At 37.2% G+C, this 144179-nt stretch overlaps 2 protein-coding genes, 1 long non-coding RNA gene and 1 pseudogene across 3 annotated transcripts; 1 reads left to right on the top strand and 3 right to left on the bottom strand.

The window, feature by feature from the left end:
* Positions 1–12775: 12775 nt before the first annotated feature.
* LOC123834413 (keratin-associated protein 20-2-like) lies at positions 12776–13304 on the top strand (annotated as a pseudogene).
* Positions 13305–38510: 25206 nt separating this feature from the next.
* Positions 38511–112895, bottom strand: LOC129045437 (uncharacterized). The gene is made up of 3 exons (XR_008505183.1): positions 112786–112895; positions 39797–40135; positions 38511–38575 (listed from the first exon to the last, which is right to left on the bottom strand). It is a non-coding gene; the product is annotated as an uncharacterized LOC129045437 (long non-coding RNA).
* Positions 112896–132693: 19798 nt separating this feature from the next.
* Positions 132694–133146, bottom strand: LOC123834412 (keratin-associated protein 21-1-like). Its single transcript, XM_045863566.1, has one exon. It carries the CDS (start codon positions 133144–133146, stop codon positions 132694–132696), a length of 453 nt encoding a protein of 150 aa, XP_045719522.1.
* Positions 133147–139567: 6421 nt separating this feature from the next.
* LOC123834411 (keratin-associated protein 21-1-like) lies at positions 139568–139948 on the bottom strand. The gene is made up of 2 exons (XM_064577371.1): positions 139638–139948; positions 139568–139604 (listed from the first exon to the last, which is right to left on the bottom strand). Exons 1-2 carry the CDS (start codon positions 139946–139948, stop codon positions 139568–139570), a joined length of 348 nt encoding a protein of 115 aa, XP_064433441.1.
* Positions 139949–144179: the final 4231 nt, after the last annotated feature.

The raw sequence follows: 144179 nt of genomic DNA, 5'->3' as shown, positions 1-144179 counted from the left end.
TGGGGGGATGGGTTAGCCTGGTGATGGGTATTAAAGAGGGCACATACTGCATGGAGCACTGGGTGTTATGCACAAACAATGAATCATGGAACACTACATCTAAAACTAATGATGTAATGTATGGTGATTAACATAACAATAAAAAATTAAAAAAAACATATTTGTGAACCAATTGAGAAAATCTGAGCATGAATTAAGTTTTAGGGAATGCAAAGGAATTTAAAAAAAATTTCATCTGTGTGATAATGGTGTAGTTATATATATCTTTTAAAAGCTCATTTTGTGATAGACATACACACTGAAGTACTTATAAGGAAAATACTCCTTGTCTTAGATTTGTTTTTAAATATTCAGTAACTACAAAAAGTATACAAGGAAAGAAGGAACTGATAGTGGAATACTGACAGATATTAAATCCCGGGGATGTGTTTATAAAGCTTCAAAATACAACTCTATATATTTTTATGCCCACGTGAGATTTACTTATGAAACTAAATAGTAAACATGAAAAGCTTACCTGACTCTACTGAATAAGCTCTATTGTTAAGAAAGTTATTTTTCACTTTATGGAAGACCCTCACAAAATATATTAAAAAGAAATGATAGAATTTAAAAAATCAACATTTTAGAACCTAGTCAATGATTAAATTAGATAAAAATTGGTTCAAATATTTTAAGCAGAATAAGTAAAAGCTGAGTAAGGTCTTGAAAAAGAGAATAAGAAAAACACGTGAAAGGCATGTGATTTGAATGCAGGGAAGCTGACTCAACGGCCAAGTCATCCTGCTCATGAGAGCCTCACCTTGCCTAATGAAACAAAGACTCGGGAAGTGTACCAATGTAAATTAGTAGGAAATATGTGGTCAACAAGTCCTGTGACGTGTCCCACCCACTGAGGGTACATATAAAAGGACCTGTGCAGATGGTGATGTTCAAACTGACAGAAACTGATTCCTTGCTCCTCAGCAAAACCCTCCACTCCTGAAACCATGTCTTACCACGGAAACTACTATGGTGGCCTGGGCTGTGGCTATGGCGGCTATGGATGTGGCCACAATGGTGTGGGCTATGCCTGTTGTGGTTATGGATATGGCTGCAACCGCCCATCTTGCTGCAGAAGATGCTGGTCCTACGGGTTCTACTGAGAAGCCTCCAGAGAAACTCAACTTACTCTTCTCCTCCAACTGCCTGAATCTGCCTCCATGATTCTTCCTATGAATAATTTCATTTTCTATTCCAAAATGTCAACATCATCCTAAGATATCTAAAAAGATAAAATAAAATAGGTCAGAATCTGCAAACCTTACTAGAGTCACTGAAATCATATAGAATGTTTCACAATTTTTAAAAAGCTTTTCCTTTGATATTGTATTGCCTTCAAATTTCTTACTTTTTTGATCAACAATCTTATATGAGAAAAGTTTAGAGTAATTTTAATAAACATTTATCTCATTGAAAGTACTTGTTGCATTTATATTGGTTTTTCTTCATCATTTGTGTGCATGTGTGTGTGTGTGTTAAAATAAATCAATTTAATATTGCTTTTGGGAAAAGAAAAAAGAAGAAGAAGATAGCAGGAGGGGAAGAATGAAGGGGGGGAATCGGAGGGGGAGACAAACCATGAGAGACGATGGACTCTGAGAAACAAACTGAGGGTTCTAGAGGGGAGGGGAGTGGGGGGATGGGTTGGCCTGGTGATGGATATTAAAGAGTGCATGTTCTGCATGGAGCACTGGGTGTTATACACAAACAATGAATCATGGAACACTACATCTAAAACTAATGATGTAATGTAGGGGGATTAACATAACATAATAATTAATTAGGATTTTGGTATGCATGTCTATCATCAAAAAAAAATATTACTTTTGGGTGATTAATATTTTCAAATGGTTTTGCAACATTGCCACAACTCAATGCTATACATAAGGGGGGAAGATCATAGGAGAAGTCATAATCACAGTAATAGAAGTAATATAATCCATTGCTTTAAGTGTCTGGCACATAGTGGGCCTCAATAAAATATTGCCTAAATGATGGAATGTTGTTAGCTTAAATGATGGGACATAGCAAACTATGTAATAATTTTTAAATTTTTAAATATTTATTTATTTATTTTAGAGAGAGTGAAAGTGTCAACAGGGAGAGTGGCAGAGGGAGAGAGAGAATCTCAAGCCGACTCCCCTCTGAGCATGGAGCCCAACTTGGGGCTTGATCTCAGCATCGTGAGATCATGACCTGAGCTGAAACCAAGAGTTGGACACTCAACAGACGGAGCCACTCAGGCACCCCAACCATATAATAATCTATGAAGTTTTGATTGGGAACATGAGAGAAATTGGAGCTATGACCATATATACACATACCCATCTCCAGGCTCTTATTGCCCAGATGATGGTACAGTCTTAGGGAACCTGCATGCTGCAGCTGAGAAACACTGAGGCTCAGCAACCCTTCTCTTTTGCCCAATCCTCCTATAGCTATGATAGACATGATGTACATAGTGATCATTTTGTTTAGCCAACATATCGCCAAGCTAAACTATCTTTAAATAAAATAGATTGTGGGGCGCCTGGGTGGCTCAGTCGGTCTGCCTTCAGATCAGGTCATGATCCCAGGGTCCTGGGATCAAGTCCTGCATCGGGCTCCTTACTCAGCAGAGAGTCTGCTTCTCCCTCTGCCTGCTCTGCCTGCCACTCCCCCCTGCTTTTTGCTCTTTCTTTCTCTTTCTCTCTCTCTCTCTCTCGCTAAATAAATAAATAAAATCTTTAAAAAATAATCTAAATAAAATAAATAAGATTGCAATTCCACCTGTTGGACTCCTCTTCTCATGTCCTAACCGAACCTTCATACTCACATCAGAAATGTCAACACTATTGGGGGAAAAAAAGTAATTCCAATTCAGCACGCCCATTTTGATTGGCCAAAACCAATGGGATGGCTTAAATTTATAGAAAAATTTTACCTTTTATGCTGTTTTAGCATTATTCTTGTTCATATCATTCATGAGAGATAAAATTCATATTTAACAACAACCTATCCCTGCAAATATTGCTGCATTGCATTTACATTAACAGTTCCATCATTTTTGCTTTTTTCTGTTTATGTGTGTGTGTATGCATGTGAGAGAAAGGAATAGAGGGAGAGAGAGAGAGAAAAAAAATGAGAGAGAAACAGAGAAAATGAGGCAGAAACAGAGGTGAGAGAACAGACTGTCTTGGGCTGTCTCTGAAGTTTTGCTTTATCTACAAATTCAAGGATCTGAACATCCGTTCTTTTTGTCTTGGAACATATGTAACCCAGGCTTCCACGTGATTCAGCAGCTACTACTACATCTGCTCAGACTATCAAATTGCTTTCCTAGGCCCAATTTTTAAATGATGCTTTTACCCACCAAAACAGTCCTTTTCCCTATCACTACATTTAACAATCCCTGCCTTTGTCCATTTCTTGATGCCCTAAATTTTAGCTGAATTACTTCAAACCGTGCCTCAAAAAAGAGATCACTTTGTCCTCACACCTCACAGGCTTCTACCTACATTGGGCATGTCATCCACAATATAGTTCACGAACCACTCCCTGCCTGGAGCCTGCTGACTGCATGACGTTTGATGTCCAAATCCTCCAGAAAGGACCTGCTCACTGCTCGCCACCTCACCATCTCACCACGATGGTCTTCAGTGCACTCAGTTACTTCATTTAGGCCCATATTTAAAATCTCCAAAATGAATGTGCCCACTTATCCTATTTTCTTTTTCTTAAGAAATCTCATGACATTGGGAAATGGTAACGAGACAACAGAGGTTTATGGAATCCATTATCAGTCAAGCAAAGAGCATTTTGATTAAGTGAACTTTCTACTTTATTTTCAAGAAATTGCTACATTTTGCTCAGAAAAAAAAAGTTTGGCCATCATCCCATTTGAAAAGTGAACCCTAACAACGAAATTCAGCTTGATACCAGAGATGCCAAGCATCATTTTGATACTTGAACATCTACCTTAATGATGTGAAGAGATTGTGTAGTAAGTCTTCACCCAACAAAGAAAAATGATGATTTGTTTTCCAATTTCAGAAGAAAGCAAATTTATTTTATTTATTTTCCTTTACAATGCTGGAAGTTTCTCTAATGTCCTTTTACCACTTCCGACATCTCATGCTGTGAATGAGAAGGTCAGTGATATGAGGAAACACAAGAACAATAACACTGTCACATAAACCCAATGTCTTAAAAATGGCTGGCCAATGGTTAGCAACAGATAAATAACAATTGAGTGGTTCAAATACGGCCATACCACCCTAAACGTGCCCGATCTCATCTGATCTTGGAAGCTAAGCAGGGTCGGGCCTGGTTAGTACTTGGATGGGAGGCTGAAAAATCTATGTGAATTTTTCTGTGAAGTTTCATATAATCTAAATTAGAAGCCTGAGGGAAAGCAGGTTGTTCATCCCATCTATATACCTATCACTACTCTCAATGTTCGAAGCAGTGTTTGTGGGGTCAGAGAAAATTTCAGTTTGGTAGTATAAAGTCAGGAAGCTTCTCCCCCACCTTACAAAATCTCCCAATAGCCATATTTAGAGTGAAAATACATAATTTGTATTAATCTATTTGTCAAAACTCATTTAGGTATACAGGCAGCTTTCCAAAAGTTTGCATTATGACACTTGGCTTTTACAAAAAAAAACAAAAAACAAAAAACAAAAAAAAACCCCTACATTTGTACCTGGTTTCTCTAACCAAAAGAAATCTGAAAGGGGTTTTTGCTTTTGCAAAAAAAAAGGGCAAAAAGTGAAAATAGCATTCATTGTTGCTTTTGCAGTGAGTCATTACAGATACCAACAGCCCCCGGAGCTATGAGAGTGGTGCCCCAAGCTCCTCTCCCAAGACCTCTGCTCAGCATCTCAGCCTCACCCCCAGAGCTCTGAACTCTGTGAGCATCCATGCTTCATCTGGATTTATGTCGTGCATCTGTTAGCAAAATGTGTCCTAAAGTATCAGAAATGCCTAAGAAAGGTTTTTTTGTTTGTTTATTTGTTTGTTTTTGTTTTTGTTTTGAGCCTGGGAATGCTCAAGAATTTTTTCATATAAATTAATGGTAATTATTTCTTTGCTTTATGCCAATTCAATTTAGGAAAGGATTCCTAGGAACATTGTACTTTTGGACAGTGGAAAAAACCCATCCTCTTAAATAGAAATAAATTTGTTTTATGTAAAGTATGTTTTAATTAAATTCAATTATATTTTAATTTTCATTAAAAATTTGAAATTAAAAAAAGAGAGAGAAAGAAAGATAAAAGAGAGAGAAAGAAAAGAAAGAAAGAAAGAAAGAAAGAAAGAAAGAAAGAAAGAAAGAAAGAAAAAAAAAAAAAAAAAAAACTTAGAGCATAGTCTCTGCTGTGTGCTCAATTAGTCCTTCCGTGATTGGGGATTTCTATCTCCACCAATTCACCAATCAGCTGAAAACTGAGGGAATGAAGAATGAATGCTGGGCTCTTTTCACCTCTCTGATAATATCCACACATTGTTTAGGACACATCTCACTACTGCAAATCTGGGGCATCTGGAAGAACAGAAATGAGCCATGATGAAAAAAAAAAAAAAAAATGAGTTGGGGTGCCTGGGTGGCTCAGTCGCTAAGCGTCTGCCTTCGGCTCAGGTCATGATCCCGGGGTCCTGGGATCGAGTCCCACATCGGGCTCCCTCCTCGAGGAGAGGCATGCTTCTCCCTCTCCCACTCCCGCTGCTTGTGTTCCTGCTCTTGCTATCTCTGTCTCTGTCAAATAAATAAATAAAATCTTTAAAAAAAAAAAAAACATGAGTTGAGGACGGAGCATCAAGCTTAACCTCCATATGGTTTGCAGATACATCTACAACACCTTCCTATGTGATGACACAAGGAAGCATAAGGCATAAACCATTTCTGCCCATAAAATGGTCACACATTTTCTGGAAAGATCAAAGTCGCACATACTAAAGGAAAGGTTGATAAATAAATGCCAAATATGTCCATATATGAAAGTACTTGCCACCATATTACCAGTAACATAACCAATAAGTAGTCATATTGAGTTGGAAGGAAGTGTTTTTTGTAAGACTATATGAATATATATTATATCCATCCTTTATGTGCAAGATTCAGGAAACATGTTCCTCCAGACAAGGCTCATTTTAAAATTCTTCTTAAAGAAGAATGGACACAAAACCAAACAATGGGATACCTGTTTTCATGTTTTGATCAGGCTATGTAATCAAGTCATATTTTTTCAACTAAATAAATATAGAGTGAGACATAGCCTTGAAAACAGAATAAGAGATTCATTTTAAAGGCCCGTAAATGGTGGAGTCCTGATATAGGAGTAAAATTATCTCAGTTATGAGGGCCCTGTTTTGCCAATAAATAAAAATATTCATGATGTTGTCTAAAGCAAATTAGTGAGATATAGGACATTACACTGCCTGTGGTTTTCCCCACCCACCACTGAGGGTGTATAAAAGGCCCTTGGCAGATGGCGGCATTCATATTAAAGATACCTACCTCCTGCTCCTCAACTGAGCCTTCCATTCCTGATACCATGTGTTACTATGGCAACGGTGGCCTGAGCTGTGGCTATGGTGGCCTGAGCTGTGGCTATGGTGGCTATGGAAATGGCTGCAGCCGCCCATTGTGCTATGGAAGATACTGGTCTTATGGCTTCTACTGAGGATCTTTTAGTCTATTGGCTACATCACCCTATTTTACTTGCATTCTCTCCAAGTTTCCTTCACATGAAAAATTTTTAAATGTCTTCAAAAATACTGACTTTGTATCAAACTATCTGAGGTAAATAAAGGAAATTCAGCATGCCCATTTTGATTCATTATTACAGGTCAGATTGTATCGTAGTTTATAGGAAAGTTTTTCCTTTGATATGGTATTACCTTTATAATGTGACATAAAATTTAATTAAGTTGGATTATCAATTTTACCTTAAAACATATGAATTAAGGGCGCCTGGATGGCACAGTCGGTTAAGCATTGGACTCTTGATTGCAACTCAGGTCATGATCTCAGAGCTGTGAGATGGAGCCCCATGATGAGCTCCATGCTCAGCAGGGAGTCTGCTTGAGACCCTCTCCCTCTGCCCCTCCCCCCTACATGATGCACTCTCTCTTTCTCTCTCAAATAAACAAATCTTTAAAAAGCATATGTATTATTAAATAAACTTTATTTAATTATAAATATTGCTTTGTTACATTTATACTAAATTATCTCCATCAGTTTAGCTTGTATGTTTGTCTATTGGGGTGTGATTATTCACATGTGTATGCAGTTGGGGGTGGGGGTATGGTGAAAGAGAGCAGGAGAGAGCCAGAGTGCTCTTTTTTTTATGATTTTATTTATTTATTTATTTATTTATTTGAGAAAGAGAGCACAAGAGCAGGGTGAGGGGCAGAGGGAGAAGCAGACTCCCCACTGAGCAGGGAGCCCAATGCAGAGCTCAATCCCAGGACTCTGGCATCATGACTCCAGCAGAAGGTAGACGCTTAACTGACCAAGCCTCCCAGGAACCCTCAGAGTGCTCTTTTGTGGTCTTTATGTGACTAAAATTGAGGAGTAAAAATACCAATTTTTTCCAAGTATTCATAAGAAATCTGTTTTTATATACATCTCTATAATCTTTTATCGTCTCTGTTGGTTTATGTCTTAATCTAAGCTTTAAAAATGGCCAGTATCGGGGCGCCTGGGTGGCTCAGTTGGTTAAGCGACTGCCTTCGGCTCAGGTCATGATCCTGGAGTCCCAGGATCGAATCCCGCATCGGGCTCCCTGCTTGGCGGGGAGTCTGCTTCTCCCTCTGACCCTCCTCCCTCTCATGCTCTCTGTCTCTCATTCTCTCTGTCTCAAATAAATAAATAAAGTCTTTAAAAATAAAAAAAAATTTAAAAAATAAATAAAAATGGCCAGTATCTACAATAGTTGTATTTCATATCAGAACATTAAAACTTGTAAAAAAAAATGAACATTAAAACTGTGTGTATTTGTTTGTTTTGTGTTTTTGCAACATCTATGGTTGGATTACATGAGCTAAAGTTTTGCTTCTGCTAAATGTTTCTCAATTTTTTTTAATATTTTGCCCAGAGAATGAATATGGGCATTATCAAATTTAAAATATCAGCACTAACAATGACATTCTCTCTTACCTACATGATGTCTGAAAAATATTTCAAAGTATACCAATTTATACTAAGTATTTAGAAAGATATATACATAGTTTATGATTCAAAATAGATTTATGAAAACCATGAGATATTTTCTCAGTATCAAATTAATATTAGCTTATTTCATTTTTTACCTAGGGGGTCTGGCCTTTATCAAATATATATGTTATACATATTAAATTTCCCCAGAACTAAATGTATTTTCCATCCTTGAAGCAGTTGTTTTACTTGGGAAACTCAAACTAAAAGCATAAAGTACAATGAAGAGCTAATTAAAAAAAAAACAAACAAACAAACAAAGAATAAAAGGACCAAGATTCTAAAGATAAGACAACTGTAGAAAATTAAGTGAAATTCTTCAGTCCTTGATTCTAGGAGCAGAGCAAACAAAAGCTTGCTGGGGAAAAGACTAACAATCAGAGTTTTGGGTGTTATTTTTTTCTTTTTTCAGGGTTGGCAAAACAGAATTGGAGACACAAGATTCTGATAAAAATGAACTGGCAGAACACTGAGCTTAACAGACAGCCAGATTTCTCCATGAGATAGTTTCCAAATTCTGAAGTTGTAAGAGTCAATTTCCTAAGATATCAAGCAAACACATTTGAAAATCAGATCCTTTTTTTTTTTAACATCAAGGTGTTGAGGAAATAATCATTAAAATTCAGGAATTGCCAGGAAGTGCCCTGAATTGGAAGATCCAAAGGAGTACTCCTATCACCTGAAAGAAAACAGGTAAACAGGCCCTTATCAAAATTACAAAATTCTAGGAACCTAATTTTATGTGAGCCTTTGTTGGGATTAAGGCAATCAGAACTTTTTGAATAACCTAGGACCAAAACAAAAACAAAAACAAAATCTCTGTGATGAAATACAGTATCATTTTGGCTCCTCTACAATGGTTATACAAAACACTGAGTTTGTGGAACCATCTGAAAGAATACAAAAGAAACAATTGACAATATAAGGAGACCAAAAGGTGAGTCATATATTGGATTTGGAAACTGGAAATTTAAGGATAGTCATGATTAATTCATACAAGAAACTTAAAGAAAAATTGTAAAATAGGTGTTAAAACTGGAGAAATTCACCAAAGAATCTATTTTAAATTCTAGATCTTAGAAAGAAAGCAAATGAACAATGTAGTTAAGAACTCAATAGACAAGCTAAAGGAAATCTGAACTAGTAAACTTAAAGATAGATTGATGAAAGCTATTCTACTGAAGTAAAAATAGAATACTTGGAATATAAAGCACTAAAAAGAGTATAAAGGGCACATCAGACCTCATGAAACAGTAAGAAATGTAATTGGAGTTCAGCAAGAAAGGAAAGAATAAAGCAGAAGCCATTTTTGAAGAGAAAATAGTCCACACTTTTCCAAAACTGATGAAAGGCACCAAACCACATATTCTAAAAACTGCATTGCCAAGAAGAAGTACAATTAAAATTACATATAAGCCAGGGCACCTGGTTGGCTCAGTCATTAAGCATCTGCCTTTGGCTCAGGTCATGATCCGAGGGTTCTGGGATTGAGCCCCACATCAGGCTCCTTGCTCAGTGAGCAGGAAGCCTACTTCTCCCTCTCCCACTACCCCCGTTTGTGTTCCCTCTCTCGCTGTCTCTCTCTCTCTGTCAAATAAATAAATAAAATCTTTAAAATTACATATAGCCATAGCAGCATTTTTATAGATATATCTCCTGAGGCAAAGGAAACAAAAACAAAAATGAACTATTGGGACTCTATCAAGATAAAAAGCTTCTGCACAGTGGAGGAAACCATCAACCAAACTAAAAGGCAACTTACAGAATGGGAGAATATATTAGCAAATGACATCTCTGCTAAAGGTTTAGTATCCAAAATATATTTAAAAACTTATCAAACCCAACACCCAAAAAATGAACAATCCAATTAAAAAATGGGCAGAAGACATGAATAGACATTTGTCCAAAGAAGACATACAGATGGTTAGCAGACACATGAAAAGATGTTCAATATTACTCATCATCAGGGAAATAAAAATCAAAACTACAATGAGATATCACCTCACACCATTCAGAATGGTTAAAATCAACAACATAAGAAACAACAGGTGTTGGTGAGGATGTGGAGAAAGGGGAACCCTTCTACACTGTTGGTGGGAATGAAAACTGATGCAACCACTCTGGAAAACAGTATGAAGTTTCCTCAAAAAGTTAAAAATAGAACTACTCTATGACCCAGCAATTGCACTACTGGTAAATACCCAAAGGATACAAAAATAGTAATTCAAAGGGATACATGCATCCTGATGTTTGTAGCAGCATTATCCACAATAGCCAAATTATGGAAACAGCCCAAGTGTCCATTGACTGATGAGTGGATAAAGAAGATGTGGTAGAGGAGGGCTTTTAAAAGCAACATTATTGTAATAATAATTAGCATGTCTTAGATACATGCATAAGTGTACCAAGAGACATGTACAAGATTGTCTGTGGCAACACTATTTGAAAAATATTGCTATAAATTTGAAACAATACAAATGACCATCGAGATCATGAATAAAGAAATTATGGTATATTTGTACATTGAATTTGATACAGCAGTGAGAAAACAAAAAGCATGAATCTACCAAAAAAAAAAAGCAGCTCAAAAGAAGCCAGATAAAATATATTCTTTGTGTGATTACACTTGTATCATGTTCAAAAGTTGGCAACCAAGTCCATAGTTTTGGATATCAGGAATGGTTACACTTAAAGGCTGGTGTTGAATGGAAATGGGCATAAAAGGAGTCATCTGAGATATTAGTGATATGTGATTTTTGGATCTAAGTACTGATTAAACAGGTATGCCCACTTTGGAAATTCATCAAGTTCTACCTTTATGATTTATTCATAATCTGGATGTTATACAATATACATGAATAAGGTTTTTCGTTAAAATGCATAAAAATACGTTAAGTCAGTTTACTGAACGTATTCCATAGAAAACATGATGTACTAGACAAGACATGTTTTCACCTGAGAACAGATGGAGAAATTTGGTAGACTTTCAGCATCAAGTAATTTCCCTTTCAAGGTACCCACTCATCCATTAAATACAATATAAAACTTTAGACTGTATAATAGAATTATATAAATATAAACATTCCTAGAAATCCACAGTTGAGTAGAACAAATATCTAAAACAGAAAACCCATAAATTTAGAGGAATGCTTGTGTGCTCTATGTCATACCAAGTAATTTGGTAATATTTATCAACTGGCCAAATCCAGAGTAAGCAGTCTTTGAAAAATAAACAAACATTTCTTTTTTAAAAAAGCAATAGACTGATTTCTAATCAGTTTTAAATGTACAGAAAAACTGCAGAAAGCTCCCATATACACCCTCATCCTCTTGCCATGAGTGTCTTCTATTATTAACCTTTTGCATTAGTGTGGTACATTTGTCAGAACTGATGAGCCAATATTGGTATATTGTCATTAATTAAAGACCACAGTTCAGTGTACATTGTGTAATACATCCTATGGGTTTAGACAAGTGCATAATAACATGTGTCCACCATTACAGTATCATACAGAATAGCTCCACTGTCCTAAAAATCTCCAGTGCTTCACATTCTCATCCCTCTCTCACTCCCGCCACACCCCTGGCAACCTCTGATCTTTTTCTTGGCTCCATAGTTTTGCCTTTTTTAGAATGTCATATAGCTGGAATCATCCCATATGTAGCTTCTGCTAATTGTCTAAACCGATATGCATTTAAGGTTGCTCCATGCTTTCTAGTGGCTTGACAGTTCATTTCATTTTTTCACAAAATAATATCCATTACATGGATGTATCACAGTTTGTTTATCCACTTACCTATTGAAGGATTTCTTGGTTGCTTGAATGTTTTGGCAATTATGAATAAAACTGTTATAAACATCTGAATGCAGGTTTTTGTGTAGACATATGTTTCAACTCACTTGAGTAAATGGCAAGGAGCATAGGTCACTGGGTAGTATGGTAAGAGATTTGTTGAGTTTGTAAGAAGCTGACCAACTGTCTTCCAAAGTGGCTGTATCCTTTTGCATTCCCACCAAAAATGAATGAGAGTTACTATTGCTCCACATTCTTGCCAATATTTGGTGCTCTCAGCGTTTTGGATTTCAGTTATCCTAAAAGTTGTATAGTGGTATCTCAGTGTTTAAATTTGCAATTCTCTAATGATGTGCAATGTTGAGCATCTTTTTGTATGCTTACTTGTCATCTATCCATCTTCTTTGGTAAGGTGTCTGTTCAGATCCTTTACCCATTCTTAATTGAATTATTTGTTTTCTTTTGTTGAAAAAAAAATGCCTCTTCTTAAAGCCACATGATTTGACTGTAGGAATTCTAACATTTTTTCAAAGGAATCTAACTTATGAAGGCTTCATTTCACCTTATGGATCAAGAGACCCTAAAAATTTTCTAATGAAAATTAGTGTGAAATATGCAGTGAACACTGCCTACAATTTTCTCCACCCACTATTGAGGGTGTATAAGCGGTTGTATGAAGATGGTCACATTCAATCTGAGGCATGTTTCTTTGTTTTCAATTGAACCATCCACTCCTTTTGTAATGTGCTTCCACAGCAATTACTATGGTGGCTTGGGTTATGGCTATGGCCACTTAGGCTGTCACTATGGCTATGGCTAGGGTGGGTATGGATACAGCTGTTGTCACCCATATTGCTGTGAAATATTCTGGTCCTGTGGATTCTACTGAGGAACTTCTAGAGTCACTTCGATTATTAGACTTCTCCTCCTGTGACTGACTCTATTTTTAGAACTCTTCACATAGAACTCCATTCTCTCCTCAAATAGTGTTCAACCCAATCAGCCTACAGGAATGCTGAGAGGGAAGAGTAAGGTTCAAATTTGGTGTGTTTCACCTTGGTTGATTAAAATCATTTGAAATATGTTATGATTTATAGAACTTTTTCTTCTTAAATTATACTTCCATTTTACTTCAGTGCACAGTTTATTTCAACAGCTTTCATGGACAGAAAAATTTAACTTCATTTTAAAATCAATATTCTAATTGTCAATATTGTTTTATTTTCATTTATCTGTCTTTGTCTCCTTTAGGTTTTGATGATTATGACTGAAGAAACTGTGCTATTTGCATTCCCAAAGTGATGAAGTAGCAGAAAGATAGGACTCTCATTCTTTGTAGGCAATGTTAATGTAAATTTATGCATTCATGTATATCTACAGCCACTTACTATCATCATCACCTTGATCACACTAAAACCTTATCTTCAGAAGCTAAAAGTGTAACTAATAATTATTTTAATTACTTAATAACACTTTCTATAATAGTAACCTAATTTTCCATGATTCTATTCTGATGTCTCTGTTCTTAGGCTTTTCCTGACACTACACATTTGGATTGAACCATTTATTGCTGTGCTTTTGTATAGACTTATTATTTTGGTTTGACCAACTCTGGTAGTTTTTGACTGAGGTTACCTTTCTTATAGATCCAGCTACTAGGAACAATTTCATTCTAGGAGATTTCAGTGAAAGGCATCTTTTTGTCATGAAACAGGATTCATTATTTTTCACTTCATTTTCATTATATTTCAAAATTTCACACAAAATTATGAATATGTTAGGGGTGCTTGGGTGGCTCAGTCATTAAGCGTCTGTCTTCAGCTCAGATCACGATCCCAAGGTCCTGGGATTGAGCCCCGCATCGGGCTCCCTGCTCGGCGGGAAGCCTGCTTCTCCCTCTCCCACTCCCCCTGTTGTGTTCCCTCTCTCTCTGTGCCTCTCTCTGCCAAATAAATAAATTTTAAAAAATTATGAATATGTTAAAGTAACTTTAGTCCATTTTTCTACCAAGATGGATATTTATCTAATGGTCTTTTGTAATTGTCATGTTCTTGTGGTATGACTATAAGATTATATTAAAATACCAAAAGTAAGTCCTATAGTTCAGCACCTAGAAAAACGGTCACCAAGTATAAGCACTGTAGAAAGTACTTTACAAACATTTATTAATGAATGAAGGATGCTAACAATTATGCAAAATTTTTCTTTCTGTTTCCATACTCTCATTTAAGAACATGTGACAAATAAGATCTGTTTATCGGGCGCCTGGGTGGCTCAGTTGGTTAAGCGACTGCCTTCGGCTCAGGTCATGATCCTGGAGTCCCGGGATCGAGTCCTGCATCAGGCTCCCTGCTCGGCAGGGAGTCTGCTTCTCCCTCTGACCCTCCCCCCTCTCATGCTCTCTATCTCATTCTCTCTCTCAAATAAATAAATAAAAATCTTAAAAAAAAAAAAAAAAAAGATCTGTTTATTTATATTCATCAATCTCCAGAATCTGAATCTTTTTAATATTATGGCATTTTTGTCAAATTATACACTCTCTATAGAATGTGATAGCCAAAAAATCTGTGGGCTTCTCAGTAGTGGGATCCATGTTGCTGTGGCAGCTTGTCACTCATCAAAGAGATGAGATGAGATGAGATGAGATGGTTATGTATACAGATATAATAAGCAAAAACCAAATTATTCACATTGACTGTGGTATCAACAGGGCCCAGTTGGAAGCTGGGTTTATGTTCCCCACTTGGAGGCAATGAGGCAGTGCAATTAGGCACCCTATTTTTACCATAAAGTGTCAGCAAGACAGAGACGGGTACTACTCCACCCATCTTCAATGAGGAAGCTAAACAAACACACACACCTAGCCCTTGCTACCTCACAAGAAGACTGCTGCTTTTAAAAAGAGAGAAAAAGAGGTGAAATAGGATCCAAGTCTTATGCTATCCAAAATATTTAGAATACAATTCAAAAAATTCTCTCAAATAAATAAATCTTTAAAAAGAAGCAATTAAAAATTCTCTTTAAATGAAAAAATAGAAAATCTCATCAAAAAGACATTATAAAAAGGACCAAATGAAAATTATAGAACTGAAAAATACAACAGCCAAAATAAAATTAAAATAAAAACTCACTGAGTTTAACAATAAAGTGGAAATGACAAATGATAGAATCAATAAACCTGAGGGCAGGTGAATAGAATTTACTAAACTGAACAACAGGAAGAAAATAGACCACACAAACAAACAGAGCCTCCTGGACTTGTGGAACAATAACAAAAAAAGCTAACATTGGTATCATCAGAGTACTAGAAGATGATGAGAATAAAAGAGAATAAAACTAAAAAAAGAATTTTGAAAAATCATTATTTCCCAGTGTGTTGCTTATTGGGAAAAAGCAATTTAAATGACAACAAATTTCTTGTCTGAAACCATTCAGGCTAGAAGGAAGTGACACATTTTCAAAACTAAAATAGAAAAAGAATTAACTGTAAAATTTACATGTGGCAAAAATAATCCTCTGGAATTCACAGATGAAGGAAAAACTAAGCGAATTTGTCCTTAGCACCTACTTTTAATAATTGGCTAAGGAAAGTTCTCTAAAACAGACATGATAATAATAGAAGGTTTGGAACTACAGAAATAAAAAGAGTTACTAGGGTGGGTAAAATTGGGGTAAATATTTTAAACTATTCTTCTAATGATTTCCTAAGTCGTATTTGATGGTTGAAGCAAAATATATAACACTATCCGATGTGATGTCTATAAATGTAAGGGAAATGCTTAAGACAATTGTATTTCCTAAATGGGAATAAGATTTCTACACCTCACTTAAAGTCATAAAATGTTGATATAAGTAGACTCAGATAAATAATATAAGTAATACTGTGAAGTCTACAGCAACCACTAAGAAAACAGTAAAAATAGACATATTCAAAAATGGTGCAAGTAAATCAAGATGGGATCAAGAAAAATTTCAAGTACCCCACAGGAAAGTAAAAAGAGAGAAAGAGAAGACCAATAAACAGAGAAAACAAGTAGAAAACACATAATAAAATGGCAAACATGATATATCAGCATATCAATAATTGTTTTAAGTATAAATGGCTTAACTACACTAACTAAAACATAGAGATAAGTAGAGTAGAAAAAAAATGATCAAACCATATGCTCTCTAGAAAAAAAACTCAATTCAAAAATGACATAGGTAGGTTGAAAAAATGATGGAGAACAATACATCTTGCAAACATTAATCACATTTTGCTCTGTCTATACTTAAAAGTGCAATCCATGGGTCACAGAATTAAGTTTGGTTTCCCAAAGAGATTTTACCAGCTTATAATTCCCATTAGTAGTATATAAAAATTTACTATATGTGTACTTGAGAATTTTGTTTTCTGATGTTGGTTTTGTCATATTTCTTTTTTTTTTTAATGTTTTATTTATTTATTCATGAAAGTCAGAGAGAGAGAGAGAGAGGCAGAAGCAGAGGGAGAAGCAGGCTCCCTGCAGAGCAGGGAGCCCGATGCGGGACTCGATCCCAGGACCCTGGGATCATGACCCGAGCCGAAGGCAGATGCCTAACCATCTGAGCCACCCAGGCGCCCCGGTTTTGTCATATTTCATCCACTGGCCAAGTTTACTGTGTTGTTTAGGCCTTCAATATTCTTGCATACTTTTATTTTTGTTTCCTTATTCTCTCAGTTATTAAGACACATCTCTTATTTTATCCCATTAGGATAAGAAAGGTATTTTTGCTTAATATTGAATATTAAATAAAAGTCATTATGCCTTCCTGATGGATTCGTACTTTATGATTATGAAATTTCCTTCTCTTGTTCTAGAAATTCTTATTGTCTTAAGGTCTGATATTAATATAGCTACACTAGTTTTCTTTTGCCTAATGTTTGCAAGGTAAAATTTTTTCTATACTTTGACTTTCAAACATCCTGTAACATGATGTTAGAGATGTGTCTATTTTAAGCAGCATGTAGTTAGGTATATTTTTTCCAGGCTTACAATCTCTGTATTTTCATCTATTCACATTACCCATTTATTTTGGTTTTAATTTACCATTCTTCTATTTGTTTTATGTTTGTTGTACCAGATTTATGATCCATTTTCTGTTTTCTTGCCTTCTTGGAACTGATCAAATATTTTATATTCTATTTTTCTTCTATTTCTTGATGATTATCTACTCTTTTACTGTTCTTGCAGTGATTCACTAGAGAATAAAACATGTATTTTTTACTTATTATACCCTAATATAAATTAGCATTCTTTGCTATTTATCACATATTGCTGCAACCTCAAAACACATACATGAAGCAATGTATAGTAACTCTAATATCACAATTATACTATTTGTCATCTTTTATATCATTGTTTTCAAGCTTATTGGTTCTATATATGTTTTATATGACTCCCCTCCCCCCACTCCAGAGAAAATGACAATGAAGACAATGATGACAATTTGTGCAGATAATATTCACCTATCTTTACTTTCATATTCATTCATTCCTTGTTCCTCACTCTTTCATTTATTTGTATGTTTCAAGCTGAAATAATTTTCTTTCTGCTGAAAAAATTCCCTTTAGTATTTCTCTTAGTGCAAGTCTGTTTATGACAAATTCCCTCAGGGTTTGTTTCTCTGAATATATAATTAGTTCTTCTTAACCTCTAAATGTTTTTACCCATACTTATTTTGTTAAAGGCTTTAAATGTACCATCCCTTTTTTAAAAAAAATAACATTTACTTTGCAGCACAATAAAAAATGTAGGTCTAATTTGCACATAATTTTATATATTACATATCGTTAATAATATTATGTGTATATCAAGACATTGCTATGTATCAATCAGGTTTTGGGGAAAAGAAACCAGAAAATGTTCTGGGTATTTAAGGCAAGAAAAGATTCAATTAACAGAAGTATTAGCTTGCTCAACCAATGAAAGTTCTGGAAGAAAAAAGCCAAGAAATGTCTCCCCTACTGCTCAGACTTTCTATTATGTTTCAGTAAGTCAAGAAAGTGCAAAAACCACAGATGATTGTCAGGACAATAGCCAGTATTTCATGTAAAACTTCACATATTTCAAAAGTCATATATTTTCCCACTGCTCTTCTCTAATAATGTGGTTTTCTCCTCTCTTTAACCAATCTTGATCAATCTTAAACAAAAGCCTGTCATTGGAATAGTTTAGTTTGAAATCCTTCTAGCAAGAGACTCTGAGAAATGTAGTCTCTAGTCCCTCTGAAAAACAAAAGACAATAGAAAGTAAGGAATCGTATGGGGATGTTCTCAGAAAATCTGGTACTGTAGGGTTCAATTAGACATATAATGTGTTCTTCCAGTTTTCTGGACAAACATCTCTTACTCCAATATGTGTGTCCTGTTGAGAACCCTGATTTTTGACAGAAGTTTTGCCTCATTATAGAATAAAAATATATAAGGACATATGTAGGTTTCACCCATAAGGAACTTCAATTCTATTTCTAGCAAATTAACTAATACATTATAAGGAAAATGAATATATAAATAGTTAATTGCATGGTTGAATTGAAAAATGAGTTGAAAAATGACACAAGTCTAAATGTGAATGGACAGATCTATTAATATGGATTTATGAAACAAAGTGCCTATAGATGAATGAACAGGCAGTCTACCAGAAGTAATCACTAGAAATGCATAGGTACATTAGTGTTTGCATGAAAATTTTTTTTCAAAGCCAAGATTATCCATTTTGTGATTTCATTAACTTATCCCATCCAAAATCCACCTTCATACATAAAGATTTTTATAATTCTACGTTACACATTTCATAGTTAGATAATACCCCCCAAAGATGTGATAAGGAGTGTCCCATGAAAATCACAGGCTCTAAACAAAAATAGGTTGAGTTAGAGCTTTCTAAATAGACAGGAATTGCTTACAAAAGCCTCCTGATTTGCTGTGAGAATCCTGACACAAATGCAAATTATTCTTGTTTATGAAGTCATCTCTTCCCAACCATAGATTCAAGAAATCTGCAATGCAAATTAGTCTGAAATATGAGGCCCAAACTTCCATTGGTTTGCCCCACCTTCTACTGGGTATATATAAAAGCCCATTTGTAGATGGTGACTTTAGAACTCAGAAAACTGATTCGTGGCTTCATAACTAAACCTACCACTCTTGTCATAATGTGCTACCACAGCAACTACTCGGGTGGCTTGGTCTGTGGCTCTCACTGTGGCTCTGGTGGGTATGGATACGCTGCCACCTCCCATCTTGCTGTGGCAGATACGGGTCCTATGGGTTCTACTGAGAAATTTCTAGAGCTACTCACATTATTCGTCACTTCTACCTGTGTTTCCTGACTTTTTCACTAAAGATTTTCTATTCTCTCTTCTAAAGAGAAATTTCATCCTATGCAACCTGAAAACAAGACAAATATAACAGAAAAACACAAAATCTTGATCCAGTGTATTTCATCTTAATTAACCAAACTCCCTTGGAATACCTCACAATGTATAGTAACTCTAATATCACATTATCATTATACCTCATTTGTTTACTATAACATCTTTATGTCAATTTTCAAAAAATTCTATTATCTTAGCATAAATAATGCTGTTTTGCATTTCTTCTCATTTCTGTCTTATGTGTGTATGCCATATGTGTTCAATCATGAGTGTGAAAGAAGGAGAAAGAAATAAAGAGAAAGAAATCATTGCACAGGTTTTTTTCCTGCAGGGATGATGCGACCAAAAGGCAAGAGCAGACCAACTGCTTCTTTCTGTACCCATGTAAATCTATGCATTGTGCATTCAGGTGATCTGAAGCCGTTATATATAGATGTCATTATATATTTTATATATGTACATCTATATACACATATATACATATAATACATATATACATAATATATACAATATATTTGTATGTAAAATATATATATAATATATTATGGCATCCACATCCTAGCAGGCTGAAGTCAGCCTCATACCTTGTGTTATTTTTTTTTTCAGAGTAATTAACAACTTGATTCCCACGAGCACTCTCTTTTGACTGCCTCTGGTCAGTACCAAGTGGGCAGCATCTCTGGGCTGACTCCACTGATCTCTTCTACATACAGTTTCAGCCTTTCTTCTTTGGGTCATCGGCACAAGTGTCTAGATCACATCCCAAGTGGCTCCTTCTTGTCCAGATGCAATTTAATGAGCATTTGCATCATAAGCGATGATGCTTACAATGTCATTGACATTTATCACCTTATCAAGTTACCAGGAGAGTAAAACTAGCCTGTGAAACATAAGATTAAATTCTGATGTAGTAGGGTAAGAGTTTGTTCATTATTTCTCCTATACAGCTCAATAGGAAACAAGGTTGAGCTGGTACTTCACAAAGCAAAGATACGTAGAAATGGCTAATACCTTGTAAAAAAGATGTTCAAGTGTATTAGGTATCGGGGTAATGCAAAGTGAAATCACTACACACCCACCAGAATAGCTAAAAGAAAAGACAGGCGGTACAACCTGCTGATGGGAATGTGGACCAACAGCTTGTGGAGTTATCAAATAACATGACAACTCTGGAAAACCGTCTGGTGGCCTATCTCCAAAAACCGAACAAATCTGTGCTCTAAACAACTGCAATTCTAATTCTAGTTTTGCCCCCAACAAACTGCATCTGTGGCAGAATAAATTGTTCTTCATAAAATTTTCACTCCCTCCTCCCTGACCTCCATGAAAGGATTCTATTCCCTTTCTCCATTGTTTTCAGCTCAGCTATGGAACTTGTGTGATCTCAGAGTGGACAGGGTATGCATGGACAAAAGGTATACCCCCACTCCTTGACTTGCTTTCCACAATGGGATTACTGGGCATGTGAGCAGAGGTTGGAAATGTGCTTCCACCATTGGAATTGGACCACTTGCACTCCTGTTTTCTATAGTGAAAAGGAGATGAGTCCATGAGATGCTGGTTCAAGTCAAAGGATCTAACTCACGGCTTTGTGCCAAGACCAGCCTAGTCCAGCCAAACCACAGGTGAGAAGTAGACATAGGAGGGCAAAGTAAATGTTTACTCTCACGTAAAACTGTGTTTTCTGCCCATTAGTTATGCAATATTATTGTGGCAATATCTGACTGAGGCATATATAAGTTTACCAACAGATATGTATAAGAATATACATGAAGCAATATTCATAATGATTAAAATTGGAAAGAAGCCAACTCTCCATCAACAATAAATGGGTAAATAAATTGTGGTATATAATACCAGAGAATGTTATTCAGCAATGAGAATGAACAATTTCTACACAAAAAAATGTATGACTCTTAAAATCACACTGGTGAACAAATGAAACCAGGTGAAAATGGTACATAGAGTATGAGTCCATTTGTACAAAGTATAAAGGTGGTAAAACAGATACATGGTTCAAAAGGTGAGGATGAGAAATGCCTGGGGAGAGGGATGAAGGCAAGAAATGTGAGAATCCCTCTGGGTCCTACCATTATTCTTTCTCTTGATCTTAATGCTCACTAAATTGGTATGGTTATTTTGTGAAAATTAATCTATTTCTGCACTTAATGATTTATGGTCTTTCTGTGTGTATTTTGGATTTCAGTAAAAGTGGAATGGCTCTCTGTCAGCTACTTGTAATGCTCAGAAAACCTAAACGTGGAGGCCCATTATCCCTAAGGAAATGGATAGGTGAATATATCAGGTACATGATGAGATGTCAGGTAATTTCTCCTTCATGAACCCACAAACTCATTATGTACTGTGTGAATTGTCAGTGTATGTCTAACTTAAAATGGAGTTTTTGTTAGCAAAAACAAACATCTGGAATATGGCTTTCATGTTTTGTATTATCTCTTTTAACCTGGACATGTTTATGTTACCAAATATAGAAATAGGAAGGTTTGGGTTTGTTTTTTGTTTTTGTTTTTTTTTTTGGAAATGAAGATTTTTATTTTAGATAAATGCATTTTTAAATCTTAAAATTTTCTTTTTTTTTAAAGGAGGACATTGGGTGTTGTATGTAAGTGATGAATCACCAAATTCTACACCTGAATCTAATATTTCACCACATGTTAACCAACTGGAATCTAAACAAAAACTTGAAGGATTTGAAATTAGGAGAGAAATCGCCTTTTAAAAGTGCATGATACATTTCTGGCAACCTTGATGTAATAGCAAAATAATCTTTTTTGCATTATGAATCAAGATGCTCCAAAATTCTTATACAAATTAGGTCAACACAACCTGTGGTTTTCCCACGACTGAGGGGGTCTGAACAGATGGTGATGTTCAATCTAAGCAAACGGATTCCCTGCTCTTCAATTAAACCTGACACTCCCAACACCATGTGCTACTCGAGATTACTCTGGTGGCCTGGGCTGTGACTGTGGTTGATAAGGATACTGCTGCTAATACCCATTTTGTGTGGTAGATACTGGTCCTGTGGATTCTACTGAGAAACTTTCAGAGCATTTCAGCCCCTTGGATGTATCCTCTTAATGTCCTGAGCTTTGCCTCCAGAAATTCTAACCTCTTTTCAGACACGGAAAATCCATCTTAATTCCTAAGTGTGAGGTTAGGGAAAGCAGATACAGCTCTTTCTTCTTTATTGACAAAAATCATACAGTGTTTCTTTCAATTAATAGGAAACATCTCCTTTTAATGTTGTATTAACTATTTTACTTCTGTGTAAGGCTTAATTCGATCTTTCTCATGTGCAAAAAGTTTTAACTTCATTTTTAAATTAACTGTCTTTGACAATATTGCTTTTTTTCATTTATATTTCTTTCTTTCTGTTAGTTTTGTGCACATGCAACATGTATATGTGTGTCCTGTTTGATGGATTTAAGTGAGGAAAATCTCATCTTTATTAAATACTTTTTTAAAAATTATCTTTCAAAAAATCAAATATAGAAAAAGACCTTATACAAATATGATTTTGATTGCTATCTTCCAGACAGCACATTCAAAATTGAACATGTATGCTATTTGAAAATATCTATGATACAGACATTAATATCTATTTATTCAAAATTATGCTAAACCATGTTTTATAGTTTCAGAAGTGTATTAAAAGAATTCTCTTTCATTTTCTCCAGAGATGGTTAATGGTACTCTAATGATTTTGCAAAATTCCAACATCCTCGTACAGTGAGTATGAGAAGAGATGGTATTAGGAACCAGAACTAAGACATATGATTCAGCACTTAGAAAACTGCCCAGCATACATTTGATACTATGTAAATATTTATTAAATGAATGAATTAATAAGGCAGGCAAAATTCATTGTATTTTCATACTATTTTATTAACAAGCACATGACAAATTAAGAGTACTCAAATATTGCCATTCACCAATCTCCATTATCTTAATTCCAAACTTAAAATTGTATGAGTCAATAGTATTTTTTGTCTCCTCATAAAATCTCTGAGGTAAAGGCTGTCTGATAGGAACGTGCGCTTCTCTGGAAAGGGGATTTAGGCTATTGTGATAGTCACTATTGTCCACCCACTTCTGCTATGCTTATAAATTGAGAGATCAAATGACCAGAAAACTGATCATTTAAATTGAAGGTACTGTCTGGTGAGCACCTTTTGCAAATAATAATAATAATAATAATAATAATAATAATAATAATAATGGACCAATTTTGTTTCATATCCTTTTAAGCAAATGTTTGAAGTGTAAAAGCATGCAGAAAAATGCTTAAATTATAAGTAAACAACTAGATGAACTGTTACAAAATGTAGTCATTATCCTAATCCCAAGGTAATCAATATCCTTTTTTCTAACATTATAGATTAGTTCTGCCTGATTTAAAAATTGATAATACTAAAAGCACAATACATGGTGTTGCTTATTTTGTTCATTGTGATGTTTGTGAAATTCAAACATACATCTTCAGGTAGAAGATCTTTCCTCATTTCCATAGAATGTTCAATTGTGTGACTATAACAATTTATTCAGTAACAGGCAATTGTGTGGGGGTTTTTTGTTTTGTTTTTTGTTTGTTTGTTTGTTTTTTACCTTTTAATGATTACGTTTCATCTGGTAAACATATGAGTGCGTTTCTGTGGGATGTATACCCAGAAGTGAAATTGCTGGGTATAGGGTGCATGCATGCTTACTTCACTGAGCAGGTGAAGTCAAATGGCTTTCCAAAATAATTATTCCAATTCACATCCCTCCTCCTAAGACGTTTCTAGTCCTTCCTCAACCTCGCTAAAGCTGGATATTTCCAGGCATTTTTATTTTAGATATTCTAGTGGGGGTCCCCTGGTTGCCATTTAGATACAGCCCTTTTATGAAGTGCTTATCCAAGTTATTTGCCCATTTGTCCCTCGGATTGTTTCATGAACACACACTACAAATATCTTCTCTAATTCAGTGGCTTGTTTTTCTCTCTTGTACTGTGATGGGCAGAAGTTCTTAATTCGCTGCATTCCAACTTTTTCTATCCTATTTAAGCAATTTTTGTTGTTACAACATTTAATTTTTTAATTTCACATTTAGATATAAACCTAGCTGAAATTTATTTTTAGACATGATGTAAGATATAGGCAAACATTTTTAAATAATATTTTCCAGCACCATTTATTAAAAAGATTCTCTCTCCTCCTTGCACTGAACGGTACCTTTGGTATCTATCAGGTGACTGCATGTTGTTAACGTTTCTGAACTCTTTATTTCCTTCAGTGACCTTTTTGCCCAACTTGCCTCAATAGCACACAGTCTTTAGTTACCAAACTTGACTAATAAATCTTGGTATCAGGTAGAGTGAGACTTCCAACTTTGCCCTGCAGCATTGTCTTAGTTATTCTTGCCCCTTGGATTTCTATATAACTTGCAGTCACCTGATCGATTTTTACCAAAAAAGCAACAACAACAACTAAAAAAGTGTATGGTATTTTAGTGATATGGCATCAAATTATACATCAGTTTAGAAAGAATTTCCATCATAAAATAGGAGTTTCCCTGCCCTTAAACTTGGTATATTCCTCGATTTATTTAGATCTTCTCTAGTGTCTCTCATTAATGTTCTGTGGAATTTAGTTTATCAGTCTTAAGTATATTTCACTGTATTTATTCCTAGATAGTTAATGTCTTGTTATGCTATTCTAAAAGATTTATTCCTTAATTTTAATTTTGTTTATATTTGTTTCCCACTTTCATAAATAAAATTGCTTTTTTATCTATTGACCTTGGCGTGCCTGGGTGGCCCAGCTGGTTAAGTGATCGACTCTTGATTTTGGCTCAGGTCACAATCTCAGGGTCTTGAGATTGAGCCTGTCCATGCTGGACATTGAGCTGCTTAAGATTCTCTCTCTCCTTCTGCCTCTTCTGGTTTGCTCTCCCTCTCTCTCTCTCTCTCTCAAAAAACAAACCAACAACAACAACAACAAAAAAAACACCTAATTTATCTATTGACCTTGTGTACAGAAATCTTGGTAACTTCATTTATTAGTTTTAATAGCTTATTTAGATATTCCTTTTTATTTTTGTCATCTTTAAATCAGAAAATGTTATTTTTTTTGTTTGTATAAATGATATTTTTTACTTTTTCCTGCCTGGTTGATTAGACTGTAACTCTAGGGCAGGATTATAGAGAGGGCATGCAATCAGTTATCCTCATTTTATTTATCATCCCAGGAGGAACACTTCAAATATGTCATCATTAAGTATGAAGTTTGCTGTCAACAGTTTATAGTACACTTTTTCAGAATAAGAATTTGCTCTAGCTCTGGTTTTCTAAAAATCATTATTATTAATTTGGTCTGGAGTTTTATTACATGCTTTCTGTGCATCTTTTGGAATAGTCGTGTGAACTTTCTCTTTTATCCCGTTATTTTGGTCAATCATACTGACTTTGTTTTTTGTTTGTTTTTTTAGGGAGAGAGAGAGATGGGGAGGGGTAGAGGGAGGAGCAGAGAGATAATCTTAAGCAGGCTCCATGCTCATCATGGAGCCCAACTGGGGGTTCAATCTCACCACCCTGAGATCATGACTTGAGGCAAAATCAAGAGTCGGTCGCTTAACCGACTGAGCCACTCAGGTGACCCATTTTCCTTTTTTGTTAAAAAATAATTTTAAACTTACAGAAAAGTTGCAAAACAGCAGAATACTATTTTATTCCCCAAACTATTTGAGAGTGATTTGCAAACACAATGCCCCATCACCCTGGAATACTCTAAGTAAGCATTCATTTCCCACAAACAGGACATTCTCCTCCATAACTACAAAACAACCATTAAAATCAAGAAAGTAACAGTGAGAATTACTACCATCTAATATTAAGACCACGTTCTAGTTTCACCAACTGCTCAATAATGTCTTTCATATAAAACGATTTAATTCAGGATCATATGTTGCATTTAATTACTATGTCTCATTTGCCTCCCTTAATCTGGGTAATTTTTCAGTGTTTCCTAGATTTTCACAACCTTGACATTTTTGAGGATTACAGACCAGCAGTTTTAAAAGAATGTCCCTCAATTTTGGTTTGTGTTTATTCACAGCTAGATTTAGGTTTTGCCTTTTGGGTAGGAATATCACAGGAATGATTCTGTATTCTCCCCCATTACATATTATCAGATCATGTGTGATTTTGATTTGTCCCATTCCTAGAAATATTAACCTTCATTATTTGATTATGGCAGTGGCTTCTGGGTTTATCTACTGTAAAGATACTCTCTACTACTTTGTAATTAAGAAGTATTTTGTAGGGAATTATTTTGAGGCTATGTAAATATCCCATTTCTTGTCAAGCTTTCACGCACTAGTCTTGGTGCCTTTTGGTGTTTTTTAGCTGAACTGATTATTACTATGATGGGTACCAAATAGTGATTTTTTCAAAATCTATCATCCTTCCTACAATAGTCAGGTGGTATTTCACGATAGGGAAAAACTTTCTTCTTTCCCACTTATTTATACATTTCTTTTATATCCATAAATACACATAAATTTATATTTTATTCAGTGGTTATAATATAATCAAACCCTATTGTTATTTAATTATTGCTCAAGCCATGGTTTATTTGGCCAATAGGATACCCCTCAAGCTACCTTCTGTGTCATTTTGACACATCCTATATGTTCTTATCATGTTTTGAGCATTTCTTTTCACACAAAAAGATGGTTCAACCTCATGTTTTGACTTTTCTGCTACAACACTGGCATCAACCAATTTTCCAAAGTGCTTTGGCTCCTCTTTCTGAACAAAAGCATTTAAAAATTAAGATCTAAACAATAGATGTGCTCATTGTTACTGGAAGATGCTATTCCCGGGTCTTCTCAGTAGCCAAGCTAAGGAGCATATGCATACATACATTATATGCAGATACACATCCACATCTATATTTATGCCATGTCTATCTATATAAATATATTGAAAACCGTGCATTCACATTGATACTTGTGATTCCAGGCCAACCTCACAACGTTCATTCCGGTTTTCTGTCTACCATAGTTGTTCACGAGAGCCATTGTCAGTGACTACCATTACCCTTAATCTATGTACTTATTTGATCACTCTGTCAATATGTAACCTATCTTCACTGATGATGAAATCTCCTACCACAACTTCTATGAAGACACCCTCTTCACCCTATAGGTGTTCCAACAACCCACAGCAAACAGCTACTAGTGTCTCTGATTCATGTGGATGCCCAACTTATTTTGCTCAGTCTCTAACAACTCTGCAGGACTGGACAAACATTCTCCTCATCCGGATTAGACTCCAGCACCCCAAACTGGGCCTCCCCTGCTGTTCTCCATCATGAGATTCTCTCCTAACCCAGGTAGGGCTCCAAGGTTCTGCTCTGGATAGCTACCACTTCCATTGTTCCTCTCTCATGCTTACTCTCCTTAATTACTGCCATCCTGCAATGGGCTGTCCCCACCCCTGCCCTTCTCCCTAAACAGCCTCCATGTTCCAGTCAGGTCCTATTCTACCACACTAGGACCTATGCATGACATCTTACCCTGCTCAGGCTCCACAGTCCACTCCAGGCCATTGTTACCTCCATCCAGCTCGTAAACACCCTGCTCCCACAGCTCATTTCTCCAGCCATATATTAAGCTATATATTTCACTTTTCCTTGGTCTTCATAACTTCCTGAATTTCCATGTTTCTATTTGGGATCATTCTTCTGCTGGAAGAAAGCTCTTTAGTATTTCTTAATGCAGGTCTACTGGCCACTTTTCTCTGGAAAGAAATCTTTATTTTATATTAAAGTTTGAAGGATACTTTCACTAGATATAGGATTATAAGCAGGTAGGATTTTTTCTCCATGATTACCATGAAGGAGGTTGATCTTTTCAAACCAGGAAGGAGAAATTTACTTTTTGACACAATAAAATTGCATGTTGAAATAATTCACACATATATTGTATGTTATCTTCCTGAGTGATGCCTTGTACAAATGCCTGCACTATAAGGTATATCTTTCAGGGTTTGCTTAAGGATATAGAAACTCTTTTATGTAGCTTAAGCATTTTTAGGAAAGAGTCCAGACTTTACATAAATAAGATATTATTCTAAGCATCACTGACACATAAATGACTGCCAGTAAGAATTGGTACTAGGCCAGTGATTTGTGAGATTATTTTTAAGTAGCCCAGCATGGAGCCCAATGGGGGTCTCGAACTCACAACCCTGAGATCAAGACCTAAGCTGATATCAAGAGTTAGACATTTAACCAACTGCACCACCAGCCACCCCAGTTTGTGTGTTTTGTTTACTGAGGTCATGCTACTTCTGGTGAGCAATTAACCAGGCAAGGGAAATCCTGGGTCCAGAGAGGGGAGAGTTAGAAAGATCTCATATCTGTACTTACACATGAATGATTCTTCATCAGTATCCCAATTTTGGATTTTGGCAACAGTGTGACATACAAATTCACTAAGTTGGATATCCCCCCAAAAGATTTAATTAATATATTTAAAAGGAAATTAATAAAAAGGTAAACAGCAAATTGCATGATTCAAGAGTAAAATCACCTAGACCAAGGTAAGAATACTGAATAATGACAAATTTCAAGGTGAAAGAAGAGGTGGCATTAAAACAATAAAGGAATATATAAGCAGCCATTTTATTGTACATAATCACTGGAAACTCCTATCTAGGGGTGATAATTGTTTATTCCTAAAAAATCAAATAGGTAATTTAGCAGTTTTGTGTTTTCATTAATATCTCCAACTCATGAACCCATATACCCACATAGAGGCATCCTAACTTCTAACCACACATTTCATCATGAGATGAAAAGTAAAATAACAAAAAAAAGAATCATTAAGGACAGGGGGGAAAATGAGCTTCCCATGCAAACTTGTCATAGACCTTAAACTAACAAAAACATAGTAAGTAAAGCATTCCAAATATAACAAATGTTGCTTGTTAAAGGCATTGACTTTGATTGTGGGAATCCTAACACAACAGCAAAGGATTCTCAGTTATGAGGGCTTCTTTCTGAAAGTTTAAAATGCAAATTAATGTAAAATATGAGGCTCACTCTTGCCTGTGGTTTGCCACCCCATGAAGGAGGGTATGTAAAAAGCCCAGGACAGATGTTACCATACACACTGAGAAAATTGATAACGTGCTCTTCAACTGAACTTTCCATTCTCGACGCCATGTGCTATTATAGCAACTACTACCGTGGCCTGGGCTGTGGCTACTGTGGCCTGAGCTGTGGCAACTGTGGCCTGGGCTGTGACTACTGTGGCCTGGGCTGTGGCTATGGCGGGTATGGATACGGTTGCTGGCACCCATCTTGCTATGGCAGATACTGGTCCTATGGAGTCTACTGAGAAATTTCTAGAGTTATTTGTTCTGCAGAACTCCTCCTCCTGTGCTTTCCAATTTCCCTTCTAGTGTTCTTATAAGTAATTTATTTATCTTTCCAACAGTGAAAATTTTATCAAGACTACTTCAACTTTAGCATACTACAAATTCAGCATGCTTCAACTTGATTGACCAAAGTCACATGTAATACCTCACAATTCATAAAAATGTTTATGTTTGCTATTGTATTTCTTCTTCCTTCATTTTCACTTAACAATTTTGATGTGAAAAAGTTTTTAAGTTGATGTTTCAATAAACTTTCTCATTCATTGCAAAATGCTTCCTGTTTATATTCAATTCTCTCTACCATGCATATGTGTGCATGAGGGTGTATATATTTCATTTAAGGACACATGGGAAAAAACGGGGATCTTTACAGATATTGTAGCCACACATCAAGAGAACCTGGGTGGTAAAATAATAATGCTGTTTAAAATGCTTTTGCTTGTCAGGTAAGAGGGAAGCTCTGTTCAGCGACGGTATAAAATGCAAGGCTCAGATCGGTTCTGTCCCTCATTCAACCTTTTGATCACTCTGGAAATTAAGGACATGTGGTTTACATAGATTTTGTTTGGCAAAACCTCTTCAGTTAAAAATAGATTAATGAATAAAATTACTTTTTGGTACCTGCTAAAAATACTAATAAGCCATCAGTATACTCTATAGATACTCCTCTGTAGCTAGACTTCACTCAATCACTGTGTTCATTTTTCCTCACCAACACTTCTTGTTCCCTCTGCCTGACTCCATGCTGAACAGTATCAAACAAGTAAACTGTTGCATTTACCCTAAGAAAATCTTAAAGCAGAGTCTTGTCTACCTGCTGATTTAGACTCTGCATAAATAAAATTTTCTCTCTATTTGCACTGAGCAGCTCTGCTCTCAACTGAAAGGTGAGGATGTTGAAAAGTAGTTCCGTGCCTTATGTAAGCCCTCTGCTATTGTCGGAAAATATCTGCAGTGAGCCCAGGCCAACTATAAGACAAAAGATGACCCCAGAAAATGAGGCAGAATTGTGTTTAGAGGAGTCCCAGTCCTAGAATTGAGACATCAAAGAGATACATCTTTAGTACCACATCTGGGACAGTGGCATTTTACAAGATTGTGATACACAAGAAGGATAAGTCCAATAAAGACAGAGAGAGAAAAGTAGAGGGGTGTGTGTGTGTGAGAGAGAGAGCGAGAGAGAGAAAAGAGGGGATAGAGAGAGAGATGTAGATACAATGAAATGTTTACAATTGAAGAATTTGAGTGAAGAGAACAGAAATTCTTTCTATTGGTCTTATACTTTTTTATTTGGAATATTTCAACATAAATTATACCAAACATTTTAAGAGACAAAGCTGCAATCACCAGTTCTACCTTAAATGCTTTCATGTGACTCTGACTCACTCCAATCATCTACATTTGATCTGGTTAAATTCTCATCCTCATATATTAAAGCTTTAAATGATGCATTGCCTACAGAAACAGCACTATTCACATAAATACATCACTGCTGGCTGTCTCCTGAAGCCACTGTGCTCTTGTAGGATGGCAATTTGTTTCTTCCACATCACCTTCTTCTGATTACTCCTCTATAGTTTGAGGAAAAAGAGCTAAAACTTTACCATGCCTCTTGAGTGTTGGCTCAGTGTCTGTACCTGATAATCATGTGCAAAAAGTCCCTGGCCACCCTCCCCGCACACCAGCTTCAACATTAAGGATCACAGCTTTCCTCCTACACCACTGATTCTAGTATTTATGGTTCTGACTTTTCCTCTGAGGTCACAACAACCCATTTCTGCACTGATTTAGATCTCCTTTACTCCCCACGCGCACAAGGAACAATGTGAAAATGGAAATTTCATCTGGAGAAAAACGATTCAAGTAACAGAGATGAGAAAAACCAAAAAGTCTGAAAAGTCTGATACCTATGAAAGAAGATCAATCTGCATTTTAAGACATTCATGCAAAGAAAACTCCAGGCTTCACTGGTGAATCATTTAAGCCACTTAAGTAAAGCAGAGATACAATTATACTAATGCTCTTCCACAGAAGAGGAAAAATGTAACACTAACAAAATCAAAACCTAATAAGGATATTGTAAGAAAGGGACTATTTCTGGTGAACCTAGCTATAAAAATCTGAAACAATGTATCATTTCAAAACGAAGTCCCATGAGCTGTATTCCAAAATTGCAAAAGCCTAGATTCGTTTAATATATGAAAACTCAGTGCAATTCTTCACATTAACAAAAAAACAAAGCAAGTCATGTGAATATCTTAACAGATTCAGATAAAATACAAAATTCAGCATGCATTCATGAACTTTTTGAAATCTTGGTAAACCAGGACTACAAAATAATTTCTTCATTTTGATAAATGGCGTCTATCCAAAATCAATAGCTAATATATCATACTTAACGCTGAAATACAGAATAATTTCCACCTGAGGTTAGGATCAAGACAAGGATAACCACAGCCATAACTTAATAAAAGTTTGTACCATTTTGGTACAACTTTGTACCAGAGTTCAATGCCAGCGCAATAACATGTAAATAAGTAAGTACTTACATGTAACAGAGACTGGAAAGGAAAATGGAGACCTGTCACCATCAGCAAATGACTTGATTATGTATGATCATAACACATGGTTCAAGAATAAGGACAAAGGCCAATGGGAAAAAAGAGCTGCTATAAACAGACTCAAACTTACAGAGTAACCTGATTTGTACTACTGAGATACCATAGCAGTGCAGAAGATGAAAGGACTGACATCATAATAAATAATTTTAGATTAATTTGATAACAATATAAAAGAAAATCAATCCTGATTCATACCTTGCACCAAAATAAGATGTGAGAATATCTTGGTTAATTAGAACTAGGCAGTGATTTCTTGAACAGGACCCAAAGATCACTAGCTATAAAAAAATATTAGGGCACCTGGGTGGCTTAGTCAGTTAGGCATCTGCCTTTGGCTCAGGTCATGATCCCAGGGTCCTGAGATGAAAGTCCCACATCAGGGTCCCTGCAAGTCTGCTTCTCTCTCTGCCCCTCCCCCCTGCTTGTGTGCTCTCTCTCTCTCTCAAATAAATAAATAAAATCTTTAAAAAATATATTAATAAATTGGACTTGACCAAAACTAAAGATTTCTATTTTTTTTTTTTTTTGAGGAGTGGGACAGGGCAAAGGGAGAGGGAGAGAGAGAATTTTAAGCAGGCTCCATGTCCAGTGAGAAGCCTGAAGTAGGGGTCAATCTCAAAACCTGAGATCATGACCTGAGCCAAAATCCAGAGTTGGATGCTTAACCAGCTGAGCCACCCAGGGGCCCCAAGACTATATTTTAAAAAGTGAAAAATCCACTGACAGGGAGAAGATAATTACCTGACATATATCTAAAAAAGGTTTGTGCAAAAATTAAAATACCTACAAATCATTAGACAAAAACACAAACACAATTAAAAATGGCCAAAAACCTGAATAAGCATTTAATAGCAGACTTTAACAAAAGATGACCAACTTCATTAGAGCAAGAAAATGCGAATTATAACCACAACAAAAGAGCACTGCATACCCATCAAAATGACTGGAATTAAAGAGGCTGATAATACCAAATAATTTTGAGAATGTGCAGCAACTGAAATTCATAAACATTCCTGGTAGGCATGTAAACACACAACCCCTATGCAAACTGGCAGCATCTAAAAATGCTAAACATGCACATTCCCTCAAATCCAGCATTTCCACCCTAACAGAAATGCTGACTTTGGTCCAGCTGAGTTATCTTGTCCTTTCCACATATTCACAAATCCACATATGTAAACTCTAAGTCCTTAAGCAGCCTTTCAAGAAACTGAAGTTATTTTCAGAAAATAAAACAACAGGGGCATCTGGGTGGCTCAGTCAGTTAAGCGTCAGACTCTTGATTTTGGCTCAGGTCATGGTCTCAGGGGTGGGATTGAGCCCCTTGTGAGGCTCTGCACTGAGTAAGGAGCCTACTAAAGATTCTCTTTCTCCCTGTGTTCCTCCCCCACTACGTTCTCTCTCTCTCTAAAAAATAAAAAAATAAGCCAACAAACCAAAACTTGGAGAAAAGACTGTATGCTCATCACACCAAGTCACCAGAACACATCATTTCAAGTAAATAAATATGAGTAAGTATGGGCCATAAAAATAGGGGGTGGGGAACCTCTAAAAGTGCATGTTTTCATCAAGGTTATTCTGACAACAGAAGGACCTAGAATGGCTCCTAAACCTCACTCAAATGTCTCTCATTCGTGGAATTTGAGGCCGAATCTTATTTTGTAAGGCATGTTGGGAAATGTAGTCCCTGGGCTTCCAGATCTCTTACTTGAGAGTGGGGAGTGAATAATAAACTGATAGTCTCCCTTAAATTAATCACATGTTTTTAAGAGTAATTGCTTTTCTTTTTTTTTTTTTTTTAAGATTTTATTTTATTTATTTGAGAGAGAGAGCACAAGAGGGGGTAGGGTCAGAGGGAGAAGCAGACTCCCTGCCGAGCAGGGACCCCGATGCGGGACTCAATTCGGAGACTCCGGGATCATGACCTGGGCCGAAGGCAGTCGCTCAACCAACTGAGCCACCCAGGCGCCCCAAGAGTAATTGCTTTTCAAAATAGAACAAAAAATGTCTTATTAAATCATACGACTTAATTACAGGACACTTGATAGAATAGCAAAGCAAATATTATGTCTTAGGAACTCTCTCTTCCTAAGTAAACAAAAGAATCAGTAGATTTTTCTAGTAAAAGTGATTCTAAATCATTAGCCCAGCAATGCCTGTGGTTTGCCCTATGCACCACTGACTGTGTATAAAAGGCTCTGGGCAGATGATGGCATGTAAACTGAGAATAATTTCCTGCTCCTCAACAGAACCTTCCACTCCTAACACCATGAGCTACTACAGCGAGTGTCATAGTCTAGGCTCTGGCTCTGGCTGTGACTGTGGTGGGTATGGATGTGGCTGCTGCCGCCCATCCCGCTGTGGCACATACTGGTCCTGTGGGTTCTACTGAGAAACTTCTAGAACTATTCAGCCCATTGGACGCATGCTGCTGCCACTAGGGATGACCTTAGAATTTCTATTATATCTTTAGTGCAGAGTAAACTCCTCTTTGGCTACCAGGAAAAACATAGTTCATAGTTTGACATGACATCTTCATTGATCAAACTCATCTGGAGTAACTTAAATTTTGTATTTTGAAAAGATGCTTTTGCTTTGATATTGCATTTTCACCATACCTCCACATGAATTCTGGTTTAAAGAGATATAGAGGGAAAAAGAATCTTTGTTTCTCAACAAACTATTTCACATCACTTGCAATGTTTTCTCATGATTTTTGCATGTTTGTGTGTGTTTAACCGACCACAGGGGTAAAAAGAAAGAGTAACAGAGCAACAGAAACAGACAGACAGAGATGGTAGTGATGAGAAAAAGAAGAAAAAAAAAAAAAAACTGCCTTTGGTACTCTCCTGAGTTTTAGATTTTGCCGAAAAACAAAAACAAAAAACAAGTCTCTATCCAGGCTCTGTATTAAAATTTGCAGTGATCAGAGCAAGAGTCCAAATGGTGGTCCACATATTACATATCTAAATATATCAAACTTACAGACCAAATATGAGCCCAATGCTTCAACCAGCAAAATATCATATTAGATATGATCGAAATATTATTCTACCATGATAAACTTCATAATGATTCTCAAGGCAAGGTTTTGCCTGAAATTTTCAGACTCCTTGGAGTTCTGCAAACAAAATCTAAGAGTATTGTTCTGCGGCTTACAATCTGCCACCTTCTCCTTGCATGTCTGTCACTGCTGGTGGGAATGCAAAATGGTACAACCACTTTGGAAGAAAGTGTGGCAGTTTCTTACAAAATTAAACATACTCCTAGCACGTGATACAGCAATCACACTACTTGTCATTTACAAAAGGAGTTGAAAATTTATGCCCACATAAATTTTCATAAATTTTGTGTGTGTTTACACACATTAAAAAAATAAATAAAACCTACACATGGATGTTTATGACAGCTTTATTCATAATTGCCTAAACTTAAAAGCAACTGGGATGCCCTTCAGAAGGTGAATGGATAAATAAACTGCAGTACATCCAGACAATGAGATATTATTCAGTGCTAAAAAGAAATAAGCTATCAAGCCAAAAAAAAAGACATGGAGTAATCTTAAAGGCATGTTAGTAAGTTAAAAAAGTCAATCTGAAAAGCAAAATACTGTATGATTATACAACTACACAACATTATGGAAAAGGCAAAATCACAGAGACAGTAAAGAGATCTGTGGTTGCTAGGATTTGGAGGCAAGAAAAGAACAAATAAGTGGAGCACAGAAAATGTTTAGGACAGTGAAACCATTCTCTCTGATACCCTAGTGATGGACACATGTCATTACGCATTTGTCCAAATTCTTAGAATGTACAATACCAAGAGTAAACTGTAATGAAAACTATGGATTTGGGTGATTTTGATGTGTTGATGTACATTCATCATTTATAACAAATGCACTACTTTCATGGGAGATATTGGTAGTGGGGGAGAATCCGCATGTATAGGGGCAGGCAATATATGAGAAATCTCTATACCTTATCCTCAATTTAGCTGTGAACCTAAAGTGCTCTAAAAAATTGTCTTAATAAAAATTTTTAAAATAAATTAAAAAAAAAAAACAGGCTCTTTCAGCTTCTGTCTGGCTGTCCGCCAACACCACACAATTGGACTCCATCATTTACTACAGTGTCTGTTGTAAACATAATTTTTTCTTCTACAGTTTCTTGGTTTCTCCTTCATCAAAAGCTTCTCACCCCAAAGATATCATATAGTCTACCATGACTGTGGATATTTATTTAGTGCACTCTCCTGACATTCTTGTCCAAAACTACTCGGGAAAAAGTTTCCTTTTTACTTTCTCATTCCAACACACCAAGATTCAGCAAACTGGACCATGGTCTTCCCTCTTCTTTTGACATTGGGTAGTTTCAACTTTTTTTTTTCCACATGTAATTTTTTTTTTTTTACTAACCCTAACTTCCCCTTAAACCCAGTAAACTGGTATTTGTGCTGGTGTTAGGGATAACTTGGGTGCAGCATCAGTAGAAAGTGGAGGCTCACTTTGTACTTCACACGATGTTCCTGTGGCTACAAATAGAGCAATGATGCAGGAACATGCTGATGGCTCTGAGGCTTGACCAAGAGACAAACAGGAAAATGTCAGTATAAACAACTTCAAAGTGGAAAAACAATAAAATTACTTCTTAGTACATGTTTAACCTTCTTTTACTAATTCATTTTCACATTTATATGTGACAAAATCTTTGAGTGACATTGCATACACACTGTCTTCTATCTAGGTTTCTCTCCATTGGAAACAGCGCTGGGCATCTCTCTTTTTATGAGACATCTCTTCCTTCCCTCACTGGTATCAGTAAAGAGGATAGCAACTTTTAGACATACACATTCAATTCAGTGAAAACATTGGAGAGCCTCCGGGTGAAGATTTGTTCTTTCCAAAAGGAAGAATATCTCTCTGTGTGCATGAAGACCTCCCATCCAAGAAGAAGGCTGAGCAAGATCAAGATCTGGCCCTCATTTTAAAAAGAACACTCTGTGTGGACAGGTCATACAGTCAAGGGACTGGTGGAAATCTAACAAGGGAGGGACTAGTGTAGGAGCCCAGTAGCTAAACTGCGATTTTTTGTCTAAATCCTCCACAGAATTTTCTCAAGGACAGTGGAGTTTTATACACTATAACAGGAAATTCAAGCACTTCCTCTGTTTTACTCCATAAGAAATTTTTTTTTTAAGATTTTATTTATTTATTTGACAGAGAGAGAGAGAGCACAAGTAGGCAGAGTGGCAGGCAGAGGGAGAGGGAGAAGCAGGCTCTCTGATGAGCAGGGAGCCCGATGCGGAGCTCGATCCCAGGACCCTGGGATCATGACCTGAGCTGAAGGCAGACGCCTAACGACTGAGCCACCCAGGCGCCCCTCCATAAGAAATTATAATTCAGATGAAGTAAACAAACCACTATATATAAGAAAATCATATTTATATGTAAAGCCTAAATTTTATTATAATAGCAAATTCATCCAAAAATAATGTCACAATATTGAACATGAATTAAGTGATGACTTTGTAACGCTAGGAATATATATTCAGCCTGTCAATCACAAATAACTAGGATTACCTTGAGGAAAAAACAACTTTATTTTCTGCTAAGAAAAGAGAACAGGGAATTTGTAGACTTGTGGCTGGAGGTAACATCCCCATTCTTTGCACCCACATACCCTTTTATCCCTAACTGGGTATCTGATTATGGAAATGATTATTAGCAAAGTCAAACCTTTGAAAAACAGGTTTCAATGTTTTATATCATCACATGAAATTGATCCTATACTTCAAAGTAATTAAATTTAGAATGAAAATCATTTTTGGAAATTGGATATTAATTTTTTGTTAAAGAATAACATGATTGTGTGAATCATTACACAGTAAGAAATCTTTGCCTTAAGAAACAAGCACCAAATAGATCTAAAGAAACTTAACTTAAAATATGAGGTAAACAGGGGTGCCCGGGTGACTCAGTTAGTCAAGCGTCCAACTCTTGATCTCAGTTCAGGTCTTGATCTCAGGGTCCTGAGTTTAAGCTCCACACTGGGCTCTGCACTGGGCATGGAGCCTACTAAAAAAAAAAGAGAGATAAACATACTGACTTTGTTTTTTTCAGACACAACCAAGGGTGTATAAAAGGCCCAATGCACATGGTAACATTCAGACTGAAACATCAGTTCCTGCTCTTGGAATGGATCTTCTTCTCTGGGACCATGTGCTACTATGACAGTTACCTTCATATCAGGGCTGCATATATTTGGTGGCCAGAAGTGGTCATGGCTGTGGTTATCCATAGTGTTGCTATACATTAAATGTTTGTGTCTCCCCCAAATTCCTATGTTTAAATCATAACTCCCAGTGTGATGATATTAGGAGGTGGAGTGTTTGGCAGGTGATTAGTGCCCCTTATAAAAAAGACCCCAGACAGCTCCTTCACCACTTTCCTCCATGTGAGGACACAATGACAAGACAGCCAATCATCAACCAGGAAGCAGCTCTTCACCAGACACCGAATCTGCCAACACCTTGATCCTGGACTTCACAGCCTTCAGACTGTGAGAAATAAATGTTTGCTGTTTAAGCTCCCAGTCTATGATACTTTGTTATAGCTGCCTGAACAGACTAAGACAGGCAGATGGGGATAGGGCAGATACTGGTCCTGTGGGTTATAGTGAGGATCTTCCTGAGTAGCTCAGCCTGGATTCCTCTTCCTTTGATTCATCGATTCTGCTTCCAGGGTTCTTTATAAATCCATTATGACCCAATGGCAAATATATGCTAAGATACATGGAAAAATAATTTAGATTCAGCACGTCTCAACCTCAATTGACCAAAATCATCTGGTCTCTCCTACATGTTAAAAATCGTTTCTTTTATTGGGGCACCTGGGTGGCTCAGTCAGCGAAGCATCACTTGGCTTCACTTCAGGTCATAATCTCAGGGTCCTGGGATCAAACCCCACGTCTGGCTCCGCCCTCAATGCAGAGTCTGCTTGAGGATTCTCTCTCCCTCTGCCCCTCCCCTGTTCATGCTCTCTCTCTCCCTCTGTCTCTCTCTAAGATAAATAAACATTTAAAAAAGAAGAAGATAGGTTTTTTTTATTGGTAGTATTGCTATCCTTTTGCTAAAATCTTAACCAAGTGGCTGTCATGTGAGAAAGTTTTATGTTTATTTTTTAATAAACTTTCCCATTGGTAATACTGTTTACTGACATTTACATTCATTTATTGCTGTCACTTGTGTGTTTATTTACAGTGTGACTTTGAGGGTATATTTGAAGTCACTACATTACCTTTGTTGCTCTTTTTCATGCAACCATTGTAAAATCCGTTCTTTTCAGGTTTCACAGGCATTCATTCACAACTTCTGCTTCCCTCCATACCTCATCACGTTAAGCTTCACAGTCAGTAAAACTACAACCCCTTTTTCTCTCAAATATTCCAAAATGCCTCCGGCTGTTGGATTTTTCTGCCTCCCCAGAGCAGGGCAGCATCATTCAAGTTGTGCGGCTCAATGATTCGCATGTGGATGGCTCCTCCTCTTCAGTTAACAAGAAAAACATTGGAAGGCTTATCCCTCATGTCGTGTCCACAGGCAGGGTGGGCTGTCTGTCCTTCGTGTCTGGGAGAATCTGTAAGAACAGACTTGTGGTTACCATTTTGGAAACCAGGGCTAAGCAAATTCTGGACCACTGCTCTTTCACTTTTATCAGAAGCAGGTAAATTTTGTATTTCCAACGTCTCTTGCAAAGACATGACAATTACATACTTTTCTCACTAATTTTGGCTTTCTCCTTAAACCTAATACAAGAATCTGAAATGCCAATTTCCCTGGGCTGTATTTGAAATGTACCTTTATAATCACATATATGATTTTGATTAATTTTCATAGACCATCAAAGTACATTGGGAATTGAAAACACATATCCAATTAGAAAGTGACAATTCAGCGATGTCTATTAAACTAGAAAATTTCTTGCCTTCAACTATGTAAAATCTTTTTTAAAAAACATTCTTTAGCATTTCAATATGAAAAGTTAAATCATCTACTTAATTATTCTTTTGGGATTATAAGGACAGTCAGTCCCTGTCCTTGAACAATCAAATGTCCTTCCAAAATATCCACAGGCCCATGCTAAGAGATAAACTAATTCCTTGAAAGACACAAATTACCAAAACTCACACAAAGAGAAATAGATAATTTTAATAGTCCTATATCTTTTAAAGAAATTGAGTCAAGAATTATTAATCGTTCATAAAAGAAACCACTATGCCAGATGTTTTACTGGTAAACCTAGCAAAAAAATTAAGAAAGAAATTACACCACTTGTCTACAATATATTCCAAAAAATGTAAGCAGAAGAAGCACTTCCTAACTTATTCTAAAATACCAGCATTATCTTAATACCTAAATCAGATAAAGATATTTTAAGAAAGGGAAATTAAAAAGTAATTTCTTGGGGCACCTGGATGGCTCATTTGATTAAGCATCTGTCTCTTGATTTCAGCTCAGGTCATGATCACAGGGTTGTGAGATTGAGCCCCAGGTCAGACTCCATGCTAAGCATGGAGCCTGCTTAAGATTCCCTCTCTCCCTCTTCTTCTGTGCCTCCCAACATGTGCTCTCTCTCTCTAAAAATAAAATAAAATATAAAATAAAATAAAAAGCAATTTATTTCATGAACCTAGATACAAAAAATCTTCCCAAAAGAGTTAGCAAGTCAATTACAACAATGTGTGAAAAGGCTACATATTGTATGATTCCAATTTTATAACATTCGGAAAAGACACATGGTAAAAAGATCAGTGATTTCAAGTGGAGGGGAAGGAAGAGGATGAGCAAATCACAGGGGGTTCTCTTAGGGAGAGAAACTATTCTGCATGATATTGTATTGGCAAATACATAAACTGTTCATTTGTCCAGATCCATATAGGTTCACAGCACAAACAGTGAATCTTATGCAATTTTTTTTAAAGTGTTTTAGAACAGAGGATTCCAGAATGGAATCCAGAATATAACAAAATCACCTAACTGTATTACAAGTACATGAAATATTCTCACTGAAGAGAGTAGGGAAAAAATGTTGCTGACTTAAGTAACTTTGGAAATGAGTGGAGTATGTAAGACCAAAGGCAAAATAAACTATACATCAACCAATTAATCAATTCCATTCAAGCCAGTTCATAGACTCAGAGGTCCTTGAATGAATGGAAGGTAGGTCCCTTGAGGAAGGTCCCTGCTACATTGCCCCAAAATTAGGCTGTTTAAGTTTTCCCTTCAGCCTTCCTCTAAGGGACCCATGACAATTTACTGGTGACAGTAACAATTGACTAATGAAAAGTGACAATTTTAGTGACAGTGCACCGAGGAAGGGAAAAGTACCAGAATTTTCAGGGATTACCCAACTCTGGCTCTAAAGTGACACTAACTTTTTAGAGTCCCAAAATACCTTTATGGTCCACTCAAATGATTAATGGAGCTTTGGCTTAGGTCTATCTCATAATGGGCTCAGTAAATCCATGCATCCTCCCTGTGAGTATGCATTGTTAGCAAAGATATATTTATAACTGGCAGAATCTGCACATTGAGTCCCTGCAGTGAAGTCTATTATGGTAAAAAAAAAAAAAAAAAGAACAAAACCGCTAGACCTTCCCCTTCATACCAAAATAGTAGATCAAAAACAATAGTTTATTTCTGGGAAGATTAAGTATATTATTGCTACCTGTAATAATTTCCCAAGGTTGATGTAACAAAGCACCATACATTTGGTAGCTTAAAGCAACAGAAATTTATTCTCGCATAGTTCTCAAGACCAAAAATTCAAAATTAAAGTGTTTGTGGGATCATGCTCTTTCTGAAGGCTCTAGAGGAGAATCCTTTCTTGTCTCCTCCTAACTTCTGATGGTTGCTGGCAATCATTGGTTTTCCTTGTCTTGGCATGTCACATCACTTGACACATCACTCCAATTTCTGCCTCCATTGATATCTGATCTTACCCTGTGTGTCCCTGTGTCCTCATATGGCTTTCTTATAAGAACACCAGTGATTGGATTTAAGGTCTACCCTAATTGAGTATGACCTCATCTTAACTTGATAACATCTACAAAGACTCTATTTCCAAATTAGGTCACATTCACTGTTACTAGGGGTTAAGACTTCAACATATTTGTTGAGGACACATGACTGAAGCCACAACACTGTCATTAAAGTTTGTAAAGTTTCAGGGGTTTGATTTCATATCTTTATTCAATTTGCCTCTACAAAATGTAGATAGATTCAGAGGAATGAAAATGAGTAATCATAAATTTAATCCAGTGGTGACTTCAAATGTGGGTTTTATTTCAGATATTGTTTCTTTGCTGAAGCAAATGTACATACCCTCTAGAATATGGTTTGCCCTTCTTGTGATCTGGTAAAGACTTTTTACTCTATCCCTGTAAATAGAGAACAGCAGAATCAGTTTGCTTTCAGCAGGCAGGACCAGTAATGCTCTTGAACTACCCCACTTCAAAAATATGCTAATTCTTCAGCCCTCAGGCACAAATAAGTCTGCAGAGATGCTGACTCTGCATTCCAAAGGACATCACGTTAGTCCACTATATAGATAATACATGGTGACTAGATCCAGGAAACAGGAATTAGCAACTACTCTGAACATCTTGCTGAGACCCATGAGTGACAGAGTATGGGAATTAAATCCTACAAAAATTTAGGGGCCTCTCGCCTCAGTGAAATTTCTAGGGGTCCAGTGATGGAAGAACAAGTGTTATATTGTCACTAAGCAAGAAACACAATATTTAGTGACCTCTTTGGATTTTTATGGCAACATATTCCTCACTTGGACATGCTACCTGTTATCCATTAGGAAAGTAATAAAATAGCTGCCCAGTTTGAGTGACTTAAGAGCAAGAGGAAATTCCAAGATGGTCATGTACTGTTTACATACTGCTCTGCTGCTTGGTCTTTATGAAGCAGCAGATTCACTGGTGCTTAAAGTGTCTATGGAAGATAAGGATGGTATTTGGAGGCTTTTACAGGTCTGTATATGTGAATCACAACACAGGATTTTTAAGATTTTGGAGCAAATTTATGCCATCCTCTGTGGATTTATACTATCCTTTGAAGAAATAACTTCTAGCTCATGACTGAGCTCTTGACCATGGGACACCAAGTTACCATGTGACTTGAACCGCCAATTATGACCTAGATATTGTCTGGCTTTCTAAGCCACAAATTTGAGTATACGCAGCAACTCTTCCATCATCAGACAAAAGTAGTATATATGAGCTTGGGTTTGAGGAAGTCCAGAAAGCACAAATAAATTACAGAGGTAAGTGGATCAGATTCCATGGCTTCTACCCTGCTGAGTTGTCTCTCTCAACATACATCTATGGATTTATGCCATTTTCCCAGGAAGAAAAAAATTAGTCCTGGCTTATAGATGGTTTTGTCAATAAAGTGACATCACCTAATAAAAGTGGATGGTTGCAGCCCAAATCAGACATGGCCCTAGAGAATAGAGGTGAAGGAAAATTCTCAATTTTTTTCAATCATAATGCCCAGATCAATCTATCTCTCAAAACTTACGTCTATGTACTGGTGCATGATATATTTAGAGCTAATATTCCTGAAGAAGAAATTAATAGTAATGACCCCTATCAAATTCAACCTCAAAAAGATCTATTCTATGTTCCTATGAACTTGAAGGCAAATAAGATTGTCAAAGTTTTCCTGTCTGCAAATAAATGTGTATACTCTGGTGCAGGTATAGGATAATAACTAGACAACTTCTTGAAGGAACAGAGCAGGGGAAACTATATAAGCAACAAAGTGGTATTATTTTTGAGAGAACACAGCAATACAGAAACCACAGAGTAAAATGTGTTGGAGTGGGTGGTAGTTTATACAGAAAATATATTATTTGCTCCTAAGATTTATATAGATAACATCCCAGCTGTGTTGATTAAATCTGCATATAAGATGAAGGGTATTATTAGCAAAATCATTGGAGGAAAAAGGCATTTGCCTTCTCCACGTGATGTCATGCAGCATGGTTACAAAGGTTAAATTCAGCATCAGTGGGAGCAAGGTCACTGAATTCAGCATTTTTTTTTTTTCATTTAAAGCTCATCAACTTGGGAAGATCTAAACATAACAAGAAAACGACCTCAACTTTAATGCATATATGGAGTCTTTTTTATTTAAAGAAAGGTGATTAATGAGTTGTTATTTGGGGGGTTTTTTGTTTGTTTTAATTTTAGAAAGAGAGAGTGCGTGTGCTCGAGCAGGGGAAAGGAGCAGAGGGAGAGAATTTCAAGCAGACTCCACAGTGAGCAGGGAGCCCGACACGGGACTCAATCCCATGACCCTGAGATCATGACCTGAGCCAAAACCAAAAGTCAGATGCTTAACCAACTGAGCCCCCCCAAGCATCCCGTAATTAATGAGATTTTTAAATACAAATTTGGTCTAAATGAGGATGTCAGGAGCACCTGCAGTTTACCACAACTACCCTGAGGCTGCACAAAAGACTGTTAGTATTTATGTATTGTTTTTACTTGCTACAACTTACTCTTCTCTCGGGCTAAAAACTTAAATCCTGACAATATACTACTGCAGCAACTATGATAGAGATAGAGATCTGGGCTCTGGACATGGTTATGCCTGTGGCTTTGGTGCCTTTGGAATCTTGGGAGGTGGCTGTACCCGTGGCTGGGATAGGTGGGGATTTGGCCGCTGACACCGAATTGTTACTTGACCCCGGGCATCAACTGAATAATAGCTGCTGTTGAATCCATCCTCTTGTGTGACAGCAATTCTGTCCCACAGCATCTTTTTATTGCACCTGTTTTACTCAATTTGAATTGTTAATAATCCAATCTAATCCTAGGCAACCAGAACAGATTATTAAATTGATGGCATATCCATATCCATGTCCTAGATTAACTACATTTTTCTCTTTCAACCTGATGCTTTTTTCATGACTATATACCAGGTAAATTACAATTCGTCGTATTTCATGAGTAGGAAACTATAGGTTCATTTTTTTCATTAAATGTACTCTGGCCTGGCCAATGCTGTTATTTTTTTTTAATTCATTACTTATTCACTTGTTCAATAAAATAATTAAAATAATTATGTATCAATTAAGTAATTGATACCTAAGACTCCCCATTAAGTCTTAGTGTTACAAATATGAAACGATGTGCTGAGTTGGAAAACAAGTACATAAACAAGCATGTATACTACAACATGACAGATAATATAATGGTCAAGTGGAAATATGGAGGGGAAGTCTCATATCTGCACCCAAAAAAGAAAGATCCCAGAGCAAAGAGAAGGAACAAATATATTCTCATTAAAGTTTACATTTGAATTAATTCTTGATAGAGGAGAGCTATATAAAGGAGACAAAGTGTACACCAAGCAGGGCAAACAGAATGTGCGCAGACATAGAAAAAGTATTGAATTGCAGAGCTATAAATTTATGTTATCCCTAGAGAGTAAAGGAACAAAAGCAAGTGGCAAAAAATTACGCCCTCGACAGTAAGGGAAACCCGAACATCAAGGCCATATATATTTTGTTTTAGGTACACTAGATACTATGATATTTTCCCCTACAGACTTATGTTTTATAAAAATCATTATGGCAGCTAACTGAAAGTTGGCCGAGGAGTATGACCGTAGACCCCAAGACCATTCAAGAGGCTATTCAAGCAGGTCTTAATTCAAGAGGTCTTACTGTAAAGAAGCAGCAACTAAGATTCTAAATAGAGCCTAGACCAAATAGGCATTTAAGAAATTTTAAAGGTTTTGTTTAGGGGCGCCTGGGTGGCTCAGCTGGTTAAGCTTCTGCCTTTGGCTCAGGTCATGATCCTAGCATTCTGGGATCAAGCTATGCATCGAGCTCCCTACTCAGTGAGGAGCCAGCTTTTCCCTCTCCCTCTGCCACCATCCCACTCTCACTTTCTCTCAAATAAGTAAATAAAATCTTTTTAAAAATCAAGTTTTGTTTATATGGTGTGAAAGTGAAGGGTAATAAGGAACAAAAAGCAGTGCACAATGAGCTCCAGATAGAAGGTTCAGCAATTAATGTATTGTGAAGCTAATAGCAGATGTTCATGGGGCTGAGAGCACTTGGAAGACCACCAAAGTGGAGATCTGAAAGCTCAGTTGAGTTCAGATATACGTTGGTGTTATCTATAGGAGACTCAAGTGAAACTATTTAGTGGCAGTGTGTTGTAAAAATCTGGAACTCAAGAGACAACTGAGTTTGGGATTTCAAAACAGTTGGATAAAGGTGGTAATAACTTGAGAAATAAAGTATCCCACTATTCAGTAGTGAGCAGAAGAAAAGGATTGTAATACAGATAAGCAGCAGGCAAAAGGTAAAAAGTGGAAGGAAGGAGTTGTATGGGGGAAATCAAAGACACATACACTTTCTAGGAGGGCATTGTCAGAGATCACCCTTTCATTCAAACATTTATTCTTTCACCAAGTATTTCTAGAGTAGTGACATAAATTTTGACACCAACCTAGACCCTGGCAATTAAACAGTCAATGAGATGGGCATGGTCTCTGTCCTCATGGAAATTATAATCAAGAGGGGATAATACCATATCATAAAGGCAATTACAATAAAAGAGGCTTTAGTGATCACTTAGAGAAGAGTCTCTCCAGTCCATGTCTGGGAATGGATCCCAAACTCCATCCATAATAGTTACCAAAGAAGCAGACATTTTAAATATGATTCCCATGCTCTGCTTAAGGTTGATAGGTTGAAATCTGGCCACTTGAACATGTTGAACCAGAAAACTCCCAGGATTTGCAAACAGGGGCTGATTTTTTTTCTACTTGATGGGACTCTAAGGACTAACACTAGGGATCTAGAGGCAGCTATGTTTTACTCCTTGCAGGAGTGCCCATTTACAGCTCATTATAAGGTACCTACTTAAGTAATCAGCTGACTAATTCCTTACATGTTCTACTCAGAGACAGTTCATGGAAAATCTTGTTTAACTTTTGCAGGCTGGCATCTCAGAAGCTGATCTGTTGTCAAGTCTAAATAGGCTCATCATCCCAACAAAACTGGGTGAGTGAACTTCAAAACCATCATCACTCTTTAAATCTACACATTGACCTTGAATTCTGTGCTATGTTATTTCATTATTTGCTTATTTACCTCAGCATTACAGAATCCCAAGTGGCTCTGCTTTGCATGGAAGTGGATAGAGATGTCATTATGATTGAGACATCATGCAGAATCTATAAGCCATGAGAGTAAATTGTAACAGGAAGCTTAAAATTTTCTGATAGTTTGAAAATCTAGCACCATCAGGCACCAGAGGGGAGATGTTTGCTAACATGGTGGTAGTGATGACAAGTTGGAAATGGTCTGTGAAGGAAATCTCAATAACATACAACAACATGGAGGAAAATTTCTGGCTTGGTGGCTGAAGGCAGTGGCTAAAGTTAAGCTTTAACTAGATTGAAAGGAAATGTTAGAGATGGGCAGAACACTGAATTTTTTTTAGTCCCATTAAACAGCCTTAAAATCCTAAATACTTGTGGAAGTAAATGACATTTCGTTCCTGAGCGGAGAGATTTTATTCCAGTTCCCCGTATGGGCTAAAGAGCACTGCAAAGAGATCAGCAGATCTGTAGCTCCAAAAAGAACAGCTGAAAACTTAGTTAAAACATTGAGTATTTACCTGTATGTATATTTATTTATATATATCTTATGTATTTTATATGTATATATTCAGAGAGAAAGAGAGAGGAAGAGAGAAATCCATATGCTAGATAATTTAGCATATGGTTATCTGGCTGGGAGAGCAGTAGAGAACTGATGTTTTGTGTAGGGTGGGTGGAATTAAGAGAAGGTCAGGGGCTAACCAAAAGGTGAGAAGTAAAAAAAAAATAGAAACTGAACTGAAAAAAAATTCCCAGAATGAAGAACATATCATTTATATACTTATATTTATGTATGTGATATATAATAGAGATTCTATCTATTGACTTATAGCACATCCATAATACATATCAGGATAAAAAGGCAAGGTCCCAGTATGTATGGTAGGATTCCCCTTTGTTTGACCACAAACTTCAAACCCCATGTGTGCATAACTATGAGTAAAGACAAAATTGCATATGTCTGTAAGAAGGAGGAAAATGTAATGGAAGGTCACCTGGCGGGGAAGGTATGTGTGGGCAGGAGGATGGAAGATAATTAACTTGATCATTATACATATTTGCATTGCTTCATTTATTATTACAAGCATATATTATCTTGTGAATAAAGATGACATCAAATAAACAAAACATTTAAAAACCAAAAGCATGCTTAAGGTAATAAAAACCCAAATCATGCATCCATAGAATTGGAAGAAGCTTTAGAGAGCATGACTTTTTTTTAACTCTTGCTTGGTTTGCAATTTATTTGTCAAAGTTTACTACAGATGATTTTAACATTTATTTATAAGCAGTTGGCTTTCTATCTTTAATTAATTTACTTGTATTTGGTCTACCTTGTTTACATATTGTGAAGAGAAAGGGCTACTTGCTCACAGCTCTCTAAGCAAGTCTTAGCATATAATAGTCACAACACCCAAACAAATGAAGTAAACGGGATGTAATGATAATGCAAGCACAAATTTTTAACAAACATACTAGACTCTAATCCCAGAGAGAGATTTCTTGCCTTTATTAGCACTTAATTCTACCATGTCACAATGCCATATAATGAGGCCCAAGATTATCTTAGGAGACATAATACAATAATTTGAATTTATATACAGCTGCCCAGAAATAGAATGGGATGCTGTGTAAAGCCCCCCAAGGAGCAGCCAGCTGTTATTAGTCAGGTGAGATGACAGCTTTATTTACTGACTACAACACAATTCCATATTCTGGAGCCCTAATGACCAGATTGATACATGCTTTATTAGCTTTTTCTATAAACTCTGATGGAGACAAAACCTGGACTACAGAGAAAAGTTCTGGACAGCAAGCAGGGAAAGAAACCCCTGGGATCTTCAGCTAACCTAAACCTTCCACGATATTCCTTGGACAGGTGGAAGAAGGAGGTGAACTACCTCAACAGCTATTTGAAAATAGATGCTAGGCATCTGAGTGCATGCTAGGTGCTTTGTGTCAAAGGTCTTTACGGATAACTCTTGGTAGAATATCTTTACTATAGAAAATAGTTGGGGAACTACTTAAAGAGACTCTGGCTGCTATAATAAGCAATAGTCAATTTAAAAAACATTCTTGACCTAAATAACACAACATTCCTCACATTTTGAATGAATTGAGCATTCATTCATTTGGGGGCACAAATATACATTGAGTGGGGTCCATGTGCATGGTCTCCATAGTTTCATGGGCTATGTGCATGGTCTTAGTATCTACAATTATCCTCATCACTGTATGTTGCCCTTTCTCTTGCCACATTTGGCTTGTCCATATACTACAAATGGCATAAACAAAGAATACTTCTATATTTAATTTTTTTTTCTTTAAGAAATTAAAGAGACATGGGTAAGTCCCTGTGAAGTCAAACATAAAATCATAAAAAGGAAAATATATAGTGAAAACCTAAAAAATCCTCAAAGCCATGGGGGAAAAACACAACATGTGGGATATGGGAATTGACTTCTGGTGACCTACAACCCATGTGAACAGACAAGTTTAACACAAAATAGAAAATGGGCTTCAAAATGATACATAGCATAGCATAAAGGTAAGTGTGAAATGCAATATATTATAGATCACAAATGCCACAGTATTCAGAACTTTAGTGAGGAGCGTGATGCTTCATAGCAGGTGTGGAAGGGGGGTGTGGGGGGACCAGGAACAGAACTGCAGGAATGCGAATTATTTAGATTAAAAGAGATTTGGAACAACTGGGCAATACATGCCCACTATACTACACTGCATCACCTATGACACATTCTTGCCAAAGTATTAACTCTCAATCAAACTAAGACCTAATATCTAATGTACAATTTATATAAAATTCATGATTTAGAGAAACAAGCTAATACCATGAGTAAACAAATAAACAAACCCATATCATAGGGTATTCTATGGGGCAACTGATCTGATTTCTTCAAGTCAATAGTATCAAATACTGATTCTGAATTCAAAGAGAATTGAAACACATAGCAAGTAAATTCAGTGTGTGGATTTATTTGAATCCTGATTTTAAAAAGAAAAACTGAAACACCCATTTTGAACAATGAGGAAAATTTGACTACTGTATTAGTTGATACAAAGGAAATATTGTTAATATTGTTAGGTGTGATAATGCTATTCTGATAAAGTAAAAAAAATACTGTTAGTATGTAGAGGGTCATATGGAAATGTACATTATGAAATATCATAATATCTGATTTATTTTTAAATATTTCAACAAAAAATAATCAAATATATCAAAATGTTAACAACTGTTAAAAGTAGGTGATGAATAAAAAGGTTTATATTTTTCTATTTTCCTTCTGATTACATGTCTTATAATGAAAAGTTTATAAAATATAGCAAGAGGAGAGAATGTTCATCAGTGAGACCAAATGACATGAGCAACATCTCATGGGTGAGATGTGTCATGCCTGCTCTTGGGACCACAGTTTTACTGAAGGTGAAGATTTGAGGAAAAATGTTAATGAAAGCCAAATTGGGAAAAATAGGCTGGAGTGTTGTTATTGAAGACATTAATTATTGGATATTATAATGCCAAAAAAAGAGGGGTAGAAGAAGCAAGATGGAATTTTTTAGCAAGACTGTGTTAAAAGCAGTAAGATTTATTATTAGTGTTATTATTATCATTATTATTTTGGTTTGGTTTGGTTTGATACTCTTGGGAAGATTAAATGGGTTATGGGCTTTGTGGAATGCATCATAGAATAAAGAAATATGAGGTAGGAGAATAATTAAGGGATTGCTCTGAGAGCCCAATATGTTTTGTTGAAGCAGAGACTGTGAGAATATGAATCACAAGAAGAATGAAAAGACATAGAAGATAAGGCACCTCAAATGTGAGAGAGTGTGGGAATGGCAAATAAAAAATGGCCTTAAATTATTTTAAGATTTCAAGCCATTAGCCATAGGAGAAAAAAGGGGATGAGGTCAATTGCTTGCAGCAAGGTCTGGTGCCATTTTAATGAATCTGTTGTTAGGCAATGAAATGTGATTACCCTGCTGAACTGGGATTGAATATCAGACTTTTGGCTTTCAAAAATTCTGAGAAGCAGTTTATTCCCTTTCAAACTAATCAAACTTTATGTCAACAAGTAGAATTCAATTCTCTTATAGTCTACCCTCATTATATCATATAGATAAAATTGAGAAATATATAATCAACTATAAAAAGCAATTTTAATTTGCATATGATTGGCCAAAAACATGATAAATCCCTTCTTGGGCAATCATAATTTATTGTTCTTGGGCTTCCAAGTGTATGTGAATATTCAATTATTGTCTCCTTTGGATATTATAAAATTGTACTTACTCGAGTAACTCATTCACTTTCTTCAATATTTTTGCTAGCTATTCACAATGCTTGACCCAGCACTAGGATATAGATCAAAAAGATGCATAGAGGATGATCCTGCCTTCACCCAGAGACAGATATATAAACAAATGATCGCAATTGTGTATTTTAGGTGACAAAAGAGTAGTGGACACAGTTGGAACCAACTAAAAGAGAGATCAATTTTTCTTGGGATGTCATGGTAAGCTTTACAGGGACCTGGCTCTTAAAAGAGGATTATTAGAGGATCCATAAGGGCATTAAGAACATTCTAGTCCATTAGCATTGACTATTTTTGTGTTTGTAGCATGTTTGACAACTCAGTCCATGACTAAAGCAAGAGATAACCTCAGTTAAGGTATTAGCAAATGTTTTATATAAGTTAAAATTTGTCAACCTATCTGTGAAGGAGATATTGTGACTGGTGTTCTGGGACACACATGTTGAGAACTCACCCCACACAAAAAGACAAGTGAGTTATCAGAACATTAGTGGAATAAAGAAAAGAATTTAATAGAAATATATAAGAAATACAGTTATCCAAATTAGCCTGTGAAGTCAAAAATTCCAGTGAAATGATAGATACATGTGGATGCAGGTACCTGGACAAAGAAAGAAAGAGAAAAGCCCACTGAAAGTATGAAACAGAATGCTTTGGAATAAATGTTTTTATCATCCAAAAATTTATATATTGAAACCCTAACCCCAAAGTGATGGTGGGGCCTTCGGGAGGTGATTAGGTCATGAGGATAGAGCCCCTCATGAATGGTATCAGTGCCCTTACAAAGAGAACCCAGAGAGCTCTTACCCCTTCTGCCATGTGAAGACATAGCAAGAAGCTGTGTATGAACCAAGAGGAAGGCTCTCACCAGGTGCTAAATCTGCTAGGGCCTTGATCTTGGACTTTTTAGCTTAGAGAACTGTGAGAAATAAATATTGTTTAAGCCACCCAGTGTATGGTATATTTGGGAAAGCAGCCCAAATGGAATAAGACATAATCAGTACCCAAAAGAGGGGGGTGAGGGGGTTGCTCCTGTAACAAATACCTATAAATGTGGAAGTGGCTTTGAAACTGGGTAATGGGTAGAGGCTGGGGAAATTTCGAGGTATATGCTAGAAAAACCCTGCATTGATGTGAATGGACTATTACAGTCAATTCTGATATGAGCTGAGAAAGAAAAAAAGCAGAGTGGTAGAGAAAGCCTCTGTCCTCTTAGATAATACAAGCAGTCATGAACAGAATGTTGGTAGAAATGTGGGCGGTAAAGGACATTCTGAGGAGGTCTCAATCAGAAATGAGGAACATATTATTAGAAACTGGAGCAAATTTACAAACCAGCCATGAACTTGGCTGAATTGTGTTCATGTTCTAGTGGTTTGTGAAAGGTAGAACTTGCAAGAAATGAAATAGGATATTTGCTGTGTATCTCGAGTAACTCATTCACTTTCTTCAATATTTTTGCTAGCTATTCACAATGCTTGACCCAGCACTAGGATATAGATCAAAAAGATGCATAGAGGATGATCCTACTCTTTCAGACAATGGAAGAATGAACCAAAGACAATTCAGAGACTATCCGGGCTACCAGTCCTATTATAGACCCTTAGTGCAAGCACCCCAGTTGGGATGGCAGAGCTAATTCCTCTCCAGTTCAGCCATGCCAGAATGTCCCCAGTGTATTAGGAGAGAGGCCCCTGCTGCACCTGGTAGAGCCATGGGGCCAAGGTCACCAAGAGCCACGGTGCAGGAACACCAGCCTGGGAGAGCTTGGGAGGTGGGATTCCCACCCTAGTGAGTCCAGAGGGCAGAACACTGAGCCAAAGAGGATTTTCCTCAAAAATGAGGGTTTAATGTTGTTTGCCCTATGAGGTTTTGGACTTAACTTAGGACCTGTTACCCCTTTCTTCTCTCCTATTTCCCCCTATTGGAATGGAAATATCTATCTTGTCTGTGCCATCATTGTATTTTGGAAGCACATAACTTGTTTGGTTTCACAATTTTGCAGCTGGAGAGGAATTTGCCTCAAGATGAATAATGCCTTGCATATCACTCACACCTCATTTAGATGATATTCAGATAAGCCACCCTTTAGGGATTTTAGACTTTAGGTGCTAGGATGAGTTAAGACAAACACATTTATGGTCAACTGACTTTGAATAAGTAGGTCAGGACCAGCTGATGGGAAAGAATAGGCTTAACTATTCTTTTTTTTTAAGATTTTATTTATTTGACAGAGAGATAGAGAGCACAGGTAGGTAGAGCAGCAGGCAAAGGGATAAGGAGAAGCAGGCTTTCCTCTGAGCAGGGAGCCCAATGCAGGGCTTGATCCCAGGACCTTAGGATCATGACCTGAGCCGAAGGCAGACACTTAACCAACTGACCCATCCAGGCACCCCTAGGCTTAACTATTCTTCACTGGATATCCACATGCAAAAAGATGAAGCTAGACCCTATCTCATATCTCAAACCATCTCAAAAGTAACTCAAAATAGATTAAAACCTAAGTGTTAGAGCTAAAGGTACAAATCTCTTAGATGAAACATAACATGAATATAAATGTTTATGACTTTGTATTTTGGGATCTCTCTTAGATAACAACCCAAAAGCACAAGCCACAAAATAAAAAAATAAATAAATAGGCCTTCATCAAAATTAAAAACATTTTTGCTTTGAAGGACAGTAACAAGAGGATGGGAAGGTAAACCATAGGATGGGAGAATATATTTGCAACTTCTATATCCTAAAAACAAATTGTAATCAGAATATTTTTAAAATTCTTGCAACTCAACAGTAAACATAACCCAATTGAGGAATGGACAAAGGAGGTCTCTGTGTGGCTCAGTCAGTTAAGCACCTGACTCTTGGTTTCAGCTCAGGTCATGGTCTCATGGGTCGTGGGATCAAGCCCCACATCAGGCTCTGTGCTATCAGGGAGTCTGCTTAAGATTCTTGCCCTCTGCCTCTCCCTCCACTCATGCATATGCATTCACATGCTCTCTCTCTCTTGAAAATAAATAAATATGTAAAAAAAAAAAAAAAGAATGGACAAGAAATCTGAATGAACAGTTATTCAAAAAAGATGCACAAATGGTTAATAAGCATGTGAAAAGATGATCAACATTATTAGACATTAAAGGAATGCAAATAAAAATCACAATAAGAGACTACTTCACATCAAATAGATGTCTATAATCAAAATGACACACAATGACAAATGTTGGCAAGGAGGTAGAGAAACTGGAAGCCTCATACTTCATTGTTGGGAATGTAAATTGGTACAACTACTTTGGAAAACAATTTGGCAGTTCCTCAAAAAGTTAATTTTAGAGTTTCTGTATAACCCACATTTCTCTTTTAAATATATACCCAAGAGAATTGAAAACATGTCCATATAAAAACTTGTACACAAGGGGGAGGAGCAAGATAGTGGAGGAGTAGGAGACCTAAATTTCATCTGGTCCCAGGAATTCAGCTAGATAGTTATCAAACCATTCAGAATACCTATGAACTATACAGGAGATCAAAGAAAATAGCAGCAATTCTATGAACAGAAAAGCAACCACTTTCTGGAACGCAGGACATGTGGAGAAGTGGATCTGAGGCGATATTTGGGAAGATAGACAGGAGGAGGAGGGAGCCTCCATCAGCCAGCTACCGGCAAGTGATAGAGTGGCAGAGCACAAAATTGGAACTTTTAGAAGTCAGCTCTGCTGAGGGACGTCACTCCAGTGGCTAAGCGGGGGATAGAACCCTCGCTGAGACAGTGTGGTCTCAGGACCCTTGAGGTCACAAAAAGACCAGGGGTACCTGTGTATAGCAGAGACCCCAGGTATTGGAGCAGGGAAGCCGGCTGCAAAGACGGAGCCAAGGACTGGGGTCTCAGCTCGGGGTTGCCATAAACTGTGACCCGTGACACAGTTCTTCGAGCAGGGACACAAGTGGCAGATCCGGGGAGACTCCCCTTCCTCCCCCAGGAAGAGTGGCTCGGGAGTGCACCACAGGAATCTGATGGGTTTGGAGACTCCAAACAGGGTCATGTGCCAGAGACAGAAATGCTCAGTCACAGCCAAGTGAGCATGGAGTGCAGCTGGAAACCAGGGAGACAAGAGCGATTGACTGCTTTTCTCTGGGGGCTCACTGAGGAGTGGGATCCCGAGTTCTCGGCTCCTCTGGGAACAGAGATTGGGAGGCCACCATTTTCTTTCTCATCCTTCAAAGCTGTACAGAAAGCTTTCAGGGAACAAAAGCTACTGAGAGCAAATCCAAGCAAATTACTTAGCCTGGCCCCTGGCAAGGGCAGGACAATTCCACCTTGGGCAAAGACATTTAAGAATCACTGCAACAGGCCCCTCCCAAAGAAGATCAGCAAGAACATCCAGCAAAGACCAAGTTTACCAATCAATGAGAACTTCAAAACTCCAGTGTTAGGGGAATAGAGCACATAGAATTCATGGCTTTTATTCCGATGATTCTTTAGTCTTTCAAAGTTAATTTTTTTAATTTTTTTTATTTTTCTCTTTTTCTCTTTTTTTAGTTGAATTTTTCTTCTTCCCTTTTCAACCAACATCTTATCTTGTCAAATCCTTTTTAAAAATCTTTTTTAATTTTCATTTTTACAGTCATATTCTATCCCTTCATTGTATTTAACCTTATTTTATATATATGTTTTTCTTTCTTTAAAATTTTGGGTTACAGTTTCTTCTAACAGACCAAAATATAACCTAAATCTAGTGTATGACTTTTTCCTAGTCTCCCGCCTGATCACATTCTCTCTTTTTTTTAAATTTTTTTCATTCTTTTTTTCAACCAACTTATCAATTCTTTTTTTAAAATCTTTTTTAATTTTCATCTTTACAGTCATATTCCATCCCTTCATCATATTTATCCTTATTTTTGTACATATATGTTTTTCTTTCTTTAAAATTTTGGGAGGCAGGGTGCCTGGGTGGCTCAGTTGGTTAAGCGACTGCCTTCGGCTCAGGTCATGATCCTGGAGTCCCTGGATCGAGTCCCGCATCAGGCTCCCTGCTCGGCAGGGAGTCTGCTTCTCCCTCCGACCCTCCCCCCTTTCATGCTCTCTCTCTCTCAGTCTCTCTCTCTCAAATACATAAATAAAATCTTTAAAAAAAAATTTTTTTTAAATTTTGGGAGGCAATTTCTTCTAACAGACCAAAATACACCCAAAATCTAGTGTCTGGCTCTGTTCTATTCATCAGCCTGATCATATTTTTTTTTCTCCTTTTTTCCCCCTCGTTTTGGGTCTCTTCTGATTTGTTTAGTGTATATTTTTCTGGGATTGTTGTTACCCTTTCAGCATTTTGTTCTCTCATTCATCTATTCTCCTCTGGACAAAATGAAAAAACAGAAAAACTCACCTCAAAAAAAAGAACAAGAGGCAGTACCGACTGCCAGGGACCTAATCAAAACAGACATCAGTAAGATGTTGGAACTAGAGTTCAGAATGATGATTATAAAGATACTAGCTGGGCTTGAAAGAAAGCATAGAAGATACTAGAGAATCCCTTTCTGGAGAAATGAAAGAACTAAAATCTAACCAAGTTGAACTCAAAAAGGCTATTAATTAGATGCAATAAAAAATGGAGGCTCTAACTTCTACAATAAATGAGGCAGAAGAGAAAATTAGTGATATAGAAGACCAAATGATGGAGGATTAAGAATCTGAAAAAAAGGGAGATAGACAACTACTGGATCACAAAGGGAAAATTAGAGAGATAAGTGATACCATAAAGTGGAACAACATTAGAATAATTGGGATCCCAGAAGAAGAAGAAAGAGAGAGACAGGCAGAAGGTATATTGGAGCAAATTATAGCACAGAACTTCCCTAACTGGGAAGGAAACAGCATCAAAATCCAGGAGGCAGAGAACACCCCTCAAAATCAATAAAAATAGGTCAATTTTGAAAGCAACTGTGGACAAGAGGTCTGTAACCTACAATGGTAGAAACATTAGATTGGCAGCAGACCTATCCACAGAGACCTGGCAGAAAAGACTGACATGATATACTCAGAGCACTAAATGAGAAAAATATGCAGCCAAGAATACAATGTCCAGCTAGGCTGTCACTGAAAATAGAAGGAGAGATAAAAAGCTTCCAGGACAAACAAAAGCTAAAAGAATTTGCAAACACCAAACCAGTCCTACAAGAAATATTGAAAGGGGTCCTCTAAGCAAAGAAAGAGCCTAAAAGTAACACAGACCAGAAAGGAACAGAGACAATATACAATAACAGTCACATTACAGGCAATGCAATGGCATTAAATTCATTTCTTTCAATAGTTACCCTGAATGTAAATGGGCTAAATGCCCTAATCAAAAGACACAGGGTATCAGATTGGATAAAAAAAATAAGACCCATCAATATGCTGTCTGCAAGAGATTCATTTTAGACCCAAAGACACATCCAGATTTAAAGTGAGGGGGTGGAAAATCATTTACCATGCTAATGGACATCAAAAGAAAGCTGGGGTGGCAATCCTTATATCAGACATATTAGATTTTAAACCAAAGACTATAATAAGAGATGAGGAAGGACACTACATCATACTTAAAGGATCTATACAACAAGAAGATCTAACAATTTTAAATATCTATGCCCCTAACATGGGAGCAGTCAATTATATAAGCCAATTAATAACAAAATCAAAGAAACACATCGACAATAATACAATAATAGTAGGGGACATTAACACCCCCCTCACTGAAATGGACAGATAATCTAAGCAAAACTCAACAAGGAAATAAAGGCTTTAAAAGACTCACTGGACCAGATGGACTTCACAGTTATATTCAGAAAATTCCAACCCAAAGCAACAGAATACACATTTTTCTCTAGGGCACATGGAACATTCTCCAGAATAGATCACATCCTGGGTCACAAATCAGGTCTCAACCGGTACCAAAAGATTGGGATCATTCCCTGCATATTTTGGGCCACAATGCTTTGAAACTAGAATTCAATTACAAGAGGAAAGTCGGAAAGAACTCAAATACATGGAGGCTAAAGAGCATCCTACTAAAGAATGATGCATCAACCAAGAAATTAAAGAAGAATTAAAAAAAACTCATTGAAACAAATGAAAATGAAAATGAAAACACAACTGTTCAAAATCTTTGAGATGCAGCAAAGGCGGTCCTAAGAGGAAAGTATATAGCAATACAAGCCTTTCTCAAGAAACAAGAAAAGGTCTCAAATAGACAACCTCACTCTACACCTAAAGGAGCTGGAGAAAGAACAGCAAATAAAGCCTAAACTCAGCAGGAAAAGAGAAATAATAAAGATCAGAGCAGAAATCAATGAAATAGAAACCAAAAGAACAGTAGAACAGATCAACGAAACTAGGAGCTGGTTCTTTGAAAGAATTGATAAGATTGATAAACCCTTGGCCACACTTATCAAAAAGAAAAGAGAAAGGACCCAAATAAATAAAATCATGAATGAAAGAGGAGAGATCACAACCAACACCAAGGAAATACAAACAATTTTAAGAACATATTATGAGCAACTATATGCCAGCAAATTAGATAATCTGGAACAAATGGATGTATTCCTAGAGATGTATCAACTACAAAACTGAACCAGGAAGAAATAGAAAACCTGAACAGACCCATAACCAATAAGGAAACTGAAGCAGTAATCAAAAATCTCCCAACAAACAAAAGCCCAGGGCCAGATGGCTTCCCAGGGGAATTCTACCAAACATTTAAAGAAGAATTAATACCTATTCTTTTGAAACTGTTCCAAAAAATAGAAATGGAACGAAAACTTCCAAACTCATTTTATGAGGCCAGCATTATCTTGATCCCAAAACCAGACCCCATCAAAAAGGAGAACTACAGACCAATATCTCTGATGAACATGGATGCAAAAATTCTCACCAAAATACTAGCCAGTAGCATCCAACAGTACATTAAAAGGATTATTTACCACGACCAAGTGGGATTTATTCCTGGGCTGCAAGGTTGGTTCAACATCCACAAACCAATCAACATGATACAATACATTAATAAAAGAAAGAACCTCAACCATATGATCCTCTCAATAGATGCAGAAAAAGCATTTGACAAAGTACAGCATCCTTTCTTGATTAAAGCATTTGACAAAGTATAGCATCCTTTCTTGATTAAAACTCTTCAGACTGTAAGGATAGAGGGTACATATCTCAATATCATAAAAGCCATCTATGAAAAACCCACAGCGAATATCATTCTCAATGGGGAAAAACTGAGAGCTTTCCCCCTAAGGTTAGGAACACAAGTATGTCTACTATCACCACTGCTATTCAACAGAGTACTACAAGTCCTAGCCTCATCAATCAGACAACAAAAAGAAATAAAAGGCATCTGAATCAGCAAAGAAGAAGTGAAACTCTCATTTTTTGCAGATGATATGATACTTTATGTGGAAAACCCAAAAGACTCTATCCCAAAATTTCTAGAACTCATACGGGAATTCGGTAATGTAGCAGGATATAAAATCAATGCACAGAAATCAGTTGCATTTCTATACACCAACAACAAGACAGAAGAAAGAGAAATTAAGGAGTTGATCCCATTTACAATTGCACCCAAAACCATAAGATACCTAGGAATAAATCTAATCAAAGAGGCAAAGGATCTATACTCAGAAAACTATAGAACACTCATGAAAGAAATTGAGGAAGACACAAAGAAATGGAAAAAGGTTCCATGCTCATGGATTGGAAGAACAAATATTGTGAAAATGTCTATGCTACCTAGAGCAATCTACACATTTAATGCAATCCCTATCAAAACACTGTCAACTTTTTTCAAAGAAATGGAACAAATAATCCTAAAATTTGTATGGAACCAGAAAAACCCCGAATAGCCAGAGGAATGTTGGAAAAGAAAAGCAAAGCCAGTGGCATCACAATTCCAGACTTTAAGCTATATTACAAAGCTGTCATCATCAAGACAGTATGGTACTGGCACAAAACAGACACATAGATCAATAGTACAGAACAGAGAGCCCAGAAATGGACCCTCAACTCTATGGTCAACTAATCTTTGACAAAGCAGGAAAGAATGTCCAATGGAAAAAAGACAGTCTCTTCATCAAATGGTGTTGGGATAATTGGACAGTCACATGCAGAAGAATGAAACTGGACCATTTCCTTACACCACCCACAAAAATAGACTCAAATGGATGAAAGACCTAAATGTGAGACATGAATCCTTCAAAATCCTTGAGAAGACACAGGCAGCAACCTCCTCGACCTCAGCTGCAGCAACTTCTTCCTAGAAACATCGCCAAAGGCAAGGGAAGCAAGGGCAAAAATGAACTATTGGGACCTCATCAAGATAAAAAGCTTTTGCACAGCAAAGGAAACAGTCAACAAAACCAAAAGACAACCGACAGAATGGGAGAAGATATTTACAAATGACATAACAGTTAAAGGGCTAGTATACAAAATCTATAAAGAACTTATCAAACTCAACACCCAAAGAACAAATAATCCAATCAAGATATGGGCAGAAGACATGAACAGACATTTGTGCAAAGAAGACATCCAAATGGCCAACAGACACTTGAAAAAGTTCTCAACATCACTTGGCATCAGGGAAATACAAATCAAAGCCTCAATGAGATACCACCTCACACCAGTCAGAATGGCTAAAATTAACAAGTCAGGAAATGACAGATGTTGGCAAGGATGCGGAGAAAGGGAAACCCTCTTACACTGTGGGTGGGAATGCAAGCTGGTGCAGCCACTCTGGAAAACAGTATGGAGATTCCTCAAAAAGTTGAAAATAGAGCTACCCTACGATCCAGCAATTGCACTACTGGGTATTTACCCTAAAGATACAAACATAGTGATCCAAAGGGGCACCTGCACCCCAATGTTTATAGCAGCAATGTCCACAATTGCCAAACTATGGAAAGAGCCTAGATGTCCATCAACAGATGAATGGATAAAGAAGATGTGGTGTGTGTGTGTATATGTGTGTGTGTGTGTGTGTGTATATAATGGAACATTATGCAGCCATCAAAAAATGAAACCTTGTCATTTGCAACAATATGGATGGAACTAGAGGGTATTATGCTAAGTGAAATAAGTCAATCAGATAAAGACAAATATCATATGATCTCAATGATATGAGGAATTTGAGAAACAAGACAGAGGATCATAGGGGAAAGAAGGGAAAAATGAAACAAGATGAAACCAGAGAGGGAGACAAACCATAAGAGACTCTTAATCTCAGGAAACAAACTGAGGGTTGCTGGAGTGGAGGGGGGTGGGAGGGATGGGGTAGCTGGGTGATGGACACTGGGGAGGGTATGTACTATGGTGAGCACTGTGAATTGTGTAAGACTGATGAATCACAGACCTGTACCCCTGAAACAAATAATACATTATATGATAATAAAAAATTAAAAAAAAAAAAACTTGTACATAAATGTTTGTAGCAACCTAATTCATAATAGCCAAAAAGAGGACACAATCCAACTGTTCATCAGTTGATGAATGGATAAACACAATGTGGTGTATTCATACAATGGAATATAATTCAGTCTTAAAATGGAGAACTATGGCGTGGTGCCTGGGTGGTTCAGTCAGTTAAGCGTCTGACTTTGGCTTGGGTCATGATCCCAGGGTCCTGGGAGCGAGCCCCACATCGGGCTTCAAGTTCAGTGGGGAGTTTGCTTCTTCCTCTCCCTCTGCCCACCCCCCCCACCTCGTGCTATCTCTGCCTCTCTCTCAAATAAATAAATAAAATCTTTTAAAAAATAAAAAAGGAGTAGTATGGAGTCATTTCAGCCCCACTCACACCCTTGGGTGTGTACCCTTAGGAAGGTATTACCTGCTCCACCATATTCAGAGATGCTGCCCATAACACACACAAATATAAACAAGTCTTATTCAAAGAGACCTTTTAGGTTATTCTTTCATTTATTGCCCCAAGACATAGGGGTCTAAATAGCAAGTGGGTCTACCCAACTATATTTCTCACATGGGTCTCCTGACTAAGAGTATTATATCAGAAAAAGAAATAAATAAAAATAGAGGTAAGACCCCACAATATAAAATAACATATTTAACTCACTGATCAGTTATTTAAATATAAATATAATGTATTTATTTATTTATTCACATCAACTCTCATTAAACTGGCCAATGCCTTGTATCATTTCTTTTTTCTTTTTTTCTTTTTTTCTTTTTTTTTTTTTGAGAGAGAGAGAGCATGTGTGTGTGTATGGGAAGGGAGACAGCAGAAAAAGAGGGAGAGAGAGAATCTTAAGTAGGCTCCATATTCAGTACAGAGCCCAATATGGGGCTCCATCTCACAACCCTGAGATCATGACCTGAGCCGAAGTCAAGAGTCAGACACTTAACTGACTGAGCCACCCAGGTGCTCCAACCTTGTATCATTTCTGACACCCTCATTATAGAAATGCTCACTCTCGAGCACTTTGCCAGTTTTCAGACATTACTGATTCACAAGATTTCCATAGCTCTTTATATTCTGATTACTATTAACTTGGATTGTGTGACTCTGAACAATAGTAGAATGTAAAGGTGGTCATACTCCTTGGAAAAGCCTTGCAAAATTGCCTGCTACTGGTGCTTAGGGGAAGCATTCCCTTCCTCTACTGCTGTAGTTATGGAGGCTTTCTGATGATTACAATGGTATTTTCCCCAAGGAAGGAGGCTAGTTTCAGGTGCAATTCATCCCCCAAAATACTTCCCCTTCCAATTTTCCTGACCAGTTTCTTATTTAAAAGAACAACAAAATCTTATTACTTTCCTGTTACATACTTGAATATTTTCCACCCAGAGGAATTGTTTTCCATCCATGTATCTATGAACCATGTGAGTAATGATGAAATAAACATATAAATTCCGAGGCACCCTGTCATCTTGTATACGCATAGGTACTTATTTTGCATAGTTCAATGCTGTTGGCAACTCTGCATTTTTATTTCAGAAACCTTCACACACAAAAAAATGTGTGTGTACCTAGCCTCTATGTGCCCTCATCCCTGAATATTTCTGATGGTTCTTAGGCTAAATCACTTTGTTTTTGAGTTTCAACTTTAAGCTTCTTACAGATAATACGTATTCCCAAAGTCTCAGCTTAGAAATGCTAGATTTTGTATTCTCTTCATATTTTTTCTGTTCATTTAAAAAATGTAACACGCCTGAATTCTATTGTGTGAAACTGGAATCATTATTTTTAGGGATGGTATCTCAACAAAAATGAAATCCAACACTCTCAGCTGAAGAACATTACAATACATCCCCAGATGACTGCTTCTAACTTAACGCCATGAGATGGTATTAAGAAGCAGTGTGAGAAAAAAAAAAAAACTATATTTGAAAATGCTCATCTTTCTACTGATGTAAAGAGGTTACATCTGCCTTGAATATAAAGGAAATGGCAGGCGTATTCTTGTGGTTAGCTGAATTCCTCAGCTCTGGAAAAGGAATGTGTTCAGTTTATATATGAATCTCTGGATTCATACATAGGCCATGGATTTTTCAATTTAAGTTAAAGGATAAACCAAGACTTATAAAACTCTTTATTTTTTTTCCTATCAGTCATTGAATTCTAACTTTGTCACAAGGATTCTATCATCTTCACTTTTTTCACTTATATGTACCAGAATTAGCTATCATTTTGACACTAATTTGTTTATGGAATTAAGAATTGGAGCCCTGGAGTTTTCCACAGATACTCCTGGTGCTACATTAAGCTCCCAGATGAAGTAACAATCAAACTTTGGACAATCACCGTTTGCTTAGCAACCCTTCCTCATCTCCCACGACTCTATGCTACAGCTATTATGAAACCTACTTTAGGGTCCATGGTAGTGGAGGCTGTGGCTATGGAGACTTAGGGTGTGGCTATCACTGGGGCTTTGTAGTTCTGGGGCAAGTCAACGAACATGGTTAGGGTGGGTATTGATATGGCTGCTGTCATCCATCATGCTATGACAAAACAAATCTATTGCTTCTTTTGAAAATCTTGACAGCTTATGGGGCGCCTGGGTGGCTCAGTCAATTAAGCTTCTGATTCTTGATTTCAGCTTAAGTCATGATCTCAGGGTCTTGAGATCAAACCCCACGTCAGAAGAGCGGGGCAAGTTGGGCCCCACGCTGAGCTCGGAGTCTGCTTAAGATTCTCTCTCCCTCTCCCTCTGCCCCTCCCCCTGCTCGCTCTTTCTCTCTCTCTCTCAAATAAATAAAATCTTTAAAAAAAAAAAAAAAGAAAGAAAAGAAAATCTTGACAGCTTAAAACAATTCCCTAAGAGATTCATCAGCTCAATTTCACATAAGAAAGTCTCTTCTTCTTACCCACCATTTGTAATCCCCTCCCCATTGTCTAGGAACCCCACATTGCTGTCTACCATGAACACAGTAGTCAGCCTACATCCATCACTCAGATCAGACTCCCCTGGGATCTCAAACAATTGAGTATTTGATATGCAATTGTCAACTTTAATTGCAGCTCCTCTTGTTAAAATTATTTTTAACTCTGCTGTCACCTATTTCTCCTGTACCCATATCTCCAAATGTTTACATTTTCACTTTTTCAATGAAGATGCTTAATCTTCTCTAGCAAGCATTGTTTGCTATTTGTGTTTATTCCCTTCAACGGGCTTCTTGTGCTCTAGATACATCATTCTGAGTCCAAACATGAGTTTCTCTTTACTGGAGCTGCAAGTGACAAATGCCCCAGGAATGGCTGAGAATATGTGTGAAGAAATGGAGTTACTTAATGTCTAGTGGCTTCTTATTGAAAAAGGGATGAATTCCAATTTCTTAACTTTTTTTCTCATGAGAAAATGTACTTTCCTTCCACTCTTGCTTCCAAACACATTAGACATATAAAATGTACAAATTTAAAAAGCCAGAGATAGTTAACATGGAACACAGTCCTGTATTTATTTCCTGGGACTGCCATAACAATGTACCACACTCTGGGTGGATTGAAACAACACAAATCTATTCTCACATTTCTGGAAGACAGAAGTCTAAAATCTAGGTGTCTGCAGAGCTATGCTCTCTCTGAAGTCTCCAGGGGAGAATCTGTCCCATGCCTTTCTCCTAAGTGTTGCCAGCCATCTTTGATGCTCCTTGGCTCATAGATACATCACTCCAATCTTTGAATGTATAAATGAGAAACATGAAATGCTTAGAACCTAAATGTTCTTACAAAATATTGCATGCACATGACTCTTTCATACTATTTTGACCTAATGAAAATTACTTCCAAAAGTGATAGCATGAACACTAACACATCTCCCCATGTGACGTCAGAGATGACCTATAATGCCATTATCCTGTGTTGCATCCCAAAACAACCTGAATGATGACAATGATTCTGTCATGGGCTGTCAGTTGAATGGAAAGTACTAACCTGACTCAGGGCTTATTCTAATTCTGAGAGCACATATTTACATAAATAAAGTGTAAGTTATCTGGAGCAATAAAACTTCATCATCCAGTGCAGTTCCTTTATGTGACACAAAAACAGATCCCTGTGGGAATCACAGGGTCCAATAAAACATAATAGATTATAAAATTATAAAAGATGCCAGACTTGCTTAGTTAGATAAGTTTGTTAGGAACCTGATTTACTTTCACTTCCTCATGGATGTAACAGAAGACAAATTATCTAACTAACACAACTGGGGGTTATAAAATCCAAAATTACTTCTTTGAGAATAGGTCTTTCAGCCAGTTTGATTGCAAGGTATGACAGAGTGAGATGAATCTGTGGTCTTGGCTCCTTAGGAGCTGCTAAACTGAGGCTAAGGAAGGGGGAAGCTAATAAGAAATAATGGAGCATCACCACATTGTGAAACTTTTACATCAGAGTATGTCATTGTTTGGATGTATAAGAGGTTACAAAATTTATAAGACAGAAAATAGGGGGGCGGAGCAAGATGGCGGAGGAGTAGGAGACCTGGATTTCGTCGCCTCTCAGGAATTCAGCTGGATAGGGATCAAACCATTCTGAACACCTACAAACTCAACAGGAGATTGAAGAAAAGAGAGCAACAACTCTCTCATCAGAAAAGCGACCACTTTCTGGAAGGTAGGACGTGCGGAGAAGTGAATCCGAGGCGATATTCGGGAGGATAGACGGCGGGGGGGGGGGGTCTCCATTGGCCGCTTCTGGCAAGTGATAGAGCCGCGGAGCACAAAATCGGAACTTTTAGAAGTCTGCTCTGCTGAGGGACGTCACTCCGGTGGCTAAGCGGGGGGTGGAACCCTCTGGGACAGTGTGGTCTCAGGACCCTCGGGGTCACAGAAAGATGGGGGTGCCTAAGTGTGGCAGAGCTCCCAGGGATCAGAGCAGGGAAGCCGGCTGCAGAGACAGAGCCCAGGCGCGGGCTCTCAGCTCGGGGTGGCCATAAACCGTGATCCGCAGCCCAGTCGGGCCCCTGCTCCTCCAGCAGGGACCCAACAAGCGGCAGATCTGGGGAGACTCACCTTCCTCCCCCGGGAGGAGCCGCGCGGGAGCGCACCGCAGGGATCTGCTGGGTTTGGAGACTCCACACGGGTCGGTGCCAGAGATAGAAACGCATGGTCACAGGCCAGGTGAGCACGGAGTGTGGCCGGAGACCGGGGAGACGGGAGTGACTGACGGCTTTTCTCTGGGGGCTCACTGAGGAGCGGGGCCCCGAGTTCTCGGCTCCTCCGGGGCGGAGATTGGGAGGCCGCCATTTTCACTCCTGGCCTCCAAAGCTGTACGGAAAGCTCGCAGGGAACAAAAGCCCCGGAGAGCAAACCCGACCAGATTACTTAGCCGGGAGGGGGCAAGGGCGGGGCACTTCCGCCTCCGGCAGAGACATTTGGAAACCACGGCAACAGGCCCCTCCCCAGAAGATCAGCGAGAACAGCCAGCCAAGACCAAGTTTACCGATCAATGAGAACGGCAGAACTCCAGTGCTAGGGGACTACTGCACATAGAATTCATGGCTTTTTTACCATGATTCTTTAGTCTTTCAAAGTTAATTTTTTTTTAACTGCCTTTTTTTCTTTTTGAATTTTTCTTTTTCCCTTTTTCAACCAACATCTTATCAATCCCATTAAAAAATGTTTTTTAAAAAACATTTTTATTTTTCATTTTTAGAGTCATATTCTATCCCTTCATAGTAGTTACCCGTATTTTTGGCATATATATATAAGTTGTTCTCTCTTTAAAATTTTGAGATAGTTTCTTCTAACAGATTAAAATATACCCTAAATCTCTAGTATATGGTTTTTTCTACTCCCCTGCCTGATCACATTCTCACCCTTTTTTTTTCTTTTTTCTCTTTTTTTAAATCCTCTTCTTTCTTTTTTCAAACAACTTCTTATCAATTCCTTTTATAAAATTTTTTATAATTTCCATCTTTACAGTCATATTCCATCCCTTCATCATATCAACCCTTATTTTTGTACATATATAAGTTTTTCTTTCTTTAAAATTTTGGGAGGCACTTTCTTCTAAAAGACCAAAATACACCCCAAATCTAGTGTGTGGCACTGATCTATATACCAGCCTGATCATATTTGATCACATTCTGATTTTTTTTTGTTGTTGTTGTTTTGTTTTGTTTGTTTTTGTTTGTTTTTATCTTTATCTTTTTCTTTTTCTTTTTTTTTTCTTTTTCTTTTTTTCTCTTTCCGTTTCTTTTTCCACTGCTTCAGGTCTTTTCTGATTTGTTTAGAGTATATTTTCTGGGGACGTTGTTACTCTGCTAGCATTTTGTTCTCTCATTAATCTATTCTTCTCTGCACAAAATGACAAGGTGGAAAAAATCACCTCAACAAAAAGAACAAGAGGTAGTACCGACTGCCAGGGACCTACTCAATACGGACATTAGTACGATGTCAGATCAAGAGTTCAGAATCATCACTTTAAAGATACTAGCTGGGCTTGAAAAAAATATGGAAGTTATTAGAGAAACCCTTTCTGGAGAAGTAAAAGAACTAAAATCTAACCAAGTAGAAATCAAAAAGGCTATTAATGAGGTGCAATCAAAAATGGGGGCGCTAACTGCTAGGATAAATGAGGCGAAGAGAGAATCAGTAATATAGAAGACCAAATGATGGAAAATAAAGAAGCTGAGAAAAAGAGAGATAGATAAACAACTACTGGATCACGAGGGCAGAATTCGAGAGATAAGCGATACCATAAGACGAAACAACATTAGAATAATTGGGATCCCAGAAGAAGAAGAAAGAGAGAGAGGGGCAGAAGGTATAATGGAGCAAATTATAGCAGAGAACTTCCCTAATTAGGGGAAGGAAACAGGCATCAAAATCCAGGAAGCACAGAGAACCCCTCTCAAAATCAATAAAAATAGGTCAACACCCCGACATCTAATAGTAAAACTTACGAGTCCCATAGACAAAGAGAAAATCCTGAAAGCAGCTCGGGAGAAGAGATATGTAACCTACAATGGTAGATACATTAGATTGGCCACAGACCTATCCACAGAGACCTGGCAGGCCAGAAAGGACTGGCAGGATATATTCAGAGCACTAAATGAGAAAAATATGCAGCCAAGAATACTCTATCCAGCTAGGCTGTCATTGAAAATTGAAGGAGAGATAAAAAGCTTCCAGGACAAACAAAAACTAAAGGAATTTGCAAACACAAAACCAGCCCTACAAGAAATCTTGAAAGGGGTCCTCTAAGCAAAGAGAGAGCCTAAAAGCAACATAGACCAGAAAGGAACACAGACAATATACGGTAACAGTCACATTACAGGTAATACAATGGCACTAAATTCCTATCTTTCAATAGTTACCCTGAATGTAAATGGGCTAAATGCCCCAATCAAAAGACACAGGCTATCAGACTGGATTAAAAAACAAGACCCATCGATATGCTGTCTGCAAGAGACTCATTTTAGAACCAAAAACACCCCCAGATTGAAAGTGAGGGGGTGGAAAACCATTTACCGTGCTAATGGACACCAAAAGAAAGCTGGGGTGGCAATCCTTATATCAGACAAATTAGATTTTAAACCAAAGACTGTAATAAGAGATGAGGAAGGACATTATATCCTACTTAAAGGGTCTATCCAACAAGAAGATCTAACAATTTTAAATATCTATGCCCCTAACATGGGAGCAGCCAATTATATTAGCCAATTAATAACAAAAGCAAAGAAACACATTGACAACAATACAATAATAGTGGGGGACTTTAACACCCCCCTCACTGAAATGGACAGATCATCTAAGCAAAAGATCAACAAGGAAATTAAGACTTTAAATGACACACTGGACCAAATGGACTTCACAGACATATTCAGAACATTCCATCCCAAAGCAACGGAATACACATTCTTCTCTAGTCCCCATGGAACAGTCTCTAGAATTGATCACATCCTAGGTCATAAATCAGGTCTCAACCGGTACCAAAAGATTGGGATCATTCCCTGCCTATTTTCAGACCACAATGCTTTGAAACTAGAACTCAATCACAAGAGGAAAGTCGGAAAGAACTCAAATACATGGAGGCTAAAGAGCATCCTACTGAAGAATGAATGGGTCAACCAGGAAATTAAAGAAGAATTAAAAAAATATATGGAAACCAATGAAAATGAAAACACAACTATTCAAAATCTTTGGGATGCAGCAAAGGCAGTCCTAAGAGGAAAGTATATAGCAATACAAGCCTTTCTCAAGAAACAAGAAAGGTCTCAAGTACACAAGCTAACCCTACACCTAAAGGAGCTGGAGAAAGAACAGCAAATAAAGCCTAAACTCAGCAGGAGAAGAGCAATAATAAAGATCAGAGCAGAAATCAATGAAATAGAAACTAAAAGAACAGTAGAACAGATCAATGAAACTAGGAGCTGGTTCTTTGAAAGAATTAACAAGATTGATAAACCCCTGGCCAGACTTATCAAAAAGAAAAGAGAAATGACCCAAATCAACAAAATCATGAATGAAAGAGAGAGATCACAACCAACACCAAAGAAATACAAACAATTTTAAGAACATATTATGAGCAACTATATGCCAGCAAATTAGATAATCTGGAACAAATGGATGCATTCCTAGAGATGTATCAACTACCAAAACTGAACCAGGAGGAAATAGAAAACCTGAACAGACCTATAACCACTAAGGAAATTGAAGCAGTCATCAAAAATCTCCCAAAAAACAAAAGCCCAGGGGCAGATGGCTTCCCAGGGGAATTCTACCAAACATTTCAAGAAGAATTAATACCTATTCTTCTGAAACTGTTCCAAAAAATAGAAATGGAACGAAAACTTCCAAACTCATTTTATGAGGCCAGCATTACCTTGATCCCAAAACCAGACCCCATCAAAAAGGAGAATTACAGACCAATATCCCTGATGAACATGGATGCAAAAATTCTCACCAAAATACTAGCCAATAATCCAACAGTACATTAAAAGGATTATTCACCATGACCAAGTGGGATTTATCCCTGGGCTGCAAGGTTGGTTCAACATCCGCAAATCAATCAATGTGATACAATACATTAACAAAAGAAAGAACAAGAATCATATGATCCTCTCAGTAGATGCAGAAAAAGCTTTTGACAAAGTACAGCATCCTTTCTTGATCAAAACTCTTCAGAGTATAGGCATAGAGGGTACATACCTCAATAGCATAAAAGCCATCTATGAGAAACCTACAGCGAATATCATTCTCAATGGGGGAAAACTGAGAGCTTTCCCCCTAAGGTCAGGAACGCGGCAGGGATGTCCACTATCACCACTGCTATTCAACATAGTATTGGAAGTCCTAGCCACAGCAATCAGACAACAAAAAGAAATAAAAGGCATCCAAATCGGCAAAGAAGAAGTCAAACTCTCACTCTTTGCAGATGATATGATACTTTATGTGGAAAACCCCAAAGACTCCACCCCAAAACTGCTAGAACTCATACACGAATTCAGTAAAGTGACAGGATATAAAATCAATGCACAGAAATCAGTGGCATTCCTCTACACCAACAACAAGACAGAAGAAAGAGAAATTAAGGAGTTGATCCCATTTACAATTGCACCCAAAACCATAAGATACCTAGGAATAAATCTAACCAAAGAGACTAAGGATCTGTACTCAGAAAATTATAAAATACTCATGAAAGAAATTGAGGAAGACACAAAGAAATGGAAAAAGGTTCCATGCTCATGGATTGGAAGAACAAATATTGTGAAGATGTCAATGCTACCTAGAGCAATCTACACATTCAATGCAATCCCCGTCAAAATACCATCCACTTTTTTCAAAGAAATGGAACAAATAATCCTAAAATTTGTATGGAACCAGAAAAGACCCCGCATAGCCAGAGGAATGTTGAAAAAGAAAAGCAAAGCCGGTGGCATCACAATTCCGGACTTCCAGCTCTATTACAAAGCTGTCATCATCAAGACAGCATGGTACTGGCACAAAAACAGACACATAGATCAATGGAACAGACTAGAGAGCCCAGAAATGGACCCTCAACTCTATGGTCAACTCATCTTTGACAAAGCAGGAAAGAATGTCCAATGGAAAAAAGACAGTCTCTTCAACAAATGGTGTTGGGAAAATTGGACAGCCACATGCAGAAGAATGAAACTGGACCATTTCCTTACACCACACACAAAAATAGACTCCAAATGGTGGAAAGACCTCAATGTGAGACAGGAGTCCATCAAAATCCTAAAGGAGAACACAGGCAGCCACCTCTTTGACCTCAGCCGAAGCAACTTCTTCCTAGAAACATCACCAAAGGCAAGGGAAGCAAGGGCAAAAATGAACTATTGGGACTTCATCAAGATAAAAAGCTTTTGCAAAGCAAAGGAAACAGTCAACAAAACCAAAAGACAACTGACAGAATGGGAGAAGATATTTGCAAATGACATATCAGATAAAGGGCTAGTATCCAAAATCTATAAAGAACTCATCAAACTCAACACCCAAAGAACAAAGAATCCAATCAAGAAATGGGCAGAAGACATGAACAGACATTTTTCCAAAGAAGACATCCAAATGGCCAACAGACACATGAAAAAGTGCTCAATATCGCTCAGCATCAGGGAAATCCAAATCAAAACCTCAATGAGATACTACCTCACACCAGTCAGAATGGCTAAAATTAACAAGTCAGGAAATGACAGATGTTGGCGGGGATGCGGAGAAAGGGGAACCCTCCTACACTGTTGGTGGGAATGCAAGCTGGTGCAGCCACTCTGGAAAACAGTATGGAGGTTCCTCAAAAAGCTGAAAATAGAGCTACCATATGATCTAGCAATTGCACTACTGGGTATTTACCCCAAAGATACAAAAGTAGGGATCCGAAAGGGTACATGCACCCCGATGATTATAGCAGCAATGTCCACAATAGCCAAACTCTGGAAAGAGCCAAGATGTCCATCGACAGATGAATGGATAAAGAAGAGGTGGTATATATATACTATGGAATATTATGCAGCCATCAAAAGGAATGAGATCTTACCATTTGCAACGACGTGGATGGAACTGGAGGGTATTATGTTGAGCGAAATAAGTCAAACAGAGAAAGACATGTATCATATGATCTCACTGATATGAGGAATTCTTAATCACAGGAAACAAACTGAGGGTTGCTGGAGTGGGGGGTGGGGTGGGAGGGATGGGGTGGCTGGGTGAGAGACATTGGGGAGGGTATGTGCTATGGTGAGCGCTGTGAATTGTGTAAGACTGTTGAATCTCAGATCTGTACCTCTGAAACAAATAATGCAATATATGTTAAGAAAAAAAAAAAGAAGAAAAGGAAGGTAGCAGGAGGGGAAGAATGAAGCAGGGGAAATCGGAGGGGTAGACGAACCATGAGAGACGATGGACTCTGAAAAACAAACTGAGGGTTCTAGAGGGGAGGGGGGTGGGAGGATGGGTTAGCCTGGTGGTGGGTATTGAGGAGGGCACATTCTGCATGGAGCACTGGGTGTTATGCACAAACAATGAATCATGGAACACTACATCTAAAACTAATGATGTAATGTATGGGGATTAACATAAGAATAAAAAATAAAAGACAAAATAATTGTCTACCTTGTCAAGAAATGCAGATACTGTAATACCCATAGTTAGAGACATTACCACAGCCAAGTCACCAAAGATTCCATGGTCATGCAATACCCAGGTGTAACAAAATCCACAGCCACCACCCAAGGTAGAGCCATCTGCGCATTCCCTGTGGGCATTTCCTTTGTGGCAGACAGTCTTCTAAACTGGTTTTCAAATAAATGATCTCGACCCCATGGCATTCACACCCTTACGTAATCTCCCTTTGAGTGTAGAATGGGCTTAGCGACTTTCTTCTATTAGATAGACTACAGCAATATCATGGGATGTGACTTCTGAGACTAAGTTATAAAAATCTGGGACTTTGTCCTTGTTGGCATTCTTCTTGACTCTTCACACATGACTTGCTGGCCACATGGCTGTGTGCAAATCACTGTGTGCAAATCACTTAGGATCTTAGGCCCCCAGTCCAACATCTCTCAAGGAACTGAATTTTTCCCACAACCATGTAAGTGAGCACGCAGAGAGGATCCTTACCCAGTCAAGCCTTCATTTAGGAATGTAACCCCAGGCAATCCCTGTTTAAAGCATCATAGGAAACCCTGAAGCAGAGAATCCCATTAAACCATGCCAGTATTTCTGAGCCTCAGACACAATGACCTAATAAATCTGTGTGGTTTTAAGTTGCTCCATTTTAAGATGATTTGTTACACAGCAACAGATAACTCATATACCTTGGTAGTTACAATCCATGATTTCAAGAGTAGAAATTTCCACTGGACAACAAGGAATTGGTTATTTGATTTTAAATGCCATCTTTTTCAGAATATCATGTATTTATCTTTGAAAGAGTGATTTCATGCCTGAACTATCGCTTCACTCTGGCTAGGTTGGTACATCGTGAAATTCCACTGCCCAAGAATAAGGGTGAATAAGCCCCATTTCTGGAGAAAGACTGAGTTCTAATCTAGATTCCCCACCACCACCGCCAATTCCTAGATTCTTACCCTCTGTGTCCCTCCTTTGCTTCATCTGTACTCTGGATGATAGCACCTACTGTAAGGTGCCATTAGTATTCAATTACTACATGAAAAATGCTTAAAACTCGTATATAGGAATAGTTCAGTAAGTGATTGCCAGTTTTATTTAAAAATATCTAAATATCTTCAGTACAGACACCACAGGTTCCTTGTCATTGCTAGAGAGTTTTCCAATTTATCTTCAGCTAATTTGTGAAGTCTTTTGTCCCTGAACCTTCTATAAAATGAGAGAGGAGCACATCATTCCAGCCACCAGATTAATCTCCTGCATTTAGTATTCATGAACCTAGCAGACCTCTCAGCTAGTTCAGCAACAAAAACATTTATTGAGGTTCTGCTATGTGCAAACAATCATTCCAAATACTCAAATAAATTAATAGAACAGCCAGCCTTTTCAGAAGTCTAAGCAAAATAACTTCGACTTGGAAATGGAAGAAACTTCATTAATCTAATACAATGATTTTTAAAACCTGGATATTCATTAGAAACACCTGAGAAGCTTAACATGCGTATTTAGCAGTGCCAGGACCCAGCTCACAGAGAATCTAATTCAATTGGGATGGAGCCTAAAATTAAATGCTTTTTAAAATCTCTCTAGGGGATTATAATGTATAAGCAGGGTTGATAACCACTGATTTAGCACAAACACTTTCATAAAGATATTAAGACTTGGAGGCTTACTTCAGGTAACATGGATAGTTAGTGTGAAAGCCAGAACTAAAATTCAGATCTGCTGACACTGGATTGTTCAACTATCAGGTGGCTTCCAAGTTTCTCTGCATTTACTCATGCATTCAACATTCATAAAAGAAAAATTTACTGAGCATTCCTTCAATGCAGGAAGTGGGGATATCACAACACAGAGCCACACACTGATTTTTCCAAGATTAAAATTTCCTGAAGGAGATAGATAATACAAAAATAAAAACAATAAAGTAAATATCTACAAGGACATGATTGCAACCCTGAGAGTGTACCAAAGGCAAAGTATCAAAGTCATTAGATTGTATGGTGGGAGACCTGGCTTATCCTGGGGAGGAAGAGAGCTCTCTCCAGAAGTGATTTGCAATCTAGGGATGATACTCTATGTGACTGAATTTCAGAGATAGGCTTTTAAAGAGTATGCCCACAGGGGCAGCTCTGTCCTTTCTCTGAACATAAAAAGATCAGTCGCTGTGAGGTTTGCAAAAGTATTCCTTAGATTATCTTAATGACAAAGGTACTACTAATAATAACAAATTATTTTTCTTGCCCTTGACTAAGTATGTTGCATGCATTCTTTCATTTAATCATCACCATAAAACTGGCAGTGTAACCATCCTCTTACCTGCAAGACCTAACTAAAATACTTCACGCTCATTAGAATGAGGTGATGGATTCACTGAATGCTCCAGCTCAATGAGCATCTTAAAAGACATCCTATTCTAACACTACCTCATTTCACAGATGGCATTTGCAAGGAGTTAGGCGCTCCTGCCTTGGAGAGTGTAATCAGTGATTTGCATGATTTCCATAACCACTCCCTTGGTTGATCTTGCAATCTAAGCATAGCATCTGAGAAGCATATGAAATAGACACCAGTCAAACTTTGAGTGACATTATTGTATAAATTTAAAATGATAAATCGATACCGACTAGTGAAGGCAGCAGTAAATCACATTTCAAGAAACTGCAGGCAGAAGCAGGGACCCAGTTTAATAGCTCACAAATGCCATTCTGAGACCCAACACTTCGGGCTGCAGACAGCCAAGAAGGAACATATCAACAATTAGACCAAATTGTGATAAACCGGAACTGATTGTTCAGCTAGGGCTATTCAAAGTTAATATGTTTTTCTTAATTCTATCAAGTTCATTTACATATGCAGCTGATTTCCTTTTGGTATAGCAGTTCCTCTCCAAATCACAGAAGATGTATTTGAGATGATCTACTTTTGGTATATGGAAAATGCCCTCGATTGGGAGCCATCCTGGAGATAAGCAAGGAACACCAATATTAATTTCTGTAAAAATAACCTAGATCAGAAAATATCCTAAAAGGAGGGTGTTTGCAAGTATTTTGGGGTCCCTTTTCAGTACCTCTAGCAATGACTGCATGGATTTATGATTCCTTAAATGTATCCAAAGAAGCAAGGAACACCAATATTAATTTCTGTAAAAATAACCTAGATCAGAAAACATCCTAAAAGGAGGGTGTTTGCAAGTATTTTTGGGTCCCTTTTCAGTACCTCTAACAATGACTGCATGGATTTATGATTCCTCAAATGTATCCAAAGCTTTGAACAACAAAGCCGTGGATCTCAATAGGTTTTCTTTAGCAGATGATATTGCAGGGTATAAATATAAAACCATGGAAATAAATGTCAGGAATGATGAAAGACTTTAAAGGAGGTGGAGTCTAAGCTGAACTTCTTGTTTAGCAAAAGAAGCAAGGTAATTTGGAGTGATGGGAAGAAATGAAGAAATGAAAGAAGGCAGAGACAAAAGGACCATTCAGAGGATTGTGAATAGATCAGTTTGGCTGTTGTGCAGAATGAGAGGAATAGAAGAGCATGACAGCATATGATGGCAAGGATGAAAAGTGAAAGTGGCAGTGGAGGCCTAAAAAATTTAAGTGAATCACACAATGATCATTGTGCTTTTGAATAATGTTAATTTGACACCATACAAGGGAGAAATGAAAGAGGGAAAAGATTGAATCTAACAAGATCATTTGGGAGGTTCTTGTTGTAGTTAAGTTATGATAAGTCACAGAGCCAGAGATGACTAATAGAATATTGAATTCAGGCGTCCTTCTTATCTTCCATCTGCCTGAGACACTGTGCCTGTGAAAGTTGTAGAAAGTGTCCAAGGGCGCCTGGGTGGCTCAGTCATTAAGCGGCTGCCTTCGGCTCATGTCATGATCCCAGAGTCCTGGGATCGAGTCCCACATCGGGCTCCCTGCTCAGTGGGAAGCCTGCTTCTCCCTCTCCCACTCCCCCTGCTTGTGTTCCTGCTCTCACTGTCTCTGTCTCTGTTCTACCACTTCCCTCCAAAATTATGGGATCCATAAAATGAAGCCATCATTCCGGCATCCTAGGACATTTGTTCGAGAACCACAGGACACTAAAGGTTCCAACTACAAAGTATGCAGTTCAGAGCAAATCAGCTCATTTTATGGGAGGCACACAGATTTCCTGCAGAATGGCTTCGGCATCCCCAGGACAAGTTATGTTTTGGATAGTTTAACCAATTAAAAAGTAAAGAAATTGCCCAGAGGGTAGTGGTCTGCAGTCATCTCTCAAGTATGATACAAGGACTTTAAAGAATATGCTATGATTCTTCCCTCTTTGGTCTTCAAAGTTTCTCATATGAAAGGCCTGAGGCTCTACACTCAAAACCATGTGAGATCAAAAAGTTTAAAATTCCCTCATATTCTCTATTTACCAATGATAAGACTTTGATTACCCATTTCATCATCATAAAGCACTTGAATGATAGGTTATAAACACCAGGATCATGCTATTTCTTCTAAGAGATTGAAAGGAATTTAAGAGCCTCCATGTTCTCAACTTCTTCTGCGGACTCTGTTTTACACATAGGACTAAGCAGTGTATTATCTTCCTAGAACTAGGAATACAGCAGCAACTTAATGTTTATAAGAAAATGAGAAGATGCAGCGGAAAAAGGAAAAGAAGCACAATAAGCCACTAACTGCTGATTCTCCTCTCCTCCTTTCTTGAGATATCTATTCACGATCACTTGGACACTTCCCTCCAGGACAACGCATAGGAGTTCATCTCTCACTTAAAATTTCTCTCTACTTGAAATGGGAAAAAGGAGGATGAGACATTTTCCAGCCAACCTTGCCTAAAAACAAGTTAGGTCTAAGTGGGGACTTGTATATATAAAATGATTCAAAAATTCAATTTTCCAATAAATCACAAAAATAAAATATACCTAGAAGACATTAAGTTGCTGGACCAAAATTTAGATTTTTTAAAGATATCACTGAAACTGAAGTCCAGAATTCATGGATTCCATCACACACTTTCAGACTATAAATGGGGTGAAAAAGGATAAGAAAAGAGACATTTGTAGAGAAATGTCCTAGAAATTTCTGCTGATGTGCTCTGCATTCTCACCCCTAAATCACCGAAGGAGAGAGATTTTTCCTTTCCTCCAAACTTGGTGAGGGGAGTTTTCATGGGTTGATTGGGAAAGCTTGAGTACCTTTTATTGCATGTGGGAGATAGAGAGATCTTGTCCTGATTGGCACTTGAGGAAGCAAAAGCATCCTGGGGCAGCAGGTTGGAAGTGGGTATTTGGGGATCTGCCTGAATTTGTTAAGGAAAGGATGTGTGTTTTACATAAACCAGATGAGGAACACATGGGGAAGAACCTTCACTGTGTCATCTGTCTAATCAGGTCCTGGGAAGATACAGCCAGAATCTGTAGATGAATTTTAGTTTCCTGAAGGCTGAGGAAGGAATCACAAGTCATCATCATGACAGAAATGGTTTTGCCCTTGTCAAGGAATGTCAAGAGAACATTCCCCAATGATGGCCATCTCCAAAGAGCCCATGAAACTATTGGGAAAAGACAAGTTCACAGAGTAGGAAAATGTTCAAAGATGGTAGAATTTGGGCATGCCCTTTCATATTCTCTTATTATTTTTAATACTTCAGACCCACTTTGATTAATATCTGGGATTTAACATTTAATCAATGATTGAAGACCCTTTGCAATACTTGATTATATTCTTTCCTGGTGAGAAACTTTATCTGACAGATTTCATCAAAGAGCAGAGAAAATTTACCCATACTAAATATATCTTAAAGAAACAAGAGACAGAAATGAAGTTGCATTTTCATATTGCCACGAATTTTGCTTCTCAACATCCTGGTTGCACATATAGATTTCTATATATACTCACTTTCTAATCTATGAGTAGAAAAATTGAGCTAAATATTTTGAAAAATTCAAAGGCAACATGCTCCAACATAATGATAGCTACCCACATTAAGACTCACATATATTTAACTTAAAAAATATCTGTCTTTATGTGGGAACTTTTCTGCCTGAGAGAAAATATAACTTCAAAAATGGTACTCCTGGAGTCCTGAGGAAGGAGAGTGAAAGTTGCTGTAGTAGATTGCAGAATGGTTCCAATCTGTGTCTCAGCCTTGTATTCGTTCATTTTTCCATATAATTTTTTGTCACCCTCCAACTCTAAGGACTCAGCCATGTTATTTGCTTTGGCCAGTAAAATGAAATAGAGGAATAGTGTGCAAGTTCTGAGCCAAAGCCTCAAGAGCTTGTGTGTCTTTCTGCTTGCTTTCTGTGTTTCCGCCATTACAGAGAGAACATATCTTAGTCTAATGGAGGAGGGCAGACATGTAGACCAGAGCTGAATCATCCAATCATTTATAGACAAGGCCAATCTAGATAAGCCAACAGACTCCCAACGCCCAGACATGTGATCAAACCCAGTCCAGATAAGAGTCCCAGGGACAACACACAGATGACACCAGACAGTGAGCCATAAGAACAACAGTGAGTTGTTCTTTGCCATCGAATGTTTGTGGTTACTTATCACACAGCATTATTCTGACAATAGATAGGTGGCACATCTGCCTAGTTAATCAAACAAACAAAAAAATCCACTTTAGCTATTCAGAGGTGATAGGGGTCCAGCCAGAGGCCTCTAATCTGAGACACATGATGCTGTGTGCATAGACTCATGAAGTTCTTTCCATTTCATAAAAAAACAAAACACCCTAATGTGAAAACATCATATCACTAGCTACTTGGTATCTATGTATGTATGGATAAATTTGCTACTAAATGACCATTCTATACACTGAATCCTGAGGATTGGTCACAGTTGGAGCCTTGGAAAACAGCTACAAAGCAAGATAACACAAAGGCTGTGTGATGATGAGCTTAACTCAATGCTTTTTATCAAAGGATAAGAAAGCCTGTGGCAGATATTGATGTTTGCAAAAGGAAATTTACCCTGGAGAAAGTAATAGCTAAGCTCAAGGGCTCTTCATTTGGATATGTGTTCTCAAAGACCGAAAGGGGCCCTTAACATTGTGTTTACATAACTTTATTTATTTTTGAATTTTCAAATATAGATGTGATAGCTAGTCTCCAAAATGGCCCCCAATGATGCTCACTGCCTGACTTTCATGTCCCTGTTAGTCCCCCCTCACACTGAATAGAACTGACTTGAATAACCAATAAGATATTGAGAAAATAATGGAATGTGACTTTTGAGGCAAGGTCATAAGACATTGAGGTTTTCACCTTGCTCTGTCTTGGATACTTTGTTCTGGAGAAAGCCAGCAATGATATCATATACACTAAAGTAACTTTATGGAGAGATCCATGTGACCAGAAACACTCAGGTAATCCACTCCCAAAACCTGACCCACAAAAAAAGTGTGCAAAATAATAAACACTTGTTTAAGCCACTAAGTTTTGGTATAATTTGTTACACAGCTTATGTAACACACTAATACAATGAAGCTTTTTAAAATTGTATTTTTCCTGAGGCTTCTGGGTGGCTCAGTCGGTTAAGAATCTGCCTTTGGCTCAGGTTGTGATCTCAGGGTCCTGGGATGTAGTCCCACATCCGCTCCCTGCTCTGCGGGGAGCCTGCTTCTTCCTCTGCCTCTGCCTCTGCCTCTATCTCTGCCTCTCATGAATAAATAAATAAAATCTTTTTTAAAAAATAAAAATAATTTTTAAAAATAAAAATAACAACAAAATAAAAAAAATTGCATTTTTCCTAAAATGGCCCCTAACTTGTATAAGCACCAAGTCCCACAAAACTTGGCTCTTACCCCCAAATGTCTGGATATTTATCTCTCCCCAGATTTTAATGCAGCCAAATCTTGAATTATGGCCCACCCCAATGGCCTGGGATAACATATCACTTTTCAAGATTATCAAAAACAAAAACAAGGGGCGCCTGGGTGGCTCAGTTGGTTAAGCGACTGCCTTCGGCTCAGGTCATGATCCTGGAGTCCCGGGATCGAGTCCCGCATCGGGCTCCCTGCTCGGCAGGGAGTCTGCTTCTCCCTCTCCCACTCCCCATTTGTGTTCCCTCTCTCGCTGTGTCTTTCTCTGTCAAATAAATAAATAAAATCTTAAAAAAAAAAAAAAAACACACAAAAACAAAAACCAAGTATTTGTCAGAAGTCATCCTGTCTGAGAAATGAAGGCAATTCTATGATCCAGCCCTCTCTTGCCTGAGGCTCTTTTGGTCAGGGTCCCTTCAAAGACAATCTAGGAACCTTAGTGAATAAGTGAGGGGTTTTGTTTTTTTTTTTATTTTTCAACAGCCGAGTTAAAATGGACTTACATATGTGATGCTCAAAAAAATCTAAAAGAAAATAAATTTTGGTTATCTCTCTGTAATCCTAGCTCCTCCTGTTGCCGTTTCTTCCAATATTTAGAATGGAAAGAAGAAGTTGCATGAATAACCATGGAAAGGAAAGCAATGAATAGCCCAGAGATTAATAAGAAAACAAATGGAAGCAGAAAGAAGCAAGATGGAAAGAACACTAAAATGCTCATTTTTAAATTAAGTATGTCACGATTATTTCAACTTTTCAAAATTGGGCTGTCCAGAAGAAATGTGTGTGTGTGTGAATGTAGGCACACACACAGGGGGGGAGGGGGGACAGGCAGAGAGGGAAAATACAACAATATGTTTATAAATTTATATATACATTTATTTATATATTTATATAGAAAAAAGTAATGCATGACAGTGTTTATTATGTATGCACAAACATTCTAAACTCTTAATCATGTATCTATTTATCCAGCAGTTATTGAGTACCTACTAGGTATCTGATGTTGAAACAACAAGACATAGTTCTATGCTTATAAGAAGACAGCAGTATAGAGGAAAATATAAATATGTAAATTGTATACATTATGAAAGGCAGACAAATGAATCTAAATGAGTGCTATGTTCAATACAAGTGTTTAGTATGCTCTGGAAGTCAAAAGAAACTTCAGACACTGGAGTAACTAGAGGAGGTGAGGCTTGAATTGAGATTTTTACAGATCAGGTAACTAAATGAGAAAGGAGATAATGTCCATTCCAAACCATAAAGGGAATAGCCTGAGCAAGGCATAAAGCATTCCAGAAAATCCACAGGTGTGTATGTCTGGCTGGTGTGAAGTGTGTGAGTAGAAATGGTAGATGGTTTATGGAAAGGAATGATAACAAAACCCACAGGACTAAGAGCTCTTTGAGGTAAACTGAAGATTTGAGAATATTTTCATAGATAAGAAGGAGTTTAACAGTAGATGGATATAATCTTTTATTCTTTGAAAAGATCATTCTGGCACCATGTAGAAGACAGACTAGAGAAGAACCAGACAAAAGGCAAGATGGCCTGGAAGATGGGAAAGGGCAAGCCTGAGAGCATAATCTAGAAGAAATATAATGAAGGTGTAAACTAAAATAACATAAGTAGGACTGTTCAAAAGATGAAAAGAATCAAGGGTGGTCCAGCCCATCAGTGTTTTTAAAATTATACATATACTTTATTACAATTATATAGATGATGCATACAGAATTTATTTGTCCATATAATCACCAAGAGAGAACATACAAAGATTAAAAATGCTATAATAATGTGGGGAGAGTATTGGTTTATTTTTTTATTGAAAGTATATTTTTCCCTTTGCACTTAAAATATAATAAAGCTTATAGTTTGGCTTAGTAACACCAAGCTGCTCAAAATAAAATCTATATATTTAAATCAGTCTGTAGCACAATTAGTTTAGTGTTTAAATCTCAGAGTAAGACAGTTGCTGGGGGAAGTGTGTTCAATACAAATGGAAGAATAACAAGAATGGGCTCAAATCTAGAAGTATTGAGCCCAGCAGGAAAATCATTGTTTAGAAACAATAATCATGGGCGCCTGGGTGGTTCAGTTGGTTGAGCGACTGCCTTCAGCTCAGGTCATGATCCCGGAGTCCCGGGATTGAGTCCCACATCGGGCTCCCTGCTTGGCGGGGAGTCTGCTTCTCCCTCTGACCCTCCTCCCCTCTCTCATGCTCTCTGTCTCTCATTCTCTCTCAAATGAATAAATAAAATCTTTAAAAAAAGAAACAATAATCATGGGACTTTCCAGATCACGTGTTGAAAACTTCATTTTTGCTTTTACTTATAAAAGTCTACAGGAGGAAATAGGGGCCTAAGCAGACAACTTAAAAGGACAAATGGACTTTTTCTTTGTAGTAAGCAGACGGAAGTTTCTTACTAAAGAAAAGATAAAAGGCAACTATGAAGCTTCCTGACAAGACCTTACGCAGAGCTCAGCAAGATTTCCAGGCTACAGATAAATGCTGGTTCTGATACTAAGAAAGGTATATTCTGTTCTAGACAAAAGTTATGCAGAGCTATGCACAGCAATTATTAATAATGGCTGAAAATTAGTGGAAAAAGTCTTTGGTTTTATATAGTTTTTTTTTTTCTTTTTCCATTCTTGCTCACTATTGGATGTCATCTTTTCAAAATATAGTTAATATTTATTATTTAATGAATCTCCCATGGGTTTCCTGGTTATTCAGTCCATAAAATCATAATCTAGAAAGCACCATTCTTCTGATGAATATTGTATTTTAATTTCAGAAAAGAAAAAAAAATAATGGATTTTAACCCTATGGTGGAGACAAATACTACAAGCTTGAAAATTACCAAGTATATTCTTGGAGCGTAAGTGGAAAAGCTTTTACTAAAATTTTCTGCTGTACAGAAGATGTCAAAGAATATTGAATGAATAGTAAGAACACAAATTCAGAGTTTTAAAACATCCCTAAAAAGTAGGTAAGATTGGTATAAGTATATAAAGAGGAAAATGGATATCATTCCTTTTATCAGTAAATATTTGCTGGACACCTACTATATTCCAAGCATTGTTCTGGGACTTGGAGATACATTAGCAAGTCAAATGTACAAAGATTCATGCCTTCCCGGAGTTTATACCACAACGGTTGTATTCGTTCCTGTGGCTGCTAACACAAATTACCACATTGGGGGCTTCAAAGAACAGAAGTTTATGTTCTCATGGTTCTGGAGGCCAGAAGTCTGAACTCAGTGTCACCAGACTGAAATCAAGGGATCTGCAAGGCCTCATCCCCTCCAGAAGCTGCACAGGAGAACTTTCACTTGCTTTTTCCAGCTTCCAGTGGCTACAGGCATTCCTTGGCTTGTGCCTTCACCAGTCCAATCTCTGCCTCTGTGATCACATTGCCTGATCCTCTTCTGTCTGCTCAACCTCCATCTGCTTTTCTCTTATAAGAACACATGATTGCGGGGCACCTGGGTGGCTCAGTTGGTTAAGCATCTGTCTTCAGCTCAGGTCATGATCTTGGGAGCCCTGCACCCGGCTCCCTACTCAGTGGGAAGTCTGTTTCTCCCTCTGCCCTCCCCCCATTCATGCTCTCTCTCTCTCGTTCTCAAATAAATAAATAAAATCTTAAAAAAAAAAAGCACGATTTCACCTAAAGCCCACAGATAATCTAGGATAATCTACCCTTCTCAAGATTCTTAACTTAATCACATCTCTAAAGACCCTTTTCTTCAAATCATGTAACATTTATCAGTCCCAGGCATCAGCATCTGATATCTCTGGGGGCCATTAGGTAGCCTGCCCCCCACAGTAACAGAGACAATTTACAGAGTGATAAATAGGTGATGTAGTAGGCAAGATAGAGATAGTGATATGGGAAAAAGAAAGAATAGAATACAGTAAGGGAATCAGTGGTTCCAAGAATTGGAGTATAGAAGAGATGTCATTTAAAGAACTGTCTTTGGATGAGCTTCACTGAGCAAAGGAAAGGAGATGGGAAGTAAAGAACACTGATATATGCAGAAAGAACTTCCAGCTGGAGCTGAGTCTTGAAAGAGGAGCCTGCTGATACTGTTCTTGAAACAATCAGCAAGGAGGCGACTATGGATGGGGATGACAAAATGATGGGAACAGCAGGGAGAGAGCTTCGAAAGTCAAACAAGAGCCAGAACCCGCAGGGCCTTCCAGGCTATCATAAGGACGTTCACTTTTACTCTGGGTGAAATAGAGACTATCAGAATTTTGACCAGATACATGTACGGACATATTTTAAGAGTTCACTTTGGCTGTCCTATTAAAAATGGACTATGGAGAGCAAGAAGAGATGAAGAAGGGCCTCCGTGAAGCACTTTCCAGTACCTTAGATGAGCGATAGTGGTGGCTGAGACCACTGAGGTGAGAATTCTAGATATATTCTGAAGTTAGAGCCAAGCTTATTTCCTGATGGGTTGGGTATGGAGGGTGAAAGAGAGGAACTAAGAGTGACTCCTAGTTTTGACCTTTCACAACAAGAAGCATGGAATTGCCACTAACTGATATGGAGAACATATCAAACAAGACAGATTTGGGGGGGCAGGGAAGACTAGGATTTCAATTTTAGACTGGATAAATGTGAATTGTGAAATGTTAATTAGAAACAATGTGGTTATTTCAAGGAACCAGTTGGCTACATGAATCAGGAAAAAGATAAAAGCTGGGAATATAAATTTTTAAGTCACCTAGATTTTAGACACGGTACTAAGAGTTATGAAACCAAATGAGCCCTCAACATGCCCGAGAAGCAGAAGGTAACTGCAGAAGCTAAGAGGTCCAAGGATTGAGACAAGGGCATCCTAATATTATGTCAGAGAAATGCAGAGGTGTGAGAAAGGAGACAAAGAAGTTGACCAGGAAAGTAGAGGAAGACAAGAGAGCATGAAAACTTGAAAGTCAAAGAAAGAAAGACATTCAAAGGGGAAGAAATAATAAGCTAGTAAATGCTAGTGATGGGTCAAGAAAGTTGACAATGAAGAACTGATCTTTGGATTGAGCAAGAAGGTGTCATAGATACAGTACAAGAGCAGTTTTGACAGGGTATTGGAAGCAAAAATCTAACTGCAAGCAGTTTAAGAGACTTTTCTGAGTCATAGCCTGGCAATCATTCCACTAACCCATTCTACAATGGTGTCTGAGCAGAAGATAGTAACTCATTTGCTATGGAGTTTATAATTTGCCTCTTTAAGGTAGTTCTAAGGGAAAAGAGCTAAGTGGCTCTTTTCTTCTTAAAGTGCATATGTTTCTCTCATGATTTTCCAGATGTTTGATTTATTTTCTGCTCCCCTACCAGCTTGAATGTCATCAGACTAGATGCTTTGCTCTACAAACACAGCTGTATGAATTTGAACACTGATGAGAGATTCACCCTCATGGAGGCATTGTTAAGTGGCATTTCCTTGTCCTGCCATAGATAGCCCATCCAGAGCAAATAGAACAATGAGAGCAGAATTATATTTATCTCGGGCAGAACAGAGTCTGATGAGGATAATTTAAGATAATTCCAAAGAATAAAAAAATATTCGAATTACTTTCCAACATACACGAAAATGTTTTGAGACAGGAACAATGGCAGAATGGTAACTCTACCAGTGGTCTTCCTATCTTTTTCTTTATGGCAGAATAATGGTTGGTTTTCCCTGTAGTAATTTCCTGTCCTAAGACTTAAGATAAAACCCTTTACAGGGTGCCTAGTTGGCTCAGTTGGTTAAGCAGCTGACTCTTAGTTTCAGCTCAGGTTATGATCTCAGGGTCTTGATATCAAGCCCTGCATCAGGCTCCACACAGATTTAATCAGGCTCCACACAGATTATAAAAATAATCTGAATCTGGGCACCTGGGTGGCAGAGTCAGTTAGGTGTCCAACTCTTGGTTTCAGCTCAGGTCATGATCTCAGGGTTGTGAGATCAAGCCCCACGTTGGGTCTATGCTCAGCACAGAGTCTTGCGATTCTCTCTCCCTTTCCCTCTGCCCCTCCCACTTGCTCTCTCTCTCTCTCTCTAAAATAAATAAATAAATCTTTTAAAAAAACTAATGTGGAGCATGGGCGCCTGGGTGGCTCAGATGGTTGAGCGTCTGCCTTCGGCTCAGGTCATGATCCCAAAGTCCTGGGATCGAGTCCCGCATCGGGCTCTCTGCTCCTTGGGAGCCTGCTTCTCCCTCTGCCTCTCTCTCTCTCTCTGTCTCTCATGAATAAATAAATAAAAATCTTTAAAAAAATAAAAATAAAAATAAAAATAAAAAAACTAATATGGAGCAGATAAAATGTCAAATATAAAGGCAATGCTAGGAGTAATATTTCACTGTAGATATGGAGGTCACAAGGAACTAGTTACTATAGGCATCCAAAATTTTCCTTCAAGATTCCTAAAGTCAAGCAAGAAAAGGGCATGAGTTCCTAGAGGTTCCCAGTTTGCTAATTAAGGTAAATCAAAGGGCTGGTAGGGTTAGCATCTAACTAAACCTTGCGGAGACTAATCAAGGTTCTAATCTGAATGAATAGTTACCACACCTTCAAGGGAACTAGAACTTCTTTCTTAAAAGAAAATTCTGGAACCTCAAATAAATATTCACAGTCCCCAAATTCTTCAAAGATCACAGAAAAAATGAATTTTTATTGTTCTTTTTAAGTAGCTAACATGTAATGTTGATTCATATAAATGAATTATTTGTTAGTTATAAAGAATAATAATAAAATAGGCATCCACGGACACTACTCACCTGTGAGCTAAAACAGTAACCATACCATTGAATCAACCTATGTGATCTTACCTTCCAAAGCCCCAGTGCCCCACAAGAGGTAAGTTGTTTTTGTTGTTTTTAATGAAGGTAGAAGTATAAATTGTAACTACTGCTTTAGAAAATGATTTTGCATTATTACATATAGCTAAATCTGAGCATACTTTATGGACCCTTTAATTCCACCCTTGGGTATACACCCAGATGCAGCTGGAGATGGGCAAGACCACTCAGTTAATTAATGCTGACACTTTGGTGTTTAGTGCTCAATCATTTCTATATTAATACAAACTCACAATAACACATATTTTTTTTACTTAAAAAACAAGAATGGTATTATGTAGTGGTCTCAAAAATTATTTATTTATAAATATTTTCAATATAAGCATTTGTTTTTGATCAGTTTCTCTTTTATTATCCACCCTTGGGTGGAAGTCTGTGAAGCTGGGATGGGAAGAGACTGAACAGAGAGATTGTACGTGGAGAGGAAGGGTTCACAGGAAAGATTAGTCCCTCCTTTTAAACAAGGGCAGGAGTGATCCTAGAGGAGAAGCAGTGTAGGGGTGGTGGAAATCCCAGGGCATTTAGGCAAACGACAACCCTCCAGTTTTAGTAGAGACTGTTGTGGTAGGCTACGAATTTGACACCCTTTCATGTTTAGGAGAGAAAGAGTTAAAGCTCAGATTTTGTTATTTATTTTTTTGCTTTGTGGTTTTGATGATAATTCATGGACCCTTCTAGGTACTGAATCACGTGGGTTTGAGATGCATAAAGGTCACATACATATGACTATTAGCTTGCTTTTTTTTCAGTTGACAATCTTTTTTGTTTTGCAAACATGAACATCTTTCTCACATCGACAGAGCCATAAAATTATTTTCAGTGACCACATACTGATGTACTATAGCATTTGCCACCACCCTTCTGTTGGTAAGACAGAAAACAAGTCTGTAATATCCAGCCCTTGAGAAGGTTTCCCAGAATCAGAGCTTTGCTGGTGAGAATCTGAACACCTCAACTTTTGCAGGGAATTTCTATTTTATAGGCATCTGTCTACACTATGTACAAGGAAATATTGCAATTTGTATAGTAAATAATTAGTTTTAAATAGGCATTTTTCTGCTGAATAACCATATATTTTTAAGTATCACTTTACATATTTAGTTGCTCTTTATTCTGGACATACATCAAACAATGCCATATGTTTCATTTCCATGATTCATAGGGTCAAGGACGACATCTGTTCCATTTCTATTATGGAGCACTAAGTTCCACCCTTTAGCACAGGAGGTGGCTTAATTAATATTATTTGAAAATAATGATAATGAAGCACAGAGCAACCCTCTCTTCATCTGCTAGTGATTCCGTCTCCTTAATTGTGCATGAAGGGAATTAATTACAATATTTTCATGCTTTTTCTAAAGCGATGCTCAACTACAACTTAGAATGCAAAAGGGAAAGTTACAAGGAAAGTTTCACATGAACCAAATTCTCCTTCCAGGCACCCAACCTTTAAAAAGACTTAGGTCCTTGTTAGAAATGTTAGTTATTTTGTTGTATATTAATTTCATAAGAAAAATGGAATAATTTAGTTATAAAACTTACCAATGGATTTATTTTCATGAATTTTGAACTGTCGCTGGTGTTTTTGTCATATGGGTGCCATTCTAACACATCCTTACTCTCTTCTGAAACTGATGTATGACTTTCTCTTCAACTTTAATGAATCCCATTTAATGAATCCATGTGAGCTCATTAAAGCCTCTCTCTTTGCTCTCCCATTCTGCCCTTTTTAGGTACCTTTATATATTTTTGTCCAAATAATTTGTGTTTTATATTGATTGCATAGATGGTTTTATCTAGACAAAGACTCCCAATCTTACTGAGGTGAACAAACCAATGACAAAGATGAAAAAAAAGATCTTGTTCCAGTCAAGTTCTGATTCTTTTACCTGCTGGATTCAAGGGTTTTGAGTAGATAAACAAGAGCTAACTACAGGTGAATAAAGATATAGGTGGTGCTGTTATGTTGAAAAAAAATGTGTTCTCAGATTAAAAGTATGATTTTTTAATTGCAATCACTATCAAAGAGAGGAGAGTTCAGCCATATAGTCAGAGTTGCTTATTTTACCCATTCCACCATTTACTCACTCACCCGTTGAACAAATGGAACCACTTATTGTCATGTTCTTGTCCCTGTGTTTAAAAGAAGTGAATCTAAATAAATAAATAAATAAATAAATAAATAAATAAATAAATAAATAAAATAAGTGAATCATGTTGTAAGAGAAACAGACATGAACATACAGGACAAAAGAAGGAAAAGGGAAGTCAGGGGAGGGGAGGGGAGAGGGGAGGAGAGGAGGAAAAGAACAACCAGAAGGTTAGATGATATAACAGACCTGTGGACAGGCTGCTGTAGAAGCAGAGAGGTGAAAAACAGGATACCTTTACACCACAAAATAAAATTGATTGATGGGGAGGATTTTTTCAGATGAAGAAAGGAGAGGAACAAACATCTGTCAATGGTAATGCTGCAATTCAGATGTGTGACTTCTCCAGTTACTGTGTTAAAAGAATTATTTGACAAAACGGGCAGTTGGTGACATGGGCTCAGGTGTGACCCACAGTGTACTGACAGGAAGGCAGTGGAAAACAGACAGAGAGACTGAAAAGAAGCCAGTCAAGTCCCCCGTCCTGCATGGTGGAGCCACCAGGCTGAGAAGTGCGTAACTTCTAATTAAACAAGAACCGCTCTAGTGAAAAGATTCCCTCCAGCCAGACAGCCCAGATTATTGACTCTCACCACCATCACTCAGTTTGAGAAACTCTCTTCATGCCAGTGACCCTCAACATCCAGGCCAGGAGAATACTGTGCAATGACAAAAGGTGCAGTCAAGCAAAGGTATCAGAAATGTGTTTGACAGTGACAAAGGATGAAATTTAGATGGAGCATGGAATAAGGACTTGTTTCATTGTTAAAATCTTAGTGTCTTATAAATGGTCAGAGTAAAGGGTTTTAATATTATTGAGGGAAACATAGCAGAGGGAAAGAGGGATAGGGAAACAGAATAGTCTTGCCTAATGCCCTGGGAAGGGAAGAGGAGGGAGGTCTGGGTACCACTCCAGGGGAACACCCAAGCAGTTAGTATGCTCTCAAAGAAAACAGAAAGATTATAGTAGATTCCCAGCTTCAGCAAAGATCTTTGCACTCCACACTTGCCCTAGAGAATTTAGCTGATGAATTTCAAAACCCTATCACAGGCTCGCACAATGAGGATGTCATTCATGATCACCAACACCAGATATTCACAGATTCTGATGTGACCCTTGGAGGAGAAGAAGAAGGAACAAGCCATAATGCATTCATGAATACAATTCCCCATCAGCTCATTAAATGGAACTCTGGTTTCAGCATGTCCTGGATATAAAGTAAATATTAAAATTCTATTTATTGTACACCTTTGTTACTAACAAGCCTAATTCATACCTATTAACATACATGAGACAAAATTTCAAAGAGCAGTTTGTATTTTATCCTTCTGGCTGTATTCTCACAAAAGCCTGTTGAGTTCATGGACCTAACCAGCCTTTACATAAAGGCATTTTGTGCGTACAACATGAGGCAAAAGAAAGAAATTACAGAAGATAATAATCCATCTGCAATTCCTCCCAGAAAATAAATCAAAGTATATATTTTACTAATGGTGGGAATCACTAGAATTATTTAAAAATCTATAATAAGCATACTAAAAGCTAGAAAGAGTCCACTTTCATGGAACATGTTCTTGAATCCTCGATCAGTCCTGCAAGATTATCTATGGAGAATGCAGAGAAAAATTTCCAGGTATATAAATAGTTTATTATAAGGTATGGCTTTGACTGCAAACTTCTCTTTGGTCTTCTGGACTCATATAACTTGTGAGGAGCACTTTCTATTTTAGCACATTACAGTTGTGGTTTCAGGGTCAAATTCTACTTCCACACTGTACTTTCTTAGATGATCAGTACCATGTCTTGTACATATTTGCTTTCCTAGCACTTAGTATAAACATTCAGTGTATGTTCATAGCATTTAATTTATTTATTTTTTTTTTAATTTTTTTTTTTTTTAAGGCCCTCTCTTCATTTTTTTTGTAACTGCCAACACAGGGCACACTGAATTTCACATTCTGCTTTTATCAGCTGATGTTAGACCAAACCAATTCTCTGTTGCCAGTGTCTATATTAAATTACCATTTGTATCTATTTTAGCACATTACAGTTGTGGTTTCAGGGTCAAATTCTACTTCCACACTGTACTTTCTTAGATGATCAGTACCATGTCTTGTACATATTTGCTTTCCTAGCACTTAGTATAAACATTCAGTGTATGTTCATAGCATTTAATTTAATTGCAACATTATGAAGTTGAAATCTCCCACCTGACTAGCAGCAATGATGGTTTGGTTTTCCTCATTTCTCTACCAACTGATCAGCCTTGGGCAGAACATCCAAGCTCTCAAATCTAAGTTGACTTGTATAAAGAAGTCTTGGGGGACTGACATTGAAGGCTATTTTGAAGTTTCCTCTAAGAAATTTGTTTTATTTGGAGGCTGTAGAGTGCCTTAAATCTTAGGAAACCAAAGGATGTTTGACTTAGCATCTCCATGTGGTTTTACCTCAAGCAACAAATCCTCTGAGGGGAAAAATTGCCTTAAAACTAAATCAGTCTGGCCTCAGAAAGAATAGAAGGTTAATTGAAGTTGTCTGTTTGCCTTGGTTGTTTGGTTTTCCTTTGCACTCCGTTTACTTAAAAGTTGAGGCCTCTTTCTATTTTGGGTCAGGGCTTCATTTGTACTTGGGAGTGGATTTTACTGCCCCCTAGCTGAAAAGAGGGTCATAACTCTTATCTCTGGCTCTGGAGATAAGAGAACAAACTGTCTTAACAAAATGACGTGGGTCCAAAGTGCACCAAAGGCACCAGGAGGTTGACATTAACTTACATGGAAAGAAAAGAAAAAAGGAGGATCCCACTAAGGTTTATTAGGGAGAAAAATTCAGAGCCCAGAATATATGTCCCTGTGTTGCCTATGTGATGTTTTCTCTGATGAAGTATCTAACCAGGAAGCACATTTTATCGAGACAGGCACTCTTTTCTTTAAAATAAAAACTCAATGAAGAGAAGGAAAATGAAGATAATGGCAAACAAAAATGTCTGATCCTGTTTACCATTATCCTTCCTATTGACCATGGCTCCAGGAATGTTTTCCCTATTATCTTATTAAAGAACATTCATAACCAAGAGGTCACAGAGCTTACTATTATATTTAATGTATGAATACTACAAAATTTCAATTTAAATATGATAACCTAAACCATTTATGTTTTGTATTGTTGTTTAGTATATAATTGGAAAAAAATAAAGAACTTTTTTTTCTTTAATTTTATTTTTTTTTGAGAGAGAGAGAGAGAGAGTGAAAGAGAGAGCACAAGAGGGGGTAGGGTCAGAGGGAGAAGCAGACTCCCCACCGAGCAGGGAGCCTGATGCGGGACTCGATCCCGGGACTCCGGGATCATGACCCAAGCCGAAGGCAGCCGCCCAACGAACTGAGCCACCCAGGCGCCCCTAAAAATATAGAACTTTAATAGAAATTGCTGAGTGTGCAATTAAATTAATAGAAAATGACCCAGGGGCACCTAGGTGGCACATTTGGTTAAGCATCCAACTCTTGGTTTCAGCTCAGGTCATGATCTCAGGATGGTGGGATAGAGCGCGGTATCAGGCTCTATTTTCAGTGCAGAGTCTGCTTGAGATTCTCTCTCCCTCTCCCTCTGCCCCTCCCACTCGTGCTCAATAAATAAATAAATAAATAAATAAATAAATAAATAAATAAGAAAGAAAGAAAGAAAGAAAAGAAAAAGAAAATGACCTAAACCATTTATGTTTTGCATTGCTGTCTTTTAGTTAGATTCTTGGTATATAATTGAGAAAAGTACTTCTGAAACTTTAATAGAAAATGGGTAGAGGGTGCTTTAAATAAATATCCCCTTACCTGATATTTGCCTCTACTCCCATTTGAAACTACTTTTTCCTACTTGAGAAGAGCAATGTATATGATTCATTAGCAACAAAAATGGATACTTTATTGCAATATTTTCACTGCTGTGTAACTGAAGCTACAGTATGGATAGATAAACTAGCTAATTTGTTACCATTTGTAAGCTATTACTATTTTATTTTCTACTGCAAATTTAAGTTTTTATTACTGCCATTGTTTGTTTTTAAAGGAAGGATGAATGTCCTGATTTACAGATGGCAGATCTATAGATCAAAACTTTATTTTACATTTTAATAATTACTAGTGAATATGAATATCAAATAAAAGACTAGGTGAAACAGATAGCCCTAAATTTATTCCCCCTATAATGGAATACAAGAACATTGTCTACTTTTTCTATGCTGAGAGTGAAGATGAATTATCATGGTTTAGAGTTTTGAAGGACCACATCTTTGACCTTTCACTGGTACATAATCTCACATGATAACGAATTGTTTCATTTCTATAGTACTTCACCATGATGTTGGGTTTTAATTTGAAAACAGCATGGCAAAATACCCAACAAATACAGTAATTATAAGAAAATAAAAAAGCACTGAAGCAATATAACAACATTCCCCAGAAGGTCATACTCTGCTTTGTAGTTGAGATTCTCAAGTTATTATTTTCCCAACTATGAAGTTCCCGGGTATAATTCAGAGGAGGCTAAGTACTTTATGGATGCTTATAAATTAAGATGATGTAGTATGTATGTAATATAAGATGATGCTATACTTTTGTTCTTAAATAAAATTAATATGCATATTATTTCTTGGTGTTTTATTTTGTGGGGGGAAAAACAAAATAACTCTAAATAATTTCAAAGTATTAAAATTTCAGATCTCATTACTTTATAGATGCTTCCAAGTATCTGGATATTTAGCAGTATGGACAAGGAAATGCGCAGAGTTTAGGTTGCTATAGCAATTCTACTGTACTCCATGAATTCCAACGAAAGCAAGAGACAAGGAAAAAGAAACAATAATACAATCAGATAACTTAAATTGGAGGTTGCTACCCCATAAAAGTTGGCAAAGATTAAGGGTTGCATTAAATCTGATTCAAAACGACATATACAAGAAGTCATTTTTCCAACAACAAAATACTGTTCTTTATTGAATATCTACCATAAATTGGACATTGTACTATGCACTAAGTATAATTTCATTAACTATGACAACAGTCATCTGAGATTAGTGTTTATCATCTCTTTTTTAAGGAAAATAGAAACAGACTTTCATAGATGAGGAAGACTTCTGATGCAGGCACAGCTAGTAAATGGGAACATTGAGACCTAGTGCGAGTCTGTGAGGATCCCCAAATCTGTGCTCTTTTAACAAAGGAAAACATATAGATTCATTTATTACCACCACACAAATACTCCTGGTCTCAGTTTATCACATACAACAACCTCATAGGGCTATTTTTCTACTACCCCAGGGATGGAGTCAGGACCTTCTAAATGTCCCCCGATCCCACCCACCCTGAGTGCCCTGCTAATAGTATATATACATGGAAGGCCTTCTATACATGGACCCCACTGATAGTTGAGATTAGTTAGGTTCTTTCTCTTGTTTCTTGCAGCATAAAAGCAAACAATTGTAGATTCCCTACATACTCAAACTGGCCACAGATTTAGAAAAAAGTGTATTTTCCTAGGATTATTAAAAATAGTCAAAATCTGGGGCACCTGGGTGGCTCAGTTGGTTAAGAAGCCAACTCTAGATTTCAGCTCAAGTCATGATCTCAGGGTAGTGAGATCAAGCCCCCCACTCAGCAGGGAGTCTGCTTGAGATTCTCTATCTCCCTCCCCCTCTGTCCCTCCCCCCGATCGTGCTCTCTCTCTTTCTCTCCAATAAATAAATAAATCTTTTTTAAAAATGGTCAAAATCCCTAATAGTGATTAGATAAATAGTAGTGTAGTTTTCAGTTTTAATGTCTAAAGAAGTTGGTTAAAATTCTTACAGTTCTTAGCAGATCCTGAATGGTTTTAAGAATTTTGATAAAAACTAAGGTTAAAGAATGTCAATAGAAATACAACTTAATGAATCAAATACTTGTATGCTGATTTTCCATTTCTGTTAGGTTTATTTTAATGTTATATATCCTATATAAATGTTAATTAGAAAATTGAATAATAAGGGATTTGTTAAAGAATTTTATAATTATGTAACACATATAACCAAAAAAAGAAGAACTGATTTTGACTTAGTCGTCCAAACAATGCCAACTTTTTGAATCAAGAAGTTTAAACAAATGTCCATCAACAGATGAATGGATAAAGATGTAGTACATATACACAATGGAATACTACTCAGTCATAAAAAATGACATTTTGCCATTTACAACAACATGGATGGAGCTAGAGAGTATTATGCTAAGCAAAATAAGTCAGAGAAAGACAAATACCATATGATTTTACTCATATGTGGAATTTAAGAAACAAACCAGATGAACATAGGGGGAAAAAAAGAGAGACAGGGCAAACCAAGAAACAGGCTCTTAATAATAGAAAACAAACTGATGGTTACCAGAGAAGGGGAGGGTGGGGTTGGGTGAAGTAGGTGATGGGGATTAGGGAAGGTACTTGTCCTGATGATCACCGGGTATTGTATATAAGTGTTGAATCACTAAGTTGTATACCTGAAACTAATATTACACTGTATATTAACCAACTGGAATTTAAATAAAAACTTAAAAAAAAAAGTTTAAACACATAATACCATCATCTGGAAAATTGCAAGTCTAACAATTTAATTTAAAATGTGTGTGTCCTCATGTGTGCCAACACTGTAGACATAAATCTATATTTGTAAACTAACTTATTGTATTATTTTGGATTAATTTTACATTCATTCAACCTAAGAAAAAGGATTTTGATTGTTAAATCTGCAAAGTTAACACAAAATAGGAAAAATAGTAAATAAAACATTGTTAAGTAAATATTTGGCTTTAGAAAAATAATAATGCATTTATTGCTTCATCAAATTATTCTTATTGTACAAGTTCCTAAAGCCTTATTTCTGAGGATTGCAAATGCTGTGGTTGCAAATGTAGCCAGGATAAATAGTAACATACAATAATAGTAATAGTAATAATAATCATAGCTAACATTTATTGAATGCTTACAATGTGTCAGAAACCATTTGAAGTGTTTTAAGTGGATTATCTAATTTAGTCTTTGAAACTCTAGTGTACAGGTAAGGAAACTGAGTCAGGAGGAGAATAAGTAACTTGAGCAAGACCACATAATCAGTGGGTGGAGCTGGGATCTGAGGGGAGCCTGACTCCACAGACTGTGCTATTGAAACTACCCTATTTTCAAATATTACATGGAGAGAGAGAGACAGACAGAGGGAGACAAAGGGAGGGAGAGAAGGCGAGGAGAGGGAAGGGGGACGAAGAGAGAAATAGGGAGATAAACTAGGTTGTATTTTAAGCAGGATGTCTAGCAAAGGCTCCTGAGAAATGACACTGACTATAACCCTGAAAAAAGTGGCAGAGCTATGAGAGTATTTGAGAGAAGTCTGCTGCAAGTACAAAAGTCATGTAAGAATGGCTTTCTTAGCTCCTCAAGAGCAACACCTCTTCCCCATTATACTAAAATCCAAGCCTTAGGGATCTAGGATTTTCCCTCATTTCTAACCAGTTCCCCATTTCCTCGCATCTAAGAATGAAAAAAATCAGGAATTTCACTGACTCTTTTTTTTTAAGATTTTACTTATTTATTTATTTTATTTTATTATTATTTTTTTTATTTGCGACAGAGTGTGTACAAGAGGGAGGAGGGTCAGAAGGAGAAGCAGACTCCCCACTGAGCAGGGGGCCCGATGTGGAGCTCCATCACAGGACTCCAAGATCATGACCAAGTCTAAGGCAGATGCTTAACCAGATTGAGCCAACCAGGCGCCCTTCATTGACTCTTTTTTAAATGAGTATTGATTATTGCTCTTATCTCTCAATGTGAAATTACCATTTTTCATTTCCTGGTGGGTGTGCATGTGTTTGGCAAGTCATTTTTACCATCGATCTCTGTCTCCTTTCTCTTCCAACCTTGAGGCCACTGTCATAGCTTCCAAATGATCAAGACCCACAAAGCTCAATGTATAATGTATAATTCCATATAACACCAATACAAATATAAAATATTTCCATAACCCTAGAAGGTTTGCTTGTGGGCCCTTTCCAGAAATTCTACTCCTCCCACAAAGGCACCCACTTTTCTGTAATCTATCTCCCCATAGATTGTTTTGCTTTTCTTGGGTTTTATATAAATTGAATTTTACAGTATGTGTTCCTTTGTGTCTGCCTTCTTTCATTTCCTATAATTTTGGGGGGAGGAGTAGAAAATATTTCTTTTTATTGCTATGTCATATCTCAGTACATCAACATACCACAGTTTATTCATTTTCTTATTGATGGTAGTTTATTTTGGTGGTATTCTGCTTTCTTCATCTTTCTTAGTAGAAAACAGCAATTTAAAAGATTTTTTTAAACACACTCTTCAATATAGTTTGGATAAATACCTGGGAGCAGAACAACTAGATCATAAACTATGTTTCACTTAACAAGAGCCATCGTGTCTTTCCAATGTGGATTCGCACACCCATCCAGAAATGTATGAGATCCAGCTTCTCTCACATTTGCTCCATCACTTCTAATGTTAGCCTTTCCAATTTTAACCATTCTTTTTTTTAATTGTATTTTATTATGTTATGTTAGTCACCATACATTACATCATTTGTTTTTGATGTAGTGATCCATGAGTCATTGTTTTCATATAACACCCAGTGCTCCACGCAGTACATGCCCTCCTTAATACCCATCACCGAGCTAACCCATCCTCCCAAGTCCCTCCCCTCCAGAACCTTCAGTTTTAACCATTCTAGTGAGTGTGGTAGTAACTCTTTGTGGTTTTAATTTGCATTCCCCTAATGACTAAGGGTGTTGAGAATATTTCAAGGTGACTTTGTCCATTAATCAATCTCTTTTTGAACTGTCTGTCCAGTCTTTTATCCATTCCTAATTAAGTTATCTCTTACTTATTGACTTGTAATCTGCAATAAGTCCTTTGTCAGGTATACGCGAAAATATGTTTCTCCCTTCTGTGGCTTTCATTTCATTTTCTAATGGTCCTTATTGAAAAAGAACAACAATGTCTATCTTGAGGCCCCGCCCATCAAATTTTTGTACATGTAATGCTTTTTTGCTTCATAAGAAATTACTGTCTACTTTAAAAAAAGAAGAGTTTCTTCTAGGGACTTTATCATTTTAGCTTTTACATTTAAGTTTGCAATCTAGGGTTCCTGGGTAGCTAAGTCAGTTAAGCTTCCAACTCAATCTCTGCTCAGGTGGTGATCTCAGGTTCATGAGTTCAAGCCCCACATTGGGCTCCATGCTAGGGGAAGCCTACTTAAAAATAATAATAATAATGTCTGCAATCTAATTGAACTAATTCTGGTATATAATATTGTATATTGGTCAATGTATTTCTTCTAGGAATTTTATGATTTAATGTTCAGATTTAGATCTGCAATTTATTCAAATTATTTTTCATATGGTATAACATATAGGTCAATGTTTACATTTATTTTTTTCATTTGGATATTCAATTATTCTAATATGGTTGATGATATTCAAGGACTTTTGATAACAAAAATGTTATAAGAGAAAACTAAAAATTGTGTTTGTCTGGCTAATTATGTTTGTGAGAACCACTTATGAATTATGTCCAGTTATCATGTAATATATTAGCAAATTTACATGTCAGGAAGTGTGGCACATTAACTTTGCTGAAGGTTTTCTTTTATTATAATTTAAAAGTCTCTAGCATAAATACAATCTTTATTGTGTGCTGTTTTGGCAGTCTGCTTATTTGCAACAAATATCTTGACTAATGATGGAATTTTAAGGTTTTACAGAGGCTTAAATTTATACTTAAAACTATTGCTTAGCATCATTATCTACAATGCATTTTCATCTTTCATCAGTCACCATAGATTTCATGACTACATTCTTTATTATTTCAAAAGACCTTTACATCATTTTTAGTTTTCTGTTTCTATTTAGAGCATATTCAATCAACTGGTAAATATTCATTATTGAATATGTGTCAGATGTTGACAAATAACTCAAGATTTTATTAGAATATAAATGATAGGGGTGCCTGGGTGTCACAGTTGGTTAAGATTTGGACTCTTGGTTTAGGCTCAGGTCATGATCTCAAGGTCCTGAGATGGAGCCCCATGATGGGCTCCCAGGTCCATACAGACTCTGCTTGAGGATTTTCTCTCTCCCTCTCCCTCTAGTCCCTCCCCACTGCTCTCTCTCTCTCTCTCTTTCAAAAATAAATAAATCTTTTTTAGAAAAAGAAATAAATGATAAAGAATAAAAGTATTTGAAGGTTAAGAACCAATGTCTAAAAACCTAATGGTCAACTAATCCAAATAGTTGTCTGGCTTCATAATGGTCAAAAAGTCTAAAATAGGTGTTGACTCACACATAAAGAATTTTCATATTTTCCAAAATTTCATAATAATCACATTTTTAATCTCCAGATGATACCACATCATGCCCAGAACCAAAAAGAATTTTGAAGACAAATGAGGTTCTCAGCAAGCAATGAGTCATCCTTTCTTGAGTGGAGTACTGTTGGAGTTGAGTGTGCTTAAAACCTCATGGATCATAGAGGAACTAAGTAAGAGCCAAGATGCTCAACCGTGATGCTCTAGAAGCAAAAATCATAGAATCTTCTGTAGCAAAATAGTTGTTAGCCAAAAGAACCACAAGAACCATTACCACCACAGTGAGAGCCATATATATGGCCACACCCACAACCATAGCAGGAGCCATATTTCCATCTCCTACACACATTTCTGTAGTAATTGAACTAGATGGTATTAGAAGATGACAATTCAGGTGAGTTACAGAAGAAAATTTCACGTACTGCCTTGGGATTTTTCTATATCATCAGAGGTTTACAGAATGTATATCACACCTTGCCTTCTTGTCCCACAAAAAATTATACTTAAAAAAGCTTATTATTGTTTTATTTTATGTCATAAGAAGCCATCTAATTTTATGGGCCTTACTTAGTTCAGTTCCCCAAAATCAATCATGAACTTTCAAAAATAACTTGTGTAGTCTATAGACATGTTCCCAGTGAGTTCCAAATATATATTCCACAAGTGTCATAGTGCAAAATAATCCATTGCCTTTCTCTTCACTAACCCATAGTTATATCTTGCACTAAAGTTGGCACTATGTTAAATTTCTTGATCTATCTCCTAATCCAATAGTTGGCCATTTGCCTCTTCACTATTCATTTCCTACTCTCAGTTGATTTAAAGGCAATATACTTAAGAAATAAGCATCAGATTTCCAGCCTGACCCTGTTCCATGTGAATCCCTCACACAGTCACACCTCCTCCCACCTCCCTTCCTTCTTTTCCAAATCAGCATTTCTCAGCTCCAGCACATTTTCAATATGGACCACTCCTTAGTATGGCTTTTATTTCATTTCTATAGAGCCCCATATTTTAAAAGACCTTTACATCCTTTCTAGTTTTCAGATTCTGTGATGTATAAATTGTCCCTGACATCTCTCTGGACTCATACCCACACACCCCTGCCTCCCAAGGAAAGTAAGTGTCATTTCTCCAGAACCCCTCCAGGAGAATTTCCTCAAGCTGTCCTGGAGGTTTGTCCTTTTGCTCTCATTCCCCATGTATGATACACAAAAACATAATTCTTGAACCCTAATCTCAGTCCTTCTTCACCTACTTCATTCTGCTTCCTCCCACAAAATAATACAACACTACATCCAGTAGATCCTGTAGTTTTCCCTTTTAAATCTGTGAGACCACCACTTCCATGAATATTTCAACTCTTTGATATAAATATGGCAATTCACCCCCCCCAAAAGTACACAATCGGCATTGTATTTCTTATCAAAGTTGCCAGACGTCAACCTAAGCAATCTATACTACTCAGATGGGTGGCAGAGGCAGAGAAAATCAAGAGTGCTCTCAAGGCTTTTTTTTTTTTTTTTGAAAGGAATATGCCTTTATAAACAATTTAAATATGGAACTGATGGCTTGGAACTTAATTGCCCAAAAAAAGTGAATTCACACTGAAAAAAAAGAAAAAGAGAGAGAGGGAAAGAGAAAATTCTCCCTTTCTCTATTCTCTTTCAGCTTCTCCATGTAACCACCACCATGTTTAGAGTAGACAGGTTTTCTCTTTGACTGCTAATAAACAACAGTCTAACAGAAAATTCTCTCTTAGGGATGCCTGGGTGGCTCAGTCGGTTATGCGTCTGCCTTCGGCTCAGGTCATGATCACAGGGTCCTGGGATTGAGTCCCACATTGGGCTCTTTGCTCAGCAGGAAGCCTGCTTCTCCCTCTGCCTGCCACTCCTCCTGCTTGTGCTCTCTCTCTCTCTCTCTCTCTCTCTGACAAATAAATAAATAAAATCTTTTAAAAAAAAGAAAGAGAATTATCTCTTAAACCTTATCTGGACTAGGCATGTAAGTAGGGGCTGAGATTACCAAATAAAATACAGGAATATTCAATGTGAATTTCAGTCATTCAGTGAATGATTATTTTAATCATTAGTGAACGACTAATACTGCATGGGACAGCCTTATATTAAAATATCATTTGCTGTTTACCTAAAACTGAAATTTAACTGGATGTCCTGTATTTCTATTTACTAAATCTGACAATCCAATATATGAGTAAATAAGCACATGATATCATTAGTTTATTTGGCCATATTCTTCCTATATATAAGCCACATCAAGTGTTAATGCAACATGATTTGAAGGAACTAGAGTTAAACCATCAGTGACTACTATTTATAGCTTAATAATAAAGGCCACTTTTATATATTTTATGCATTTCATTCTGAGAGAGCCACTGAAAAGAAATGATCTCATTAGTGACTCCTCTGCATCTTCCCATGGTCTTCGTACCGGGACAAGCACTATCAGGGCACCTCTTAGACTGGAACCACAGGATCATGACATTTTTTTGTGTTCTGAAGCTGTGGGTTATGGAGCATTTACACAGCATTTTACAAAGCATCATGCTAGGGAATAATTTTGACGATTTCATAAGGACCACATTTGGGTTACTGCTTTGTATTCTAGCCCAAGTAAAACACTTCAATGTCTAATGGTATCATGCTAAGCTTTTAAAAATAGATCTATTTTAGGCAATGACAAATACAAACATGAAATTACATGTGCTTTTAAAAGTTAAGGCGATTATATTACCAGCTTATGTACATCCCGTCAAATACATGTGAGAATAAGGAATTAGCCCTTCTAGTTCCATGTGATCCTATGATCTTAAAATAAAAGAGACTTAACAAAACTATTTTTTTCAGAAAAGTTAAGTCAGAAAGAAATATATGCACACAAATACATAGTTTTTAAGTTTGTTAGCTTTTTTTTTAAAGTAATCTCTGTGCCCAACATGGGCCTCAAGCTCATGACCCCAAGATCAAGAGTTACATGTTCTACCAACTGAGCCAGCCAGGCGCCCCTACAAATACACAGTTTTTAAAAGGACTGGAAGTAAAAGTAATGAAATTACAGTAGGAATTTTATCTAGTTAGTGTAATTATGGTTTAATTTCTCTCTTTTTTTTTTTTTTTAAGATTTTATTTATTTATTTATTTGAGAGCGAGAATGAGAGAGAGAGAGCAGGAGAGGGGGGAGGGTCAGAGGGAGAAGCAGACTCCCTGCCGAGCAGGGGGCCCGATGCGGGACTCGATCCCGGGACTCCAGGATCATGACCTGAGCCGAAGGCAGTCGCTTAACCAACTGAGCCACCCAGGCGCCCCTAATTTCTCTTTTTAAATTTCCTGAGTTTATAAGTGTAATACAGTGATAAAATATTACTTTTGTAATCAGAAAAATAAACATTGTAAGTTTTCTTCTTTAAATTGAGTAGAAATCATATTAATGGAAGTGATAAACTCCTTTTACATATTCTCATTATTAACTTTTCCCTGCTACTTCTTCACCTTATGGTCGTTTGGGGAAAATATCATCAACTGATAAATTAAGAGAAAAAACCTATTTTGGCGATATCCAGCACTTTATACTAGGTTTCTATATTAGCTTGCTGGGGCCACCATAACAAAGTGCCACGACTGGGTGGCTTAAACACTAGAAATTGATTGTCTTACAGTTCCATAGGTGGGAAGCCTGACCTCGAGCTGTCCTCAGGACTGGTTCTTCTGAGGGCTGTGAGGGAGAATCTGTTCCAAGTCTCCCACCGGGTTCTGGGAGCCTCAAGTGTTTCTGGGTTTGTAGATTATGTTCTCCCTGTGTCTTCACATCTTCTTCCCTCTCTGAGTGTCTGTGTCTAAGTCCCTCTCCCATAAGGACATAGTTGTGTTGCATTAGGCCCACCCTGAAGACATCATCTTAGTTTGTTATCTACAAAAACCCTGAGTACAAATAAGGTCATATGAACAGGTACTGTAGGTTGGGACTTTGACATCTTTGGAGGGGGACACAATTCAACCCATAACACTTACATAATGTGCTCTGGCTGCAAAAACAATCATTTTCAATTAGTAATAGAAAGCATGCCAAAGTGTCCTCACTATAGACTAAAGAGGATATGTCATTTATTGTGCTATGGGAGACTGTAGTGTTTGTGGTGTGTAGTGTGTACTCTTTCTCCATCAATTTGCAAATGTCATAGACCCTTATACTCAGAATTATTTGCATGGAGCCTTTGGCGGGGAGTTTGATGTTGGCAGGGACTCCATAAAACCTCTATGAGAATGCAGTTACAGAAGTTGTATGGCTTCCAAATGATGGGTGATCCCAGTGTTACATGGAAGAAAGAAGCACTGGACAGTGGTAATGGGATAGTTTGTCTCTGAAAGGTTTGGCTCATTAATCACAACAGCACACTTAAAACTAAAAAAAACACAATTGTTAGGAAACCTAATTCTTGACCTTATTTCATCATCTATCGACTAAAGTTTTCTCTAATTAAGAATCTTTGTACACTGTGGTAGGAATGTAAAATGTTGCAGCTGCTATGGAAAAAGGCATGGAGAGTCTTCAAAATAATTAAAAATAGAATTACCATATAATCCAGCAATCCCACTTCCAGGTATTTAACCATATGAACTGAAATCAGGATCCTGAAGAGGTATCTGCATACCATGTTTATTGCCGCATTACTCACAACAGCCAAGGGGCGAAACAACCTAAGTGTCCACCCACAGAGAAATAGATGAAGAAAATGTGATAGATGCAGACAATGAAATATTATTCAGCCTTAAAAAACAGAAAAGAAGTTTGCCGTTTGTGACAACATGGGTGAACCTGAAGGACATGATGCTGAGTGAAATAAACCAGTCATAGAAGGAGAAACACTGCATGATTCCACTTACGTGAAGTATCTAGAGTTGTCAAACTCATAGAGACAGAGAGTAGAATGGTGGTAGCCAGGGAATGGAGGGAAGGAGAATGGGGAGTGGAAGTTCAACAGATACAATGTATCAATAGTACAAGATAAGTAAATTCCGGAGATCTGCTGTCCAACAGTGTACCTATAGTTAGCAGCACTGTGTTGTGTACTTACAAATTTAAGAGTACAGACTCATGTTAAGTGTTCTTATCACAGAAAAGGGGCGCCTGGGTGGCTCAGTCGGTTAAGCGTCTGCCTTTGGCTCAGGTCATGATCCCAAAGTCCTGGGATCAAACCCCTCATTGGGGGCTCCTTGCTCAGCAGGGAGCCTGCTTCTCCTTCTCCTTCTGCCTGCCACTCCCCCTGCTTGTGTTCTCTATCTCTCTCTGTGTATGTAAATAAATAAATAAATAAAATCTTAAAAAAAAAAAAAAGTGTTCTTACCATAGTAAAAAAATGAAATAAAGTAAAATGTTACAGAGAAAAAGAATAAAAACAAAAAGCCTTGGCCCCAAATGGCTTTCCTACAGTCAGCTGCACTGGTCTTCCTTTCTGTTATCTGTCTACAAGCTGTCAGCTTTGTGGGCCCTGCTTGAATCATCGCTAAGCCACTGATTGAAGTATCTTTCCTTGTCAGTTACATGTTTTGGGGAAATGGAGTCCACAGGTGTATATATAGACAATGCAATAGAGAAACAAAGACCACATGGCATATGAAGCCTCCCCAGATGTTCCCTCTGACTCTGGCAGGTTCTGTTTATAGATGAATTATAAATACACAGCTACTATGGATGGTGGAGATGGGTCAAAGTTGATCTTTCACCCTGGAAGTGTTTTGTTCTATGTAAATACAGCAAATCTGAAATTGAGTCTAAATTATATTCCAGAAAAATGAATTCCTTTCTTATAGTTGTATGCACAGTATATATTTTTACTAGTAATAAATATCTAGCAGCTTGTCATGACAAAGTAGGAGTGATTACCATTATCAAGCAATATTATTATAACATAAATTCAGTACATTTTAGAGTCATATGATTTATCATCTGGCCATGCTGTGTTGTGACCACAGTAACCTGACCCATGTATCATGTCATAGACATTCCTCAAAATGTGCTTGCAATGACAATCAGCAATGTCACGAAATACTACAGAAATCAAGTATCTTAGTCAGCTTGGGCTGCCATAGCAAAATACCATAGGCTGGGTGCCTCAAATAAGTGAAATTTACTTCCTCACAGTTCTGGAGACTGGAAACCTAAGATCAAGGTGACAACAGGATATGTTTCTGGTGATGGCTCTCCTTGGGTTATAGGTGGGTGGAGAGATATGTGAGAGAGAAAAAGAGAGACAGACGTGGGAAGATGCCTAGCTCTCTCCTTCTTCCCATTATGAGGTCCCACCCTCATGACCTAACATTAAGTACTTCCAAGGGCCCTTCTCCATATGCCATCACATTGGAGGTTAAAACAGTCTTCAACATGTGAATTTGGCAGGCGGGGGGGGGGGGGGGGGTTGGAGAGGATGGACATAAACATTCAGTCAGTAACGCCAACTGTAAGTCTAGTAGTCTGTTTGGAGCTACAAAAAGCATTTAATTTACAAGCAATGGCAGGAATATATATGTCTTTATAAAAGACAGGGAGATGCCCCAGCTCCTAGAGACAGCATCACAGCCGTATCTGTGGGCCCAGCCCCAGCCAGAGCTGTATGCACAAACCCCAAGAGAGATCCCCTGGTAGGGGCACCACAAAGTGTCAGCAAGTAGTGGAGGCAGGAGAGACTTCTAACCTATGCAGATGAGAGTGGGCAGGGCTCACCACAGGCTCCACCACCTCGCTCCTTACAATGCTTCTCACAAATGTGGCAGAATTTACTGTGTGCTCCTCCCATCCAGAGACAGTTTCATGTACAAGACTTTATCTGATGCTGCAAAAGTATTTTGCCCTACTCAGTCACCATAGAAATGATGGTCTTCATAGGCCTAATAGATAAATGTATTCGTTGTATTCATGACACATTTTGTTTTGTTATAAACCTCTGCTTATATGTATTTAAACATTGTGGAAAATCAGAATCTTGACATAGCAAGTCAACTTCTATTACCACTTATTTAAAAACTAAACAAAATTACAGACAAGAAAACATGTTTTGAAGACACATTCTTTTCTCATTATGTGAGGGCCAAATTTAGAACTAATGGTTCAGCTTTTCCTTCCCCATAAATTCCATAAGTTCCATTCCATAAATTTAACTTTGTAATTTTTTACTCTAATTTTATTAGTTTATCGAAGCACATCTACATAAACAGCCCATTCCCAAATCAGCAAACTCGGGAAAATAGGAATGTCATGTATGATTGTTTATCTGCTTGTTCTATAGGAACCCCAAAGAAATGGACTGATTTGAAAATTTTGTGTACATTCGTAAATAGTATTAATATCTGCTCTTCTGAGGGTTAAATGATCTCTTTTCTTCAATCCTCGGTATCTCCAGCTGAAATATCATGGCCTTGGACTACATGTTGTCTAAGGCTGTCTTTTTCAGTTCCATGAAAACACTATGTAAAGAGAAATCTTCCCTACTTATTACAGAAAGCATGGCTCTATCCCTCAGACATCCTCTGAGACACAGCTTATAGTTTCCAGACAACATGGCCTTTATATGTTTTTAACTAAACCCTATCCAAACCTATTTTTTCTTCCCATAGAATTTAAACATAGTGGCAAGAGTATCAAGAAGTTTATTATCACAAGTTGGTATTACTTTTCATACTTATTTCTGCAACTTCAAATCTGCCAAGTACAATTACATTAGTCATAATACCTATAACTTTCTACTTAATGAGTATTTCACTCAATATAAAATGAAGAAAGAAAATTTGTATGGAATGACAAAAGATCCCAAATAGCCAAAGCAATCTTGAAAAAGAAAAGCAAAGCTGGTGGCATCACAATTCCGGACTTCAAGCTCTATTACAAAGCTGTCATCATCAAGACAGTATGGTACTGGCACAAAAACAGACACATAGATCAATGGCACAGAATAGAGAACCTAGAAATGGACACTCAACTCTATGGTCAACGAATCTTTGACAAAGCAGGAAAGAATATCCAGTGGAAAACAGACTGTCTTTTCAACAAATGGTGTTGGGAAAACTGGACAGTGACACACAGAAGAATGAAACTGGACCATTTCTTTTACCATACACAAAATAAATTCAAAATGGATGAAAGACCTAAATGTGAGACAGGAAATCATCAAAATCCTAGAGGAGAACACAGGCAGCAACCTCTTTGACTTCAGCTGTAGCAACTTCTTACTAGACATGTTGCCAGAGGCAAGGGAAACAAAAGCAAAAATGAACTATGGGGACTTCATCAAGATAAAAACTTCTGCACAACGAAGGACACAATCAACAAAACTAAAAGGCATCCTACAGAATGAGAGAAGATATTTGCAAATGACATATCTGATAAAGGATTAGTATCCAAAATCTATAAAGAACTTATCAAACTCAACACCCCAAAACCAAATAATCCAGTTAATAAATGGTCAAACAAAGAAGACATCCAGATTGTTTATAGACATATGAAAAGATGCTCAACATCAGTCATCATCAGGAAAATACAAATCAATACCATGATGAGGTACAACCTCATACTTGTCAGAATGGATAAAATTAACAACTCAGGAAACAACAAGTGTTGGTGAGGATGCAAAGAAAGGGGAACACTCTTATGCTGTTGGTGGGAATGCAACCTGGTGCAACCACTCTGAAGAACAGTATGGAGGTTCTTCAAAAAATTAAAAATAGAACTACCCTACAACCCAGCAATTGTCCTACTAGGTATTTACCCTAAGGCTACAAAAATACTGATTCAAAGGGGCACATGCTCCCTATGTTTATAGCAGCATTATCAACAATAGCCAAACTATGGAAAGAGCCCAAATGTCCAACGACTGATAAATACATAAAGAAGAGATGATAGATAGATAGATAGATAGATAGATAGATAGATAGATAGATAGATGATAGATAGATAATGGAATATAAATACATAAAAAGAAGTGGTTATATATATAATGGAATATTACTCAGCCATAAAAAAGAATGAAATCTTGCCATTTGCAACTATGTGGATGGAGCTAAAGTGTATTATGCTAAGCAAAATAAGTCAGAGAAATACAAATATCACACGATTTTACTCATATGTAGAATTTAAGAACAAATAGATGAACAGAGAGGAAGGAAGAAAAAAAAGAAAAGAGAGGATGGCAAACCATAAGAGACTCTTAACTATAGAGAACAAACTGAGCTTGATGGAGTGGAGGTGAGCAGGGAATGGATTACATGGGTGATGGGCATTAAGGAGGACACTTCTTGTGTTGAGCACCGGGTGTTATATGTAAGTGATGAATCACTAAATTCTACTCTTGAACCAATATTACACTATATGTTAACTAGAATTTAAATAAAAACTTGAAATTAAAAAAGAAAGAAAATTTAGGAAATGTACTTTATACAAAAAGTTTACTATTTAGGAAATGTACTTTATACAAAAAGTTTACTATTACTACTTATCAGGGCAATTATCACATCCTAAACGTCATTTCAATCTACATCTATCTCACCACCTATAAAATACACCTATATTGCTCAGTACATTCTTGCCTGTTTTATAGGGAATGGGTGGGAATTCTTGACATACATTCTGGAGTCATTAAATATTAGTTATGAAATGGGAGATATTTACAATGCCCATGTTTTAATCAAGGAGCATTCCAGGAGATGTCAACATTTGGTTGCTAAGCTATGCATCACTCAACAGAAGCTTGTGACAATGGTATAAAAGCTATCTTATAAAAAAAAAAACAGGTTCTTGCCTGTTTCTGATACTCACAGAAAAGCCAACTTGGCAATATGGGGTTTTTCAAAAACAAGTAACTCTGGCAAAAACAACTTTTATTGATTGCTTTACTGAGAGGGAAAATATATATATATAATAGCCAAACATTGTCTTGCTTTGTACATATTGTTTGAAAAAAAAAAGAAAAGCTTTAAACTCTTACCTTTCCATTTTATAACAGCTTATGGAAACAAACCAATGAAAGCTAAATTGAGCTTCTGTTCCTCCTTCAACCAAAAGCCGCACCTTTGGGTCCAATGCCAACTGCATTCGTAAGGTATCATGGTGAAGATTAGAGTAAACAGATTGGATTGTACTGGGTACCTTGTGACCAGGGCCATATTCAACTCTGGCAATGTGACTATTGTAGCCATAAATAACCCTTTCATTGACCCCAACAAGAATGATTCAATCGACGCAAGTTCAATTGTACTATCAAGGCTGAGAACATAACACTCATAGTGAATAGGAAGCCTAACTCCATCTTCTAGAAGAGAGATACCATCAGTATCAACATGGTGATGCCAGTGCTGAATATGTTGTGAAGTCCACTGTATCTTTCTTTTTGACAGTTTTATTGAGGTAAAATTGATATATGAAGAACTGCACATATTTTTTTTTTTAAGATTTTATTTTTTCATTTATTTGAGAGAGTGAGAGAGAGAGAGAGCACATGAGAGGGGGGAGGGTCAGAGAGAGAGGCAGACTCCCTGCTGAGCAGGGAGCCCGATGCGGGACTCGATCCAGGGACTCCAGGATCATGACCTGAGCCGAAGGCAGTCGCTTAACCAACTAAGCCACCCAGGCGCCCAAGAACTGCACATATTTAATGTGTATAATTTGATGAGTTTGGCCATAAACAAACACCCATGGTACCATCACCACAATTAAGGTAATAAACATATCCAACACTCCACAAAGTTTTCTTGTCTTAACCACCTTAAAAATATTGGGCCTGGGTTGCCTGGGTGGCTCAGTCAGTTAAGCATTTGCCTTCAGTTCAGATCATAATCCCAGGGTCCTGGGATCAAGCCCCACTTGCTTCTCCCACTTCCTCTGCCCCTCCCCCCCCCCCCCGCTTATACTCTCTCACCCTCTCTCTCTCTCAAATAAATAAATAAAATCTTTTAAAAAAAATACTCAGCCTCACTTTAAGAATGAAGCCAAAGGAATATTCTCCCCCTTCTGCTAATAATGCCTATTTCTAAGATGAGACTAAATCATGAGAAGTGACACATCCCCAAAGCCTTGTATGCCACCAAGTGCTTGACTCTGCTAACCAAGGTCATCCCTGATAATTTTGGCATTATGAGAAAACTAACAAAAGTCTAATGATCACTGTCCATGACATCACTGTTACCCAGAAGACCAAAGATAGTCTTCTGGCAGTGGTACTATGGCCATGATGCTGCCTGGAGCATTGTCCCTGCTCACACTGTGGGCAGGGTCATCCCAGAATCAACGGGGATGCTGGCTAGAATGGTCTTCCGTGTCCCCACACTCAATCTATCCATATTGAATCTGACCTACTGCCTAGAGAAAATTACCTGTATTATTTTTTTAGAGTTTCTTAACAAGTTACCACAAACTGACTGACTAAAGACAACTGAAACATATTCTCTTACAGTTCAAGAGAGCAGAAGTCCAAAATCAAGGTGTCAGCAGAGTTGTTGCTTTTGGGGGGGCAGAGGGAAAATCTGCTCCATGCCTCTCTCCTAGCTTCTGGTGGTTCCTGGCAATTCTTTTTATTCCTTGGCTTGTAGATACATCTTTCAGTCTCTGCCTCTATCTTCACATGGTGTTCTTCCTGTGTATCTACTCATCGCCTTCCCTATGTGCATATCTTTGTCCAGATTTCCCTCTTCTTTTATATAAGGACACCAGTCATTGGATTAGGACCCACCCTAATCTATTATTACCACAACTTGATTATATCCGCAAACACCGAAAACTTTTCCCAAATAAGGTCACATTCTGAGGTTCTGGGTGAACATGAATTGGTGGGGGCAGGGGAAGAGGGTATTTTTAACCCAAATACACCAAGAAGGCTCTGAAGCAGATATTGAGGGACCTCTGAAGATCATCTCGGGCTGTATGAAAGATCAGGCTGCCTCCTATGATATTAAAAGTGAAAACCACTCCTTCATCTTTGATGCTGAGACTGGATGGCCCTTAATGACCATTTCGTGAAGCTCATCTCCCAGTGTGAGAATTAATAGGACTATAGCAACCATGTATTTGACCTCATGGTCTACATGGCCTCCAAACAGTAAAAGCCCTTGCCAACCCAACAGGAACATGAGAAAGAAAATCCTTCAGTTGCAGAAAAGTAACCCCCAACTCTTACCCAAAACAATGAGAATCTCCCATCCTCTATAAAGATCCATCTCAGGTTCCTAGAGAAAGCTTGGAGCTTCAGGAATCCCTACCTTGTCAGGTGCTGTCATTATTATCATAAAGTCTACAACTGTGCTCAGGAGGGGATGGGTGAGGGAAAGGTAAATTGAGAAATATGCATTCAATTCAATTAATATTTATTGAGAGCTTAAAAAAAAAAAACAACAACATGACTCTAGACACTGAAAATAAAAAGATGAATAAAACCCAGAACAGACCTTCAATGAACCTCCAACTTAGTGAGGTTGAAAAGTACATAGACAATCAAATTGCAAACTGACTGGATGAGTTACTGGAAATAGAAAGTGACACAGAAGTAGCGAGAAAGTAAAGAGAAATCACATGACTTAGGTCTCAAAACACTCCAACCACAGTCCACTCAGGGCTCTCATCATTGCTGTAATTCTGCCTGCAAATTTTACTTCGTGTATCTATGCAACTCAGTCCCTCACCACCTCCTGGTCGTGTTCAAGGTCACCATGTAGTAGAGGACGTCCCTGAAGATCCTTATTTATAACTGCTACCTTCCATCTATCTACCACCCCTACTTAACATTTCTTCATAGCCTTTATCACCCTATACCCACTCGTGTTGCACTCATTTCTTTTGTTTATTGTCTGTTCTTCCCACGAGAACACAGACTCTGCAAGGGCAGTGATTATTTTTCTACATTCTTCCCTGGCGGGGGGAGAAACAAAAAATAGAGTCTGATATACTGGGCCAAATAATAAAGCTATTTGAATATCAAGGTAAGAGGTATGGAATGTACTCTACAGGGAATGGAGAACGAGAGAAATCTCTGAGCAAATGAATGACATAATCAGGTTGCTACTTCGAGATATAGCAATTATTATCCTTTGTCCCGATCACTTAGTCATGTCCTATTTCTTTGAAACCATTATTTGCTAAGTCACTCTTGAGCAAAAACCTTTCCTTGAGTATTTGCCCTGATTGTATTGGATTTGGGGCAGTCTTTGTAAGCATCCATGTATCCAGGAACCCTGGGTCTGGCAGGTATTAAAAGGTGTTCCAAAGAACCAGTTTCCAATATGAAAAATGCTCTGTCAAATGCTATACAATAAAGTCCCTTCTACAATATACACCATTTGCATTTATTCCTTAAATTTTACTTGAGAACCTCCTACATGCCAGGATTATAAATAGGAATACCAACTGAAATGCAACTGGGAGCATTTTTACGTCCTCAGGAGAACCACTGTATAAAGAGAATCAGCCTGACATTGTTTGACAAACTAACATATCTGTGCAGTAAAAATAACTTTCAAGCGGAGAATTAACTAAGTTCTTTTGAAAGGTGCTATTTTAGAGAGGATGTTAGAATATGAAAATCTTAGGAGTGTACAAGCATTTTTTGAAAGGAAACTACTGGCATTTTTACACAGCACTGGGGAACAGGTCAAATAAGTCATACGGGTTACTTTTTAAATAAATAACCATTTAGGAGGCAATTTTCCCTGGATTAAAATGAATATTTTCAAAATAAACTTTTGATTGGGCCAAATCAACCCTTTACCAAATTAGTATCAACTCAACCTCAGTATGGTATTTATTTGACCATGAGAGTTAAAAACCCTTGTTTCAGATGCCGGGTGAGGGCTGAGTTTTCATTAGATAATCTGAAGCTGAGATTGGGTACTTTATTTGAACCACTTTTTGCAGCAAATATTTTGTATTAAGACATATCGTGTGTTTGTTTCTTTGTTTGGATAAGAGTCTTATGTTACTGACTGCAACATGTGTAAGGCTTTTAAAGAGGAGGACCCTACTCTTATTTCTAGGTTTTGTTTGGGTTTGATTTTGTTCTGTGCCTTTTATACTTTGGAAACCATCTTGCCTCGTGCAATGCCTTAAGGACACTAGAACTGCAGCAAATGCTTGTTTTGTGGAATTCTTCTGTCCTAGGATTTTATTCACTTAGTATCTATTCCTTTTTGGATTTTGGACTTCCCTGTACCTATAAGGAATTGTGGCTGCTGTTTTTCCCCATCCCCAAAATGCTCAGTTGTTCTGGAAAGTATTTCCTTACTGTATGAACATTCATTTAGTCTTCTAGAAATTTCTATTTAATTTCCCAATTATTGATAATATATTATTACATCAGTACTTCCAACTCTTCATTAGTAAAAATTCACCACATTCAATAAAATGAAAAATTTACTACATTATTGTTCATCTTCCTCATATTCTCCTTTTCATTTTTGTACCAGTGCCCTTGTGTTAATTATAAATGATGATTTTTTTTTGCCACTCTTAACTAAAATTCAGAACTTTTGTACCCCCAATCTTTCATTTGTAAAACACACCTGTTTCTTTTACCACAACAGCCCTCTCCATAAAACCACTAATAAATTCGCCAAACATGTGATGATAAAACTAAGTTTTATAGTCTTCTTCCACCTATTTTCTACTTCTTACCAAATATACTATTGATTCTTTAAACCAATTTTTTTTCTTGAATCCATGCTTTTGTTCTACACCTGGAACATCATCAGATCTGGAAATCATTTCTTTCCCTGAAAGTTGCTTACCTCCTACACTCTCCATTCCCCATGAAAATTTCTCCAACTTGGGGGAAACAAAGTGTGAATATTAACTTTCATTTGTCCACAAAAACAAAACAAAAAAATTAAAGGGAAAATAGAAAATGAGCAATTTATTTTCCCACTAGATACTTTGTAATTTATTAGATTTAATCTAAACAATGCTGCTGAAGAGCCACATAAAAATCCAATACTATCATAATATTAATGGAAATTCCGTTAGTTCAAAGTCAGTGTTCATTAAATGTGTACTTTAAAATGCACATATAATTATAGTAGATTACATCATGGGCAAGAAATATTTAATGATTATAGATTTATGTAAATAAATGCATTTAATTTTGAAAGAGGATGATTGCATTGAAAATAAATCATATCTCCTTTGTGCTTCCCTTCCATCTTAGAGGGTGAGCTCGTTTTTTCTTCCCTATAATCCTTAGCCATCCATCAGTGTGGCATCCTACCTTGTTTCCACTTTTACTTCTCTCTGGCTCCTTCTTCATCTGTCTCAACTCCACCTTCTTCTCCTGACTACTCCTTTCTAAGAGATTTTTTTTTTTTTAAGTGGGCTCCATGCCCAACTCGGGGCCCAAACCCATGACTCCAAGATCAAGACTTGAGCTGAGACCAAGAGTCCAACACTCAGTTGACTGAGCCATCCAGGTGCCCCTCCTCTCTAACAGATTTTTGATGTTTGTGGGACTTGGGTTTGGTTTGGTTTGGTTTGGTTGCCAAGCCTAGTGGATTTCCCAATTTTATTTTTCTCAGCCTCAGCTGAATTCCCCACAATTAATCACATTCTTTTTCAAACCCTTTCCAATACCATCTTCATTCTCCTTCTGCTACTTTCCCTTGAGAGAGAGGTTTTCTTCATTCACAATTCTGCCTTCATCCTAACTCAACTACAGGAGTCTTCCAAGATGCAATTCCTTGACCTTACTCCCTCATTCTCTTCCTCTGATTTCTCTCATTAAATTCTGTTTTGTGCTCCTAACACAGTGGCCGGCTTACAGAAAGTGCTCAATTAAAACTTATGGGATAAATATGGGTATGACTAAATGTTTTCTTCCCTGCTTATAGCTTTAAATAACAAATTAGTCAGATTAGTCGCTTCCAAATTGGTAAGTCATGTACTCTCCTCCAATCTACAAGTCTCAGCTAGAAGATTCCCTTCTTGGATGTTATCATGACCTCAAATCTGTGACAAAACTGACTTCTGAAAATATTTCTGCCTGTTAGTAGCACTGCCTCTCCTCATGATTACCCAGGTTCAACATAAAGTGCCCCTTTTACTCATTTGTGTCACTAAACCCAATCCTTGCCCATTGGACATGTCACTCTCTTATTTCAACAAGCCTGATTCTGGCCCCAATATCCTCATTCGTGGATCTCCCAGTGGACATGTGGCTCCAGGCACTCAAGACATCTTGCATTTCCCCACTCCATTCTATTCTACACATTGTTACTAAATTTATATTTCCTATCACTGATTCCTTCTGCTTAAGGTTCTGGATTTCATACTGTGCTAATTCTGAATCTTCTGCCTGGATCACAGATCTTTTATAATGTAACTCTTCAGCAACCATTCTAAACCTGCTCACCACACTAAGTCATGGTACTCAACAAATTATTTATTTATTTTAAATTCATCCATATTCAAGACACCATTTTCCAGCCTAGACAACTAATTTAATGTCATTTGCATCTCTGCCTCAGTCCCCACATAGTCCCCATGTTGTTGCTCCCCCCTTGCATTTTTCCTTCTTCTCTTATCTATTGGGCCAGTTATTCAAGCCCAATTCAATTTTCCCCCTCTACAGAATCTTTCTGTGGTTACCAGAGGTCTCTGAACACCTGCCAACCTTCTTGTTTGTGTCACATCACTGTTAGCCACCAAGTGTTTTTCTGGAGGTGTTAGTGTTGATTCTCCAAATATGTGCTTAATTTCTTTCATGGCAGCAACTATCACAGCAGTGATCAAGCACATAGTAAGTGCTCAATGAATCCCTGTTGATCATGTGCTAAACGCAGGTGGAAGCAGTGTTGCCACTAATTCATTTGTTTGATTGCACCTTGTTTGAGAGCCTGAGTTTCTGAAAATGTGGTTCATGGACCAGCAGCATCAACATCACCTGAGAACTTGTCAAAAACAAAAATTTCCAGACTCTACCCCAGACCTACTAAGTCAGAAACTCTATGGGTGAGGCCCAGAAATCTGTGTTTTTCAAGCCCTCGGAGTGATTATGATACACACTGTCATTTGAGAAGAACCACTGTGGATCAATCATCTAGTTGCCAGAGCAGCATTTCTAGACAAAATAGCACTGGGTGACATAAATGATTAATTTACCAAGCTTTTATTTTTGAGAACATTCTGACCTGCTTAAAACAAGGCAAACGGTGATTAGCAATGTACTTTTTGTGAATCACAAAGCTTTAGGTAATAATGGAAACAGTGCAATCATTCTTCTGAATCTAAAAGGTTTTGCAGTGAAGGTTAATATTCCATGTTTCTTTCAACTTTTGCCTTATTCCCCCTCAAAACTGACTTATCATGCAGCGCAAAGTGGAATCTAAAGTACAAAAGTTATTGTGGAAAACTCAGTCTAGCTGCCACATACTTCTGAATATTTGGACAGGTTTTAAGACCTAAACATTAGATTTCAGGTGCCCATCCACCACTCCTTATGGATAACCTCATCTTTGGGGCTCTGATTAGGGATGAGATCTGGAACAGAGACTGCAGACACTGATGCTGAGGAAGCCATTACATGCTCAGAAGGTTTTAAGGATAATTTGGAGAGCTCAGTGTGGATCAGTAATCTGCCCAAGGGCCAAAATTGCACAAAGGGAAGCCATGTACCCCAGAGACTTAGCACTTACTTTCATTTCCACCTAATTGGATCATGTATTACTCACAGATCTCCACAGAAACAGAACAAACTAGAGATAGACAAGTAGATAAATAAGTAGGTAGTTAGGGAGATGATATATATAGGCTACAATATAAGATAAATCTTATATCATATATATAGGATGTAACAGAAGAGATACAAAGGTGTATATATATAAGATATAATGGGAGATATATATATGATATATGTAGGATACAGTAGGAGGTCTGAAAGAGATTTATTTTAAGGAATTGATCACATGACTTAGGGGCTGTCACAAGAGAAATCTGCAAAGCAGACTGGAGACATAGGGAAGAGTTAATGCTGCAGCTTGAGTCCAAAGGCAGTCTAGAGACAGAATTCTCTCTTCTGGTGGACCTCAGTCTTTTGTGGCCTTCAAATGATTGAATGAGGCCCACCCACATTATGGAAGGTAATCTGCTCTACTCACAGTTTACTAATTTAAATGTTAATCTCATCTAAAAAATACTGCCACAGAAACATCTAGACTGGTGTTTAACTGAATATAGGGGCTCTGTAGCCTAACCAAACGGACCTATAAAATTAATCAATGTATATGGTAGACCACTTGAATTCTCAGCAGCTATTATAGGGTAATTCAGGTTCTCTAGATATATTTAATAACAGAGGGACTCTTGAATTTAGTCTCAATCAAATGGAAAGTATGTATTTCCAGGTGGCAGTAAAGAAAAAGAGATTTTCCCTTTTCTTCAAAAGGGAGTCCTCAATTCCTGGTCTGAGGCATAATTTTTCTTAGCAGGCTTTGAGGTGATAGGGAATGTTTTCTCAATCATGGAGGTGGGTTAAATTTCCTGGGGAAGCTTTTATAAAATACCAACAGTCTCACCCCAGCCCAATTAAATCAAAATCTCAGGGATGGGGTCCAAGCATTGGCATTTAATAAAAGCTCTCCAGGTAAACCTGATGTGCATTCAGATTTGAGAATCATTTATCTAAAGGAAACCTTCCCCAGCCTGTCCTACAAATGCAATCATCAGGTGAGTCTGATACTGTAATAGATGAGAAAATGGCCAATAAATAGGGGGCGGGGAGGTGTGGTCAGAGCACAGAACTAGAGGCGATCCTGAGAAGTTTCGAATAAGAAAACTCCTCTGACAATAGTTTGACTGCATCTCAGGCTTCATTTGTCCTTCTCTAAAATACTGCCTCTCCTCCCTCTCTTCCCTTCTACCTTTTCTTCCTTCTTTCCCTTTTTCTTTCTCTTCCCAATTCCTCATCCTTCCACGCTTCTCCTCCAAGTTTTAGGGAAGACAGTGTTACTGACTTAGAGATAATGGTAGACCTTTTATTCTTGCTGACTACCTGTGGGTTGGGAAGAAACAGGTGGGCCTGTCCTAGGAGAGTTGGGAGACAGATAAATGCTGGATTATGGGGGCACTTGGGGGGCTCAGTCGTTAGGCGTCTGCCTTTGGCTCAGGTCATGGTCCCAGGGTCCTGGGATCGAGCCCCACATCGGGCTCTCTGCTCAGTAGGGAGACTGCTTCTCTCTCTCCCACTCCCCCTGCTTGTGTTTCCTCTCCGGCTGTCTGTCTCTATCAGAAAATAAATAAAAATCTTAAAAAAAAAAAAAAGGATTATAAAGCTCCACCCAGGGAGTAGGATTCAGGGGTTTGGAGTGTGCTTCACGGGGGCAGCAGAAGTAAAGGGGTGGTGAAGATTTTACAAGGTTTGATTTTTCTTGTGGAATGTAACTTTTCAGCGCCACAGAATAGAAGGCTACTCAAATGTAGTGCAGAAACCAGCAGCATTAGGATCACCTGGGAGCTTTTTTAGAAATGCAATTCTCAAGCCCCACCCAGATCTAATCAGCCTCCCTGCAAGTGGGGTCCAGCAACCTTGTGCTAGCAAGCTTTCCAGGAGATCATTACACACGCTAAAGTTTGGGAGCCTCTGGTATAGAGTAAGTGGGTGACCCTCAGCTCTCCTTACATCACTCTATTTCTACTATATTCTCTACCAGATTTCATTGGTATTTATTTGCATATATTTACTTACAGCTGATTCCTATGCTAAATTCATATTTATTTGAAACATTTTTTGGTGGTTCTGTTAGGTCTTCTGAGTCCACAGCCAATTCATCTGTAGATTATATTAGTTCTCATTCATTATTTTATTTTATTACCTAGTAATGCTAAAAGAAACAATGGTAATTGTGGACACCATTGTAACTCATTTGTGGGAATTTTTTAGGGTTTCAACAATAAATTTGATGTTAAAATTTGTTTAGAGAAAGATACTCTTCAGCTAAAATTTGCTTTAAAAAAGATATTCCTCACCAATTTTACCAATAACTTTCTTATCAAATCTTTTTCCAACATTAATATAATTTCATCTCCTTTAAATGAATCCACATGAATTCATAATATTACCCTAGCCATCCAAGAATGAACACCACTTAGTCAAGGGGCTTATAAAATACAGTTGTAATTGTATTTGTTAATATTCTACATTTTGCCTCAATAGTGAAAATATTATTTCTGTGTTCTATTTGACAAGTTTTGAAGCTTTCTTAACTTTTTCTATGATCTATAGATTATTTAAACTCTTCAAAATTGTCTCTTCCTTAGTCTTGAGTGGCTGTCCTTGATGCTATCTGGATAGCTTTAAGGAATGAGTGGATGTTGAACAATTTCCTCAATAATTGCATAGATATTAAATTACATATTGCTCTTTTTTAGCAAAATTCAGAAATTCCAAGAAAATAATAAATTTTCTTCCGGATCTAAACATTTTTAACATAAATCAATACAAAATATTACCCCATAAGTTTAACTACATCTGCTAGCTTTGTCCTCTTCCTCATCCCTCATTTCTGTTCTTGCCTCTTTTATTTTCCTTGATCTATTCATGGTACAATGAGCTTTTGGATTTTTTCAACCCTACTGCTTCTTGATTTTCTATTTCATTATTTTCTGAAAGCGTTTAAACATATAATTTGGTTTATGTTGGCAGCTTTTGTGATAAGAGTTAATAGCTCACAGACACATTTGGTATGCTTTGGGGGGGTGATGGTATTATAGTGGCAATATCATTTGAATTGTTTACCCTCAGAGGTCTAGCAAATCACCTCAACCAAATATTTATAAATTTGTGGTTTCTAACAAGGTCCCCGGGCTTCTCCATTAATTTAAAAAATTCAAGTTTTGTTCATATATAATACAACTAGATCCTTCCTGCCTTCCTTATGTTTGTTCCGGGGTTCTTTGTACAATTCTTTTTAAATACAACGCTTTTATGTCCATTTTCACTCTTACGTAATCAAGAATGTAACAAAAGTGCTTAATTCTATGAACTTTCCTCTACATACACCTTTAACAGTATCCCAGGGGTTTTTATATGTATTCTTATTTGTTTAATTCAAATATGATTTAATATTTTCTTCTTTGACTGCAAAATTATTTACTTTGGCCCTGTTTAATATGATTTTACTTCTGCTATTTATTTCTAGCTTTGTAATAGTATTGTCGGTATCTGTGACCTACACTAATTTTACCTTCTAGAATATATTGGTATTCAAATCTTAAAAACATTTACGGGTACTTAAAAAGATGACTCTGTAGTGGATAGAGTTTACGATATAGCTCTTGATATTTTTTTTCATCTTCCACTTATCTGTGACCAACATGATCTTTCAAGGACTAAAAGGGAAAATTAGTTCCACTGTAGGACTGACTGCCTGTCAACTTCTAGATACAATATTTTCTTTAGTTTTGACTAAAGGTTTCAGTACTGTCACTTGTTTAAATTCATATCCATAAAATGTACATCTCCTTTACAGCTGTTGCATGTTACCTTTGCTTAAAGTTTAGTATTGGTCTTGCAAACACTTTTATATTTGTGTCTATTTGATGACCAACTTTACACTTCCTTTGAGTTTTGAACTTCTGATTTATTTTACATGTGGATCTCATGGAAAATGTATATTTGTATTTGTGCTTTGCTTTTGTCTTTGTCTTTATTTTACTTTATAGCCCATGGTTTCTTTTATTTCCAAACTCCTCAAATGGCTCTTATTTTTAGTTTTTTAATCAGTGAACATTTTCCTAGTTTTCTAAATTTTTTTCACTCTTAGTATTTAATATCTTCATTCAATTTTAGGCATATTTTATTTATACCAAATTATATGTTTAAACGCTTTCAGTGTTTACCATTACTCCCTGGGATGAAAACTTCCCTCTTTATATACTATTTTTTTTATTCAATCCTGAGTTGGCTGATCTACATCTTCAAGTAATTTTATTTGGTTTTGTTTTGCTTCCATCAAAGATACATTAATGATCTCCTTTCTGAATCTTTGTGTATATGAAAGTCCTTTCCTATTATCTCTCTACCCATGGGACAATATTGGGATGGAGGGGTTAAATTCTTGATTTAGCAACTCTTTCCCTCAAAGTATTATAATCAGTGTTCTACTTTCTTCTGGTGTCCCAGGTGTGGAAGAGATATCGAAGAACAGAAATCGTTTTTGTTCTCTTTGGGGGACATTTCTTCTGCCCATCCCATGTAGAAGTCTAGGTTTATCCTTAAAGTTTAATAATTCCACCTAGTTTTGCCTTGTTGCTACCACTTTCCTTTCATCTCGGTGAGCACCTACAGCACTTGTTATCAGTAGATTTGATTTCTTCGGCTTACTGGAAGTTTCATTTACTGTGCCTTTGAATAATTTTCTTTCTTATTTTGAATTGTTTTCTTTAGAAATACCACTTATGTTGATGTTGGAAAGCATCATCTCCTGGGTAACATTTAATTGGACAGTTGGGTATTTCTCTTTGGCTGCTCTTTCATTAAGTCCCTCTTGTTTTCTTGGCAATAGTCAAATACCTTCATCTTCATGTTTGCTTTGAAGTCTGCCATTCCACCACCCTCTTGCACAAAATACTTCCCTTTTCCTTTCCTTCAGTGCTTTGAAGTTTTTCCAAATATGCCAAAGACATTTGTCGAAAACTCTAGTTGTATTATATATGAACAAAACTTGAATTTTTTAAATTAATGGAGAAGCCCGGGGACCTTGTTAGAAACCACAAATTTATAAATATTTGGTTGAGGTGATTTGCTAGACCTCTGAGGGTAAACAATTCAAATGATATTGCCACTATAATACCATCACCCCCCCAAAGCATACCAAATGTGTCTGTGAGCTATTAACTCTTATCACAAAAGCTGCCAACATAAAAATCAAAGTACAACAAATGGAAAGACCCACTGCTTCTCCCTATGCAAAACCTACTGTGGATACAGAAGTGTGCCTGCTTATTTTTGTGTCAAGAATTAAAACTAAAAAAAAAAAAAAAAAAAAAAAGAATTAAACAAAACTTGTTTTTGAAATGCTTGAGAATAAATGTTTGATTTGACCTAAACCAAAACAATACTATAGTTGCTTGGTTTACAAAAGATAACCCAAAGATTATAGCCAATAAATTAGTTCTGCTACATATTTTAAAACAGACCTCATATGGCAAAGAAAGCTGTATTAGGAACCTCATTCTAAGCTGCTGTTCCTAGAGTACGCCTGACATCACAATGACAAAGCAGAATCAACAAATACAAGAGTTATTTTTCTGAATGTATACATTTTTGAATTTTTAGGTCTTCTAAAAATATATGGACTCTAGGGAAGGGGGTGGGAGCATGGGTTAACCTGGTGACGGGTATTAAAGAGGGCATGTTCTGCATGGGGCACTGGGTGTTATATGCAAACAATGAACCATGGAACACTACATCAAAAACTAATGATGTAATGTATGGTGATTAACATAACATAATAAAGAAATAGAGAGAGAGAGACTCTAAAACCTGAAATCTTTCTGTTGATAAGCAAGCACTTAACATCAAAATATTTAGAAGGGACTTGCAAACTTGTATTGAGAGGAAGGGCATTAAATACTAGGCCATGGAAGGAAAAATATATCTTAGAAGATAATGTCAAAATGTGTGGAGTGTTTTGAAAGTCGCAATCCAAGAGAAAGACAAATGGCCCCTTTGGTCACTGGATGGTCTGTAGTCATAGCAACCAGACCTATAGGCACAGCATCAGGCTCCTTCCCCACAGTCTTAACGGGAGCCAGGAGAACCACTTCCATCAACACTGCATGAGTGCATTCATTTCCCTACTTCCCTGCCAGCAACAGGTGTAAAAACTTGATTTGTATTCATGGGGGCAGTGGGCATATGGGAAATCTGTCCCTTTCCATCAATTTTTGTTATGAATCTACAACTTTCCTTAAAAAATAAAGTCTTAATTTAAAAAAAAGTTATTCACCTGATAAAAACAATATTTTGGTGGTTTTGATTTTTAATTCTTCTGGCTATGATAGAATTTGAATACCTGTTAATATGTTTTGACATTTGTATTTCTCTTATGTGGAGTCTACTTATTTCCTCTGCTTAATATGCTATTGGTTTGTAGGTTTTCTGTATAATATGAAGATATTCACATCTGTTTGTTGTCTTCAGTTTTGCTCAACTATTTTTTCAGTCATAGCTTCTAGCTCTCTGCTCTTGGTAAAGGTATCCATTTTCTATAGATTATATATGTGTTCTCTTTGATTTTTCTATTTTGCAAGGCTTTGTTGTGTTGTTACTTTTTTATGTTTGATCTTTAATCCTTTCAGAATATCATTTTAGGTAGTGTAATTATAATTGAAGGTCAACATTTATTGTTTTTTAGATGGATAGCCTGTTGTATTAGCTCTATATGTGAAATCAATTTTTCACCGTATTGTACTACAAATTTTATCACATATTACATATTCAAATATACTTTATATTTCTAAATTCTTTATCATATTCCTTTCTTCTATTTTCTATTCTTAAACCAAAAACATATTGTTTTTCCTTTTTATCTTGGCTAGTATTAGGAATGTATGTTACACACATTTGGAATAACTGTATTCAATGAAGAATCCACTAGACATCTTAATTTAGATATTAATTGGGAAGATTTACATTTTATGATAAGTATTCCCATTGAAGACAAGATCTGCATTTCCATTTCTTCAGACATTTTTCTTTAATTAGATATTCTATTATAGTGTTCTTCAAGTAGGTTTTTGCATCTTTCTTGTTGTTTTTCTCCTGAGAATTTTAGAGTTATATGACATTATAAAAATTATTCTCACCATTTTCTAAATCTGGGTAATTAGAATGTCTTTTTTAACATATTTTTGGTGTCTCATATATCTTACAAATTTCCTGATTAATTTTAGTATTTTTTTGACTTTAGTATCTTGAGTTTTCTCTGTACACAAGAATATAATCATCAAAAAGATCATTTTTTTCCCCAATGTTTTTACCTGTTATTTTCTTCCCTTTCTATACTTGGTGATGATTATGATAGCTACCAACTCCAACTGCTCCCTCATTTTAACTGAAACTGTTTTATTATTTGGCTGCTGTAGATAAAATACTTTGTTGTTGTTGTTAAACTGCTATACTATATTTAAATGGCTTTCCTATTTTGCATTTCAAGTATTTTTAGGTAAGAGTTATTCAATTATTTCAAACACTTTTTCTCATGTATGTATACAGTCAGCACCAATATCAATAGCTTCTATGTCATTTAAAGCCCTTGGCTCTTGAGAAAGGGTGGGATATGAAAATTTCCAGAAAACAGTCAAGTGCTCTTAAAAAGCTCTGTGCTTTGATCAAGGATAGTGGCATTTTGTTTGCCATATAATATTGATTTCAAAAAACATTTGCATTTCCACTACAGAAATCTACTCATCTCAAAATATGTCCTCAATGATAAATTTTCATGACAAAATATGCAATTGTGTTTTAGTTACATTGATTTAAATTCTTGTTGCATTTCAAGTCTTTTAGAGTAAATTTAAATTTCTGACTACTAGTGCTCATTCTCATGTCTTCAAAAGACCCCAAGTGGTAATTTTCTGACATTTTCAAATCCTTATTTCTCAGCCTTTACCACAATTTTTAAATTGCCATTATTTAAGGAACATGGTTTTTTTTCTATTTTAGAGCCCTTTTATCTCTTTAGTTATGATCACTTCTATTGCCCCATCCCAAGATTGCAAAAAAAAACAGTTTTCCAAAAATTGGCTGTTCTAGTTTCAGAACTTGTTGTCTTCCTAGAAAATTTTGATTCAAAGTTTAAACCAAAAATATTCCAGTGTTTCATAGCATTTTTTGTTAATACAGAATCTTTCCAGGTTCTTTATAGTCCCCTTAGGTAATGTCATATCACCTACAAAAATAGTCAATGAAGTCTCATCCCAGCTTCTCATTATGGATCCCATGCTACTTTCTATATCTGATTTTTAATCAAGTATTGATGGCTAACAGCCTTTGCTTCTTTTAAAAGCTGGATTACATTACTCATTTCCAGGTTAATTCACAAATCTATATGATGTGGAAAACCTTTTGAAATCAGGGAGACCCAGATCAGAATCCTGGCTCCACCAGTTACAACCTTAAGCAATGTTCTTAAGTAATTGAACATCAACTGAAAATGTGTGTGATAATATGTACCCCATGTAGCTGTTCAATCTCTATTAACTGAACTTTAAGATTTATTTTATTTATTTGAGAGAGAGCATGAGTGGGAAGGGCAGAGGGAGAGGAAGAGAGAATCTCAAGTAGACTCCACACTGAGCATGGAGCCCAAAGCCGGGCTCAGTCTCACAACCCTGAGGTTACCACTTGAGCTGAAACCAATAGTCAGAAGCTTAACTGACTGTGCCACCCAGGTGCCCCTCTATTAATTGAACATTAATGAAGAAAGCAGAGAGAACCAAATCCTGAGAAAATTAATTATCCTAATGTTAAACCAACTATAAAGTGAGTGAAGCATTTTGTATAACAAATTGTTACTCAGAATACTATAGCAATTCATTGGACTTGGCATCATAACATATTCAGTTCAGTAATTATGGAAAGCATACACTCGTACCTATAAAACTTTTGGCTTGAAAATATTCTATGGTTTCAATATGGAAAACAGTTGAGTTCCTTATTTCAAACTTTGGTATCTCCAAAAAGATTAGCATCGTAGAACAGATTATGTCTGAGACTGTGACTATTTTTTAATATATTCAGAATTTAAAATCTTGCAACTGGAGAGTTAAATGAGTAAAAATGTTGATTATTAAAAAAAATGTTGATTATAAAATATCTATCACTAATTACAGGGAATATGTCTCAGAGTTGTGTGATAAATATATCAATTAACCTTTTAAAGCTCTGATTACTGCTTTCTCTTTGCAACCTCCCATAGAGCAAAGAAATTCATTCTAACAATTTTTTACAGTGGTTTATGTTGAGTAAATTGCCTTTGAAAATATTATGTCTAAACCACCCCCAATATTGGGAAGATATTTTATCCACAGTTACATATAAAGAAATTGATTTTTAAGGAGGGGTTACATTACTAAATCAAAGTAACAAAGCTAATAAGTAGCAAAGTGCTTTGCCATTCTGTATATGTACTGCTGGTGGATGATTAGTTCATTTGTCTTTGAATGGTTACAGTAATGATGTCTGTTTCTCAAGGCAACTGAACTATTATCACCCACATCATATCTCATAATCTCTCAGCAATTCAATATGAGTAGATCTCAGTACCCCTCCTAGAACTAGACGAGATTATACATCATCACATTAATCCCTGACCACAGTCATGAGTTCTTCTGCAAAGGCCTTACTAAATCTGCTCTCTCTTTTCCCTGCTCTAGGGATCATCTGCACAGAGTTATAGAAATCCAGAAATACTGACTCAAAATGAAGGTTTCAAAGTGCACCTCAAACCAATACTCTTCTTCCTGTTTCTGTTACAGAATGGGGCATTATTTTTCTGGCTTTCCTGGCCATATTCTCCTTACCCAGTTGCCTGAACCTCACCTTAAATTATTCTTTGCTTACAGTATTTCTAAATTTCAAAGTAGAAGTGAATGATTTGAATTAATTAATTAAGCTCATGTTCTGAATGCACAGATTTACTCATCTCTCCAATAAGAAGAGATCCAAACTCTTGAACAACTTCTGGATGAGGATACCTATAAGATTGCCAATTGCATTTTCACATTCCTCTAACCATTAGAAAAATTTCTTATGAAGTCTCTTTGTCTTTACATTCTACCCATTGTATCTAGTTCTCTTCAGTAGAAACATGCAGAATAAACCTAATTTTCTGCCATTAAAAAAAGCTTTTGAAATATGTGAAGAGACATAAGTGTAGAGAGAACATGACAGAGAGTTCATAGACTCATACACGTAAAAACAATATATAGTAAGTGTACCACTGATCACTAACAAAAGATGGGCTGTCTTACAGTTGGTATTGGAGAAACTGGCTCAATACAGTGAAAAATAAAGCTGAAGCAAAACATAAAGATAGATTTCATGTGAACTAATTATCTAAAAGGAAAATGCAAAACTTTAAAAGTAATGTGGAACATCTTTGACATAAAGGTAAGATAGGTCTTCTTAGATAAAATTTCAAAATTACAAATCATAGGATTAATAATCTTCCATTATGCACACTATGGACAAAGACAAATGAGCATTTAGATGATAATTGCAATGTGTAAAAAATGACAAGGGAATAATATGACGAATATACAATGAACTCCTACAAATCAGTAAGAAAAGACAGAAACCCCAATGAAAAAATATGCAAAGGATATGGAAGTAAGAAACAAAGTTTAACATATATTTGAAAAAATACAAATATTCAAACTTTTTAGTAATCAGAGAAATATAAATTAAAACAACAAGATGATATCACTTTCACTTATCAAACAAGCAAACATTAGAAGGTTAGATGATACCAAGTTTTGGCATAGATGTGAGGACATAACTGCAATTTTAGGGTTTTGGACTGGTGTCAACATTCTAAAAAGTCACCTGGCTTTTGCACAGCAAAGGAAACCATCAACAAAACAAAGATACCCTACTGAATGGAAGAAGATATTTGCAAATGATATATCTGATAAGAGGTTGATATCCAAAATATATAAAAAAACTCACACAACTCAACACGAAAAAAAAAAAAATCTGATTAAGAAATGAGCAGAGGACCTGAATAGACATTTTCCCAAAGAAAATATACAGATGGCCAACAGACCATATCACTAATCATCAGAGCAATATAAATCAAAACCGCAATAAGATATCACCTCACACCTGTTGGAATGGCTAAAATCAAGAAGCTAAGAAATGACAAATGTCAGCAAGGATGTGCAGAAAAAGGAACCCTCATGCACTGGTGGTGGGAATGTAAATTGGTACAGCTGCCGTGGAAAACAGTATGGAGGTTCCTCAAAAAGTTAAAAATAAAAATACCATATGCCCAATAATTCCACTACTGGGTATTTACCTCAAAAAAAATGAAAACGCTAATGTGAAAAGTTAAATGCACCCCTTGTTCATTGCAGCATTATTTACAATAGGCAAGACATAGAAGTATCCATTAAAAAACAAATGGATAAGGAAAATTGGTGTATATATATAATATATATACGTGTGTGTGTATGTGTGTATATACACATATACATATACATACATAAACAGTGGGATATTACATGGCCATAAAAAAGGCTGAGATTGTGCCATTTGAGACCACATGGATGGACCTAGAGGGTTTAATGCAAAGTGAAATAAGTCAGACTGAGAAAGACAAATACCGTATAATTCTACTCATAAACGGAATCTAAAAAAAAAAAATGAATAAACAAAAAGCAGAATCAGAACTCTAAGTATGGAGAACAAACTGATGGTTACCAGAGGGGTTGGGCAAAATGGGTGAAGGGGAAAGAGTGATACAGTCCTCCAGTTACGGAATGAGTAAGTCAAGGGAATAAAAAACACAACCTAAGGAATACAGTCAATGATGTTTTAATAGCAATGTAATGGGACAGACAGTAGCTATACTTGTGAACATAGCGTAATGTTTAAACTTGTCAAATCACTAAGTTGTACACCTGAAAGTATTATAACATTGTATGTCAACTATACTCAAATTTTTTTAAAAAGTAACCTGGCAGTAGTTAGTAAAATTAAGTATAAACACACAATGTGCCCCAGCAATTCAGATCCCACAAGGGAACATGTGTTTATTGTAGCAATGTTGTGGTGAAGGGGATCTGGGGACAGTTGTGTGAATCACTGAAATAGTGAATGAGAAAAATCTTATATATAAACTATATAGAGTATCATGCAGCAGTAGAAATAACATTCTAAATGCACACATAGTAACACAGATGGATCTGTCAACACAAATCATGCTGAGTGAAGAAAGAGGAAAGAAAGAAAGAAAGAAAAAGATGTCATTTATATAAATTAAAATATGTAATATAATAAACAACTGTCTTGAACTTTTGTGGAATGAAATGACTGCATATAAAATACAAGATGGCTGCAAATGCAGGATGGGAGTGAGAAAGAAAATAAAAGAGAAATAACAGGATAAATATGTTTGGAAAAAAGAGCCCTTTGTGGACAAATAACATGATATAAACAGGGATTATATAAAGTGTAACCCACTATACTCAAAGACCAGCTTTAGGTGAAGACATCAGTTGTGCCCCTGTCCAAACTCAAATTGCTATAAAGACAAATATCCATTTACCTAACTTTTTGCTTCCCCCACCTTTTGTCCTTTACCCTTGATATTCAAGACCTATGGGGTTTTGTCACACATTGTTGGCTGACCAGCACAACCTCTGTCTACAGCTCCTTTTCCTTTACCCACCATTAGCTGAGAGTGGCCACATAACGCAGTAATGGTCAATGAGGTGTAGGCAAATGTGTTTTTATCTGGGATAAAAGTCACACAGCAAGAGTGGGGAACAGAAAGAAAGAAGTCACACAGCAAGAGGGGGCAATCACTGATTTTCTTGAGCAGTTGCAATAGCCTTAATTGGCTTACTCCAAAATTTGTTGTTTCACATATTTCAAAAAATGCTGTTTAAATTAATATCGTTGCCCCTTTATTACCAAGACTCAAACCCGGGATCAAACCAATCACTTTTGTCTTGGACCAGTAACACTAGCCTCATGAGTAGATTCCACTTCTCATTGACCTCCCTGTTCTAATCCTTTATCCACACAAGATACGAAACTTGAATTTGTTTATGGTTAGATGTAATGTAATGAAAGAACATACAATGGATTAAGAAATGTGTAAAAGAACCAATACTTAGACTCAGTCAATCAATAAACACTTATCCAAAGCTGTGGTCACCCATTTTTCCAGGAGGCCACAAACTCTGAAATCAATCATGACTCTGATATAAAGAAAACCAGACTTCTTAGTTAAATAAAATCTTTTATTATTTTTGTTCCATTTTAGGATACTCCAATTGGATAGTCCTCCTGTGCTTGTGCAAATAGCCACAGTACAGAGAGAAAAAGATATAAGAATTTACATTTGAAAAATGATCAGAATAAGATCTTCTGTCTTCAGTGATGTGATGAAACTACTCAGTCTCCATCAACTGCAAAGAGCTTCTTTGAAGTTAAAGCTGGTTCCTGACAGCCAGTAATAATTCTTTACTTTGCTATGAAGTTCATGGATGGGGAGATTTCAACTGGACTTGTACTTGCAGTGATCATTTGAAAGGCACAGTACTATGTGCAGCGATGATGAGCAGCAAGAGGAATATCCTGTTCTATACCAAAATGTTTAGCAGCCACAGGATCCAGAGCCACTGCCATATCCACATTTAGATCCATAGCCACAGCCATAGCGGGAGCCATATCCACAGCTGGAGCCATAGCCACAGCCGGAGCCATAGCCACAGCGGGAGCCATATCCACAGCCGGAGCCATATTCACAGCCGGAGCCATAGCCACAGTAGGAGCCATATCCACAGCGGGAACCATAGCCACAGCCGGTGGCATAGCCACAGCCGGAGCCATAGCCACAGCCGGAGCCACAGCCATAGCGGGAGCCATATCCACAGCCAGAACCAGAGCCACAGCGGGAGCCATAGCCACCACAGGAGTTTCCGTAGTAGTTACCACACATGGTGTTGGGAGGTGAGGTTTCAGTAGAAGTGTAGGAGGGTATTTCTGAAGTCTGGATATCCTTCCCTCTTCCAGGACCTTTATATACTTCCAGGGGCGGATGGGTCATACCTCACGTGGGCTCTGTTCTCTCATTTTACAACTATTTGCCTAAAATTAGCTCATTCTGTGTACAACAATTTTATTAGGATATTCTAATGTACTTGCTAATCTAGGAATTATCTACGGCCTTAAAACCAAATAAAGATACATTTTCTAAGCACCCAAGCGTATAGGACCATAATTTCAGCTTCCATAATTGTGTTTCATGACCATGACCTATCACATCACCAAAATATGTTTGACCTATAAATATATGGTTGTTATTTTGTTCTTTCAACGTCTTGGAAATCATTCACTAAACACGAAGTTCTACTTACTACTATTAATAACCTCTTCATCATCACCCTCATCACCATAATCCTCATCATAGCATCTTGGCATCTTTTTAGTCCTTTCCTAGCATTTTTTTTTTTCCATCATAATCACTCTGAAGCACTTTTCATGGGTTTTGGACAAGGAATTGAGTATTTCAACATGTTTTATCTCCTCCCAGAAACATTCTCCTCTCTGGAGGACAGTTTGTCTATTCCTTCCTTTTCCAGCCAGGTTATGATATTCTCTTCCTTTTCTTGTTGTTGAACTCCAGGTGGGAACAGTATTTAATATTATTTAAACAAAAAGGACAAACTTTTCCAAGAGTTTCAGTTTAGGGCAAGGAAAATGCCTTAGTTCAACAACTTCTTTGTGAAAGTCCAGATCTTAAATGTTAGTCTGTTTTTGAGGTTTCTCGGACTGCTCCTATGTTTGCACAATATATCCATACTTCCCACTAAAATGTAGCCACTCAATAATTAATTCTTCCAGACTCCAAAATATTTTCTTGATTTTTATTCTCACCTGTCTTCTACAATAAACAATATTTTAATAATGAGATTTATCTGTACTACTTCTGTTGGATATCTTGCATCATGACATTAATAATAGTTTATCTTTCCATGGTATTTATTATTCATCCTTACTTTTGACTTGATATCATGTTTTCCCATCATTTCCCTGATGAATGGGCTTCTGGTCCATGACCTCTCTTTCACTGACCACCTTTCTTTATTTTTCCCTAAGTTTGGGGCTTCTTGTGGTTACTTTATCCTCTATCTTTGCTTTTTCACTTTATACACTATTAAATCTTACCTGCTGCCACTGATTCAACCACCATATATACACAGGTGACTCCTAAAACTAAAGATCCCTGTATCAGTCTGATTCCAATCAGGAGACAGAAACCATACAGTAGGTTAAACAGAGCAAAGTTCATGTAAAACAAAATTATTAAACCATGATAAGAGTAACTATAAAATATGAGGAAATGCTATATGGTACCCTAAGAATGTGGGAGACTACTCAAAAAAGAAAAAAACTTGAAGGGTAGTTCAGCCCACTGGGAAGCAGAGAAGTTCACTGGTTTGGCCAGACCAGGTTTGTTCTGTAGGGAACAACTCTTCCTGGAGTGCAGATGAAGAAGAAGCAACCAATGGTGTGGGTATGTAGAGGGTCTGAGAAGCTCTGGGATACTGGCACATTGGGGGTGGGGCGAAACTGTAGAGGGAATATGGGTGTCTGTGAGAATAGGAGGCCAACAGGGATTCATGGGTAAGTCTTCAAGGTACAGGTTTCAAAGGAGAGGAGGTCAAATAAAGGTGATTGTCAGTCTGAAGTTCCAGCATCACTGAGGATCCAGCACATTCTGGACCCATGACTGAGTAGAGCTTCACCAGATGTCTTCACATCCACACTGCTGAATACCCTCTACTTCCCTCCAGTGCTGCAGCCAAAAAAAAGCACAACTGCTTCTTTTGCAATGTCCTGATACCACTCACTACTGATAAAGCTTACTTCCATGCTCACAGCAAAGAAGAAACACCTAAAGGAATCCCATGTGTTACCACAGAGCATCTACTGAAGGGTGAATTTGAAGCTGAGAAGCAGTAAGATGATAAATGGCACATATCTCCTCCAAGTTTCAGAGGCTCTGTGATAGAAACTGGACTTTCATAGTCCAATCCACACACAAAAAAAACAGTATGAATTTGTGTTTAGGTGTTGATATGAGAGATGATAAAGAAGCAGAAAAGGAATGAAGTTGCAAACCCAAGAACAAATGGCTGGATAAACCAATAAGTATCTTAAAATAAAATCCAAACAAATCTTAATACCTTACAATATAAGGCTTTGTGTGATCTGGCCCCTACTTACCTCTCCAGCCTAGATTCTTTCTGCTCTCCTGTCCCTGGACCTTCTTACCATCCTTAAACACACTAAACTCCTATTTGCTGAGAACTTTGTACCTGTTCTCCCATCTTCCTCCAACTTTCTTCCCCTTATTCTGACATCTACCCATTTGCCAAATATCAGTTTAGTTGTCACTTCTTTAGACATTTAACCTGATCCTACCTGAAACAGCACGACATGATTTTTTTAACTGGACTTCACATTTTATTTTTTTTAAGTAGGCTCCATGTGGGGCTTGAACTCAGGACCCCAAGATCAAGAGTCACATGTTCTACCAACTGAGTCAGCCAGGCACCCCTGGACTCCACATTTAGAGCAGTTTTATGTTCGCAGCAAAATCAAGCAGAACGCTCAGCTAACATAGTGGTTGCCCATCCTTCTAGGGAGGCCACATATACTAACATTGGTGATGAATCTGGCCCAACAGACACAATAACTTTCAGGAACACATGAAATTTGTTTATTGAAAAAATATAATTTCCTCCAGCTATGAAGTTTTTATGCTCATGGACAATACAAAATCATGGAATAGGATAACCAAGAATTTACATTTTGAACATAACCAGAATCAAATCTTATGTCTTCGGGTAACATGATGGAAACATTCATAATTCTTCAATAACAGGTTCTTCGAGGTAAACACAGGTATTTTAAATGAACCAGGTATTATAGTCTCCAGTTTTATTGGGAAACCGTGTTTGTTTTTTGTCACCAGGCATTGTCTTGAGCCAATTACAAGTCTGTAAAGAAAGTTTCCATCAACCACCCAATCATCTGAGCACATGATTCCAAAGATGTATTTTATGTAACAAGGCTCTGTGGAGGGTAGCAAAGTTTATGTTTGGAAATGTGACTATTAAAATGAGCTTGACTAATTACCTTGACTAGCTTACTAATTACTTCATAGGGGAATTCAGTGGAACTCAATGCTGCCCTATACAGAAATGTTTTATGTTATAGAGTTCCTATGAATCCAAATACCCATGAATATGACATTCTGATAATATATTTTTACCTCAGAGCCATTTCTCTATAAATTTTTATCAACTCTAGGTGTTCATTTAGTTCAAACCAGAACACACATACACACAGATACCCTTTCTGATAAGACTGTTGAAACTTTTGCAAATCTCAAATTTCCTTCACCCATTTTAATCTATTTTATCCCAATAAAAATCTGAAAGAGGCAGATAACTTAAAATATGGAAATTGGAGTATAAGAAGTTAGGAAACTTACTAAAAGTCCCATGACTACTACATTATGAAGATCAAGTGTTCATTCTTCTTTGTTCCACTACACAAAGTCCCCCTTTCTAATCATTGGAGTCTTGGACACTTGCTGTAACAAGCAAGGAGTTTACTGTTTCTTATGGTGACCCATATCATTGTGAAATTACTCTGTTATACAATCCCCACATGCTTCAGAGTCTCTCATTATTTCCAGTGTCATTTTGCATCCTCGATAAAATGTATTTCAATATTGTGTTCACAAGCCAATCTCATCAAGTATGTCTGCTACTTTTAGTTCACTTTCTCTCGCCTTTTAGTTCACTTTCTCTCCAGAGGGGTCTATCCTTGATGCCCATTGGTATGGCTACCTTCTAATCTCTTGATATACAGAAATGATAGGTCACCACAACTCTTACCAGATAATTTAGAGAACAATGAAGGAAGCTTGTGTAAATTATAACAAAAAAATGGCATCTTAGAAAAACACCCATTTATTGTTTCCAGTCTGAGTGGGTCAGGAGTCTAAGCACAGCCTAACTGGGATCTCTGTTCAGGGCCTCATGATATGACTGAGTATCAGCCAGGACATCTGAAAAATCTCTTTCTGTATAACTTAACTAGAGTTGCCAGATTTAGTAGGTATGCCCTAAATGTTGCATGAAACATATTTATTTATACTAAAAATTATCCTGGTTTTCATCTAAAATTCAAATTTATCTATCTTGAGTTTTATCCACCAACCCCAAACATAACATAACCACAGGAATGATATCCCATCATCTTTGCCAAGGTAAGAGGCAAATTACAAGTCCTGCTCACACTGAAGGTAGGGGAGCATACAAGGGTGCATGTCATCTGAAGTCACCTTAGAATTCAGCCTACACATGCCTGAGAATTATTCCTTTAGCCCGAATAGTGATTATGTTTCCTCCAGGCTTGATGATATCTATTGCAGTAAGGTTCCAGAATATAGACACTTTCTGAAATGTATTACAGCTTTTTTCCCCTGTGCAGAGGCTATTTCCCCTTATAATGGACCAACTTCTAGCCATCTTTCATATTTCAGCTAGAAGTTTGTCTCTCTTTCAGAAATATGCCTGACCCTTCTTTGTTTATTCTTAGTCTTGGCATCTCTTTTGGTTTTTTCCTCTGTATTTCCCAAACACCCTTGTTATAATTATATTACAGCAATATTCTGATCTTTGTAGCTTGTGGGTTTGTGTGTGTGTGTCTTCACCACACTTTTAGAAAGCAGGGATAAATATTTTAATTCTCTATTCATAGCACATAATGAAATGTCCCTTATTAGAAGCTCAACAAATATTTGATGATTGAGATTACTCATTCCTCTAATTCTTAAGAAATGGTTCTATATCTTCAAGGAGAATAATCTATCCATTCATCCTCTTGTCCTTACTCTTCCCAAGCCTGTAATTTCTTTCAGGATTCAAGGGATACTAGGAATATTAAATTTATTTAATCATGGGTGGTTGAATCTTGACTCCAGCTCTGACAGTCTTTCTACATCCCAAATGAAGATAAGATTTCTCAATCCAAAACATTATACCTGGCCTCTCTTCCTAGATAAAGCAACATAAAAGTTTCTGGTTCTATATTTTCCTGGTATCAGCATCACTATTTTCACAATCAGGTTTCAAAGCTCAAATCCATTCCTAACCTATAGCATCCTAGAACAGGAAATGGATATGTAAAACTGGTTAATTCCACCCCTCCCATAAAAAATAAATAAATAAATAAATAATTCCACCCCTCCCTTAAAATAACCTTAGTCTTAGGTGATCCTGCCTGGGTTTAGATCCATCCAGTGATAGAGCACTTAATTTACAAATCACTCTTGTTTCAGATAGTGTCACATAGAAAGAGCTCTTGTGTTGAGAAATTTGTATGTCATGGTCATCCACTCACCCCACCCTGATTAGTGTCTCTAGAAAGACACAGAGCACATCTACAGTACTAGTCTTATTGATTTTGCAATGCCAATATTCCAGATATATAACTTTATATACCACCCTGAATTTGCTACAATTCTAAGTGCTAAGATGAAATGTATACTTGTTAGATATTACCTTCTCTAGAATTTTCTCTCAATTCCTTCACTGCTGATATCTAAGATCTTATAGGTTCTACCTTCACAAAATCCCTGATGCTCATCTGTTCCCTTTCATTATCTGTGCCACCAACAGAATCCAGGCTCATTTAACCAGTCCCCAGGTCATTTCTATACTTAACTATTGAGCCTTCTTTCCCTCTCCTTCCAACCCATTTTTCACCATTAGCAATCTCCCATTAAAAAGCAGATTTTTGAGGCATGTCTATGTGTGCGTGCATGTGTGTTGATGAGTATGTGAGTGCTGATTAACATGGAAAGAACAAAATGGATAAACCCAGGATCATAAAGCACAAATGCTTAAGAACAAACCCTTTCATAAAATAAACTAAGAACAGAACACCCAGCCAAGAAGGAGCCATTTTTTCAGGGATGAAATTCAAGATATATAATATTCAGTGTGTCATGAATACTGACCAATCAAAATGGAAGCCAGACATACATAATTGGAATGAACAGTTGAGCCTGAGCCCTGTCAATCTGAGGAGGTCACAGAAATAATAGGCAAAAATATAAGTCAATAGCATATCTGACACAAAAGATACACAAACTTGTGAGGAGCAGTAAAACATGTTTATTTGGAAATCGTCACATATAGAAACAGAGAATAAGAAGGTAATGGGTTTAACCTTGGATTATGGCCCAAATGAGGTCTTCTTCCTTCCAGAGACATCATACAGTAACTCAGGAGCCCTCAATTACAAAGAAGAGTTTCAAGAAGATGATCAGTTTTCTGCAGACTCTGATTACTCTCTTCAGGCAGATCTGATGTGATTGTGGGACACTGAAACAAAACAGCCTTGGAATAATCATCTTAGAAGAAAAGATGTCTTTCAGTTATGTTCTAGCAGCAAGATGAAAAGCATCTTCTGTAGAATGGCCTGCATCCGCAGCAGGCAACACCAGAGCCAGACTTGTAACCACAGCTATATCCACCACCACAGCCAGAGCCACATCCACAGCCATATCCAGAGCCATATCCACAGCCATATCCAGAACCGTAGCCACAGCCATATCCAGAGCCGTAGCCACAGCCATATCCAGAGCCGTAGCCACAGCCATATCCAGAACCGTAGCCACAGCCATATCTAGAACCGTAGCCACAGCCATATCCAGAACCATAGCCACAGCCATATCCAGAACCGTATCCACAGCCATATCCAGAGCCGTATCCACAGCCATAGCCACAGCTACCACACGAGTTTCTATAATAGTTTGAACACATGGTGGCAAGAAATGAAGGCTCAATAGTTCTTTAGAAGAGCAGATGGAGGTTTCTGAAGTCTGAATGTCCTCTCTTGCCCTGAGACCTTTATATACTACCAGAAATGGGTGGAGCATACAACACAAACTCCATAGCCTATTACCACAGCAATTTTAATTTTTAGAAAGCTCATCATTCTAAGGACAACAATTTCTATTCAGGTAGTTATGTCCAGGATTTGGCCCTAACTAGTCATGGGAACATAAGAAAACAAAGGTAACCTACACATTGAATAAGTATGTCTGTGCAATATAATCAAACTTAATTGAGATTTTTCACTCCAGGGGGCACTAACACTCCTGCAATTCCAGGTAAACATACATGGGCATGAGAGATGCTCCAGTATCTCCTCAGGTTCAACAGGAAAGCACCCTGGCTGGAGGTAAGAGGCAAACAGCAGGTGTATGAGGTGAGGCTTTCTCAGGTTATATCTACAAGAAAGTGGATGGAGCCCAGGTAGAATGGCCACTGTGGTGGTGAGAAGATCTAAATGGGTGCAAATCAGAGGTCTGATGCAATATATTAAAATAAAAGCAACCATGATTTTATCCAATGCAACATAATCCATTCTATTTAAGACATTTTTCAGTGTGATACTTCTTTGAAACACCTGCCACTTACATCACCAAGTTTTATCTGCTCCATAACCTACTGATTCTTCAAAGCACAGCTTAGACTATACTTTGTATAGGAAGCATTCCTGGACATTGATAACAAGTATTAGGCGTAATTCCTCTGTTCTTCCATAGCCTACCTCTATTGTGGTACTGAATGTTATATTAGCACACTCTGTCTTAATTATCTGATTCCCTCAGTCAGTTATGAGTTATTTAAGGCCAATAACTTTGTCTTTATTTTATGGGAATCTAAAGAATCAGGCAACTCACTAACTGTTGAATGACAGTCTATGAGATTTTGTCCACCTGTAAAAATTGTTATTTTAATATATAGGATGTCATATAAGAAAAAATAATAACAATAATTATTATTAACATTTATATTTCCTTCCATAGCTTTTGAGATATATTTATCAGTTCATCTGATGCTGACAAAAACAACATAAAGTAGGAAATTGTGGTGTGTATTTTTATACACATTCCAGATGAGAAAAGGGAGGCTGAGGATAGTTAAGTCTTGCCCAAGGACTATGAGTTATTTAGGGGTAAAGTTGAATTTTTCAATCCCCCCTATAACATAAAAGTTAGGGCAAGACCCGTGAATTTTTTTCATGAACTATTTTTTCCTTCAATTTCTCAAATGCAAAATATTCACCCTGACTAAAATTACCAATATTTTACACTTCTGTCACCTGGATTCTCTTTCTTTGTGATCTCACCTTGCTGCCACGCAGACAACTCAGCCCCCTCTCAAACCTGCTCCATGACCCTCTTAAGCATCACACTGTGGTACTAGAGCTGCCCCTCAGCACTTGGAATCTGCCTACTGAGAGTACAATCTTCATAACCTTCTTTAAGTCAGCATTTAAGTAGAAATGATGGTCAATATAGGGTAAAAGCACCTGGACCCACAACTCTTGTGTCAGAATGAAAACCTCAGATTCTAGGCTGCCTTCTAACTATGACTGTCCCAATTTCTTTTTTTTTTTTTTTAAGATTTTATTTATTTATTTATGAGAGAGAGAGAGAGAAACAGCATGAGAGGTGAGAGGGTCAGAGGGAGAAGCAGGCTCCCCGCTGAGCTGGGAGCCTGATGTGGGACTCGATCCCAGGACTCCGGGATCATGACCTGAGCCGAAGGTAGTCGCTTAACCAACTGAGCCACCCAGGCGCCCAATGACTGTCCCAATTTCACACTTCTTTCCACTAAACTATATTCAACATTGGCTCCATTCCTACATACTCCATGACCCCTCCACATTCCATGTCACCTGCTTTCTTTCTAAAACGTGTTGGCGTGACTATTTTTACCCTCATCATTCCATTGAGTCTTTTTCCAGACAGTGACTGAACAGTGCAATTAATTTTACAAGAATTTTTGAAGACCTACTTCATGCACATTCTGGGACATAGAATATTGAATAAAAAGTCTGTATCTAAAGCTTAACGATGAGCTCCATGCTTTAAAAACCCTAGGGAGAGTGGATCATCATTTCCATTGGACCACTCTCTATCCTTCCACCTCATGCAACATGAAGGATTAGATTATTTTCAATCTTCACTCTTCCTTGCCCACTCACTTTTCAATATACTCTAACAAAAACCTACTGTTATCACTTCCTCCCTAAAAAAAAAAAAAAAAAAAAAATTTTTTCATGATAGATCCCATACCATCTGCCAAACCTAACGGAAACTTCTCTAGTAATTAATAGAATTTGATGATAAAATTAAAAGCAGGACCCAATCATCAGAAAACAAACTACTTCACTAAAACCCATTAATTTGTTATGAAAAGTGCATTGACACTGTGTCAATTTACTTGGTATCAGAGCATATGTTAGAGTTTTTAACTATGAAATAGATGTATGATAGATGTACAAAACATCTAACTTGGGACTGTACCCATGCATTTGACATGAGAAAATTGAGATAATGGACTACAAAATTCTGGGATTATCAAATATTGCTAATATTAATAAAATATATAAGTGTGAGCCATAAAATTTTTTGTTAAAATGGTTGTGTCAGCAATTTCATATTGAGCAACATAATAAATATAACAAAAATCTACTGAGTTCTCATAGTAGTAGAGTTTTGCATATTTTATTTGTTTTGTACTCTCAACAATCCTGATCTAGCACTATTTTATCATTTTACCTCTGAATATACTGAGGCTCAGAAGAGTTAAATAATGTACCATGATCACACCACTAATAACTGATGGAGACTATATCAAAGCACAAGTAATGTGACTCTGGAACCTAGACTCTTTTTTTTTTTTTAGAAAATAGGGTTTTTTTATTTAAATTCAATTAATTAACATATAATGTATTATTAGTTTCAGAGGTAGAGTCTTATATAACACCCAGTGCTCATTTCATTGTGTGTCCTCCTTAATGCCCATCACCCAGTTACCCTATCCCCCCACTCCCCTCCGCTCCAGCAGCCCTCAGTTTGTTTCCTATGATTAAGAGTCTCTTACAGTTTGTCTCCCTCTCTGATTTTGTCTTGTTTTATTTTTTCCTCCCCTCCCCAATGATCCTCTGTTTTGTTTCTTAAATTCCATATATGAGTGAGATCATATGATAATTGTCTTTCTCTGATTGACTTATTTCTCCTGAGAGCTTGTTTGGAGGTTCTAGCAGGGGAGCGCAACTACTCCTATACCCTTGACCAAAGAACGGTCCTCCTCTATCAGGGAAGGTCGTCCTCTTCGACCGCAGCTTCAGGAGGGACGCACATGGAGCGGTGAGGGAAGAAGGGGACACCTGCCTAGCCAGCCAGATCAGCCAAATCAACCCCGGCAATCAATGGGGTGACAGATGTCGCAGCCAGATCACCCTCACATCCATGATTGACTTATTTCTCTTAGCATAATACCCTCTATGGAACCTAGACTCTTAATCACTATCTTCACAATTTTCTTCCTGGAAGTGTAGTCATTGGAATGACCTTGAGGAAATGATATCTTGCAGAAAGTGAGTGTAGTTATATACAATGGTTCATGCACCGGGGAACATAGATATCAACTTAATATAGGTTCCAAAGATTTCTAGACATAAAGCAATATTGTAACCTCTTTTATTGATTTCTACGGATTTGTTTTCTTTTTTAGGCTCATAAATAATACATCCATATTGTAAAACTTTCAAAAAAATAAGTTTATTCTCAATAACAAGATGGATGTGGGCAATGGTCTGTTAATTCTTTAATGACCTCGGCTGATGACAGGGAGTCTCATTTGCCAATTTCCATGCTGTAAATATTCTTAGCATGACTAGTTTCAAATTAGCTGGCTTACAAAATTCCTGAAAGTTTGTAACATCTTTTAATACTTTAATAAATTAACTTTCATTGTTTACAACTTTAATCAATATGGCATTTCTTTTGTGCATGATGTAAGGCAGGTATCTATCTTTTCTTTATCCTAAACAGATGACAAATTGATTAATCCCATTTACTGAATAAACTATCTCAGATGAAAACTTTGTTCCTAGGCACCTTCTGAAGTCTTTAGCACTGGCTATTGTGTTCTTACTATCTCAGAATGATCTACTCCTTATACCTGGATAACA

This window comes from Mirounga angustirostris, unplaced genomic scaffold (assembly GCF_029215605.1).
Source record: "Mirounga angustirostris isolate CCGP_5_RB_7025 unplaced genomic scaffold, mMirAng1.0.hap1 SCAF_1, whole genome shotgun sequence".
NCBI classification, from domain to species: Eukaryota; Metazoa; Chordata; class Mammalia; order Carnivora; family Phocidae; genus Mirounga; species Mirounga angustirostris.
The sequence above is the reverse complement of the archived record's forward strand: the minus strand, read 5'-3'. Positions and strand labels throughout refer to the sequence as shown.

What these genes read in the sequence shown, in the direction of transcription:
- LOC123834412 (XM_045863566.1), bottom strand. Translation starts at nt 133,146, where the DNA reads ATGACCCATCCGCCCCTGGAAGTATATAAAGGTCCTGGAAGAGGGAAG.
- LOC123834411 (XM_064577371.1), bottom strand. Translation starts at nt 139,948, where the DNA reads ATGTGTTCAAACTATTATAGAAACTCGTGTGGTAGCTGTGGCTATGGC. An exon ending in GGATATAGCTGTGGTTACAA is followed by an intron (nt 139,605 to 139,637) that starts GTCTGGCTCTGG and finishes CTGCGGATGCAG; the next exon opens with GCCATTCTACAGAAGATGCT.